This window comes from Danio aesculapii, chromosome 23 (assembly GCF_903798145.1).
Source record: "Danio aesculapii chromosome 23, fDanAes4.1, whole genome shotgun sequence".
Lineage (NCBI taxonomy): Eukaryota > Metazoa > Chordata > Actinopteri > Cypriniformes > Danionidae > Danio > Danio aesculapii.
The window spans coordinates 42,325,623-42,469,801 of record NC_079457.1 but is presented as its reverse complement, the minus strand read 5'-3'; the positions used below and the strand labels follow the sequence as shown (position 1 = coordinate 42,469,801).

Sequence of the window (144,179 nt, the reverse complement as noted above, 5' to 3'; positions counted from 1 at the left end):
ATCTGCCAAATGCATAAAAATAGATACAAGAAATCAATCCATGCCTCTTTTTCTTTTCTTTTTTTTCTATAAAAAAGGCTCCTTCACTGAACATCAATCAAATGGGAAAAAAATTGTTCACAGAGAAACAGGTTTTTCAATACTGGGAGAGGACAAGAGTTGAGGAATGGGAAAGATGTTTTCTTATCTACTTCCTTCTCTTGCCTCTTTTTCAATCCGACATGACATTAGACAAGTCAAGTGTGTCAAATGTGTGTTTTCAGTGAGTCACTCATCATCATGTTGATCTGGGTGCAAACATTCATCGTTTGCTCTCCAGCTAGCCAGCGGCTTGCATCACGCGTAAAGATGAATGTCAGTGGGATGATCCAGAAAATGCTATTTTCAGTTTGGATATTGTATTTGCAACCTACACATGTTAAAGGATAGTTCACCCAAAAATGAAAATGTATTTACCATTTACTCACCCTCAAGTGATTCAAAAAAACTTTTTAATTCAGTTGAGCACACACAAAAAAAGATGTTTGAAGAATATTGCGACGTCAATAAAAGCCAAATTTTCAACATTCTTCATATTTTCTTTTAAGTTAAAAAAAAATGTATTCATGTATGTTTGGAACTGGAGGTTGAAAAAAATTATGACTATAAATGTGAACTGTCCCTTTAACTGTGACTGCTAATTCACAACAGAAAACTGTTCACTCAGTGAACACTTTGTGAAAACTCAACACTTTGACACTTTTTCAAGTGTTAATCATGGGCATAAATATATATCAGAAATAGCTGGTCTCTTTGTTAATATACCATGACTTTTGCTGTTGGAATGACCACTGAAAGAACTCAGTAGACGCTTCACACTGATTCAGTTTGTTTTAATTTTGAATGGCTATTTGTCCCTCTTAAAAGGGTGAAAATTGATGTTTCAGCCAATTGACCAATGAAGACATCCAGTCACTGTCCGTGCATCACAGCTGGAGAGGCTGGCTGAACTTTTCTAATGCGGGTCAGTGGATCCGGGTGTTCATCCTCACACACACAGGGTGCGGAGCAGAGCGTGTCGGCATCCAGACACCACATGTGCATTGTGGGATGGTGGAGGAAGGACAGTGGGATTCAGCTGCCATCTCAGGCTTGTGCAGTACATGAAGACCCTGCTTACAATTTCTCTCTCAGTGATTTAACCATTACATTGCTATCCTGAGTCTATAAATGTAATTGTGGAAAGAAGCTAGAACTGAATTATATCGAGGTTATATTGATTGACAATAATGTACTACAATTTAAATAAAGTTTGTGTCTTTGAAAAGTTTACACAGCAACACTAGCAAAATGATTCTTGTTCACATGGAAACATGAAAATGACTGAAAGTGCAATATTATTCATGCCAGGCCAGTAGTTGGCATTGTAATTTCATAAAGAAACACAATGTTAAGGATGGGCACATTGATTCTGCAGTCCTGATATATTGATAAAGCTGTGGTATTGATTTTTTGGTACTGATTTTACCAAACATTGATATTAATGCAATGTAATGTAATGTAATGTAAGGTAATATTTATTTATACAGCGCATTTATTGTGTATTGCCATACAACCAAAGCGCTTTACTTCATCATGAGGGTGGGGGGTCTCTCCACACCACCACCAGTGTGCAGCATCCACTTGGATGATGCAATGGCAGCTTCAGGACAATGGTGCCAATGCGCTCAACATACACCAGCTATTGGTGGAGTAGAGAGACAGTGATAAATTTAATTTAGTGGATGCGGATGATTGGGAGGCCAAGATGGTTAGGGGTCGACAGAGGGAAATTGGCCAGGGCACCAAGGTTACACCCCTACTATTACGAGAAGTGCCATGGGATTTTTAGGACCTTGTTTTAATGTCTCATCCAAAAGACAGCGCTGACTGACAGTATAGTTTCCCCTTCACTTTACTGGGGCTTTAGGACTCACTCAGACCAAAGGTTGAAACCCCCTGCTGGCCTCACTAACACCACTTCCAACAGCAACCTAGTTTTCCCATGTGGTCTCCCGCATCCAGGTACTGACCAGGCTCAGCCCAGCTTAGCTTCAGTGAGCTTAGCTAGTGTTGAGCATATATATATATATAATATATATATATAATATAATATATATATATATATATATATATATATATATATATATATATATATATATATATATATATATATATATATATATATATATATATATATATATATATACATATGGCGACGCAGTGGCACAGTAGGTAGTGCTGTCGCCTCACAGCAAGAAGGTCACTGGTTCGAGCCTCGGCTGTGTCAGTTGGCGTTTCTGTGTGGAGTTTGCATGTTCTCCCTGCGTTCGTGTGGGTTTTCTCCGGGTGCTCCGGTTTCCCCCACAGTCCAAACACATGCTGTACAGGTGAATTGGGTAGGCTAAATTGTCCATAGTGTATGAGTGGGAATGAGTGTGTATGGATGTTTCCTAGAGATGGATTGCGGCTGGAAGGACATCCGCTGCGTGAAACATGTGCTGGATAAGTTGGCAGTTCATTCTGCTGTGGTGACCCTGGAGAAAATGAATGAATGAATGATGTGAGTTTCGGTATGACTTTAAAATTATTTTGCCTTTCCTGAACACCAAACTAAAATTTAATTACAATACCAAAATTTTGATCTCATCTTTTTCATCCTTATATTTATTAAAGAACTTGAAAAATGTTTAAACAATTGTTAAATAATGAAAAATGTTAAATAATTATTGGTGTGGTTTGGCACACCAAAGACAATAACTATGATAAGTGGCTGCAAATTTAATTGTAGTTCTTTAATTGTAAATGTGAAAGTGACTCTTATGACTCCCTGTAAATAAAAAAACAATTTCTGAACAAATGACTCGTGTTAAGCAATTCTTTTTCATGAGCCAAAGAGCCAGTAGTCTGATTCATGAACAACTGACTGTAATGAGTCAGTGATTTATAAAATTATTTTTATGATGAGCACACAATGTGTTCATCTGTGAGATTTGTTTAGTGGAATTGTTCAGAGATGTAAAGGGGTTTTCAAGAATCCAAATGTTAAAAAGGGCAATAGTTAATATGGGCAATAGAGAGTTATTTATACAAGACACTTAATAAAAATGTCAGTTAGTATAACTAGTTTATTTAGCAAAAGTCTTATCAGACAAACAGAACAAGAGTTGTTTGATGAAATATTAATTGCCAGAGATCAAAGTGCAGCCTCAAATACAAATGAATTGTTGTTTTATATCTACACACTGCTACCCTTCAAATTACTAGTTTTTACACCTTTTTAATTATTTAAAACATATTTATAAAATATAATATAAAAATATGATCACTTAGAGCACCTGCAAAAAGACAAAAGTCAGTTTTCAGCTCAGTTCAATTTAATGTAGATTTTGTTCAGTTCCTTTATTATACGTTTATGCTGTTATAAGTTGTAAATAGGCCCACACGGAATCTGCGCATGCATAAATCTGTAGATTTTTAGCCCATCATTTATTCTGTTTATTTACTTGTGTAAATGTGTGTAAATTCAGATTTATTCAGTTTTTAAATTAATATCAGTAGTAATATCGACCAATATGAAAATGTTCATATGATTTATTTACAAAAGTTTGTAAAGTAATATTTTCTGTCTTAGTAGATATATCATGTGAGAGACTTGCTTTGTTCATCAAATTCGTGGTTCTAATTGGATTTGCACTGTAAACATTAAATAAAAGTTAATAAGGTATTATATTTTATTTTATATATTAAGTTTTTAGTTATGCTACTCCCAAAATCATTAAGCATAGATGCGCAGATATTTTACAAAATTCTGGTCCTATTCATAAGATATTTTATCATAATTCAAAAGATATTTAGAAGTTCATTATTAAGAGTATTTTACTACTCAAGTGAGGACTTGAAGAACAAGAGTTGCACTACAACATTACGTCAACAGAGGGCACCATTATCAATAAGCTTCAAAAATACAGGTTAGTACAGGGAATATCACCCAAATATGATCATCTTGGATCGAATGGACATAACCTACAGCATTCAGTTCACACAATTTCCAAGCTATAAAACGTCTTTCTAATACGCCACATTCACCACACACCCCAAACCTTTCGCCGGCCACTTTGACTCTTTTGACATTCACAAAATATGTGTGTGGTACACATGTTCCACATGTAAAATATGTTACTGTCTGATCACAGGGAATTTACAATGCCAGAATAACTGGTAGAAACAGCTGCGCTTCAAACAGGTGTTTGGTCAAACCGCACAGTAAATTTTGGTTGAAATAAATCGTGCCTTGAGAAGAATAGATTATACTTATAACCTCCCTTCCTCCAGCCTTCATTAAGTGGCACACAGTGTAGATCAAAAACCTGCGCATTTTTCCCAACGCGTCTATGAAGACGGGACGTCACGAGCCATCGACAAGCTGCTTGTCTATCTTTATTAGCCAAATCTGGTCTAGAAATAAATGGATCCCTCTGCTTATCAACGCGTGTTCACTGCGGCAGCTCACGAGCCAGAGGTCAGAGACACGACATCAAATCATGGCCACTGTAGACTTATTATATCGATGGCGAAGATGAAGGCGGTTTTGGGTGAGGAGAGTTGGGGGTTAAGAGGATACTGAAGATTAGGAAGGGCATTGCCGCAGTACACTGGCTGCTTTTGTGAAGCTAGTGTCCGAGGGGAAAATATCTCCTGAGGCAAGAGCCGTCTGCCACAAAGCACTAGTCCTATTATAGATACAACAACTCCTCAATGTTAGACGACGAGTTTTTTGAGCTGTAGTTCGAAGAGACGGGCCATGTGAGCAAGGTCATTTAAAATCATTGTGGGACACAAATAGATGCCAGCTGTGGTGTTTACAGACAAAAATAGTCCAAAAATTATGCTAAAGGGAGGGTTGCATTGTGTATCAGTGGCCAGCCAGACCTACAATGTGCAGTAGCCTATTATTTGGTACATGTTTGACAAAGAAAAGCTGAGGTAGACTGGTATGCTGGTATGGTTAATCGAAATATATACATTTCACAAAAATGTCCATACATATAAGTAAATCCACACAGGTGTCCACACATTAACTGATTTTGTTGGTCACATTTACACGGCACATGGTGTCCATAAAGGCCACATAATCATTGTTTAAAGATAATTTTGTGGATTTATTGTAGAAACTGGCACCTTTAGTCATGATGCAGCAGGTGCTACAACTCAAAAAAGCCTGATCTGTTTATCCAGACATTCTGAATCCACACTTCCTCTTTGAAATCATGAATCACCTCCCAAAAAAAAACCTCACACATGGTCACTCCCAAGTAGATAGTGCTTTCTTTGCCGTTAAAGGATAGTTCACCCCAAAAATAATTTACTCACATATTCTTTATTCTGTTGGAAACAAAATAAGATATTTTTAAGAAACGTTAAGTAACTGTTAACCTAGTAGAAAAACTAATACTATGGAAGTCAATGCTTCCAGAGTTCCCCAAAATATCTAGTGTTCAACAGAAGAAAGAAAATCAAACCAGTTTGGAACATGTGAAGTAAATGATGACATCACTTTCAGTTTTGGGAACTATCCCTTTAATACTTGGATAACACATCTACATTCCCTTTGATTAAAAATAAGGCTGTTATATAAAGTATGTGATATAACTAGCATGTTGTGACAGTTGATTGGTGGCATTTGCTCTGCCCCTGCTCTACTGTGATTGTGGATGAAAGGTAATAATATTGTAAATAATATTCAGTTTCTAGCAAACGAATCGCTTCAAACGACCTCAATCTTCAAAACCTCACAAGGATTAATTTTGTTTTTCCAGTATGTTTGTGTATGTCCTGATCCTCCAGGTTGGGTGTCAGGCTAACGACCCACCTCATAAAAATTCAACATAGGCTCATTCTAAAAAACGTAGCCCTATATACATTTCTGGAGGCCGCAAATTATGTAGCCAGAGGTACGTATGACTGCATTTAATTTTTTTAACGGAGGTATGACGCAATTCCTTTTCGCACTCGCAAGAGAAATTTGAGATCTCAAAAAGCGTACATAGCGGCCTTTTGTGGATTCACGTAAACAAAAACTGCAAAAAAAAAAGTACCCCCTGGGACATATTTCGTGGTCTCCAGAAATGTATATAGAGGTGTGTTGCTTTAAAATGAGCCTGGGTTGTAAAAATGTGATATTATAAAACACCAACATGGTGTGGTTAAAAATCAACTTCGATATAAATGGTCCTGGAAGGAAGTAAAGTATTGGTTTTTGTCTTTACTTAAATGTTTTAGTTCAGCTTACTTGATAATTTTAAGGCAATCGGTTTCCTTATATTTTCCTTATAATGTGAACACCAATAAGAATTTTAAGTCAACGGTACTGAAGTTTATTTTATTAAGAAGTTGTAATTACAAACTGTTTTAAGTTATGCTCACTTAAAATTAAACACAACTTTAAAATTTTAGGCAATAGGTTTCCTCAATTTTTCTAGGTAAGGTCAACGTATTACATTTTTACAGTGTGTACATTTTATTGACTCTCAAAATGCCAGTATTGACTTGTACTGAATAACCATGGCCTGGAATGTATTTCAAATACTATGAATTCAAACATATACATAATAATACATTTGTTGGCTTAAATTTAATAAATTGGCTCACATGTAATAAATTACTTGGCTTGCTTCCTGATTTTAACATAGTATACAGTAGGGAAGTGTGCAATTTCAGACGCAGCCACTGACTCTGATGAAACATTGTGTGAATGCACAAATAAATTGTCCATATTCATAACTGATGCTAGACAAGTGAAGGGTTGTATTACTGAAAAATTCAACACAATCTCACTGCAGTTTATACATTTTTATGATTTAGTGACTAATTTGTTTTTGTTTTGTATGAATTTTAATTTTCATACAATTTTCATACGAATTAAACTATGCATTTGTACAAATTAGCCACTTTTCTGGCGTTACTTTTCCTTGTGAGACTGAGGGCTGGAAAAATCTCAAAAAATATTCATCAAAATTCATGTTTCTACTCTGTAGCTGCAGTGAGGGTCTCATCCCTCCTGTTTGACTGCAGTGAAAACCCTCTCTCTCTCTCTCAGGCTAGTTTGCAGTCTCAGGAAGCTGCTTTGTAATGCCCCACTTATTAAAAAGCACCGCTGGGGTCCCTAAGGTGGATCGGTATGGTCTATACACACAGGCACAGAAAGGGAGATGTTTGGTTTACGTGGTTTATATTAGCATGGACGGTGAGCTAATCTCCATAACGAAGCCTCCTCAAACCGAGGGCCCCTTCTCAGTGCTCACAGCGCAGTGGCTCCTATCAGACGTCACATCTCCTCTCAAATATATCTCACAGATCTGTGGCCTGTTCTGCAAGTGCAGGATTAATGTTTAAAGTAAAGCTCACTCTTTATTGAATTTCTCAATTTCCTGAAGAAGCTCTTGCTTTTTGATGGGAACAAGTTTGATGATCATTAAGATGCATAAATCTACTCTATGAAAACATAATCAAAAGATAAAGCCTCATTATGTAATAGTAGGTGGTTTTTAACTATTTAACTGTCACATTCATGTACTAGTTATGTTATAGAAAATTATGAGCACATGGCCACCTAAGAAAGGTTTAAAAAAATACTGTATGTTTGTCAATATATTCACTGTTTTGAACGCTGACACTTGATGTAAAAACATATTTAGTAGATAGATTTTCATCATATTTTTTCAAGGGAAAACTGTATTCAATATATTTAGAAATGTGCACATAATCATTACAAGTAAAAGGCTTCATTTTAAAAGGCTAAAATATGTTACATACATGAAATAAATTACATTTATTTTTAAAGAGCCCATATTATGGGTTTTTGAAAATGCCCTTCCATGTAGTGTGTAACACAGCTCTAAGTGAAGTGAAATATCCAGCTAAGGCTTAAATCTGTAAGTGTACAGTGTTTAAAACTATTGATTCATCTATAAAAGAGTCGACTCATAGTGCTTCAAACGAGTCGCCTTGATAAGGAGTCATTAGATGTTTCGCGATGACGCAGCCACGAAACACAAGCCTCGCCAGTAGTTACGCGCGCAAACCAGGGAGATTTGAAACCTGCGGCCCCGCCCACTAACACAGAAAAATCACTAGACACACACACACAGACGCCGCCGGTCGAATGAAGTCACGCTGTGCTCAGATGGATAATATTGACAGTCTCTACCCAAAGATGAGTTGTTAACCTGGTACAGTACACGCGGTTACTCTTTATATTCTCTTATCACGTGTAAGCCACGTTAAAAACGCGACGCGTGCCGCTTTGTTTATGGATTTAAGGTTAAAGGCTTTTGTGAGCTCGCGTTCCACTGCCGTTTGTCGTTGCTATGGCGATCGATCGTAAGCTAGGAGACAGGAGACTTGTGTCACTTTCCCTAGTTCTTCTGAGGAGCGTTGTGTGTGTGTGTGTGTGTGTGTGTGTGAGAGAGAGAGAGAGACTCGCGTCGCTTTCCCTAGTTCTCCTGAGGAGCGTTGTGTGTGTGTGTGTGAGAGAGAGAGAGAGAGACTCGCGTCGCTTTCCCTAGTTTTTCTGAGGAGCGTTGTGTGTGTGTGTGTGTGTGTGTGTGTGAGAGAGAGAGAGAGAGAGAGAGAGAGAGAGAGAGACTCGCGTCGCTTTCCCTAGTTCTTCTGAGGAGCGTTGTGTGTGTGTGTGAGAGAGAGAGAGAGAGAGAGAGAGAGAGGGAGAGGGAGAGAGAGGGAGAGGGAGAGAGAGAGACTCGCGTCGATCTCCCCAGTTCTTCTGAGGAGGGTTGTGTGTGTGTGTGAAAAAAGCCTTACACTATGAAGCGCGTGTGCACTGTGACTACTTTTATATAGTTGATTACCAGCTGGGCATTTCACTCTGTCTTGTGCTGAAGCCTGTCACTGTCGACCAATCGCAGCAGGCTGTCATCGGTCCAATCAGCGCAGATTAGCTTCGCGCTGAGGAGGGGGTTGGGAACAAATGAATCGCTGAACGATTCATATGGGAGTCGTTGGGATAATTAGGTAAAAATAAATGCAGGTTATAAGACCATCAAAGTGTTTTATGACCTTGCATGCATATTAGACTGTTGTTGGAGACCCTTACAACCTAAATATGACCCTATTTCATGTATAATATGGGCTCTTTAAATAATCTAATATCATGCAATTTAAATCATACATCAGTAATAACCAGAATCTTCTCAATTGTTATTTTTACACGTACAATTTTTATATATATTAAGTGGGCCTATACAACTTATTCATTACAAGGAAAAAACTATATTTATACAGCACCGGAAAGTATTCATAGTGCTTCGCATCACTTTTTCCACATTTTTTTATGCTACAGCCTAATTCCAAAATGGATTAAATTCATTTCTTTCCTCAACATTCTACACACAATACCCCATAATGATAATGTGAAAAAAAGATTTATTGAATTGTTGCAAATTTATTAAAAATAAAAAACCTGAAAAATCACATGTACATATTCACAGCCCTTGCTCAATCCTTTGTTGATGAACCTTTGGCAGCAATTACAGCCTCAAGTATTTTTAAAAATGATGCCACAAGCTTGGCACACTTGTCTTTGGGATTTTTTGCCCATTCCTCTTTGCAGTACCTCTGAAGCTCTATCAGGTTGGACTGAAAGTGATGGTGTACAGCCATTTTCAGATTTCCCCAGAGATGTTTAATAGAATTTAGGTCTGGGCTCTGGCTGGGCCACTCAAGGACATTCACTAAGTGGTTGTGAAGCCACTCCATTGATATTTTGGCGGTGTGCTTTGGGTTATTGCCCTGCTGAAAGATGAACCGTCGCCCCAGTCTGAAGTCACGAGCACTCTGAAGCAGGTTTTCATTCAGGATGTCTCTGCACATTGCTGCATTCATCTTTCCCTCTATCCTGACTAGTCTTCCAGTTCTTGCTGGTGAAGAACATCCCCACATCATGATGCTGCCACCACCATGCTTCACTGTAGGGATGGTATTAGCCTGGTGATGAGCGGTGCTTGGTTTTTTCCAAACGTAGCACCTGGCATTCACTCCAAAGAGTTCAATTTTAGTCTCTTCAGACCAGAGAAATTTGTTTCTTATGGTCTGAGAGTCCTTCAGATGCCTTTTGGCAAATTACAGGCGGGGAGTGGCTTCCGTCTGACCACTCTATCGTACAGGTCTGATTGGTGGATTGCTGCACAGAAGGTTGTTCTTCTGTAAGGTTATCCTCTCTCCACAGAAGAACGCTGGAGCTCAGATAAAGTGACCATCAGGTTATTGATCCCCTCCTTGACTAAGGCCCTTCTCCTCTGATCACTCAGCTAAGATGGCCGACCAGCTCTAGGAAGAGTCCTGGTGGTTCTAAACATCCTCCACTTACAGATGATGGAGGCCACTGTGTTCATTGGAACTTTCAGAGCAGCAGAAATTTTTCTGTAATCTTCCCCAGCCTTGTGCCTCGAGACAATCCTGTCTCAGAGGTCTACAGATTTCCTTTAAATTCCATTGTCTTCATGTTGGTTTGTGCTTTGACATGCACTGTCAACCCTGGGACCCTATAAAAACAGGTATATGCCTTTTCAAACAGGTGAACTCAATTAAGCTGCTGAAACATCTCAAGATGAAACATCTCAACAGCTCAATTTAGAGCTTCACGGCAAAAGCTGTGAATACTTATGTACATGTGATTTTTCAGGTTTTTTATTTTTAATAAAATTTGCAACAATTTCAAAAACTCTTTTTTTACATTGTCATTATGGTGATATTGTGTGTAGAACAATACAAATACAAATTAAACTATGCATTTATAAGAATTAGCCACTTTTCTGACAATACATAAAATGAAAAAGTGTAGCACTATAAATACTTTCCAGATGCATTGTATATACACTACCAGTTTAGAAATGGTGAGATTTGTTAGTTTTAAAAGAAGCCAATTCTGCTCACCAAGGCTGCATTTACTTGATCAAATATACAATAAAAACTGTTAAATTGTGAAATATTATTACAATTTAAATAACTGCTTACTTATTGAATGTAATTTCAAATTGTATTTATTTCTGTGATTCAAAGCTGAATATTCATCATCATTACTCCAGACTTCAGTGTCACAAGATCCTTCAGAAATCATTATAATATGATGAGTTGCTGTATTATGATCAGTTGTTATTGGCACCGAACCACTAATAACAATTTTTACAATTATCAGGGCTGAAAGAAATTTGTCTTGCTTCCAAGTATCACAGAAACTGTAATTAATTTTATTTTTAGGATTCTTTGATAAAAAATAAGTCAAAATAAAAGTATGAATGTATATATAAAATAAAAATATTGCAAATAAAATAAAGCAAAAAAAGCAAATATATATATATTTATAATTAATAGCATAAATTACTAGAAATAATAGCAAATCCTAACTGCATTATTACATTGTCCCACCTAAATTGAAGACAAATCAGCCCACCTTATCTTCCCTGACCAGCATCACTCTCTCTCATAGTCTAGTGGGTGCAGCTGCCCTCTGATGACATCATCATCACCACACACTCATCCAGCTGCAGCACTGATGCTGATAGGAACAGATGTTGGCTTTTGTGCGGCCTCGTCCTCCGACAAGCACAACTTTCTCTGCCCACCTCCAGTTGCAGAGCCAAGAGTGCCGCTGACATCTGCTCTCAGCATTTCACTCATAATAAAGCCTAATTTGTGGGAAACCACCCTCCAGCTGCCACGTCCCATGCCGTTCATTTCGGATGCTGCAATAAAGTTAGGTTTGTTCTCATGATACATCCCAAAATGCATTTCAAATAGTCGAGGCATTCAAGCCGCCAGCAGTCACATGTGCCCGACTGATGTTGTATGTAAACTGAGCATATGAATCTTATTATCCATATTAGGAAAGCAGGAGAGGAGGATTTATTTGGGTTTGAATGTTTGATAAAGTTCTGTGTTTTATGGTCTGCTTTGGGCAAACTGAAATTACATTAAGTCAAAATTGATAGCAACGGATGACTCTTTGAATTCCTTCTTTACCCTGCTGTCAATGTGTTCGGTGTCATCAGAAAGGAGAAAATGGGTTTTGGGTATTGTGTCGACGAAGAGCCACATGTCCACTTGTTTATTTTTCTTTTACGTTATTCATTTTATTACTTTCATTATTATTATTATTATTATTTGTCATGGATTGGTCAGGCTCTCACGACCCCCACTCACGAAGATCACCATCACCTGACTTCTAATGAGCACACAGCTGCATCACATTCACGAGCACCAGATAAAAGCACAGCACTCCAGTCGCTCATTGTCCGGGCTCGTCTCGACGAAAGCGGACAACTGAGCGACCACTCAGCGTAGTCATCCTCAGCTAAAACAAACGATTTACTTACCTGTTCTCTTTGTATTCCTCCTAGTCTTCCTGGTCCTCCCGAATCGTCCTGTCTTCCAGTCCTTCCAAGTCTGTGTCATCCTCTGTCAGCTGTATCTGGTGTGTGCTGTCCATCCTCGTGTATTCCTGTTACCCAGCCACGGAGGAAAAGACCCCAACATCATTCCTGATCCTCCTGGCTATCCTTCATGTGCTCCTTGTTGTCATTTAATAAACACCCTAACGTTTCCTTACCTCTGTCTCCTGTCCGCTTCATAACAGAAGCCCGGACCCATAACGACGACAACATGAGCACCCCCGATCACCTTCAAGAGCTGGTGGACCAGTTGAAGCGGATTCTACAGCCACCAGCTCCACTTTCCAACGCACCACCAGCACCGAGCACTTCCGCCTCCACAGTTTCTTCTTCGGCTCTTCCTTCCAGTCCCATGGCCCGACCAGCGCCCTACTCAGGCGGAGCGGGGGAGTGCAATGGTTTTCTGTTACAATGTTCCCTCATATTCGAAATGCAACCTTCTCTATATCCCACAGATAAGTCGAAGATCGCCTACATCGTATCTCTACTCTCTGGACCTGCACTTAAATGGGCTGAGACGATCTGGAACCAAGCCGGGCCGGTCATGAATTCCATCACTACCTTCACGGAGTATTTCAAAGAGGTGTTTGGACGTTCTGATGGGGAAGTAGCCGCTGGAGAGCAGCTGTATCATCTAAAGCAAGGTACTCTATCTACACAGGAATATGCTCTCCGGTTTCGCACTCTAGCAGCTGCAAGTGGATGGAATGAGAGATCGTTGTTGACCACGTACCGGCTCGGCTTGGAACCCACTCTCCGAATCCAACTGGCCACATTAGATGATACAATGGGTCTGGAGAGATTCATCCAACATTCTCTCCGATGTTCCGATCGTCTCCGTTCCTATCAACAGGACACCATCACCCCCTCGTCTGCACTCCTCCAATCGCCTGAGTCAACAGCCTCTCCAGAACCAGAACCCATGATAATAGAGTCTGGAAGACTGACATCAGCGGAACGACAGAGGAGGCTGACCCGGGGTCTGTGTCTATACTGCGGTGTCAGTGGACACACCCGTATGGAGTGTCCCCTTCGTCCCATTCGGACTTCAGTGAGTGTATTCAGTACGAATATTGAACAATGTAAACCACTTACTACCACCGTACAAATAACTACTGCCTCTATTTCTCTCCTTGTCACAGCCCTCATCGACTCCGGGTCAGCAGGGAACTTCATCTCCCAATCCCTCTGTCGTCAACTCCACCTCCGTACTGAGGCGTCCTCGCATATATACCAGATACAACCGATAACCCAGTGCACTCGATCTTCGACCCGTATCCATCGACAATGCGAAGACATCCTTCTTCAAGTGGGGTTGTTACATCAAGAGAGGATTCAATTTCTGGTTCTGGAGGGTGCAAATATGGACATCATTCTAGGGCGCCCGTGGCTGGTGAAGCACGATCCCATCATCTCTTGGGGCACAGGAGAGATAAAGAAATGGGGATCTGGATGTACACCTGCCTGTTTTCCAAATCTCCCTCTTCAAGGTCGGAACCCCATTTCTTTGTTTGCAACATCGGTCGAGAGCCCTCCTGAGAAGCAGTCTATCCACATTCCTAAGGAGTACAGCTCCTTTCATGATGTCTTCTGCCCCAAGAGAGCTTCCCAGCTACCGCCGCATCGGCCATGGGACTGCGCGATCGACCTAGTTCCAGATGCCCAGTTGCCAAGAGGTAGGATCTACCCGCTCTCGCTTCCAGAGAATCAGGCAATGGAAGATTACATAAGGGAGGCTCTGAGTCAGGGGTACATACGTCACTCAAAATCACCAGCCGCCTCAAGCTTCTTCTTTGTGGCCAAGAAGGACGGAGGGCTGCGTCCATGCATCGACTACAGGGTCCTAAATAACGGTACAGTAAAATACCGATATCCCCTTCCTCTGGTACCAGCCGCTTTGGAACAGCTCCGAGAAGCTAAAGTCTTCACTAAATTGGACCTCCGCAGCGCGTATAATCTGATAAGAATACGTGAGGGGGACCAATGGAAGACAGCATTCGTGACCCCTACTGGCCACTATGAATATGAGGTCATGCCTTACGGTCTGGTCAACGCCCCCTCCGTATTCCAAAACTTCATTCATGAAGTCCTCCGGGAGTTTCTTCACCACTGTGTAATAGTGTACATAGATGACATCCTCATTTACTCCCGGAGTGAGGCCGAACATCGCCAACACGTTGCGGAGGTCCTACACACATTGAGAGAACATCACCTCTACCTCAAAGCGGAGAAATGCTCATTCCACCAGAAGTCGATTCATTTCTTGGGATACATCATTGACCAAACCGGTATACGTATGGATGGGAAGAAAATTGAGGCTGTTCTATCCTGGTCAGAACCCACTTCCATTAAGGAGCTCCAGAGGTTTCTTGGGTTTGCTAACTTTTATAGACGGTTTATCAAGGACTACAGCAGGATTACATCACCTCTCACTAATCTCCTCAAGGGTAAACCCAAAGGACTGGAGTGGACCAAAGAAGCAGCCGCAGCCTTCCGCCTTCTTAAGAAGGAGTTCACAAGGGCCCCACTCCTGACTCATCCTGACCCAAATCTTCCTTTCGTGGTGGAAGTGGACGCATCCACCACCGGCGTCGGGGCAGTATTATCTCAACATCATGATACACCGCCCCGACTGCATCCCTGTGCCTATTTCTCTCGGAAGTTGAGCCCGGCGGAGCAGAATTACAGCATAGGAGACAGGGAGCTTCTAGCAATCAAGCTAGCCTTGGAGGAGTGGCGTCACTGGTTGGAGGGAGCCAAACATCCGTTCCAGGTGATCACAGATCACAAAAACCTCCAATACATCAAAGAGGCCAAGAGACTATGTCCACGTCAAGCCAGATGGTCACTTTTCTTCTCACGTTTTGATTTCTCCATTTCCTATCGTCCAGGACCCAAGAATCTAAGAGCAGACGCTCTCTCTCGTTTACACGAGCATCACGATCATGAAGAACTCCCAACGAAGATTCTTCCCGAACACATCTCCATTTGTCCGATCACCTGGAACGCTCCTCCAGTCGCTGCCACTCCGGAAGCCCCTGCTCCGCCGGGATGCCCTCCTCATCGGCAGTTCATACCACCTGAACACCGGGTAGATCTGATCCACTCCTTACATACCTCGCTAGGCACTGGACATCCAGGGATCAACAATACTCTCTCGCTAGTATCCCAACGATTCTGGTGGCCAAACATGGCAAGGGATGTGAGGCAATATGTTCAGGGCTGTAAGGACTGTGCCCAATCCAAGAGCCCACGTCATCTACCCGCTGGAAAGCTCCATCCCTTGCCGATTCCGAACCGTCCCTGGTCACACCTAGGAGTGGACTTTATCACTGACCTCCCTTCGTCAGAAGGTAATACCTGTATTCTAGTCATAGTAGATAGATTCTCAAAGTTTGTCAAACTAATCCCTCTGAAAGGTCTTCCCACAGCCTTTGAAACTGCCGACAATATCTTTAATCAAGTCTTCAGGTCATTTGGTATTCCAGAAGATATTGTGTCGGACAGAGGTCCACAGTTCATCTCACGTCTATGGAAAGCCTTCTTCAAGCTCCTAGGTGTGGCCGTCAGCCTCTCTTCTGGATATCATCCCCAAACCAACGGGCAGACAGAGAGGAAGATTCAGGAGGTGGGACGGTTCCTGAGGACCTTCTGCAGTGGTCACCAGAACTCCTGGAGCCAGTATTTGGGCTGGGCAGAATATGCCCAAAATTCACTGCGGCAACCCTCCACCGGACTCACGCCATTCCAGTGCGTCCTGGGCTTCCAACCACCGCTCTTTCCCTGGGATGGCGAACCATCTGATGTCCCCGCAGTGGATCACTGGTTCCGGGAGAGCGAGAGAGTCTGGGACGAGGCTCATCAACATCTGCAGAGGGCAGTCCGTCGAAGCAAGGTAACCGCCGATAGGAGAAGGTCTGAAGAACCCAGATACACACCCGGACAAAAGGTGTGGCTATCCACCCGGGACATACGCATGCGACTGCCCTCTCGCAAGTTAAGTCCCCGATTTGTTGGTCCCTTCACCATCGTGGAACAGGTTAACCCCGTCACCTACAAACTACAATTACCCTCTCACTACCGTATTCACCCTACATTCCACGTATCACTCCTGAAACCCTATCACGATCCTGTTCTTCCCTCCACAGAGCCTGACCACGAAGAGGAACCCCCTCCTCCACTGCTCCTAGAAGAAGGAGCCGTCTACGCAGTGAAGGAGATCTTGCGTTCCCGACGTCGTGGTGGCCAGTTGGAGTACCTGGTGGACTGGGAAGGGTACGGCCCCGAAGAAAGGACATGGGTTCCCAGAGCTGATATTCTCGATCCTAGTCTCATGGTGGAGTTTCATGAGAGCCACCCTGAGTTACCAGCGCCTAGAGGCAGAGGGAGACCACCACGGCGTCGGAGGTGTCGGCCCTCAGGAGCGGGCCCTGGGGAGGGGGGTACTGTCATGGATTGGTCAGGCTCTCACGACCCCCACTCACGAAGATCACCATCACCTGACTTCTAATGAGCACACAGCTGCATCACATTCACGAGCACCAGATAAAAGCACAGCACTCCAGTCGCTCATTGTCCGGGCTCGTCTCGACGAAAGCGGACAACTGAGCGACCACTCAGCGTAGTCATCCTCAGCTAAAACAAACGATTTACTTACCTGTTCTCTTTGTATTCCTCCTAGTCTTCCTGGTCCTCCCGAATCGTCCTGTCTTCCAGTCCTTCCAAGTCTGTGTCATCCTCTGTCAGCTGTATCTGGTGTGTGCTGTCCATCCTCGTGTATTCCTGTTACCCAGCCACGGAGGAAAAGACCCCAACATCATTCCTGATCCTCCTGGCTATCCTTCATGTGCTCCTTGTTGTCATTTAATAAACACCCTAACGTTTCCTTACCTCTGTCTCCTGTCCGCTTCATAACATTATTATTATTATTATTAGCACTTGTTTTAGATGCTTTATAAAACATACACACACACAAGTGAATATATTTAAAAAAAATAAACAATGATATACAAAATAAAATAAATTAGTCAATGGGCGAAATCGTAAATATCTTAAAATCTTGCAAGAATCCTAATTATTACTATTGCTTGTCTTTTATATATAAATATATATAATTATGGGTCGTGGGAGAATGCTTGCAATAAAAAAAATAGCAAGAATTTATATTGTTTTTGCTAGATTTTAAAAAAATAAAATAAAATATATGTCTTGGTTGCTGTTTAATGTATGCCTGCTTAGATGTTTTATGAAAAAAAGACTATTAATATAATAAACAAAATTGTGATGAGGAGCAGCATGTTCACTTGTTTGTTATTCATTTATTTATTTTTTTACAGTTTTTATTTTATTACTTTTATTATTATTATTGTTGTTGTTGTAATTATTATTATCACTTGTTTTAGATGCTTTATGAAATATATATATATATATATATATATATATATATATATATATATATATATATATATATATATATATATATATATATATATATATATATATATATATATATATACACATGTGTGTGCGTATATAAATAAGTCAATGGGAGGAATCGGAAATATCTTAAAACCTAGCAAGGATCATAATTATTATTATTGCTTGTTTTTTTTTGTTTTTGTTTTTTTAAGTATGGGTCGTGGGAAAATACTTGCAATTTTGCAAGACAGAATATTTCTTAGTTTTTGCTAGATTTTAAGAGCTGCAAAATAAAATAAATTAATTAATAAATAAATAAATAAAATAAGTCGTACAAAATTTATGAAGAGTCTTGGATGCTGGTTAATGTATGCCTGCTTGGATATTTTATGAAAAAAATTATAATAATAAAATAAAAAAAGGGTCAAGGGGACAGGGTGCACACTCGTTTTCTCTTTAATTGAAATTTCATATATTATATTATCAGGGTTTCTGCAGGGTCTGCATAAATATAAATCAACAATACGTCTAAAACAAAAAAATCTTGAACAAAAGTTACATTTACCAATTTGGGTTTAATTATTTTCTTACAATAACATTTGTTTATAAGTTTGAGTTTGAAAAACATGTGTTTGAATTTTAATGGGGCAGGTTAAAAATATTTTCCACTAGCCATTAGAAAAACCCTTATAAGTCTGAAATTGCATTCATGATGGTCTTAAACATTTCTTAAAAAGTCTTCAAGTCTTGACTTGGTGAAACCTGCAGAAGCCCTGTATTTTATAAAAAAATATATATAATTATAAAATAAAATAAAATTCTTACACATACAAACACTAATCATTAACATTATCATTCATAAAAACTGTGCTCACTGAATCAGTGCAGAACTGAGAGTGCTGGAGTGTCCATATAGCAGCACACAGAAGAGAGCCGCAGCTGTTCAGCCAATCTCTCTTTATGCATGTGGGAGAAAAAAACATTAAGCAGGAATGAGGCTTCTCCCCACTTTTCTCATTACACAACTTTCCCCGTTCTGGCACAACATCACACCCGTCCCTCACACACATCTGTGGGCACACTGAGCCTAAAAGATGGGGGAGGATGGAGCCTCAGCTGTTTGAGTTGTCAAAACCCTGGGAAAGTGTTTCTCTCCTCTCCTGCTCCTGCTTTTCTTATGCCCTCTTTCCCTATCGCTCATATCTGATGCCCTGAAACCTGAGGACTTGCCTCTGATCATAATTTTAACTAAGAGCCAGTGAGGGGGGTGGAGAGAGAGAGAGAAAGAAAAAGGGGTACCAAAGGGCTTAGAGGAACATTTATCCTGACCTTTAAATGTGATTGATTGCAGGTTCTGCTTTGAGTGTGATCTTGATCCACCTCGCTCTGTTTGATGGCTAATACAGCTGGACACATTTTGTCAGTGCGCTTGTCTTACAGTGTTTAGCAGACACATAAGAATGTACTGTAAAAACAAATGAGAGAGAGAGCGCTGTAAAGTTAGACTTGAACTTTCTAGGGCGTTTTGATTGATTGGATTACAAGTAGATGACGGAGACACTCCCGTCTACACTTGGTGTCTCTTTTGTCCATTGTCTGATAATGGAGGGTCTATGGATGAAATAAGATCATATAGTTTACATAATTGGTCTGTTACTATATATTATAACCCATCCACCTCAAGGTTCGACATGTTGTGCATTCAGAGATGCTCTTGTGCATACCTCGGTTGTAACGAGTGGTTATTTGAGTTACTGTTGGCTTTCTATCAGCTCGAACCAGTCTGGACAATCTCCTCTGACCTCTGGGATCAACAAGGCATTTGCACCCACAGAACTGCCACTCACTGAATATTTTCTCTCTTTTGGATCATTCTCTGTAAACCCTAGAGATGGTTGTGCATGAAAATCCCAGTAGATCATCAGTTTCTGAAATACTTAGACCAGTCCGTCTGGCCTCAACAACCATGGCAGGTTTAAAGTTTAAAGTCAATTAAATCACCTTTATTCCCCATTCTGATGCTCAGTTTGAACTGCAGCAGATAGTCTTAACCATGTCTACATGCCTAAATGCATTGAGTTGCTGCCATGTGATGAGCAGATGGACAGGTGTACCTAATAAAGTGGACGGTGAGCATACTTCCATACTATATAGTACGGTAAAACAAGTATACGCGCCAACTATTATGTCTGAATTCATAGTATTTGAAAAACAGCATGCAAAAAGGACCCGGATGACCCACTACTTCTGGCGAGATTCTGAATGTATGTATCTGATTGACGCTATGCTATCCCATGATGCCACACAAGAGAATTCATGACTGTGAGTGAACCGACACAACTGATGCAGGGTAGGTCACATGATAATGATGAATGGCAGATGTAACACTGTAAAAATGCTGGCATCCAAACAATTGATTTGTGTTGGGACAACATAAAGGAATTAAGTTAATTTATTAGTTGTTACAAATTTAAGTGGATTGAACATAAAACAATTACGTTGTCACAAAAAACTCAAGAATTGTATTGTTTCAACCCATTTTAACTGAGTAGTTTGAACAGCAAACTTCATTTATTGAGTGCACTCACATTCATACTATATAGAACATACTCTTCTACTGGTTCTACTGAATTCTACTAGTGAATTCAAATGTAGTACATACTCGATTAGCAGATTTCGGATGCAGCCTGGGCAATTATTATGCACATTTATAGCTGACGTTTTACACCAAAATGGCAGGCAAAAAAAAAGTTTTTTTACAGAAATGAGACTGCCTCATTGATAAATGTAATCAATAAATGTGACCGCAAGAGTGCAAGAAAAGAGAAACGCCTTGTGTGTGAATGAATTAATTGAATTCATGATACACATGACTCGCTCATAGGCTGCGTCCAAAATCGCCCCCTATAATCTCAAACAGTGTATTTGAGGGAGCATCCATTTGGTGGACATTCTAAAGTGCACTCAATCAATCCCACAATGCACAGGCATAACGAGTCTACAACCCATGTACACTCAGCAGCTAGAGAATCCCCATAATGCATTGTGAGAGTTTGTGTGCCGAATGAATTTCTGTGTCTGAGGGCATCTAAAAGTTTGTATCATAGACTGTAAAATTGACTGACCAATAAGTTGAAAATCTAATCCGTCTGAAGAATTTATTAAACAAAGCTCAAATTTTCTCACTTGTTTCATCCACTCGTTCAAGTAGAGCCTATTAGAGCAGCAGTACCGGTCCATGGATCAATTGGTACCAGGCCGCACAAGAAATCATTAATTATTTCTGATTTGTTTATTATCTTAGTCTGAATAATCTTTTTTTTTTGAAAAGTCTTCTATTTTGAAAAATTACCATATTCTCTTGGTTACATCTCGGGCACTTGAGCGCCCAAATTTAACCCACAAGCACCAAAATAAGTAAGAAACAGACGTTTTTGGAAAGTTTCTTTGTTAAGGGGAAAACTACGGTGGTCAAGAAAGCTTAACGCGCTGCAATTTAAGAAAGCACATGCAATTACAAAAGACATCAGCAAATAAAGAAACGATCTACATTAATTTGACAGCACATGTGTTTCAAATTGGTCACAAACAAACAACTGAAGAAACGCGCAGCAAATTGGTCACAACACAAACAAATGAAGAAATGTGCATCAAATTGGTCACAACACAAACAACTGAAGAAATGTGCAGCAAACTGGTCACAACACTTGCAAATATCCAAGTGTTGTGACCAATTTGCTGCACATTTCTTCAGTTGTTTGTGTTGTGACCAATTTGCTGCACATTAGTTCACGTCTTTGTGTTTTGACTAATTTGCTGTTTGTTTCTTCAGTTGTTTGTGTTGTGACCAATTTGCTTTGTGTTTCTTCAGTTGTTTGTTTGTGACCAATTTGCAACACATGTGCTGTCAAATTGATGAAGATCGTTTCTTTATTTGCTGGTGTTTTTTGTAATTGCATGTGCTTTCTTAAATTGCAACGAGTTAAGCTTTCTTGGCCACCGTAGTATCAGGTGAATCCACCATGAATATGCAAGAAGATCAACTGATGGATATCCCAAATGACAGCGACCCTTTAGGGGTTGTTTGCATAGCGTGTCTTTTTTACAGTTCGAACAAGTTTGTTGTTTCCAATAGAGGTGGCGGTGTGACCTGCGCGCGCCTTCCAGACCAGACGCATCCAGTTGAATGAATGTTGCGAGCGCACCACGTGTCACATGACAAGTATTGACCAATCAGCTTCGCTAAGACTAATTTTCTCAGACAAACACACAACACACTGCAGTGCTTTGTAATTTTTGTATCAGAGGGACAGCAATGTTTTGTCAGGTTGTCTTCCTCTTAGAAAAGTTGATGGGATGGCCACCTAGCAACCTACGAAACACCTCCCCAGTCCGTGGTAAAATTGTCAAGCATTGACCAGTCCACGGTGATAAAAAGGTTGAGGACCACTGTTTTAGAGGACTAATGAAGGGAATAGTAAATGATGGTGCAATTTCGGATACATCAATAGTTTAATATCTCCACCCACTGCCTTATTAATATTTGCAGAAAGAACAGGAGTGATACAATAACTCTACTAGTTGTAAACTATAAAATAAAGTACAGATCAATTAGATTGTAATATGAATAAGATTTGCGGGAATATATTGGTTAAAAAATTGCTGAGTTAATTATACATGGAAGTGATTAAAAATAATTTTAACATATAAAACACATTTGACTGATTGGCATTTATCTTCAAAGGTAAATCCATTTATTTATAAAAGAGCTGGGTTTAAGCCCCTCATTCTTAAAACAACACTATGTAGATCTTCTGGCTGGAAATATTGTCTCTAAAATTATTACATGTTACATAGTGTTGCTTTTAAAATCTAAATCACCATCACCCCAATGTGTTCGGAAACGTTTGACGGAATCAAGTACAATCAAGCTGATCGGAGTTGCTTTAATCCTTCAAATTAAAATGTTCTCCCCCTTCTGCGCTATTCTCAGATCAGTAGCAAGCGCCTGCGTGTGTGCGATTGTAATGAGGCAGGAGAATTCTATAACTGATATAAGGCCTTGTAATCCTGCTCTCGTCTAGATGTTAAATTCATTTGTAATTGCCCTTTTTCCCAAACACAGGTCTGTTGTAGACGTTCACTATTCCCCTGACTGCACGCGAGGACAATGAGAAGGGGGATTTCTTATTTTCATCCCAATGAGACTCCAGAGAGCATAATAGATTTAATACAGGTGTCGAGCACAGGAGACAGACGGCAGCTGATTTGCCGTCTCAGGGATTAACATATTCTCAGAAAGTGAAGGACAGGCCCATAAGATATTCTGAATATGTTTTCATAATAATAACAAGCCAGTACTGCTAAGATAGCATAGAGGGGCATTAATAGACAATACATGTAGTACACATAAACTTTGAATTGTTCTCTACACTGTAAAAAAATGGCGGGGATTTCAACGGTAAAAAACTGTAAAACTGCTACAGTAAAAATCCGTAACTTGGTTAAAAGTATGTTTCCTTAATAAATACGGCGAATAACCGTAAATTCACTTTCCCAGAATTCCCTGCATGGCACATCACTTTTTATGCGTTTTGCTGAAATTTCTATGGATCTTTTTAGTTGTTTCTCCATCAGTTATGTACGTTAGAGATGTATGTTACATCTCATGTTGATAAACAATGTTTATTTTATGACTTTAATTTTATGCGTGTTCATGGTTTCCGCTACATTAATTCGTCCGTGGCGGGGCGCCACACCAAAATTCATCCCGCCACAGCTACGTTACAGCTTCTCATTCAAAACATTCAGTCTTTTTTTTTTAAATAGCGGGTTATGATCGCACCAAAAACGTATTGAAAGGTAAGTGAATTGTAACAGCGCAAACTTTTCTGTTATCGTAGTAGTGCTGTGCGTTCTTTGTTTAACCCTTTAAGGCAAGCCCGGATTAAAAATTCAAGGGCCCCTGGGCACATTGCCTTGTAAGGCCCCCTACCCGGCCGCACCCCTATACAGTAGTTGAATTAAAAAATAAGAACAATATAATATCCTTTTTTAAATAAATGATATATAGTACATATATTTATAGTCTACATAGATTTAACTTATTTTTTAAAGCAGTGAACTAGTGAATATATATATATATATATATATATATATATATATATATATATATATATATATATATATATATATATATATATATATATATACAACACTTCTGTCTGGTTCTTGAATCTGATTGGCTGATAGCCGTGCTCTATTTTGCCAGTAACATCACACAAAGGCCTCTTCACCCTTTACCTCTGTGTATTACTCCGCCCACATACACCCAGCAACAAGCAGAGACGCTATAGTTTGACAAATATTACTGTTGTTAGACAACAAAATGTATTTTTGAGGCTTTTTTAGTCAAGAATGTAGTTGTTTAGATTGCAACTATGCAGTTTATTTGTAAGAATAGTGCCTATTTTAAAATATTTACAATTCCGGAAGCGTCGCGGTTTTTAAGGTGGACCAGATAGAGTCAATAAGAAGCTGCGAATAAGAAGCTGGATACAGCCTCGTCCCTCCTTATCGCAAACACAACAGCAGTCTGGTAGTGATTGCTCTGTTTTTTTCGAGGTTAATTATTGTGATATTGTAACGGTCGCTTAATGTTTGATATGCATTATGTATAAATGTCCCCTTAAAGAGGACTATTTCTGTAGTTGTTTTACCTTTTAGATGTAAGCACGCATGTATGGGAGCTCAGTTCAGTTCTGGCGAGCTCTGAGAAGTGTTTGATGGTCGCGCTACCGCTGTATCATTCTTTTATTTCAATAATGTAACATTTTATTTTGCGACGGATGTATTAGTGTCTTTTTCTTTTCCTTTTGTCTACTCATTGTCGTTGACTGGCATGTATGTAGTCGACAGCACTTGGGAGAAATGCATAAAGGCCAGTAGGAAGAGCGAAATAGTTTCTGTCTCCTTTTTTATTCCTTAAAGTCTCCGGGTAAACGCTGGGACACCTGGCACCCGTCACAATACCGACGGCAACAGAGAAATACTGTAGACTGTAGGGAGATATCTCTGTAGACGGATGGCATTTCATGTCACGTTCAGCCTTATAATCTTAAAATGTGAGCAAAATCAGCTGTTTTGTCATTACCTTAAGCGCCGACCACACACCATAATCACACACCAGAAGCGCCGCTTCACATTACGCTATAGAGAATCATTCAAATACTAGCTCAAAAGTGACGTTGGTGAATCAGTCATGGCTTCTGCTGTTCTGACGTCAGCTGAAGATGTGATTGAATGGTGGAATAAAGTAGTTCCTATGGGTTTTAGACTCTCCATGTTTGATTCTCTTTTTTATAAACAAGATTGTGCCGTCGAACTGTCGTATGAACGCAATATCACACGAGTAGCAGTGAGATATGGCTGTATATCAGCACTGGTGGGCTCCCACCAGTGCTGATATACAGCCATATCTCACTGCTACTCGTGTGATATTGCTCATATATATATATATATATATATATATATATATATATATATATATATATATATATAATTTTTTTAAAGGGTATTTTTAATGTATAACTTCTACAAACTTATAAAGCATATTATTAGCATGGCATATAACACACAATGCCTCTCCAATCCAGTTCTATGAATCGAAGTCTTTCATAATACACACTTATTAATGATGTACTGTCTCTCTCCTCCTCTTCCTCTATTTTCTCTACTCTCCTCATGATGAAGAGCAGGCAAACAGCATAGATCAGCTTGATTATAAACCTAAAAGTATCCGAAATCACACACACTATACCTCTTCTCCCCTGTCTCTATGCTCTTCATGGCCATTCTATCTCTCCTATTTCTGTCTGTCTCTCTGACACAATGAATCCTGTCCACGCTGCGCTGCCATAAGCCTCCTGGTTAGCTTACTCATCTAATGTTACCATAACGTCTTCTTCTGTAGACTCATTGATGGCGAACAGAGTTTGGAAAAAGGCGACTAACATTGTAGATACAAATCAATTCTATTAAGATGTTGCTAACGTTTAACACCAGGTGGAAAATAATATGAAATAGGCTAGGCCACGCAGTGGCGCAGTAGGTAGTGCTGTTGTCCCACAGCAAGAAGGTCGCTGGTTCGAGCCTCGGCTGGGTCAGTTGGCGTTTCTGTGTGGAGTTTGCATGTTCTCCCTGCGCTTGCGTGGGTTTCCTCCGGGTGCTCCGGTTTCCCCCACAGTCCAAAGACATGCGGTACAGGTGAATTGGGTAGGCTAAATTGTCCACAGTGTGTATGGGTTTCCTGGTGATGGGTTGCAGCTGGAAGGGCATCTGCTGCGTAACACAAATGCTGGATAAGTTGGCGGTTCATTCTGCTGTGGCAACCCCAGATTAATAAAGAGACTAAGCCGAAAAGAAAATGAATGAATGAATGAAATAGGCTAAACATTATTAAATACCCACGAGGCAATTGTGACTTTCTATCATGCTTCCTTCCTATTAAAATATTAAAAATTAAACTATTAAAAATAAATATACTTCCAATCTGATATGTAATGGGGAGAGAAAAAGTAGCACGAGTTCAGCAGAGGGTGGATTCGAACCCGGTTAATGATCGATCGCGTCAAAAGATGTTGCCGTGCGCTTTACGAGATACGCCACTCACGCTGGCATTTGCCACACTCTTATCTTGTCTCTGTCAATCAGACATTGATGCGTGGAAACCATAAATATAGCTTATTCCAACTAGGTGCGCTATTTGCACTTAGCCTAAAAAGACACTCCGAAATAGGCTTTTTTCCTCCCCTCGCAGGTGCCCCAAGTGCGCACGGGCCCCTGGGCCTGTGCCCATAAGGCCCATTGGTTAATCCGGCCCTGCTTTAAAATGACATACTGACTGACTGACTGACAGGTGTGTGATGCGTGAGGCCAGCAAACACGACACTTTTAGTTATAATGAACACAGTTTCCATAATTATATTTTATTTATAGATAAAGGTCTATGGCTCTGCATACAATGACTTTATCTTGCTGGAGTTTATAGCCTTTACTTCAGGATGAATAAATGCCGCTCTGTAGGTCTGTTGGAGACATACATAAATATTCACACTTCAGCAGCGTTTATTTGAGAGCGCACAAGAAGATCTGCACTTGAGCAGTGTATATTTGAGGGCGCGCAAGAAGTTTTGTACACGAGCAGAGGAAATCGGTGCTCGAGCACAGAGATTGACATGCTCGTAGGCTATTGCATGAATGCGATCTCGACTTAATACTGCACTCACAACATTTGTCAATGAAATAATGCCACATGTAGTTGCTAGATCTGTGTAAAATGCCCAACAGAGTCTGCAGCCACAGCTGGAAAAAATCCTAGAGGAAACACTGGTGTTACCATACTGGTTTTTAGTAGCTGTGTGAATGACACAGAGCACCTTCTATGCAATGAGACACTTTTCTGTTTGTGTAGATTTGTAAAGATGTGTAGATATTGATAATTCAAAATACATACTTATTACATCTACAAATTAATGAAATACAGTACTTTACTGTAAAAATTAGAAATTGCTTTCACGGTTTGTACTGTATTTTTAACGGTAAAATACTAGCAACCACAGCTGCCGTTTTTTTTTTACCTTAAATTTTACGGATTTATTTTTCACAGTGTACGTGCAGTGATCATGGCCTCCGGGTGCTTCGGTTTCACCACAGTCCAAAGACATGCTGTACAGGTGAATTGGGAAGGCTAAATTATCTGTAGTGTAGGAGTGTGAATTAATGTGTATGGATGTTTCCCAGAGATAAGTTGCAGCTGGAAGGGCATTAGCTGCGTAAAACATATGCTGGATAAGTTGGCAGTTCATTCCGCTGTGGCGACCCTGGATTAATAAAGGGACTAAGCGGAAAAGTAAATGAATGAATGAATGAATGAATGAATGAATAAATGTGTTCATAAATCTAGCACATAAAATAACCGTGAAAATTTCAGTTATAAAATGTTAACAATAGGTCCATGAAAGAGCCATGAGGTGGATCCACGTGCGTGTAGTATACAAATAACAATTATTAAACAAAATATGAACTCAAAGGCAAAATAGAAGAAATCAAACAAAAAAACAAACAGGAAGTGAAACACATAGCCTTAAATACAAGTAAACAAGAAGCACGGTCAATCAAACACATTATGAAGATGGTGCATGAATACAACAACACACAACATAAATCATAACCTGTATGGTCATCTATAAACTGGTATGCACCAACAACATCAAGTTCAGATTTAGAAGATTTCAAAAATTACAATCTCCATCTATATGAAACAAAGATTTTGATTAATCTACACTTGAGTTTATTTTTTGTCCAATCAAATGCTCTACAGCAGTGTTTCCCAACCCTGTTCCTGGAGGCACACCAACAGTACATATTTTGGATGTCTCCCTTTTCTGACCCATGAACTTCAGGTGTTGGAGTCTTATCTGATTTTATGATAAGTTGATTCAGGTGTGTTTGATTAGGGAGAGGTTGAATACTATTTTCCATATTAGAATTACATTCATTCAATTCCCTTTGGCTTAGTCTCTTATTTATCAGGGAAATAACTGTGATATAAAAAAATGATATTTGCTATTTTTTAAAAGAAGGAGGGGCTGATTGACATGACCCATCTGTCTTCCAGTTTCAGTGGAAATTATATCAATACATTGAATAACACAGCATGTTCATTTCAGGGGACAATCATTCTTTTTGTGGGGTTTTCAAAGGTTTTCAGTTTTTAGTCAGGCAAAAAAAACACATAAGATTTAGAACATCTTCAACTCAATTCCTGGAGGGCCGCAGCTCTGCACAGTTCTGCTCCCCTAATCAAACACAGCTGATCCAAATAATCAAGGTGTTCAAGAATACTATGCTGCGTCCTAGTTTGCATACTATCCATCCTAAATAGTATTCGAAAATAGAATTAGTATGTCCAAAACCATAGTGTGTTGAAAAGAGTATGCCAAAGGTTCCCAGGTGGTTTACTATTTCCGGTAAAAATTCAAAGTGTAGAAGCGTCTGTACTCTAACTGCTAATATTGCCCACAATACATTGCACGTTGGACGTGAATTTGATTAGAACTACAAATTCAGGTAAAAAGTATAAACAAACTACAAACATGGCGGAAGCGCGAGACCAGCCATCAAGTAGAGAGGCTTCAGACAAGATGTTTGTATGACTGTTAATCAATATCTAGCCAACTGGAACATGTTTAAACCACGTTTTCTATGTTATATTTCATCTGCAACAACGTGTACTTATATTAAGATATGTTTGGACATTGACTTCTGAATGCACAATTACCAAAAGAGCTGATGAGATTTCTTGGCATAAAAGACTCGTGAATGGAAGATTAACCAACTGCTGCTGCTTCTCCAATAAGGTAGGTAATTAAATATGAAAGAAATGTGGATGATGTGTCAAGATGATTGACAGGTGAAATAACTAAGCAACATAACAATCTGTTAAAAAGGAAGTAGTATGTCCTAAAGCTTGAATACTCTTCTGTTATACACTCAAAAGTATATACTTTTCCTTTTCAAAAAAGTACATACTTTTAGGGCATAGTATAAGTATGTGAATTGGGACGCAGCATTAGACACTAGTTTAAAACATTTTGATTAGTTTGATCAGCTGTGTTTGATTAAGGTTGGAGCAAAACTGTACAGAGCTGCAGTCCTCCAGGAATTGAGTTTTAGGGTTAGATTTTAGGAAATGGTGCTTTAACAAGTGTACAATTGATGTAAACTCAACATCGGAGTGGATTGCGTGCATAAGTAATAAAAGACAAAATGGCTGTCACCTGATATATTGCACTATATAGTGGACGAGGAGGGTTTTAGATTTAAGGTATGGCTAAAGAGGACAACACGCTTTCACACATTTGCTATATAGTGTGATACTTACAGCTTCTTGTGATTCTTGATTAAACAAGCATAAATGCTTTAATATTTTTACCTGAATTAAAAAAGAGAACATGGCTGTGAGAAGAGAACTTTCTGAAGTGCTTGACTTTGATAGGTCAATCACAACATTCCCAAGTCCCACATAGGCAACACTGTATAGATCTAGGAAAAAAGAACGATGCATAGTATCGCCCATAACTGCATCCACAAATAAAATGAAGATTATGTCTTTACAATCTAAACAAGACAGCCTTCAGTAGTATTCATCTTCATAGGAATTCACATTCTTAAGATTACATGTAAGCCTCCATTCATCTAATATTTACACAGTCAAAGCATGTGAGAACATCCCAACAATGTGTCTCAGCAAGAAACGTGGAAAGAATAAAACCATCCTTAAGACTCGTCATCTCTCAAGACCGCAGGCTTTACACGGCGTATGGGACCCCTCGTCGCAATTATTCTTCCTTCCATTCAAACTTGTTCTCCGACAAAAGAAAAACACACTTGCACTTATTGAAGACGTTGGCCTTGGTGTCCAAGAAGCCTGTTGGCATTACATACACAATGCTGTCCCTCCAGCCTGAATGAAAAGCAAAAAAAAAAAAAGACAACAGAGAAAGATTCCTAGCACTGGCGGAGGCTTTGCTGGCACAACACCTTTTATTAGCGTCATAATTAATGACCCGCAGTGCCTTAGATGTGAAAAGAAGCCTGTTTCCTTAAAGGGAATTAGAAGAAGCAAAACGACGGCCAAAAAGAGCTCAATTAATAACAAAGTGGGCACAGCTCTGGGATAACACAAACAAGGCAGAACATCAGTCAAAAGCACAGACATGTCGGATAAACAAACGCTCGATTCATTTCTGGAGCCCGATGGGACTACTGATTAAATTAGAAAGCTGGAGAAGCGACAATCAACATGCTGGAGGATACACAATGCTATAGTGTGCTGAAGGGGCCGAAACAAAAGCAAACACTGAAACATTCTGGGACGACTGACACAGTTCTTGAGCCCCAGCTGGGTCAATGTTATAAGCATATCACAACCAATGTGTTTGTAAACAACACAAACGTCCGCTTCAATATGCGTCACGGGATTCAGAAGGTAAATGGATCCTGTTACGAAAACATGATTCTCAGACGATAATCGTAACATTCATTTCACACTTTTCAACATGCGTATGTCCGACATCATTTGTTTTCTATGGTATTTTTGTCCATTTTTTGTGGCAGAAAAAATAAAACTGATTTAAAAATGGTGAAGGGCTTTATTTCAGGAAATTAATTACAGCCACTTTCAGATTTATTCATATTGCAAATACTGTAAGACACACTGGGAGAAAAAAATCTTTTAGAAAAAAAATTTAAATGTAGGCTGGTTTCATTTAAAATAGTATTGGTAAAGTAAAATTGGTTAAAGTCTACATTTAGTTGTATACATTTAATTTAATTTAAATTAAATATGTCAAGATTTACTAGGGCTTCTCGATTATGGGAAAATCATAATCACGATTATTTTGGTCATAATTGTAATCACGATCATTCAAAACGATTACAGTTGAAGTCAAAATTATTAGCCCTCCTGTCAATTTTTTATTTATTTTTTTTTCTAATTATTTCCCAAATGATGTTTAACAGAGCAAGGGATTTTTCACAGTATTTCCTATAATATTTTTTCTTCTGGAGAAAGGCTAATTTGTTTTATTTTGGCTAGAATAAAAGGAGGTTTAAATATTTTGAAACCTATTTTAAGGTCAATTTTATTAGCCCCCTTAAGCAATATGATTTTTTGATTGTCTGCTGAAGAAACTACGGTTATACAACCACTTGCCTAATTACCCTAATTAAGCCTTTGAATCACACTTTAATCTGAAAGCTTGTATTTTGAAAAATATCTAGTAAAAAATTATTAGCTATCATCATAGCAAAGATAAAACAAATGAGTTATTAGAAATGAGTTATTAAATCTATTATGTTTAGAAATGGGTTGAAAAAAAAATCTTTCCATTACACAGAAATTGGGGGAAAAGGGTCACTAATAATTCAGGAGGGCTAATAATTCTGACTTTAATTGTATATATATATATATATATATATATATATATATATATATATATATATATATATATATATATATATATATATATATATATATATATACACAGTTTTTTTTTCCTCCCTGTAAATAAGGAAAGGGAAATAAATACAATAGAATAAAAATATGAAACAAACTGTGCTTTATGCATCTTCACTGTAAGGAAAACCTTTAATTATACTACTAAAGTCCTTCAATCAAGAGCAGTGAGTGATTTTGTCCTTTTGTTGTTTGATTAATGATGATAAAAACAGCCGGCAGCAGGAATATTGCGTGCTGTCACTTTAAGAGCAGTGCAGTTTTGTTTCATGGATTCTCTTTCACATTATTACACAAATGAGAAGTTAATATGAATAATCTAAACACCGCGTTTTGACACCTATTTTGACCAATAAAACGCTCACATTAAGATGACTTTAGATGTGTGTGCTCTGCTCGTCTCTGTAGCTGAGCGCGCGCACACACACACACAACAGAATGCGTTCTCATCCGCGCTTTTAAAAACATGAATGATTCGAATGTACATCAATGAACGATGCGCATCCTGTGCTGCAAAAGTTACATTACAGTACATGCTTTTAGTAATATTCATGTGAAACTGAGCTTTGCAGAGCAACAAAAGTTTACAACTGTAAAGAGGGCGGTATATGATGCAATAATTGTTTATCTCCATTAATTGTCTCGATTGTTTTTTCATAATTGTTAGAAGCTAAAATCGAAACTGAATTTTCGAACAATTGCACAGCCCTAAGATTTACATATTAAATGTTATTATTTTAAATGTTGTTATATTATATTATATTATATTATATTATATTATATTATATTATATTATATTATATTATTATTTTATTATATTATATTATATTATATTATTATTATATTATATTATATTATATTATAATTTTATTATATTATATTATATTATAATTATATTATATTATATTATATTATATTATATTATATTATATTATATTATATTATATTATATTATATTATATTATTAATACAACACTGATAATAATAATAATAATAATAATAATAATAATAATAATAATAATAATAATAATAATAATAATAATAATAAATAAATAAATAAATACTAGGACTGTGCAATTTTGGGAAAATATCTAACTGTGATTATTTTTATAGATATTGCAATTTCAATTTGATTTGGAATTTAATTTTGAAAAAAACATTTATTCAAATTTGCTTTTAAATGTTCAGAAATTAAACACAAATTTTCCTCTAGAGCAAGCAAATGCAATGACCTTACCTTTAACTCAAATTAAAGAGATAATGTAGCTTATTATACAAACAAATAATAAAAAAATAAATACAGAACACTCAGCAAACTAACATGGCTGATAAGAAGCAGATTGAAAAGTTTTGATTTGGCTGATCGAAAGTGTGCTCACTCAATTGGCTAGTAAGTCTGTCACACACAGATGGCAGTCAGCATTTGAAAATTAAATAATGCATATACATTTCACATAACAGCCTCTTGCGATTAAGCTAATAGCAATGTTTCATCATATAAAAATATAAATTTCTGCAGTATGTTTACTGCTCATTTGTTTATTCTTATTGTTCTGCAATAATATTATATCTATTTATAAAAATTACATACAGAAGAATTATATAATAAATTTAATAATAATAATAATAATAAGGTTACAAATAAGTGGTCACACTTAACAATAAGGTTCCATTAGTTAATATAAGTGTATGTATTTACTAAGCATGAATAATAATTGTACAGCATTTATTATTCAGTTAATCACACATATTATTCAAATCCAAAATCATGCCTGTTAACTAACGCTAACAAAGATGAATAATTGCTGTAATAAATCTATATTTCATTGTTTGTTCATGTTAGTAAATATATTAATTAACATTAACTAATGCAAGCATGTTGTTTAAGTGTTACCAAATTAGTTATAAGAATCAAATTCAATTCCAAAAAACACATTAGCAAAACAACTGCACATTAACACATTATAGAGTGTATTTAAAGTAAATGTAATAATGTAAATATCTTGCTTTAAAATGATTTCAATAAATCATTTAAAGTGGTCTACTCTATATTTAAGCTCCTGCGTTTTACAATTTAAACAAACTCAAAAGAAAAAAATGGTAATTGTGAAACCTTTGAATCCGACATTAATTTGTAATTTTGTGTCCAAATTTTGTGAATGCACCGGTTAATACAGACACAATAAGAGCAAAAACTGATTAGAAATGCAAATTGTGTTTACTTATTTAAATACAGATAATAACATAAGAGTCTTTGGAGGCTTTCATTGAGCGTGCATGCAGGTTTTGTGAGTGGATTGCGGCATTACTGCAGTTCCTCCTATAGGAAGCAGATTTCTGAAGAACTCATGCTATGTTTTTCGAGCAATAAAAAAAAAGCAATTTTACAGGCTCTCCCCCCACTTGTGTCAAGTTTGCAAAGTCCAATTTCCCCATAATATGAAGGTCGTGACTGAATCTGCACTGGTCTTGGTAGGACATAATGGCAACAGAACTGTAAATTGTTTTTGGGGGAGGGTTGGTTAAGGTGAGGGAAATTACCATTGAGCTCTGCTAACACAGGCAGAGAGACTCTGACAAAAAAAGAATAGATTTCCCATCACAGTGTCACATTGCATTTTCAGAGGTGCTCAGTGGCAGGCACATGTGATTAGTAACACTTTAACAATGTAATCAACTTTTTAGTTGATCCATCTTCCAGTGCAAGAATGCAAAAAGATTCGCATGCATAATATGAATAGAGAAGAGAAGAGGAATAATTTCTTTTTTTATGTGACATACTTGATGTTTTTTTTTTCTCCTCAGAATATTTGAAAAAAATATTCTCATTAAAATGTGCAGGTAAAATTATTTTTTCTTCTTCTTTGTTTCATTCATTTATAGTATACACAACTAATGATAGTTTACTGCTTCAGTTTAAGAAGATGACATTTTTAGAGTTTAAAATTAATGGTAATAAGATTACAGTAGACCTTTTCTGTTATTTTAAGCATTTATTTTATATAGCAGTGCTCCAAATGGAAGTGTAAATCAAGTATTGATTAAAAGTTTAGTAAGCTTTTTTAGAAAACTGCGTAAATAGTATAACATACACTCCTTTTTGATTTTGTATGTCTTATTTTATGCAGCTAAATGTATTATATAAACCATTTAAACCATTACTGATAGTGAATGATAATCCAAGTGTGCAAACAAGTGATGATTTAGCATTTAGCATAGTAAAACTAAAATTGTTTACATTTGTGTTGACAAATAAACATACAATACATAAGGCATGCAGCGAGAAGATTCATGCTCAATAATTTGCATAATAATAATAATAATGTAATGCAGCTGGTAATAAATAAATGTCCAAAATGATGCATTTCATACAGGAAGCTTAAACTGATAACCCTTTAAAGTAGATTTTGTTTGCAAACAAGTCACAGTCATGTGACAACCCTAATTATCAACTGCAATATTGATGTTCACAACTGAGAAAAACTGTTATCTTTGCTTATTATTCAAACATATTTATGCTACTTTTTACGCATATTTATTGGATAGATAACCTTAGTGAAAAACCTTTGTGTGTGCTTTGGGTTTCATTTGTGATATTGCAAAGATTGCTATTGATTGCTTATTGAGGATTGTGCAAGAGAAAGAAATCAAATTAAGAAAAGAGACATTAAATAAAATTTTAATAGCTGATTATTTTGCAGTCAATGTATACTTTTTGTGTTTCTATGCTTTTTTTTGCTTCATGTGCTTTGCCTTATTTGCGTGTATATTGTTTTTGTTTTGTTGTTTTTAATTTTAAAATTTTTAAATGTTTTATGTTATGGTGGCAGAGAGAGCTTAACGTGCTGCAATTTAAGAAAGTACATGCAATTACAGAAAACGCCAGCAAATTGAGAAGAGATTTTCATCGGATTGACAGAACCCATGCTGCAAATCCTCACAATGCATAAACATAAAAAAATGTGCTGCTTTTCCCAAAATGCAAACAAATTTATAAAACGCACTGCATTTTCTCACAACGCAAACACTTTACGAAAACGTGCTGCATTTTCTCACAACACTTGCAAAAACAATGGAGCACAATGGAAATGTTTCAAGGAGACCCAAAAACGTGACGGACGCCACTGTGCCATGACTATTGTTCAGTGAAGTTATTGGTGATCTTTAAAAAGTGAGTTTTTCGTTTAGAAAATTTTAACATCCTGATTCCCTCGTCTTTTGTATTTTATTAGCCTAAATAACCATAACCTAAATCACCAGGTCTGTCACATATTAGGGTGCAATAAGCTCTCTCTGTATTGTTCATTTCATTATATTTTGATATCTTAAACTTCTAGGGTTATTAAAAGCATTAAAATATTACCAGACATAATTTCTGTCCACTGCTGTAAGATTTTTTTTACAAGTATGTTTTTTATAATTTAAATATCTTTATCAAATGATGAAAATATTTATTTAAAAATTTAATTTTAAACCATCAAACAAGAACACGCTCTTCATATTATTAGTTTTTCGTTTATAAAATTTTAACATCCTGATTCCCTCGTCTTTTGTATTTTATTAGCCTAAATAACCATAACCTAAATCACCGGGTCTGTCACGTTTTAGGGTGCAATAAGCTCTCTCTGTATTTTGTTTATTTCATTATATTTTGATATCTTAAACTTCTAGGGTTATTAAAAGCATTAAAATATTTCCAGACATAATTTCTGTCCACTGCTGTAAGATTTTAAGTATGTTTTTTATAGTTTAAATATCTTTATCAAATGATGAAAATATTTATTTAAAAACCATCAATTTATAAAATTTTAACATCCTGATTCTCTTGTCTTTTGTGTTTTATTAGCCTAAATAACTATAACCTAAATAGCCGGGTCTGTCATGTTTTAGGGCGCAATATGCTCTCTCAATATTATGTTCATTTTAATAACTAATAACCAATAACCAATTTTTCATTTCAATTTACATCAAAATATAAAGACTGTGTTACTACATAATTGCAGTGTTCTCCATATTTTGATGATTTCTTAAACGTCTAGGGTTATTAAAAGCATTAAAATATTTCCAGACATAATTTTTGTCCACTGCTGTAATATTTTTTTACAAGTATGTTTTTTATAATTTAAATATCATAATCAAATAATGAAAACATTTATTGAAAAATTAAGATTTAAACCATCAAACAAGAACACACTTTTCATATTATCAGTCTTTCATGGTTGGTTGGATGGTTTCATCAAGTATTAAAGGATTAAAAACAACAACAACAACATACATTTACAAAAAAAAATACATTATCGACTTTTCTTTTCCTCACACCATCCACGCATCAAAAGCAGCAAAAATAAAATTGAATCCCCACAGGAGAGAATCAAAAACAGTGTTGGGCTGAAAGTGAAGGTCACCGAGCCCTGTTTCTAATGGCTTGTTTTGTGATGTGCGGCGGCGCTGTGGTCTGTTTGGCCTTCTTCTGCTGGAGAAGTGGAGGTGGTCGTGGGCTTAAGCCTCCAGCGGCAGGACGTCTGTCTGCATTCCTCCAGCCTCCAGCAGCCTCGGCCTTCTCTCGGCCTCTTTGTGGCTCACAGTGTGCCGGGGTTACCAGAGCCCAGAGCTGCCGCCTCAGACAACTTCAATGTTAATTTCCCTTTCATCTTGTGTGTGAAATTGCTGCTGGTGTGGCGCTGACCCTCAGCATTATGAGGTCAAGTGTTGAAATCTGATGTGCGCCTCTCAGGCACACATATAGAGAAGGAAGAAGGAAAGGGAAAAGCCTTTACAAGTTCTCTGCTAGCATTGTTAAGAGCCTGAATGAAGCACACTTTCACATGTGAGGAAGAGAGAGAGAAACCATAAGAGCCTCCATACCAGAGAACTGCTGCTGGTCTGCTTGGGCAATATTCTGAGCTTTGAGAGACGCAGAGCTATCAGGGAAAAGGTCAGCAAGGCCAGATGTTGAATGTGAAGTGGTGTTGTAATATATGTTTCAATTTGCTTGGAGAGGAAATGCTATATTAGAAAACAGCATCAGTGTCATTTTGTCTGGCTCAGGGTGGTCACTGTTATCTGTGAACTTATCGAACTACATATGTATTGAATTATATTAGGCTATATTACATTGTATTGCAGTACTTTACATTATATAAATATTCTAATATAATAGGCGACAGAATCTAAAAATTCTATACTTGATTGTAATATTATATAGTATATTTATTTCAGCATACTTTTATTCTACATACTATACAGTATATGTGCTATATAATAATTTTAATGTTACATAACAAAATACATCATCTCAGAATTGTACAATTGTTCATATAAGCCATGTTTTCCATATTTGTTTATGCTTGTGATCTATCTATCTATCTATCTATCTATCTATCTATCTATCTATCTATCTATCTATCTATCTATCTATCTATCTATCTATCTATCTATCTATCTATCTATCTATCTATCTATCTATCTATCTATCTATCTATCTATCTACAGTGAATCCGAAAAGTATTCATAACGCTTTACTTTTTCCACAAACCACCACAAACCAACCATGAAGACAAAGGAATTGTCTGTAGACCTCAGAGACAGGATTGTCTCGAGGCACAAGGCTGGGGAAGGTTACAGAAAAATTTCTGCTGCTCTCAAAGTTCCAATGAGCACAGTGGCCTTCATCATCTGTAAGTGGAAGATGTTTGGACCCACCAGGACTCTTCCTAAAGCTGGCCGGTCAATCTAAGCGTAGTGATCGGGGGAGAGGGGCCTTAGTCAGGGAGGTGATCAATAACCAGATGGTCACTCTGTCTGAGCTCCAGCGTTCTTCTGTGGAGAGAGGAGAACCTTACAGAAGGACAACCATCTGTGCAGCAATCCACCAATCAGGCCTGTATGGTAGAGTGGTCAGACGGACGCCAATCCCCATCTGGAATTTGCAAAAAGGCATCTGAAGGACTCTCAGACTATAAGAAACAAAATTCTCTGGTCTGAAGAGACTAAAATTGAACATTTTGGAGTGAATGCCAGGCGTTACGTTTGGAGAAAACCAGACACCGCTCATCACCAGGCTAATACCATCCCTACAGTGAAGCATGGTGGTGGAAGCAATGTACAGACACATCCTGAATGAAAGCCTGCTTCAAAGTGCTCCACCTCAGACTGTGGCGACGGTTCATCTTCCAGCAGGACAATAACCCATAGCACACCGCCAAAATATCAATGGAGTGGCCCGGTGACACAACAACTCTGTGAATGTCCTTGAGTGGCCCAGCCAGAGCCCAGACCTAAATCCTATTGAACATCTCTAAAGAGATCTGAAAATGGCTGTACACCGTCACTTCCCATCCAAACCGATAGAGCTTGAAAGATACTGCAAAGAGGAATGGGCAAAAATTCTCAAAGACAGGTGTGCCAAGCTTGTTACGTTCAGAAAAATAAGACACTAGTCAGATGAATCCAATTGCAAGTTATATTTAATATACATATAGTCAAAAAATGCTCAGTGAGCAACAAATTCAAAGTGTCCAGTGTCGGGAATGTAAGTAGCAGAATTGGGGGTAAGAGAGTCCAAAAGTGAACCAGTTCAACAAGGGTCCTGACGAGACATAGAGAAATCATAAACAAGAGTAACGAACTGACAAATGTAGCACGTAAACAACGCTTCCTAAATAGGTGGAGCTGAGTACCAACATCTGGGCTGTAAACGGACCAGCTGATCCTAGTTAGTGAGTCACGTGATCACAACACAACACACAACAGAAGAATCCCACGTGACAACATGACAGAAAGAGCACATGCATCATCAACAGTGACACTTGTGGCATCATATTCAAAAACACTTGTGCCTGTAATTACTGCCAAAAGTGCATCAACAAAGTATTGAGCAAAGGCTGTGAATCCTTATGTACATGTGATTTTTCAGGTTTTTTATTTTTAATAAATTTGCAACAATTTCAAAAAATCTTTTTTCACATTGTCATTATGGGGTATTGTGTGTACAATTTTGAGGAAATAAATGAATTTAATCTATTTTGGAATAAGGCTGTAACATAAAAAAAGTGGAAAAAGTGAAGCTCTATGAATACTTTTCGGATGCACTCTATGCATCAATTTATCTGTCTGTCTATCTTTCTTTATATCCAACTGTCCATCTCATGTTTATGAACACTATATAGATAATAATTTTAATAAGCATAATATAACAACCTCAGGATTCTTCACAAGATCATCTAAAGTATATTTTCCTGAGCCTGTATTTGCATATAGATGCCACCTGGTCATTGGCATGCATCTCTCTCATCTTCCTCAGAGGCTGTGCTCACCTCTGAATTACATGCCTCGTTCTTTTGTCCCCACTTGCAATTCACCATAACTTTCCAAACCAAATGGGCAAGTTAACATCTTTTCTTCTAAAGATATTCCTAATCATAAATAAATGCAATCTCTGGCAAAGAACAGGGGGGTGCAGAGCAGGGGGAGAGAGAGAAACATCTGAGTATAGATAACCATTAGATATGATTCCCATGATAAGACTCTATAATTTGGCTTTTAGAGATAACTCCAGGGGCTGTCAGGCTGAACGGAAGCAATTTACTGTTTGTTTTATTATTTTTTTTACCCCCATCCCTTTTTTTACACATTTTTATCTTCCCTGTTGAAGGGCTTTTCATCTTGATTTTCACTCCTTTTTCCCCTGTGTTTGCCCTAGAAGGTGAGATCAGAAGAAGGCAGACTGTCGTGTTTTAAAGCGATGGACAAAATACAAATATTTGAGAATGTATTTCATGGTAATTATGTCAGGTTTCATGGCCTGAGCTGTGCACTGAGGCGCTGCCTGGATGCCTTAATTTGTATAGAAATTGTAATCATTTGTTCATTTCAAGGTGAAAATTGCATTTTTTTAATTTAAATTGTATCCTGCGTGATAGGCTATTATCTAGAAAAATTGTCTTTGTGTATTAGAGTCTATACCCAGGTGTTACGCGTGTTAAGAGCTGAATGCTTTCAGAAAGACAGTCTATATATGTATCTCCCCTTAGAATACAGCAGCACCCACTCATTATTCTCACTCAGTGTCACTATTTCTGGATTATTGCTATGAATTAGTCTGCAAGATGACTGTAGATTTTGAGAACAGCCTGTAAAGACTCTGTGACTTAGGTCTTAAGGGGAAATATCACAAAACTCACCCCTTTTTTGTTTAAGTTCTAACTGAGTCCTTTGTGCATCTACCAAACCAATAACTTTATTTTGGTAAGACTTTAGTCCTCTTTAGTACTTTAGTACTATATACTAATATATAATATTAGTATATATATTATATATTAGTATATATATATATATATATATATATATATATATATATATATATATATATATATATATATATATATATATATATATATATATATATATTTATTTATTTATTTATTTATTATTATAATTTTTTTTTTACTAATCGATTAGTGCATGACATCAATGGAACGTTTTCAACAGTAATAATAAGTAAAATATACATATTTAATTCAATTTAGTGGCATTGTTTACATGCTCTCCAACATGGCTGACTGATGATGAAGCATCTGAAAACATTCCATGGCATAGGCTCAAAGATTTGGTCTTCTTTTGAGAAACTTGAGAAAACGAAATACAATATCAGAGGTAGGAGAGAACAGTTTATTGAAAAATGGCAACAATTTATTGCATTATTTAATGATTCAAAAACCTTAGATGTGGATTGAGTGAAGGTATATGTGTTTGTATGTAAATATATGGTTTGTTATTATTTGATTTTTCTGTATTTGTATTCATTTCATTTCTTTATTTATTATTACTATTATTATTATTTCAGATTTGGATTGTTTTATTTGGGGATTGTTTTGTTGGGGCTGGATAAGATTGTATATGGTGTGTGGGTTGTTGTCAAATATAAAATGCTGTTTTCAAGAATAAAAATTCCATGACAAAAAACAAAACAAATAAATGTCCTGACATTATCATTGCACAATGAATCTTGTGATGTTCAAAGCTGTGAATGATCTGTAAAGGTTGTATCCTTCATTACCTGAGAAACTAAGTACATGGATTGAATTGGGACAGCCACCGTCACATCGCAATAATGCAAACGCATTTGAATGCATCCATCGAAGGATGTAGCATCTGAAATAAAATAGCTTATAACTGCTAAAAATTTACGATTTCTGATCCAGGTAAAAAGATAAATGTTCTGTTTTTGGATGAAGCAACGACTCCAGAAATCCAAGCCACTTCGGACATCTGTGAAATTTGCTTGTTTTGTTGTTTCTGGAGTGTCAGAATTGCATGTATTGGCTCTGCCCTCTTCTGGAAAGTAGCAGCTTATTTGCATTTAACAGAATTGGGTGTAACATGTTCCACAGTAACACTTTACTGTATTCTAATTACATTTTTGAGGAGCACAGTAATGTATTGAATTACATTTTAAATTTGTGTAATTTGATTACAGTTACTAAAGTCAATGTAATTGCGCTACTTACGTTACAAATATAGTTTTTGGAAGAAAAATGCTTCTTTTAAATCACGTTTTCTGCTGTAACATCAGTTAAAAAGCATGAGGTTGTAAAGAGCTGGAGAAAGCGAGCTGAAATGGTTGCTGTCGAGAGTGGCTGCTTCGTCAAGTGGAAATACAGACATTACTTTCATTTCAATGAGCGTAAAAACAAAAATATTGCTGTGAAATGCAATCTAAAGAACTTTTGACTGCTTTTAACTCGACCAGCAACTTGTTTAGCACTCAAAAAGAAAGCATTCTAAGACAATACTCTCACCAAGGAGGACGCTGGTGCCCAAAACATGGCAGCCCAACACGAAATTTTGAGCAGGATCGGGAGCGAAGGTACCTTCTGAATGTAAAGAGAAGTGTAACTGCTTATGGGGCCATTCACATATCGTGTCTTTTGCACGTGCACATATTGGGAGCGCATATTGTTTTAAAAGTAACTTCAAAGTAAAGTAATTAGTAATCTGATTACTTTTTACATTAAGTAATTAGTAATGTAATCAGATTACAATTTTCCAGTAGTAATCAGTCATTTGTAATCTATTACTTTTTTAAAGTAACTTACGCAACACTGGTTTTTAAAGGGACAGCATGCTTTTTTGCACACCAAAATAGGGGCTATAAACTATAATCTGTGGGGTATTTTAAGCTGAAACTTACATTCTGGTGACACCAGTGATTTATTTCACATCTTATGAAAAGGGGCATACCTGGTCTCCTTTACACCTACATGTTCACTTTCAAATCCTGTCTTTTTCCCCTCACTGAGGTGAAATGGCACAGAAGGACACAGTAAAAAAACTGACGATGTGCGACATGCGAGACATATGGCTAGGGAAAAAGTGTGAGTTTTTCCCCCAATACAGTGTATTGAGAGTCTTTTAGACCGAGCAGGGTTAAAGCGACTCCCATCTCCCTCACAGCTTAATTTTGCAGTGATGCTGGAGTGTGAAGATTAGAGTCTGGGGGCAAGGAGGGGCAAAAGGAGGCTTGGTTGAGGGATGCCAGGGTTACTATGGGGGACTATAATCTTGTATTAGGTGCCTGGAGACAGCAAATGAAAGACTGGGTTTAAGAAAGGAAAACTTCCTGTGAATTGCAAGGAGAAATAAAATTGTCTTACCCTATTGACGTCTGTACTAAAAAAAAATCCATTTGAGAGGAGCATAAGCAGAATATGTCGAACAATAGTGTCTGTCAACGGGATACATTCTTCTCTGTGTAACAATCTTGTGCTAAGCGCACTACTTACCGATCCCGGTTATTAGGCAATCATGCGATCTGTCGGTGTAAGCTGATTGTAGGAATGTGGAATCCCTTCGGTGAAGATCAGACACCCGGGCTCAGGTACATAATGTTTCCTGGAATAATTATGGGATTTAAGGAGATGTTAGGCTTTGTAAGAGCTTTCTTTGTTACGTTTGCGAGAGGTTGACACTACAGAGTTTCTGAAACATAATAATAACAGCCATAGGAAGGGGTGGGGGGGCTCATGGAGAAATTCTTCAGGCATGTTTTAATCAGTCTGTACCTCGTGGCATGTTCTTACCTCAAAATAACAACGTTTAAGTGACCAAAACACTCATTATCATGAAAACAACACATCCCAGAAATTCTTTCAATACCTGCCCCAGTGGAAAGTTAGTTTTTAACATTAAATTGATTATGTTGTCTGCTTGTCTGTCTGTAGGCTAATACCAAATAAATAATCATTAAATTACCAGTTTTATCACCTGTCATGTTTATAATATTTGAAAAATAATCACATATATTATAATTTTTTTGTATTTGGTAAAACCATTCACTAAATTGAAATTGGTAAAAGCTTGTACTTTATTTATTAGATTTTTCCATTTGTGTTCATACTAATATTACATACCGTTCATAATGAAGTCATTCTGAAATGTATTTTTATTTATTTAATTTTATTTTTTCAAATAATTCAGTTAAACAAATCACTTATTTAACTTATTTTCAGTTTAAGTCCATATTAATATTTGAAAAATAATCACATATTTAAGTCATTCTGCAATTTCCTTCTTCAAATAAATCAGTTAAACAAATCAGTTCTTTAATTCAGTTATCAGATTTATCAGTTTAAGTCCATAGAAATATTTGGAACAGAATCACATATTCAAGCCATTAGACACTTTCTAATATAATTTATATATATTTATATATAATTTACATATATTTATATATAATTTACATTTTATTCAGTGTGAATGAGTATAAGGATAAAATACTTTTTTAATTGTTTAGCCTGACATGTTTATTGGTCCAAAATATTATAAGTTTCCTAAAATAAAATGTATTGTGTTTAATGGGGGGAAAAGTTTTTTTTTTTTTTACTCAGACAATTTAAAAATAACTAATTTTAGAGCAATAATCACAATACCGTGATACCGTCAAACTGTGGTATTTTTATCCAAGGTTATCATACCGTCAGAAAACTATACCGGCCCATTTCTATACATAAATAAAAAAAGAAATTGTATGCTGATTCACATGAATATTGAATATCTGCAAAAAAAAAAAAAACGCATAAAAAAATGTATCTTCTGTATTTCTATTAGGCTTGGGTGGTAATGCGGTAATATGGTATACCGCGGTATCTAAAAATAGCATTGGTATTAGTTTTAATACCGTTATACTGTCATAAAGAACAATGCACTTATATAGAAGACAAGGATTGAATATTAAATAGAATATATTTAATGCCTAAAGAGAGTGTGTGTGTGTGTGTGTGTGTGTGTGTGTGTGTGTGTGTGTGTGTGTGTGTGTGTGTGTGTGTGTGTGTGTGTGTGTGTGTGTGTGTGTGTGTGTGTGTGTGTGTATGTGTGAGAGATAACAGGACAGCATGGAGAAGAAAGAGAGGTGGGGAAAGATGACAAGTCGCACAACAAGTGACCTGGTCTCAAAAAAGAACTTCTGCAGTTTGCCAGTATTTCAGGTTACGACTGAACGAGAAGCATATGGAGTCAATCTAGGGCCATATATACTTGCAAAATAAAAGAAGTTTTGCAAACAAAAAATAAAGTATTGAGCAAAAAAAATTAAATAAATGCAAATCCCAAAAATCCCCAAATTTTATTTTTTTTTATTTTTATTTTATTGATTAATTAAATTAAATAAAAATGAAATTTGTAAACAGAAAAGAACTGCAAAAAATCAAGCAGTGCAAAAAAAAAAAAAAAACTAAAATATTTGCAATAAAAAAAACTATATATTTGCAAAACATTTTTTATAGCATTGCCTTTACAAAACCTATCCAGTCAATTGCAACGCTCATTTTGATTGGCTTTTTAGTTAACCGTGAGTTTGCAATGCTGTTTTCACTTTGCACTTCACATTTCTGCGTGTTTCACTTTGTGGCTCTGATTTGACAAGGGGCCAGAGTCAAGGAAACTTGGGCATTTATGGCAGGCCCGGCCCTGCATCCATTTAAGCGATGTCATCATTTGCTTGTCAACCCCTATAAAACTTTGAAAAGTTTTTTTTTTTTTTTGCACTTCTTGATTTTTTTGCAGCTCCTTTCTTGTTTGCAAATTTTATTTTTATTTTTCAAAACTTAATTTTCCCTTTGGAATTCTTTATTTTTGTTAGCAAAATGAATTTTTATTTCTCAAAAATGTATTTTTGCCTTGCGATTTTTGGAGATTTGTTTTTGGAGATTTTTTTTTTTTTTTTTTTTTTGCAAAAACTGTTCTCGATGTTTATATTCATTGAATTCTGTTTGGCTGTTGTATTTGCACTTTTTTATAAACTGCTATTTGTTGCTAATAAAAGTTGTGTATGTTATTTTGTTATGGTTTCAGTTAGAGCTGCACGATTTATCGAAAAAAAAGATCGCAATCTCGATTTGACCCTACACACAATCTTAATTCAGCTTTTCTAAAATTCAGCCAATTATATTTTCAAAAAATGTTGTCAAACATAATAATTCAACTTTACAATTATTAATAGTTGTCTTCTGATGTCATCACTTTACTGTGAATTAACAACCAGGACATATTTAAAGTCTGTTCAAATGCACCTTTCCAAGTCTATACAAAATTTAGCATTAACCAACAGTAGAGCTACACATAGGCCTAATATTATTATTGTTGTTTTACCATATGTTTAAAAAACAATAATAGCCTACTCATATTAATCTTTATTTTACATCTACAGAATTGTGAGAAAATCCTGATATTATATTAAGCAAAAAAAAATGTTGATTCTCATTTTAGCTAGAACTGTGTAGCCCTAGTTTCAGTATTAGTGCTTGGTATTCAGTTTCTGAACAGTTTAGGCATAAGCTAACAGTTTGGTGACGCTGTCTGAGCCTTATATCATAATTTTTTTATTATTCATGGTAATACCGTATACCAAGGTAAAATAGAGAGGATGTTTGATGGTATCAAAATTTGGATACCACCCAAGCCTAATTGATATGTCCATTACGATTTTCCTTTCCATTTTCCAATAGAATAGAATAGAATATTTGGCAACTAACTGACAAAAGACAAATAAGTCACAACCATCCAAAATGCAAGTTTGACTGTTCATCTGAGCAGCTGCTTCCGTAATAGTAATATTGGAAAAATGACTGAAATTACATTTTATGACATCACATTACATTGAGGACAGCTGAATCATAAAGCAGATTCCTCAGTGCAAAATCACATTCCTGAAACATTCCCTCACTGTGTGAATCCATTCAATGACCCCCAGATGGCCACACTCAAACCATGTTTATAATGTGTAGTTCTTAATTAAACACTGATAATTCCATCATCAGAGAGACACTCGTTCTGAGTGGAGATGCGACACTCTTCCGCATCTTCGCCATATTGGGCTGTTAAAATCATTACACACAGGCTGGTATTGAATGCCCAGTCTGTGCCCCCATAAGAAGTGCTGTAAATTCCCTCAGGCCCCGCGGCTCCTCTCTGAATGCATGGCTCTGAAAAGTCTCTGTTGTGACACTGTCTGCAACACTTCACTCTATTCACTTCCAGCGCAACTCAATTACTGGAAACTGATATTTTTAGTATCTTAAATCACCACAACTGTCATGATGCTCTTGACTTCAAAGTGGCTATAAAAAATACTGCATTGTTAAGATGGGGATTAAATCACGATTAGAGTTGACAGCAACATCAAAGCAATGAAAAGAGAGTATATGATAAATGCCAATAGATTCTAAGTATTACAGAAAAATGAGCATTTCGGATTAAAAAGCGCTTCATAAATTTGTACTACTGTAGATGGTAAAGCAAGCCTGCGTGACAATTCTGGCCATTTATCGTAACAGAGTAAAAACATGAAATGCTTTATAAAATGTTTCCATGTTGTTTTAACATTTATGAGCATATATTACATTTTTGGATTTAGGCATATGACAGTATCAAATTTTCGTTGCAATAACTGCTGAAGATTTTTCTATTAAGTTGTCATGATTGACAAAATGTCAAAAAAAGGTTAGGTCTACTTCAATATTTTTCTTTGTATTGCTTTGTATTACTATTTTTATTGTATACAGTGAAGAAATGTTTCAGAGAAATTAAATTGAAAAAGGTATATACACAATAAGGTCCCATTAGTAGACGTTAGTTAATGCTAGGGCCAGACAGAATCTGCGGACATTTTTTGCTATTTCTGAGCAGAATATTGTATAAAAAAAATTGCGGATTTATGAAGAATAATATTGGATGCATCGTAACTAAAAACTTAATATGTTAAATAAAAAACTATACATTTTTAACTTTTATTTAATGTTTACAATGCAAATCCTATTAGATCCAATTATTTGGTAAACAAAGCAAGTCCCTCATATACTGTAATATATCTATCATTCATTCATTTCATTCATTTTCTTTTCGGCTTAGTCCCTTTATTAATTCGGGGTCGCCACAGCGGAATGAACCACCAACTTATCCAGCATATGTTTTACACAGCGAATGCCCTTCCAGCCGCAACCCATCTCTAGGAAACCCATACACACTCATTGGCACATATACATACACTATGGACAATTTAGCCTACCCAATTCACCTGTACCGCACGTCTTTGGACTGTGGGGGGAAACCGGAGCACCCGGAGGAAACCCACACAAACCCAGGGAGAACATGCAAACTCTACACAGAAACGCCAACTGACCCATCCGAGGCTCGAACCAGTGACTTTCTTGCTGTGAGGCAACAGCACTACCTACTTCACCACTGCGTTGCCCTATATCCATCATATATCTATTAAAAGACATAAGTTATTACTTTACAAACTGTATTGTAAGTAAATCATATCAATGTTTTCATATTAATCAGTGATATTACTGAACATAAATAAAAAACTTAATAAATATTTATGTACACACATTTACATACAACTAAATAAATAGACTCAATGATGGGCTGAAAATCTGCGGAAATCTACAAATTTCTGCACGCACAGATAGCATAATTCAATCTCTAAATAGCATAATTTTTAACATTTGATTATTAAAAGTTTGTTTCAGCTCCATTCATTAATTTATTAACCAGCTCTATTAATTAAAAAAGCAATTGTCGTCATCATCAGATCAGTTTAATTAACTACTGTTAACAAATCAGGGCCTTATTGCAAAGCGTTAACAAATAATAGGCCCAAAAAAATCTAAACATTTTCACTGAATATCTCAAAGGCAAATTAAAGTTGCAGTAGGTGATCTGCCAGAATGCTAGGGTTAGCATAATAGCTTACGTCCCTCCCCTACCATACAAAGCCATGCCTCCTTAAGTCATGAACACGCTCAGAATAGATGACGATCTGATGACAATAGACAACCTTATATTAGGGTTGTCATGATACCAATAATTAATCTGACGATACTATACCAGCTGAAGTATCACGATACCAAGTATCGCGATACTGTAATTCATAACTCAAATTATAAAGAAAATTGCCAGAAATACTATATTTTATGTTATAATAGGCCTACTTGAATGTAATTCATAATTTCCTTAAGGCCAAAAAGTCTTATTTGCACCCCACTTCACCTAAAATGTATTCATTCTTTTTGTTTATTTTGTAGATAACTGACCAACAAAAATACATTAAAATAAGGATACAAATTATACCGAATGAAATTTGTTACAAAAGAGCATTTTTCCAACAAAGTTAGGCTTTATGAAGTGCTCAAAAATTGTTTCAATGTTTTCTGTTGTTATTTTGGGTTTTTTATCAAATTTTTTTCAGTCTTATCAGGTAACAATCCTAAGTAATTCAAAATTTCACTTTGTGAGTCGTTCTTTTAAAGAGATTGTCATGGTCACGAAGTAATCATATTAACAGGAACAGAAATAAACCGATTCAGATGTGCGTTCGAACTGAAGCGTTACAAATTGTGCAATAGGCTACCATAAAAGCTGTGAATTCTACACCATTTTGCAACCTTAAAGGTCTCCACAGACTATTCAAATAAAATGTCTATTGTTGCACAAACATGTGAGCATTTTAGTAACTTTTCCACATGCAACATTATCTATTGTAGATAAACCATTAATGACGATACTACCGTTTACAAACTACAGTGGCACCGCCAGTATTTTTGGAGCCATAGTATCGCGATACTACCACTGTACCAGTAAACCATGCAACCCTACCTTATATAACACTCGATCATGTCATTCACTAGTTAGAAAACTCTATGGAGACACATACACACTTTGTCCAGCGTAGTTGTTGACAGGCCAGCCGGTGCAGGAATTATATTTCTCCAAAACTGGCATTGGGAAAAAGTTGGTTTTATGTTTGCACATTCAGACTATGTCCTTAATAAGAAAAGTGTTGTTTGCTAATTCTATAATAGTGAAATCATATAATCAGCCAATGACTATAAAATACAACATTGCTCAGTGAATTAAATAGTGCTAATGTTGTTTTGAAGTCATTCCTACACACTATTTCAGACCCAATATTCAAAGTAATGTTAGAGTGGGAGTGTGTCACAAGTTGTCACTGTTAAAAATGAACTAATGTGCGAATATAAATCAAACTTTACCTCAGTAAAGCTGGTTAGGCAGAACAGCACTATTTACTTATATTTTGTTATTCAACTAAATAAAAATCAGATCAGAAAAAAAACAAGTGCTAAAAACTGAAATATTCTGTTATCGTTTTATATTACACTTACGTTACCAAGACAACGAGTGACTTTTCATTTTCAATTGTTCTCGCTGATCCTCGTACATTGTTTGTTTTCATCTCCTTTTACATGTGAATGCTAGATGAATGCTACTAAATGAATGCTTGTCTATTTAACTGACTACATTTTCGATGCTGTAAAAGATACTCCATGAACCTGAAAATAGTCAATCTTTCATTAGACGTTTTCAGTGGCTGAAAAAACGCCTCTGTGCATTTAAACCCATTCATAAACAAGAACACAATCTACATAAGCTTTGCGTGACTAAAATGGTTTAAAAACATAACATTACCTGTCTAAATGTAATACTTCAGCCATGATGTCATCCTTCTGATTGTGGTGCATAACGTCATTTCCCTTCAGTCTACAAAAGTAACTCTGATATTGATTCAGGATTTAGAAAAGTTGGATTTGGTGGAGTGATGTACTGTACACCACTGCAAACAGAACAATATGAATATTCTTAAAATGCATTCTCTACATTTAAATATCAGATAATTATACATTTGGGAGTGCAGAAAAAACATGCATGCTTATTATCACAATACAGCCTATTATGTTACTGAATATCAGTACTTCTGGTTGCATGATCCAAGTGGGTGTAAAGAAAGAAAGAAACGATCTGTGATTCTTTGTCCACTTTTTGAGAGCTTTAATCCATAACAGATATGCCAGTGCTACAGTAAAGACACCAACAGGCTGAAGGTAGTAAATGCCAATACAAGTTCCCACTACGCTAGTATTTCATACAGCTGAATAAATTATGCCATGATAATATACACACATGCTAAAAACTGATATCAAAGGAAAGTACATATGCGCAAAAAAGGAAAAAGAGCAAATTGAGGTCAAAAAGATATTTGGGAAAGGTGTATTGCCCAGACAGACAGTGCTTTCAATATCCCAAATAGACTGATGCTTGCAGTAGAAATGAGTGCTACACACTAAAACATATTTTTTTTTTCACATTTCTTTTTTGTCTTTTTATTTACTACAAAATATTTTAAGTGTTAAATGGAAATGTTGGCACATGGTCAAGTGTTTGTTTCAGGTATTGTCCTGTATATTAGCCTAATGGCATTTTAGGGCATGTCTAGTGACAATGGAGCACAGTTTGGTTTCAGTTTATCTTGGCCACAGAAATACTCAAATAAGTTATTGAAATAACTTACATTAAATGTAAACACTGAACTCACCTGACTTTGCCTACAAACTCCACGTAACCTGTTTCACTGCACTTTTCAGTTGACACGCAACATGAGCGATATAATTGTTCTATTTTTATAAACGTGTGATAAAACTTTACAGTAAATAAAAGATGCCGTGCTGCTTTTAGCACGTTTAGCTCATGTAGCATTTCAAAGCTAAATTTCTAGTTTGTGGTGTGCGAACGTTTAATTTTCTCGGCAACATTTTAAACGTGACTGTCGGGATGTTTGGTTTATCACTGCAGGTCAAAAAAAATGAAATAAAAGTCCGATTAATAGAGCTTAAAGGTCATTTTATCGCGTATAAAGTTAACTTATCACCTGGTATGAACTTGACAATGACCGTTAATGATAGCAAATGTGACAATAAATGTTGTCTTACCTCATTTTTACTGAGCTTTGTGGCTGTTTTAAGCGGCTGTTTTGTCTCGTATTCATCAAGGCCGATGCCATAAAAGGTGAGTTTTATCGAGAAAGTTTGCCATGATGTGAGAAAAGCAGTATCAATATCGACCTTTTTCTATGCCTTTTTTTCTAAGCCACATAAGCCGCCTGCACGAATTATTGGTTTACACGTTTTGTCAAACGACGGTTGTAAGGTTAGGTGTCATCATTCTCGTCTTTGCAGGTCAGCCAATGAATAATCCGAATCAACAATTTACTTGCAGCAGAAAAACTCAAAAGAGCTCTTGCCACAGACATCCTTTTGATATTAATATGATGTTAAAATATCAATATGCTAAAAGCCTAACATGATTGTTCATGATGGATGTTTTTGTAGGGATGTGAACCAAATTAACCATAGTTTAACCATTTTTTTCAATATAATTTTGGTTATACAAATGGTAATCATTGTCAAAAAACACTAATAACAAAACTATGGTTTATTTTCATAAGAAAAATCAAGTTCCGAACTAAAAATGCGACCCATAATTTGAAACGCAGTAGAAGTGATGAGTTTTTGTGCGGTTTTCAGAAATGTAGGCAGAGTCACATATTTCCAATAAGCTTTGGTTGCCTGTCCCTCGGTGTATATATTTTTAATAGTTCCTGTTGTTTAGGGATCATCATCACATGTTTGTACTGTAATCATGTGAAGTGGCATAAGACAGACAGATCCATTTCTCTTTTCAAACTGGTAAACGATGGTTCATTATACTGTTGTATTTCAATTTGTTATTTTACAGTGACCACTGAGACAAATTAAGCTCATCGTGTATAAAAACTGCTACCAATTTGGTACATACTGAACCTCTGACATAAAATCCACAGTTCTGCCTTGCTTTTTCAAGTTCTCAGATGATTTGTAAACTATACTGTATGTATGCTTTCCATGAATAGCAGAGATGCTAGTGGGACAATTTATAGAAAGCCATAAAATGCCAAGGGCTCATGAGTGACCACATAAAAGAATAAGTCTGTGTTCATTGCAAAAAAAAAAAGCAAGAATAAAAATAAAGTCATTTGGTCATATTTCAGAACAAAGTATGCTTATAAGATAAAATGATCATAAATAACACTGTTAATTCACCCTGAAACACTTTCCACCCATATAAAACTGGTCCCAGACTGTATTTTCGCCCCCCCAAAAAAAGGTTTTTGTGGAATGTTTTAGATTTAAATGAGAATCATAGTTTGTCAAATCTGTCAGCGTCTCTCCATGTTGATCCATCAGAAATGTAATGTTAAAAAGCAAGGCCTTTTGGTTAAAATAGAAACAGGAACTAAGCATGAGGAGAAAAAAAATGAAACATGTAAACAAAGAGTAATTACAATAGTAGTAAATGCAACAGCATTAGGAACAACCACATTTATAATAACAAATATAATTATAATACCATCATTTTCAGTCCTATAAACAACATTTTCCATTTGGAATGGGCAAGCGGCTATAGTCGATGTGTGCTAAACATTGTATGCCGACGGGCAGGGCTTTAGTGATTTGAGCTCAGACAATTGATGCTCGTTTTCCCTCGGCTTCTATATGAAGCCCTGAAAGGGTCTCTTTGTTGTGAAAGAGAGAGGATCGGGATGAGAAAGGAGATGCAGCACAATAGTGTCTGTTTTAATGTGGAATGGCTTTTGTATTCACGCTGCTATAGGTAGAAAGTCTAAGACTGCCCGTGATTTTTCTAGCTTCTTTTGGTCTCGTTCACTCTTTGTCAGATGGGCCACATGTGGGCACTGCAGAAAGAATGGAGGGATGCTGGTGAAACGCACGGGTGGATGTTCAGTTCGAGATCCATCAATACGCCTGTCCCGTCTCCACCTGTAGAAGTCCGAGCACAGCCGAGTGCTCTCCCAGCTTCATCCTTCTCTGCGTGGACAAGCTCACATTCTTAGCCAGGTAATCCACTGCAGCTGCACAGACAGACCAAAACAACTCATTAGTTTATCAGAGATGTCAAGCTGATGTGCAAGATAATAAACTCACGGATTTGTCTGTTTTAAGAGACAGAAAACTACTGTTTTAAGATGGTACTATTTTTCGGTCTTAAAGGGATTGTTTACAAAAAATCTGAAAATTCTCTCATCATTTACACATCACTCACTTGTCACAAACCTGTTTGAGTTTCTTTCTTCTGTTAAACACAAAAGAAGATATTTTGAAAAAAGCTGAAAACTTGTAATCATTGACTTCCATAGTATGTATTTTACCTACTATATTCAAATTCAAAGGTTAAAGATTTTTACTTGAACTTCAGGACCACACCACCTGACATTTTGGTATTTATATACCTGTACTATTAGTATTTATACTATTTATACACTCACTTTATTAGGTACACCTGTCCAACTGCTCGTTAACGCAAATTTCTAATCAGCCAATCACATGGCAGCAACTCAATGCATTTAGGCATGTAGACATGGTCAAGATGATCTGCTGCAGTTCAAACCGTGTATCAGAATGGGGAGGAACGGTGATTTAAGTGACTTTAACTATGGCATGGTTATTGGTGCCAGACGGGCTGGTCTGAGTATTTCAGAAACTGCTTATCTACTGGGATTTTCACGCACAACCATCTCTAGGGTTTACAGAGAATGATCCGAAAAAGAGAAAATATCCAGTGAGCAACAGTTCTGTGGGCACAAATGTCTTGATGCCGAGGTCAGAGGAAAATAAGTAACTCAAATAACCACTCGTTACAACCGAGGTATGCAGTAGCAGAAGACCACATTGGGTGTCACACTTGTCAGCTAAGAACAGGAAACTGATGTACAATAGAAGATTGGAAAAACGTTGCCTCATCTAATGAGTCTCGATTTCTGCTGCAACATTCGCTATCATGTCAGTATGGACCAAAATCTCTGATATTTCCAGTACCTTGTTGAATGTATGCCATGAAGGATCAAGGCAGTTTTGAGGGTAAAAGGGGGTCCAACCCAGTATTAGTAAGGTGTACCTGATAAAGTGGCCAGTGAGTGTATATTAAAATATCTAGAATATTTTGGCATTAAGTATTTAAATTTAAAAAAAATCAACAAATACATGAAATTATGAAACCAACACTGTTTAGAACAGTTTGTAACACCATTCCTTTTTTAAAAAACAGTTCTACAGCTTCATCTTAGACATTCTTATTTTCATTGATCCTTATGAGCAGACTGCTGTGAGTTTAGTTTTGAGTTTCAGAGCAGACATATCTGTAATGTGGACACTTCACATCACTGCGAGCTCTCACGAACACACTGTTGAATGCAGAGCACCTGTTCCCCACTGTCATTCATTCCTGTCACAGTGAGTATTCCTCAACACATTCCTCATTACGTCTGTCATCGCTGCCCTCAGAATTCCACACTCTCAATCATACAACATCACATTGTGACACGGCAGTCTATTTAATCTATCCATCTTCCTTAAAAAAACGCCACGCCAAATACCATAATCAAAAACTGAAATAATAAAACAAACACACACGCACACACACAAAAAGTTAGCCTGAACATGTTTAGAGGGAGATAAATTTGGGGAAACTAAAACTTTCTCAGCTGAGTAGATTTAGATAATAAGTCCACTTGATTTTCTACGCCTGTGAAAACTGTTACTGTTCTCTAGATGTGTATCAGTATGGTTGCGCAAAATGCAATAGAGAGAGGAGAGTGATGGCAGAAAGAGTGGTGAGATTCCCACCAGATAGGTGTAGCACACAAAACGGTGTGACTAACACAGCACCTGAGGGCACGACTCTCATTGGATTGATCTGGAGTCTGGCTTGGCTGGGAGATCTTTATCAGGAGCACGTGTCGACTCCTTCCCGCAGGCTAATCCAGGGTCAAAGGCCGCCCCGAGTCCCACTCGCAACCCAGGACCTCAGCATTGATCTGCCTCCTGTCTCACACTGTTTCAATTAAAACACGCAAGCTAAAGACATTAGAGATGTTTGATTGGTGGAAAAAGACAGTCAATCGAGTTTTGGGGGCTAAGGACAAACCAAGGACAGGAGGGAAGTGGTGCACTGCAAAAAAAATTGGGGAAGCTCCAATTAACCCCTCTAGCCACTTCCCTTTCCAAACAGAAAAGCAGCACAGTCTGACTGGAATTGGCTAGCTTATTAAGTTAGCACTGCGCTAGCTGTAACCTTCAGGTAATTATTTGCATAGACATTTCCACCCCCATCCTCAAAGCTGAAATGGAGAAAATGGAAACTGTCGAGCGGAGGAGGTTAAACCTGAGGGCTTTGCATTTCGAAACTGTCAGGATTGAGTTTTTGCTAGCTGAGTTTTGTTTTTTATTATTTTGGAGTTCCAGAGCCACTCCTTTTCCGACAAGCGGTAAACACAATGATCATTTGATCAAAATGTCAAAAATAATGCATGACGACGCAGACAGCTGTGATTAATGGATATAAAAAGGCTTCTGTACGCTAGCATTAGCGTTTTGGCATTAGCTGCTGGCTTGTCAAGAGTCTCTGATGTTGTTTTTTGGGGGGGGGTCGGAGGCCCTTTGATTAGTAGTCGAGGAGGTGTTATTTGAACCTCTCTTTCCTTTATTCGTCATTAGCAGAAGTGTTGAGGCGGGGCAGAGCGAGGGTGCGAGCGGACGCTGCCAGACATCTGTCAGTGTGACAGTAAGCGCCGCACGTTAGCGTCTGTAAGCAAGAGCAAAAAGGAAGCTGTCAGGGAACGGCGGCGCGAACGGTAGCATTCGCATACCTGTGGGTGGGCCAGCTGTCTGTACAGGAGACACCGGTGCTGACAGCTAGCAGAGAGAGTAATCACAGCTCATTTAACCTCTCTCCCTCAGGAAGAAGCCTTTCTCTCCTGTCAGCCGTGTTTGCTCCTTAAATCCTGCTCAGACTGAAGCGCTGCCTTCCCTAAGAGGAGCACCCAATCTGCTCTCTGACACTCACGGTCGCGGCGAACACATGCAAACATGCGCACATCTACAAAGTGGGCCCTTAAGCTGCCCCCCGAATTTTAATGAAATATTAGACAGGTGGGGTAAATCAGTGGTTTTGCACCCCAGGGAGTACTTAAAGAAACAGTACACCCCAAATGCAGTTTTTAACATGAGTCAAAATTTGAAATAACTTGAATTGTGAATAATTTAATCAACTTAGCAACACTTTTTTACTAAAGCTTGTTTTTTTAGCTTATAAACAAATAAATGGCAAAAAAATTAATTGCGGCTTTGCTATTTAATAGAAATAACAGGAAGCAATAGCACCAAGTCAATTTGTGTTGAAGGAGATGTTTTTTAAGTTGTTATTCAGTGATAATCATCCCCTTCATTAAGCTTAAAAGCCAGTAAGCAAGCTCCTGAGTCACAATTTGGGAACCAGATCCACCTGATCAGTGAATGAATCATTTAGGTCAGTTTTGTGAACAAGCTCAGAAGATTCACTGAAAAGATCGAAAAGCTTTCTTATTAACAACCATGATCTTGATTTGTTTTTACTTGAATTTCAGTTTCCCTCTATCATAAAGTTAGTGTGTTATTGCCGTTGAATGAACGAATTGGGGTCTTCTTGGTGCTTTTTTGAAGATTTTGTTTTTATTATTTTGAAAATCAGTTATATGGTTTTGGAAATACATCAGGATGAAAATATAAATAACATTAAATTAAATTACTTTAAAGTGTTACTTGAAAATAAATATTTTTGAAACATTTCTTTGAGGTGCCTTAGACCTTTGGCTGTTTTTTTCTTTCTCTTTTCTCTATCCATTATAACCTTTCTGACTTTGAGGCCAGCATTACAGTATTAATCAAACCCTAAATATAGACAAATCCTAAATCTACACAAAACACTATTTAAATGTAATAACATTTAAATTATTTAAGTTATTTTGGGTCCCAACAGTGTGTCCAGGCTAGGCATGGGCTGGTATAAGATTCTGACGGTGTGATAACCTTGGATAAAAATATAGCAGTTTCACGGTATCACGGTATTGTGATTACCAAAATAAGTTCTTTTTAAATGTCTGGGTAAAAAACAACAACTCCCCCCATATTTTAAGAAACATTTAAAATATTTTGGACCAGTAGCTTTTGATGTAGAGGTTCCTTTTCTGCTTGAGATACTGTTGCCCTAAAAAACTAAATAAAATAGTTGTGAAATACATGTTTTAAAAAAAAAATAATAATAATAAAAAACTTACATGCACCTTAGGACAGTATAACAGAAAACTTTGAATTTTCCAAACTGCGGTAAACCTTGAAACTGGTTATCGTCCCATGCTTAGTCCAGGCCTCCTCTTATAAATGATTTCTTTACCAACACTGATGTTAAATAACATACCTTTCCACTTCACAAAAGATTATTTATAGTGAAAAAGGTATTCTTTAGATTACTAAAATGATCACGGCAAAAAAGAAATTTTTGGGAGGAAATTATATTTTTACAGTGTGGAAAAACCAAGTATAATTGAAAAAGTTAAAATTAGGAGTTAGGGACAGACTTTATTTTGATGGTCCATCTGTTGAATTTAAGTTACATTGCAACTAATTCTCATTAGATTATAAGCAGATTGTTAAGGTTAGCGTTAGTATATATTGACATTGTTAAATGTCTGTTGAAGAAGCAGTATCAACAGATATTAAGCAGACAATCTACTAATACTCAAATGGACCATCACAAAATGTGTTACCAGAGTTATAACTAGCACACTTTGTTTTTTAAAAAAGAAGTGACTTAACAAATGAACAATACAACTCGTGCCTACAGATGGGCCTGAAGGGGTAAATTCAACAAAAAAGCCGTTCGTTTTGTCTAAAAGCACAGAAGCAAGAGGCACTTACTCTGGCCGTACTGACTATACTGGTATCCCGCAGTGACGGGGTCCACGCTGTAGCTGGTGGTGCTGTATGTAGGGGGGCAGTAAGATTGGGAGGAGGGCAGGCTGTCAGCAGTCTTTATGGGCTCGGAGCGCTGGCTGCAGCTGGCAGAGATGGGGTTTGAGGCCTCCAGGCTGCTGTGCAGGGGGGAGATGGAGAACTCATGCTGAGGCTGAGGAGCCACGGCGCTTGGGTTGCTCAGGATGCTCATCACCTGGAGGTTGGAAAGAAAATGAGAATCTGGATCAGCAAAAAAATAGACAGGGAGTAAACACTTCATCATAGGCTGTAAGACGAGTATCAAGGCCTCTTCCTTAATAGGGGTTAAACATCTTCACAGCGACCCCCATTGCTGCATCCCAAGGGAGCGTTTACTAGGCTGGAAAGAGTGTGAGGGTGAATAACAGACACAAAAGGGACGGGCGCAGGGTAAAGGGGGTGTTCGGAGAGTGCCAGGGTTTGTCTACCCTGAGGCTCTACTTCATAACAAGCTCCCAGGGAGAGTTTAATCTGAAGCCTTCAGCCATCCCACTGTCTCAAACCCTCATGAATGATTAAAAAAATAAACACTCATATTATTGAAGATGCCCCAAGAGATTGGAAGATTAGACACTTGACAAGGTCTGTCCTTGTTTTGTGTAAAATAGTTTAGGGCAAATATATAACTCAGAGAGCTGTGCGTAAATAGATGATAGTACTGTATCTTTTAGTAGTAGTACTTGATAGTAGTACTTTTTTCATTTGTGTTTATGAATAGGTCTTTTTGAAATGAGTGTCTTTAGCTTATAAATGCTGCATTTAATTAATCAAAAATACAATAAAATTATTATAACGGTAACATTATTATTAACAGTAAAAAACTAACACTGACCACTGAACCGTTATTACAATTTGAAATAACTGTTTTCTGCTTTGTTTCAAAAGCTAATTTAGACCTGTGATTCCAATGCATATATTTTATTCCACATTTTACACCATGTTTTAGTGTCACATCAAGTCAAGTCGAGCTTTATTGTCATTCCGCTACATGGACATACAGAGGAACGAAATGTTGTGTCTCGTAGGACAACAGTGCTACATAAATTAATCATAAATACAAACACAACACTGGTCACAAGAGCTATTTTAAAAACCTAAACATAACTAGCATATACTATACATGATCCTTCAGAAATGTAAAATGCTGATTTTACTTACTACTTACTTACTTGCTACTTACTTCTATTTTTTAAAACATATTTATTATCTGTTTTTTGTCCTGTCTCTGTAATGCTGTTGCACTGTAGAAGCTCTGTCACGAAAACAAATTCCTAGTATGTGTGAACATACCTGGCAATAAAGCTCTTTCTGATTGGGTGCTTTATAAATATTTATTATTTTTTCTAAATGAGTATTATTTGCCTATGCTGCTTTTTATTTTGATCAAACATACTGTAAAAACAGTACAATTTTCACAAAGTTTTTTTTCATGACACTAAAGAAATCTCAAATGTCACAAAAATATCAAATAAACAGTATTATTGCTCAATTTTTTTAATTCTACCCAGCAAAGGATGCTAAAGGTACCAAATGGACAAACAATGTGGCAAAATGTGGGTTTTCTTTTCAATTTTAATCTATCTATCTATCTATCTATCTATCTATCTATCTATCTATCTATCTATCTATCTATCTATCTATCTATCTATCTATCTATCTATCTATCTATCTATCTATCTATCTATCTATCTATCTATCTATCTATCTATCTATCTATCTATCTACTGCAAAAAATGCTTTTCTTAGATTTTTTAAACCTTGTTTCTAGCCCAAACATCTAAAAACTCTAAAATTGAGAAGCATTTTCTAGATAAGAAAAACACAAAGTCTTGTTTTCAGAAATAATATGCCAAAATTAAGTGACTTTTTCCTTAAAATAAGCAAAATAATCTGGCAATGGGGTAAGCAATAATAATCTTATGTTGAAGGAAAAATACGATTATTTTGCTTACCCCATTGGTAGATTATTCTACTTGTTTTAAGGAAAAACTCACCTATTTTGGCATATTATTTCTGAAAACAAAACTTTATGTTTTGCTTGTCTAAAATGCTTCATGATTTTAGAATTTTTAGATATTTGCACTAGAAACAAGACAATCTAAATAAGAAAAGCATTTTTTTCAGTCTAACTATCTATCTGTCTGTCTGTATCTGTCTCTGTCTATCCATCCATCCATCCATCCATCCATCCATCCATCCATCCATCTATCTATCTATCTATCTATCTATCTATCTATCTATCTATCTATCTATCTATCTATCTATCTATCTGTCTGTCTGTCTGTCTGTCTGTCTGTCTGTCTGTCTGTCTGTCTGTCTGTCTGTCTGTCTGTCTGTCTGTCTGTCTATAGGAATATATGATAGAGAATATATGAATAAATATATACACAACATGTATGTGCACAACAAAAACATTTAAGTATTCATGCATGCACACACACACACATGAATGAAACACCCATTACCAAATAAAATAAATATTCTTATGACAAAAAAAATCTGAACCCATTGTATATATATGATAGGATAAGGTCAGGGTCATTCAAATCCGTTTAAACCCCAGTGTGAAGCAAGCGTTCAAAAGGGTGGAGGCAAAAGAAAAGCAGTGTGTGAAAGGAGCAAAAGAGGGCCAGAGACGCTGCCTGCCACATGCTCCCCATCCGCAGACTGAAACAAAGCAGCGTCCTGAACATCAGGTTCACGTTGAGCCTCGCTACGCCCCGGTGCCCTTTGGCCGTCCCAGGACCCAACCTGCTAAACCAATTAGTCCATCACAGAGCCGCTGCCAGCCAAATCAAGCCCACATGCACCTCTCAAAACAACATCCATGGGCTATTTGTTGAAGTCTGATACACTGGTCAAATGCACAAAATAAATCAAGGTGAGGCTTCGACCCACCCAGCACGCAAGCAGGCCTAAACAGATAAGTGAATTTAGCCCAATATCCTCCCGAACGCTTCCAGGAAAATATGCAGCACTTGAAACACATTAAACTCTTGAAACGGCGTATCCGAGATTGGAAAGTCCCTGTTCTCATTTGTGGTGCATGTGATATACGATATGAGGATGGATGAAGATGAGGGAAATGTGTTAATTAATGGGACTGAGCGCTGGTGTGTGACCCTGGACACGGGGCGATGGGTCAGGGCCAAACGCTGCCCGACAGGGGGCTCAACGGGCAGCTGGAGAAGAGACAGACTTAACAGGCGCTTAATTGAGGTCTGATTATATTCAGCTCTAGCCGGTAAATGAAACACCCCTTACTGGATTATATGCGCTTCTATTGTGTTTAAAGTACACAGTAGAATGTAGTTTTTCAAGTGAAATCTGTGTCTTTAGTATTAAATGTTCATTTTGATATGGTAAATAACATGATGTACTCTCTCATTATTTATCAGTCTAAACTCTGCCCCTTTTCTAGAATCTGCCTTCATCCAATCAGCTTATAGAACCGAGATGATAGAACCGCCTCCTTTTTTTCTGTTTGACTCAGATCAGTGGTACTGCTTGTAAACAATTTATTTGGGCTGAATTTAAACAAACAAATTAAGTTGAACGTTACTAAATTTAATTTGTTTGTATAAATTCAACACATTTTGCAGACATCTTTTTTTCAGTGTATAGAAGACTAAGAAAAATACAAAATAAAACATCATATGTGTTATGAAAATAGAAGTGAAATGATTATAATATTTGAATTATTAATTTCATATGTTTTCACATAAATATATAAATGAGGAAAAAAAAAAAAAAAAAAATATTAATAATTGTAATAATAATAATATAAAAATTTGAATCTTTGTTGATGTTTGACTAAATCATTTTAGTACATTAATCTAAATATTTGTTTTAAAAGTGTGCATGTTTATATAATGTTTCGGGATATATTAAGTTAAATCAAGTGTAAAGAAAAAAAAGAAACTAAAAATGTATGTTTTTTAGATTCATGTAAGAGTTTTCCATATATGTAGTGTTACAAAAATAAACATATTTGTATATATACACTACATACAGTTGAAGTTGAAGTTTTACCCCCAATTTACCTTTAATGGAGAGTAGATTTTTTTCAACACATTTCTAAACATAATAGTTTTAATAACTCATTTCTAATAACTGATTTCTTTTATCTTTGCCATGATGACAGTAAATAATATTTGACTAGATATTTTTTAAGACACTTCTATACAGCTTAAAGTGACATTTAGAGGCTTAACTAGGTTAACTAGGCAGGTTAGGGTAATTAGGCAAGTTATTTTATAATGATGGTTTGTTCTGTAGACTATTGAAAAAAATTATATAGCTTAAGGGCTAATAATTTTGACCTTAAAATGGTTTTAAAAAAAATAAAAGCTGCTTTTATACTAACCGAAATAAAACAAATAAGACTTTCTCCAGGAAAAGAAATATTATCAGACATACTGTGAAAATTTCCTTGCTCTGTTAAACATCATTTGGGAAATATTTAAAAAATAAATAAATAAATTCAAAGGGGGGCTAATAATTCTGACTTTAACTGTATATGGAAAACTCTTACATGAAAATTATTCATTAATTATACAAACTGTTTTCATGAATTCTTTAACCCATCTGAATCCATTTCAAGTGCTATATAACCTCCAAACCTCAATAAAGTCATATTCGACACCATAATCCTCAATATTCCCTCAATACTGTCTTTTTTCCAGTAATAAGAGGTAATTTGAGCTAATAGTGAATGTTGAGCCTCTGTTGTGAGTTCGTCATCTCCACAGGAGTGTAGTTTTAATCAGATGACGGCAGGACGAAGCCCTGAATGTGGGCACAGCGAGTGCCGGCTTCCTGACACTTCCATTCAGCCCTGCGCTTAAGCATTATTGTGCTGCAAGACAAATTATTCAAATCTGCACGTTTAGCATAACCTCGCTGACATCAATTAAAGTGGCAAACGGAGGAGATTGGAGCACGACGAGAGGTAGAGGCTGGCTTTTATCAGCAGAGGCGGCACGTGGTGAGGGTATTGTAGGCTCAATCCTCTTGCCCGGCCGGCTGTAATTAGGACATTCAACTTAAAGCCACAACACAAACACTAACAAACAGCAGGACGGCCTGTGGACTCTTTACATGGGCTACTGCACGCACAGTGGGGAAAGTGCAAAACACACACACACACATTCACACACTCAAACACAAACACACACAGAAAAGGGATGGAAATGACAGAGTTGGGCATGATTTTAGAAATGGGGTCATTTTTGAGATGGCACTGACACCAAATTATTTGACATAGGATAAATCTGAGGTAAATGATTAGTATATAAACAACTGTCAGTTTTTAAATACAGTTGCAGTCAGAATTAGTAGTCCCCCTGAATTATTAGCCCCCCTGTTTATTTTTCCCCCAATTTCTGTTTAACAGAGAAAAGATTTGTTCAACACATTTTTAAACATCATAGTTTTAATAACTCATTTCTAATAACTGATTTATTTTATCTTTGCCATGATGACAGTAAATAATATTTGACTAGATATTTTCAAGACACTTCTATACAGCTTAAAGTGACATTTAAAGGCTTAACTAGGTTAATTAGGTTAACTAGGCAGGTTAGGGTAATTGGGCTACTGTAATCGTATAATGATGGTTTGATGACTATCGAAAAAATAAATAGCTTAAAGGGGCTAATAATTTTGACCTTAAAATGTTTTTTAATGAATTCAAAACTTGTTTTATTCTAGCCGAAATAAAACAAATAAGACTTTCTCAAGAAGAAAAAATATTATCAGACATACTGTAAAGATTTCCTTAAAAATAAAACAGTGTAAAACAAAGTAAAATATAAATACAAATGAATAGGTAAAAAAACTAAAAGGGGAAACTAAAAAAAGGACATAAAAATAATTACATTAAAAAAATTATAATTTAATGGAAACAACCATGTTTTTAAAAATGAAACCTAATCTGAAAGGAAAACTAAAATTATATATAAATGAAAACTAAAATAATGGAAGAATAAAATTAAATGCTAGAAATTTAATTTAAAATATAAAATGGATGGAATTATATATAATTTTAGAATAAAATAAATACACAATAAGGTAAAATAAAATAAAACAAAAATTGTGAAGAACAAAATCTAAGTAGTACAGTAAGAGAAAAGGAAAATGATAAATACTGATTCAAAAACTTTTTTATTGCACATTCATTTTTTATGTCACTTATTATTATTCTTATATAAAATTTTAAAATAAGCCAGAGATACTTTCACAGGTCAAAATGACATAACTCTTATAACCTTGCCTGCAGTTAGAACCTATAAGACTGTAACTGAATGAAGAGGCGTTCTATTATTTCCAGCCATACTACCATTACTAAGTAAAAATCAATATATTTTCCACATGTGTAACCTTTTTAGTATCTGATATGGCTGCTGAGAGAAAGAAGGAATATAATATTTACCAATCAATCCGGCTGGCAAACAACATCCTGAGGCACTGTGACTGTCCAGACTACAGCCATGAGCAGCAGAGGACAAACACAGCCATAGAAAATAACTTCACAATTTGTAAATAAAATATTTTATGGAAAAGAAAAAAAAAGAAAATATCAAATTATACTGAGACATTATTATATTGTTCAGTGGACAAAATGTAAATAATTTTCCATGTTCCATTATTTAATTAATATATATACTGTATATATATATATATACTTATTTTCATTTTTTTTTCCTATTTTACTATATAAACTAAATAAAAAATGTTATAGAAACGTTAGAATCATTTTAAGTATATTTCATGATAAATACAAGTATCAGCACAGAAAATAAATTTACCATTCTGTTTACAAAAAAATTACTAAACAAAGAATACAAAGGGGAGGGCAATAAAAAGGAAAACATTTTTAAAAATTAATTAAACAAATAATTTTAAAAAAAGAAGAAAAAATGATTTTGAAGACACCAATATTTTTCAGTGGACAAGAATAATGTAAAAAATGTTCCAGGTAAAAAAAGGGAAATGTATTAAATTAAACTACAGTGAATTTATTTATTTATTTATTTATTTATTTATTTATTTTAATTAAACAGTAAAAGTAAAAAAAAATGGCTGATAAATATAATTCCTGTAACCTTGCCTGTTGGCTATATATTTATATATAACTGACTATCACATAGTAAAGTGTTAATCTATTATTTTCCTCTGTGTGTGTGTGTGTGTGCGTGAGTATGTGTGTGTGTGTGTGTGAGAGAGAGAGATAGAGAGAACGAGAGAGAGAGAAAGAGAAAGAGAGAGAGAGAGCTGCTGGAGCTGATAATGCCAGGCAGGATTCAGTTTAAAGGACACTGCTGCAGGCGCTTCTTCCTCTCCCTCTTCACTTTCTGTCTCTCCACAGATAGATTACTTTATAAATCATAATAAAAAGTAATTAATTCTCTCAACTTCAGAGGCCTCTAGCCTGCAGCGGTGTGAATGTAGAACTGGAAATTGATACAATGTGCATCCTTTCAGATAAACAAACAGCGCAGCGGCAATGAAAAAGAAAGCGTTTCACACTAACATAATTTCCTTAACTGTCAAATTATATTTTTTGTCTGAGTCAGTGTTCGACGTGACTTGCTTCTTTGTTAAATTATTATTATTATTATTTTTTGCTGAAATGGAGCCAGGCTCGTGTTTGTCTGGAACGAAACTCAAATGTGATGACAGTGATTTCAGTCTTTAAACAACAGAGGGGCAGATTTGAACAAAACACTTCTGCAGAAAATGGCTTTGTAATGCTATAGTTTATAAATAAAAGTTATGATCACTATATAAACTAATGCTATTTGTAATTTAGAAAAGTTTTAGGGATTGATAGAGTAATTGCTAGTATAAATATTTAGAGGATTGTTTACAAAGAAACAATTTCTTTATAGATTTTATTGTAAACCTGCTCTGATATTTCAGAGTTGTATAAAAAAGACAACAATGAAAGACAGTTGTTGTCGACAACATTTTACAAATACTGTATGTTTCAGGCATTCTACCTTCAAATTTTAAATATAATTCAGTGTTTCTTTGTAAATATTTGTAACACTTGTACTTTTTATTGTTTGCATATTATATACGTATTTACAAAAAAAGTATTACGCTTATATGCTTTACATTTGTTTAAAGCTGTAAATAAGGAATATTGTAGTGCATTTTACTAGAAAATACTATTTCAGTTGTTCTGAAAATGTTATAAAATGTGTTACTTGCCACTTCTTTGTAATTATGGTGTAATTTACAAGTAGTTTGAGTAAAAAATTGTTTAATGTATATCCTATACAATGGATCTAAAAAAGACCTTTATTTTTTCTGTGTGTACATTTTATTAAATAATATACAAATCTAAAATTAAAATAAATAAAAAACATAAATAATTAAATTAAAAATAATTTTAATTAAATAAAAACATTTAAAAGTTGTAACTAAAACAAAGAATATTTGAAGTCATTTTCCAAAAAAAAAAAAAAAAAAAAAGAAAATGTTTTTTAAAAAATTCTTAAGTTAAAAAAAGATCTGAAAAAATCTTTTTTATTATTTAAATTGATTATTTGTCAAATTTATTAGTTTCTAAATGGTTTCAAAGTAAATCCCACATGTTCTTGTTTGACATATTGTTCTATTTTATATTAATCTAAAATGTTTTTTTTTAACTTAAAGTGCATGTATCTAAAATATAATGATATAAATAGAATAAATCTGTACACATAAATCTTTTACCAACAAAGGAAGCTGCTTTCTGGGATAATCAGCAGCATGCTGGCAGGTCTTTTGTCAGATTATAAATTGTATTTAAGCCAAAATACACCCTTAACCTTATTTGTCTAAGTCCTAAGAATAATAGTGGTTATTTTGTAGGTTTAACAGTAGGTCAATTCTCCTGTAGAGAGCTATAAAAACACACTGACAATACCGTCAAAAATCTGGCCATCCACCTGCTTCGAGAGAAAGAGAGAGAGAAACGCATACAGAGAGAGCGAGAGACAGAGAGAGCAGGACAGATGTAGGTGGAGACTCTGAGAGGACAGTGAGTGTCTATGGGCCAGCAAACACACACACACACACACACACACACACACACACACACACACGCACACGCACACACACACACACACACACACACACGCACAAAATCTCTCCTTTTATTCACACTGCTTAATCTGGCCAAGACTGGATTTGCAGGTGTAAGAGAGCAGCTCTCGTTTCACTACAGTATTCACGATCATGTTGGAGAAACGTCACCTGTTCAGGGAGCTGGAATTACAAGAGCTGATGTCATATATTAACACAGCTGAAGGTTAACCCTCACTTTTCATGACATTTTAAATAAATCTCTGGCGTCCCCATAATGTGACTGAAATTTCAGCTCAAAAGCTTTTCAAATTTTACCTATTTAGGTGTGCGCAAGGACATATTTTTGTAAGTGTCCCTTTAAATGCATATAAGGTCCTGAGGAGGGTGGAGCCTTCACAAGCAATTCTGACACTCCAGAAACAACAAAACAAGAAAATCTCACAGTAGCCAAAATGTCAAAAATGACCAGTATTGGATGAAAGTGCTCATGCGAGTTGCTGCAAAAGAGTGAAATGGTCCAGCAGGACATTAGAACGTTGGAATGGAAAAACACGTTCTGTGTGATTAAACTCTTACATGTATGTATTTAAACTCAAATCAGATAATAATGGAGAGGAAGCGGTTGCAACTTCTAATCTGAACCAGGATGTTTCTAAACAGTTATTGGATACATTTATGTAGTTCTTGTGGAGTAAAGTTGATACAACTAACATGGTTTACTGCTCTGTTCTGATGTAACAGGCCTCCAGCGGCAAGCAATTTCACTATCCGCACCAGTAGCGACACAACAGAAACTTTTAAATACCACAGACATTCAGAATAATGCACTGCACTCCCAACTAAATGGTGAGGTTTATAATATAATTAAGACATATTAAAGACATTAAAAGTGCATGCTGAGCGACTGATGTTGTTTTGCAATTAGAGTCACAGTTCTTTTTTAAAGTATATGCTTTCAAAATCTAACGTAAACTTTCTGCTTCCACTTTCAGTATGGCAAGAAATGTCACGTAAAATGGTATTCAAACTAAAACTGGTAACATTTAACACATAATCAACACCTGGGGTGATCATTGCCGGAGATCTAAGATGGTGGCTTAAAGAACGGTCACATTTATCAGATGGTGCATGCTTTGAGATTCAGTTATCACTATTTTTGACGGAGGAGCTCAATATGTTTTGTGTTAATTGGTGCACACTTTGCTTTACACACTTTACCATGAGTACAGATGCATACTTTTTGAAGCAATCGATAGCCATGCGTCAACGGAACACAAAAAAATTTAGCAAATCAGAGACAGAAAGTAACCGTCAGAGTGATGATAAGGCTACTATGACCTTGGATGCTAACACCAGTGTTCCTGAACCTGGCACGTGGAAGGTTATTATGGAAATTACGGAAAACGTTTCCAAAATACTGCAACAACAGGACGAAAAACTTGATGACCACAAATAATTAATCACCGAAACTGAGAACCAAATCTCTGCAGTGGAAGATGCTGCAGCCCCAGTGGAGGGTAAATTACAGATGCTAGAGGCGCGAATTCTGGAAATAACCGAACATTTGGACAGTTTGGAAAATAGAGGAAGAAGGAAGAACGTATCGTTGGGCTTCTGGAGAATGTAGAAGGTGATCGCCTCCTCAAGTTTTTTGAATCCTGGTTACCTAGCTCTCTAGGGATTCAGACGAAATCCGACTGTATGAAGATCAAAAGTGGGTGATCATTGCCATAGTATTTTTTGCAGTTGTTCCAGCCGCGACAACAGAAAAATAGAAAACATGGATGGTTAGGGAAAAAAATGCTTTTAGGATGGAAATAAAAGCCTTTATCGTGTATCAGAGCTTCACCTGACATGTAGTTGTGACATGATGTATTTAATCCTACAGTAAATTAAGCGCATTAACGAAAGTGAATGTGAAATAGTTGGTCTGGATATGAAGCTAAAGCATCAAGTGCTGGTATTGAACTTTCCTTCAGAAATGGTGTTGAACTGACCCTTGTTGGTGAAGCAATCCAACAGAAAAAATACAGTATTATATCCAAATATTTCATTTTTTATTTCCTTCTAAAATGCTGAATAATATATTGCAAGATCCTCTTCATCACTCTGAAAGCAAAATCTGAATGCCATGACTTTGCACATGCTTGCAAAGAAAGCAAATAAAAAATGTACTGGGATGTCCAGTAGAAGGGACTGAATTACACCAATCGAAGATGGAAAAAGTCAGATTTTCATGATATGAACCCAATATTATCATACACATATATGCTAAATCAACTGGGTTAAGGGGAAGCTATGCCGTATGAATATGTCAAACACATAAAGACACTGCTTCCAAAGCGATATTGGAATTGAGGATTAAAAAACACAGTATAATGTTCTTGTGAGTGACGCAAGTATAAAAACAGTCACAGACTTCAGCATTACATTTCAGTGGCAATATCTGATGCAATGCCGCCGTAATTAAAGAAGCGCTGCCTTTCTTTGTGGGGAAGTCGTTTAGAAGAAGCTCTAATCCGCAAACATCCCAACACCCACAATGCTGGAATCAACTAGCAAACAATGTGAGGAAGCGATATATAGCAAACAGGCAAACGCATGAATAGAAACGTGGACGTTTGTGCGTGGAGCTTCTGGAATGATGTAATTCAGCACAGATTTGAGCAACACAATCATGACTCAGTCCTGTGCGGTTCATCAAAGGTAAAAGTCGAATATGGCGTTCTGTGCCACAAGTGACAACATACAGAATTGAGTAATAATTTATTGATATCATTATTATTAAAGTCTCTACCCCACCGTTAACAATTTACACAACTGAACACTGTGATACGCTGTCATTGAATTATTTATTGACTAAATAATTGATTTAGATCAGGGGTGACCAAACTTTTTTTTATGAAGGACCAAAAGCCAAACTTGATTGAGGGTGGTGGGCCGAAGGTAAATATACCAAACAGTAAAGTTGGTAAATTTCTAATTTATTCATATATAAAAATAAATAGAAAAAATACTTTAATTGTATTAATAATTATATATACTTTTTAAAATTTTACAATGAACGTACAATAAAACTACAATAAAAACGATGATTTGCTCGTCAGAATTTTCTGCATTGTTCCCGATCTGTCGAGTGACAGTACAGATCACAAATTTAATACATTCACAGCATTGAATTAAATAATTTAATTTGTTATGATTAATTAGAAATGATGATCTCTGTTGAAGGCATTCATCCCAACCTTCCCCATCATTATTTTTTTAGATGGGATGGCAGGCCAAATCAAAGGTTATCATGGGCCAGCTCTGGCCCACGGGCCCTAATTTGGGCATCTCTGAATTAGATAAAGATCTTTTATTCTCACATTTAGAATTGATATGATCGTAAACAGTAAAAACTGAACATTAAATATTATTGTAGTCTAATGTGTTGAATTACCATTTATTCTTGTTATAGCAAAGCTAAATTTTCTTTGTTTTCTGATTATTCTGAACATTCTGATATGCTGCTTCTGTGCTCAAGAAAAAATTCTTATCACCAAAATCTTAATATGTAGAAACACAACACGGCAATTTGTAACTTTTTGATTTAGTGGCTAATTTGTATGAATTTGTACGATCTCGATCTCATTCATACAATTTAGCACAATTTGCTCATCCCCCTATGGCAGTTGGGTTTAGGGGTGGGGTTGGGTGCCACGCCTCAATTTAAAATCATACATTTTCATAAGACTGAACTCTACGAATTCGTACAAATTAGCCACTAAACTGACTAAAATGTAAAATAGTTACGTCTTCATGTGGGATCAGCCTGAGGAAACTAGGTTATTTACTTTTCAAGATTTTGATGAAGTTCAAATTTATTTGAATTTCTTTTTTTTCTTTTACTAAAGTTGACTTTTTTTTACTGGTTTGATAATGTTTTTTAAATAAATCTCTAATCCAACAGGAATGAACCTTTATAAACATTAAACTGTAAAAAAAAACAACTACAAACTGCACATGCATGATGTACGAGTGACCTAAGAAATGTTTCAGTTAAAAATACCAATTGATTTTTACCATAAAATACACCCCATATTTGTACCATATTTATGTAACGTTTGCATGTAATTAAAATCTGTATAATTTTTCAATTATAAAATTGTAGAACATGTTGCAATCAAATTAACTTTACAAGTCATTTCAACTTGCAACAATGAAACGGACTTAAAACATCAAGCTAACATTTGTATAACTTAAGAAATGAAGTTGAAACTAGGGCTGGGCCATTAAACAATAGTTTATCAAATCGCAATAAAATATATGTCAATAACAATAATAAGCTCTGGACTTTTTTACTTTATATTGATCTAAAAGCCAATCACAGAGCAGAAATGTGCAACAATGGGAATCTTAAAGTGTGTTGATATCAGAGATGTACCGAATTTTCGGCTACTGAAAATGTATCAGCCAAATAATTGAACCCTCTAATTTGTGGCTTCAGTCATTGTTGGGGTACTCTTTTAAATCTGGAAGCATTAACAACTGATATCGAAATATATATCTTTATCGTTCAATATGGAAAATAATTATTGAGATAGCATTTTTGCCATATCGCCCAGCCAAAGTTGAAACCTTATTATATTAATCAGATCAGTTCAAGTAATACAAAAACATATATTGTCATAACTTTTTGTTCATCACAACTCATTTTTTATATTGTACTTTCTGTAATATCAGGTGTAAAACACAAAAAGATCTACTCATGTAACAAATCAGTTTCCATAAATCTTCCCCAATGTAACCAACACTAATTCTAGAGTCTTTTATACATACTTTTATACATAGTCAGACTGCAGAATCAGCCCATCACCCTAAAAAATGATCTGCCTAAGACACAACCCAACCCCCCACCACCACCACCCAACAGACAAAATGGCCATTTCTGAAATAAACACTATTGCATAAAATCAATTAGCAGTTTTGTCACGCTGGAGGCGGAGGTGGGCAGAGAGCAGACGACATCGATGATTTCCTCTGCTGGCTCCATGTCACTCTGTTAATTGGCCACAGCACATTAATTGAAAGTGAAAAGAAGAGTGGGCCAAAAGCAGGCATTTGACTGGGAGGATGGAGGATGGCACAGGGTGGAGCGGCTGGGGAGCCTTTAATTGTTTCAAATTAGCCGTGTGATTGACAGTGGCAGAAAGTGGGCATTGACAAGCCGAGCCCAGATGAGAGCGATTAGCGTGCGACCAGACAAGCTGTCACTTCTCGCTACATGCTATCTGCTGGAAATATTCTGCATACGGCTCTTTTAGCCCTCTGGAGTAACCTTTAGGGCTCTGATAGCACTCTATGAGGAATCAATTATGGATGTGATTACACAAACATTAAAAATACACATAAATCAAACAAACAGCCCTATTTAATCAAGGCCTAGACATCTTTTTTACCTAATTTATTATTTTTGAGTATTTATTATTTTAAAAATAAAGCAGAAACACAAAACTGACCTAACTAAACTTTAAGAGCCATAATTTGATTTATTATAATTTATTTATATACTGCTGAAATACATGTACAGCATCCATATGTTGATATACTGTACCCCCCCCCCCCTCCTTTGTTCGTAATGGTTTGCTCTGCTTTTATTGGACTGTTTTAAGTTATGTTTAAATATATTTTTAAATTAAACATTTAAATTGGAACGAAACCAAAGTCAATTATTTGCCTGATTTATGATGATTCCAGATACTACAGTATGTAAATAGCCAATATTAAATTTGTATTACTGGTAAGAGTAATGAATAAGAGAGCATATTTATTAAATTAGGCCTAAAAAGAAAAAGATAGTAATAGTAGAGCATGTATGTAAAGAATAGGCATTAACAAACTTGTCTGTTAACTACCCACTGAATTCTAACTATATGCAAATCTAGTAGGGGTGGGGGAAAATATTGATAGAGTATAGTAATGTGACATGTTCCATGGCAACATGGTATCAATGCATATATGCCCATAATGATATATAGTAAATATTATATTGTTTCCCAATATCAATTTATATGCATTAAGCCAGTGTTTCCCAACCCTTTTCCTGGAGGCACACCAACAGTACATGTTTTGGATGTCTCCCTTACCTGACTAATTAACTTCAGGTTTTGGAGTCTCTTCTTATGTTCTAATTAGGTGATTCAGGTGTGTTTGATTAGGGAGACATTGAAAATGTGTACTGTTGGTGTGCCTTCAGGAACAGGGTTGGGAAACACTGCATTAAGCTATAAAAAAATAAAGATGCCGGCATTGCAGAAAGGTGCATACAACAGATTATGTGCTCCAGCTATAAAAGTGAAGTGAGATAAAACCGATATTGCATAAAGTTTAGTTTATGTCCAAAAAAATAAGTAAAAAAAAATTAAATCTTGCATTGCATTTTATTGCAGGACATCGTAATTCAATTAAAAACACAATAATATTATATTGCAACAAAAGTTTCATCTTAATATCATATACTGGGACTGCAATCTAGTGATTTTTTTCAATTTCCTTTGGCTTAGTTCCTTTATTTATCAGGGGTCGCCACAGTGGAATGGAATCAACCGCCAACTTATCCAGCATATGTTTTATACAGCGGATGCCCTTCCAGCTGCAACCCAGTACTGGGAAACATCCATACACACACACTCATTCACACACATACACAACGGCCAATTTAGTTTATTCACTCATGGCGCATGTCTTTGGACTGTGGGTGAAACCGGAGCCCCCGGAGGAAACCGACAAACTCCAAACAGAAATGCCAAGTGACCCAGCCGGGACTCGAACCAGAGACCTTCTTGCTGTGAGGCGACAGTGCTAACCACTGAGCCACCGTGACACCACCCTGCAATCTAGTGATTTTATTTTATTATTTATTTATTAAAAAATGATGCGGAACATTAGCACAAAATCTGCAGATTTTACTAGCCTGACTTCACAAGGAAACGGAACTATTACAAAATCTAGTTCAGTTGTACAAAAATCTACTATTTTTTAAAGGAGGCATGGCACCACAGCCCACACCTAAACTGTCATTGGGGGATGAAGAAATCGTACTAAATTGGATGAATGAAAGTGTACAAATTCATACGTATTAGCCACTAAATTAAAAAGCTATGAATTGCCGTGAGCGTCACGGTGGCGCTGTGGGTAGCACGATCGCCTCACAGCAAGAAGGTCACTGGTTTAAGCCTCGACTGGGTCAGTTGGCGTTCCTGTGTGGAGTTTGTAAGTTCTCCCCATGTCGCGTGGGTTTCCTCCGGGTGCTCCGGTTTCCCCCACAATCCAAAGACTTGTAAATTGTAGTGTAGGTGTGTGAATGCAATAGTGTTTTCCGGTGTTGGGTTGCTGCTGGAAGGGCATCTGCTGCGTAAAACATATGCTGGATAAGTTGGCGGTTTATTCCGTTGAGGTAACCCCTGATTAATATACGGACTAAGCTGAAAAGAAAATGAATGAATGAATGAATGAATGAACTGCCGTGAGATAGTGTTGGATTTTATACACACTATAATGCATTGCTCAAATTAATAATATTAGAGCATGCCTGTACAAAATGGGAATAAATGAACAAATAATAGTAAAGAAAGATAGCAATCTGCGGGTGCTTACAATATATACAGTGGCAAAATGGTTATGTATAGAAAACGGCAAAAAAATACATGAAGGAATGAAAAGAACAAACGAGTGCATTGTCTGCTTACAGTATGTAGAATATAATTCCTATAAGTCTTTCTCTTTCAAAAAATGGTCATCAATTTTTAATTTTTCCACCCAAAATATCATCCTCAACAAATAACCAGCTTCAGTCTGCTGTTATGCAACACAGACACCGCTTTTCCAGAACCACCAAACCCTAAACGTCCCAAAGTGCTACAAGGCCCCGAGTTAACCAAAGGTTAATGCGCTCTATTGAGTGGATACAGCAAGAAGTATGAGTCTCAATCTGCTTATTTTATTCAGTGAGAGACAGATTCAGTCACTGGGAGAGAAAACATCCCCCTCTGACCTCTTCACGCCTCGCGCCTCTGCCAAATTAAACGTCTGCTTTAAATGATTTCAGCAGCAGCAGCAGCAGCGAATAAACGAATGAACGGCAGGCCAAGAATAATGCAAGGTGGAGGAAGGGGGCATTTGTTTGCTGAAAGCAGCAGGGCGCAGGACTAGTGAGGAATGTCAAGTCAAATTGTTCTTGACAGTGTTAATATCGGCACCTCATAGGGGTAATTACATGTAAATAAATAGTGAAATAGCTCTCAGCTGGAGTCTGAGAGGAGCAGATGGGGTCTGGAGAGGGAGGAGGATACAGAAAAACACATCACAGAAACTGTACTGCTACTGTATCTTTATGCGTCAAGTGCAAAACAATCATACGGGCTTGCAAAAGCCGGTCGTAAAGTGCGGAGCGGGCAGAGTGATTGGCCGTTGTAGTTTTGCAAGGCTGTAGTGTTAATCATAGCTTCACACCTGTCAGACTGGCATCTGGAACTAACTGAGAGCATGTGGGTTAAGATGAGACACGCAAATTCGGGGGGTTTTGGAGCTAGCTTGTAATTGTTGGAAGTTTTTGCTTTTTACTCGGTGACCCTGTACTTTCTCACAGCATGACAGACACTACAAACAAACAAACAAAGAATAAATAAATAAATAAACAAAACTTTAAATATACTTTAAATACATATTTAAAACGAAATTCAAAACAAATACATATATATATATTTATGAATAAAATAGGAACTCTACAAAAGTGTACTAATAACTAAATTAAATAATTAATACAAATTTATTAAATAAAAATATCATAAAATAATTCAATAACATTTTTATTGTAGATATATTAAATATAATGCAATAGATAAAAAAGGCAAATAAAATTATATAAAATAAAAACTTTAAAATAAATTCAATAAAAATCTAAAGAAACGAATTTGCTAAAAGGTACATAAAATAAATATAAAATTAATCTATAAATAAAAAGAAATACTTTTTTATTAAGAATTAAAAAAAACAAAAATATCAACAATTAAATATAATAATAATAATAATAATAATAATAATAATAATAATAATAATAATAATAATAACAAATAATCAAATAAAATGGCTAGATTGCTCATTATGAAGAAAAGACAAGATGTGGATAGGTGCACCTATTCGAATAAAGGCTGATGATCACTCATGAGAAAGATTTCTTAATAAAAAATAATAATCGGATTAAAAAAAAAAAAAACTTTAAACATTAATACTAATAATACGTCATGGCATTTTAAAATGGACCCAGACTTCTACAAGACCTCATGTAAATGAAGACCCCTACATGTCCAGTGTTTCCTCCAACTGTGAGATGTATTGCACATTGTTTTTCTTTTTGAAATATGTAAACACTTATAATCAAAACAAACCAAATAATAATCTTTGCTATGCTTTATGAAAACGGTAGCGGTTAATCATAAGAAAAGGAGATTAAAGATTTATGAAATAAATCTTATTGAAAAAAAATACAATATTCATGAATATATATATATTTTTTTTCTTTTAGAAATGGAAAAAAATCTATTTATTATTAATAGCTTATAGTATTTTTCATTCTGACAATTAATGCTATATTTTACATACAAAGCTCACTGCCTCTGCCAGATAAACATAAATGTAAGTCACATTTTCTTATATCATCTATTCATAAGGACACAACAGTTCACATCCTCTCACACATACAAACACAGCAATAAAAAGATAGCAGTCACTCTGTATAAAACAGTGAATCAGATCAGTGAATCAGTGAATCAGATCACAGATGCTGTGACGGACAAACATAAATATAGAAATATAGGAAAGATGAGATTGAGAAGATCCTTACTAATATTATGTGAGACTTTCCACAGATATGGTGATACGGCTGACCCTCTGAAAAACCATTTAAAGGTGTATTTCAGTGAACTGAGAATCCCTGGGCTTGTGTAATAAAATAAAATATAGCCATAAAGTACATAGTGTATTTTTACCATTATTTAAAAAAGTTTTGCAGTCTTGATTACATTCCTAAACCTTACATATTGCATATATACTGTATGCATATTCCATATGCCCCATATGTAAATAATTAGATTCATACTTTTTAGATATTTATGTTTTAAAGATCGTGATTAAACCATTCATAATATTTTACACCTAGAAGCCGAAACAACAGACCCTGTGAAAAAAATATATATAAAAACCGTTTTCCATCAAGAACCAATGGAGATGTTGGAAATGAACTGTCTAGATGCATTTGAGTGACCAGAGAAACTTACTATGTTTCATTAACACACGCACAAGACTCCAATTTCTCTCAGCTTATGCTAGAGAGAGGGGAAAAAAAAGATGAGAGAGAGAGAGAAACTAAATAAATGCATGCAGAAAACATTCTGCCAGTGGATATGATTTAAATTCCCCTGATTTTCTTGGCAGCTCGTGAGCAGGTCTCATTCGTCTTTTTTTAAGCCTCTTTTTAACTCTTGCCAAATTGAAACAGCATCTGTATTTAAGACGGCTTCTAATTAACAAGTATTTCTCCTCTGCTCTCGGAGCATGCGGGTGATGTAAATGTGCATTTATTTCCTCCTTTGATTTGTTGATGGTGGCGTGTGCCAGCTGACACTGTGCCCACCGAGAGGCTTAATACTACAGTCTTCAGGCCAGACACCAGGCATATGCACTGCTTTTCATGCACCTGTCATTGTGGAGACTCTGGGCTTTTTGGCTTTTCATAAAGTGTTTTCAATATATATATATATATATATATATATATATATATATATATATATATAGTTGAAGTCATAATTATTAATTATTATTTTTTGTATTTTTATAATATTTCCCAAATTATGTTTAACAGAGCAAGGAAATTTTCACAGTATGTCTGATAATATTTTTTCCTCTGAAGAAAGTCTTATTTGTTTTATTTCGGCAGTTTTAAATTTTTTAAAAACCATTTTAAGTTCAAAATTATTAGCCCCTTTAAGCTATATATTTTTCTGATAGTCTACAGAACAAACCATCGTTATACGATAACTTGCCTAATTACCCTAATCTGCCTAGTTAACCTAATTAACCTAGTTAAGCCCTAAAATGTCACTTTAAGCTGAATAGAAGTGTCTTGAAAAATATTATAATAATTAAAATATTATTTACTGTCATCATGGCAAAGATCAAATAATTCAGTTATCAGAAAAGAGTTAATAAAAGTATGATGTTTAGAAATTAGTTGAAAAAAACAAACAGAAAATTTCCATTAAACAGAAATTGGAGAAAAAAAAACAAACAGGGAGGCTAATAATTCTAACTTCAACTGTGTGTGCATATATATATATATATATATATATATATATATATATATATATATATATATATATATATATATATATATATATATATATATATATATATATATATATATATATATAATGTATGTATATATGTATGTATATATTAAAAAAAGATCTAAAATGCACGCTCTTTATCAATTTGTGTGTATAGATTTCAGTTAAAATTTGTTTTGTTTTTTCTGCTGCATGGATTTGCTCATACTGTATATATTTGCCTGATAATATTCAACATTTGATATCTACACAATATCTACAGTTAAAGACACATTAATAGCTCTGCTGAGCAATTTAAATTCTTTATTTCCCACATATTTCCCAAGTGCTGTTAAACAGAACATTTTTCACATTGTTTCCTATATCATATTTCTTTTTGTTTGGCTGGAATAAAATAAAAATAAAAAATAATACTGAAAAATGTAAAAGCTCCTAAGGTCAATATTATTAGCCCCTGTTGTCCATTGACTTGCGTTATTTACACTGTTAAAAAATCTGTAAAATTTACAGAGAAAATCCTGCAGCTGTGGTTGCCGCAATTCACCTATTCAAAATACGCTACGTAAAATAAATGTCTAAATTTGATGTCTTTTTGTCATACACCAATGTTTTGAAGTACTAACATCTACACAACTTTGTAACAGACAAAAACACAACCATAAGCATGTATGGATTAGGAAGTCATATGATATTACTTTCATAAGACAATATGCAGTGGTGGAAACAATATTGAAAAATCATACTTCACCACAAATGTAGTGCAAGAAGAGTTAAAGTATCTGTTGTAAATATTACTAAAAGCATGAGTAAAAAGTAGCCCTTTTAAAAGAACTCAAGAGTAGTGAGTATTATGCTGTCAAAGGTTGATGCGTTGACTTAATTTGTGCATGTGTGTGTAAGCGTAACATTCTGTAGTAAATTTAGTGATTGTTTAAGGCCATTTCGGTCATCATACAGTAAACATCCATCATCAGTGACATTCAGTCTAAACAGTTTCTTGGTCATTGCGTGTAAAGTATCTTCTTGGAAACTTTTAATGCTTCAAAACAGTTTGCTGCATGTCTTAAGATTTACTTTCCACATGTGATTTGATTGGACAGGAATCAAAGGGCTGATTCTAATCCCCATAGACAGGAAATAATACACACACATATACATATACATATATATATATATATATATATATATATATATATATATATATATATATATATATATATATATATATATATATATATATATATATATATATATATAATATATATGTGTGTGTGTGTATTTTTATTTTTATTTATTTTATATATATATATATATATATATATATATATTAGATATATATAGATATATATCAGATTTTTGTGTCAGGAATGTACGTAAATTAGTGCAATTTTAATAAACAGAAATTGTATTATTCACATAGTTAAACACAAAATGTTTTCAGTTATTTATGTAATCAATCACCTGGGGAAATATGGTGATAAATGTAATTTTTTTTTCACCCACTTCACCTGCAGTGATTTCCTTACTGACATTCAGGTGTACAATGTCTTGTCAAAAAATGTGGGGAAAAGCGGGGCAGGGGAAGTACTGGAGTGCACCAAAACTCAATCTTCTCTAGCTCATATAATTTTTTTCTCTTTTTTGGCAAGCCCTGTGCAGGCGTCTTAAATGTAATTGATCCAGTGTAAAGTGTGTGCAGTGCTAATGGTGGAGTCCCTCTGTTATCTCGGGCAGACAGTTGTCAGGAATCACCGCTGAGGCCGGAGTGGAGTGCGAGGCCTGGGGAAACGGATCAAAGCTCCGCTCTCTGCCTCTCTGATCCCCCCGTGCCAAAAACTCTCCTCTCCTCACTTCAAATGCTCGCCAGAGTTCCTTCATTCCAAAACACAAATCTTACAACACACACACACACACACACACACACACACACACACACACACACACACACACGCACACACACACACACACACACACACACACACACACACACACACACACATATGGAGAGAAGGATGCCATTTTCTTTCACTTCTGTTACAAGTGTTTTAATTTAACAAGTTTTTTTTCTAATTATGTGTTCAACACGCATTTTCAATACATAATACAACATTTTAAAAAGTATTAAAATTACATTTAGATTTATAATTATGCAAAAAAAAAGTCCTTTGGTTTACTAGATATTTTTCAAGACACTTGAAGACTTCAAGACACTATACAGCTTAAAGTGACATTTAAAGGCTTAACTAGGTTAATTGAGTTAACTAGGCAGGTTAGGGTAATTAGGCAAGTTATTGTATATTGATGGTTTGTTCTGTAGACTATCAGAAAAAATATATAGCTGAAAGGGGCTAATAATTTTGACCTTAAAATGTTTTTTTTTTTTTTTATTAAAACTACTTTTATTCTAGCCGAAATAAAACAAGTAAGACTTTCTCCAGAAGAAAAAATATTATCAGACATACTGTGAAAATTTCCTTGCTCTGTTAAACATCATTTGGGAAATATTTAAAAAAGTCAAATAAAATTCAAAGGGGGGGCTAATAATTCTGACTTGACCTGTATATTGCAAGGGTGAAGAGACAATTGTGAGAATCCCCAACACAATATTATATTAGAATAGTTGTGTGTGCATTTTAATTTATGCATTTGATTACAAATGTTATTATTTTAAAAGTTTTATTTTATTTTAATTGGTAATCTTTTATATTTTTGCTTAGTCATTTATTTTTCTTATTTATTTTATAAAGGAATACATATAAATGTTTTTTTTATTTTTTTTATTTTAAAATTATTTTTTAAAAAATCAAAATTATCATTTTAATTTATAAAATAATTATAAAATTATAAATATAAATAAATGTAAAAATATAAAATAAATGTAAACTACTAGAAGAACAAACTATTTGATTTTATGATGTTTTTTTATTTTATAGTAATATAAAATGTAAAAATTGTGTTTACCACTAAAATATTAAACAGAAATGACTAAAACAAAACAAAACAAAACAAAAAAACAGTCGTAATAGTTTGTTAATTGATATTCTTCTCACAAAACATTACTTGTATGCGCCAGTCAGCCTGACAGTGATAGCAGAGAGAAACTGCAGTAATGCTCATTAACACACATCCTCACTATAGAAGCTTTACTGGCTGCTTTGAGGGCTGCCGTTGTTGCTACGAGGCCCGAAACAAAAAGCATGACCGATTCCTCTTGAATGCTTGGTATTAGCACAACCTGTTCATTAGAAGGGCTGTGTGTCCTTTTCCTCTCCAGTTACGACAACTAACAACGAAAACACCACACATATCAGACACAGCAAAACAGAGCGTCTGTAAGAGGCAATAAAGCACCTGCACAAAGCATGTGTTGTAGGAGGAGGAGGAGAGCAAAACCTACAGCTTTATTACCGCATTCATTCCTGCGCCACATGGCCGGCGGATGAAAAACACTGCGAAAAGACATGCAGTCGAGGCCCGGTCCAAAAGTGGGCTTAATGGAGATTAGGTCTGCTGTTGCATAATTTTGATCCGAACTGAAGCTGCAGTGCTGTTTAATGTGTTTTCCAGAGAAAGCGCTTTGCTTCTGCTGGCACATGAGAGGAACGTGTGCACCTGTTGGTGTTGTGAACCTAGCAGGGTTGTGTTTCATTCTGGCACATGGCCATTATTAGGGCACGTTGGACTTAAACTACTGCACTAGTTTTAGAGGATGAGAAGCAGTGCAATCTTACATAGAGCTGTCGGAAAAAACATCAGAAAATGAGAATATTATTATTATTATTATTATTCTTGTTGTTGTTGTTGTTGTTGTTGCTGTTGTTGTTGTTGTTATTATTGTTATTATTATTACTATTGTTTTTTTATTATTATAATTATATTTATTGTTATTATTGTTGTTGTTGTTGTTGTTGTTGTTGTTGTTGTTGTTGTTGTTGTTGTTGTTGTTGTTATTATTATTATTATTATTATTATTATTATTATTATTATTATTATTTATGTTATTATTATTATTTTGTATGAACTGGGTGGTTAATGAAAGGCAATGTTCATGTGCATTTTGACAGCAACACGGTTATTTTAGAACTAAAGCCAAGACTAAAACTATTGGTCAAAAAAAAGTCAACGTATGTTATTGAAACATATTAAACTGAAATTTACACTTAAAAAAAAATCTTACTTGGAGTTGTCATCTTGTTTCTAGTCAAAATACTGTCTTGTTTTCAGAAGTAACAAGTATTTTTTTTTTCATTGAAATTTGATTATTTTGCTTATCCCATTGGCAGATTATGTTTTAGGGAAAAACTCTTTGACATATATTTGTCTTTTTTTTTACATTATTTATACTTGAACTTTTTGATATTTAGACTAGAAACCAGACAAGAAAAAGATTTTTTTAAATTTGCAGTAAATTTAAAAATGGTAAATAATCAAAATAAATATGAATTTAAATCTATAACTACATTGGTCTGTGGACCATTAATATCAAAATCAATTTAATTGGATGATAATGGCATTGAGATAACCATTCTGTGATAATTATGGCCGTTTGCATCGCTGCTTAGTGATTTACAGCTCTGTGTAGTAAATGTTGAACATGGAAATGTCCAGCCTGATCTCATGAGAGAACGTAAGTATTTTACGTTTTGTCAGTTTAGTGGCTAATTCGTACGAATTCGTACGAAATTGTACGTTTTTAAAAAGGAGGCGTGGCACCTAACCCCACCCTTAAACCCAACCGTCATTGGGAGATGAGCAAATCGTACTAAATCGTACGAATTAGATCGTACAAAGTCATACGAATTAGCCACTAAATCAAAAAGTTACGAATTGCCGTGAGATTGTGTTGAAATGCCACATATACGAACGTTTTTTTTTACTCCAAACTCACTTCATAACTTCAGTCAAGTACTTGAAATAAATGCTTCTGTGAGAAGATTTTATAGTCATGTAATTATTAGTCAAGCTGAATCAATGAAAACAAATAGAACTTGTGTTTATAATGCAGCACTATGGGAATTTCCTGTTTTCTTTTCTTTTTCGCTGTTTGGAATTTCTGCTCGAGTGCGCCCTCTGGGCTTTCGGAAAAGATTTACTACTGATCACTGAACTGTTTTTCCCTGACAGCAAAATGTGGATGACAAATGCATCTTTTTGTTTAAAATTTCATTTTGATTAAATCATCCAGCATTATTTTGTTACATTAAAAGCCACAGTGTTGAATAATGAAGAGTTGTGTGTGTGTTCTTTAACAGAAACAGTTTGTAGATTGTGGTTTGCAGGGGTTTATTTACATTTTGATACATTGGGTACTCGATCCCTGTTCTGAAAAGTTCTGTTGTTCAAAATTTAACAAAAGTCATTCTTATTCACATTTTAGTAGTTTTAGATATGTTGTTTCTGGAATGGTCATGTAAATTATGGTACAAAAGCCAAGTAATGAGTTCATTTTCAGTTATCTTTCATGCAGTTTATTTATTTATTTATTTTTGTATATCTTAAAGCAAATGGTAAAATAACCTGCACTGCAAAAATTATTTTCTTAATCTTATAAACTTATTTTTTTTATCAAGATAAATTTATATTAGAAACAAAATGGCATGATATTATTATGTCGGTAACACTTTACAATAAGGTTCACTAGTTAATGCGTTTACTAACATGAACTAATCATGAACAACACTTGTACAGCATTTATTAATCATAATTGGACATTTAGTAATGCATTATTAACATCCAAGTCCATGCTTGTTAACATTAGTTAATGCACCGTGAGTTAACATGAACTAACAATGAACAACTGTATTTTCATTAACTAACGTTAACTAACAGGAACAAATACTGTAGTAAACGCATTGTTTATTGTTTGTTCATGTTAGTAAATGCATTAATTTACATTAACTAATGAACCTTATTGTAAAGTGTGACCATTATGTCTTGTTTTCTGAAAAACTCAAATGGTGACTTCATTTATAAATGAAGAAACAATTTCTGTAAGTAAAGTCAGAAAAATAATATTGTTTTCTGTCTGAATTAAGCTGTCTGTTTTGGATACTGGTTCATATTTTTTGTTTACAGCATTCATTTATAAAGCCATGACTGTGGCCACAAATTAACATTCTTTCTCATGTAATACACGAGTATATTTCAGTAATTTATTCCCTTGTTTTAAGTAAATTGAGCAAACTACGCTACAACTCATTCATTCTTTTTACTGAATTATGTTCATGTTATAATTAATTGCTCCCTTGTTGTAGCAAAAGACAAATGAGGGAACTAATTAATTCAACTTGGATGTCTTAACAGGTAATTGGTTAATATTGGTTCCCCTATTTTAATCTGCAATGCATCCATATTAATTAGTTAGCTCATATATTAATTATAATTAAATCATAAAAAATCCAGTTCCTTAAATTAAATTATCCTCTGAAAAATGACAATTAAATAGTTGTTGCTATAATTATCACACCCCCTACATCCATTTGATTAATTTAGTAAACAATACAATTAATAATATGTATGTGCATATTTCTAAAAATATCTACAAATACAGAGCTCCACAACAGCAATAAACCAAAATATTGTTTTATTTCTGTCCATGTCTAAACAGCTGACAAAGACTCAGAAACCGCAGATACTAAATATAAAATAAATCAGCAGGAAAGTGTTGAAAACAAATGCTTCATAAATGGAAAAGAATAAGCAGGATTATTTCGAATCTGTCATTTAGATGTGCCAGAGAAACATCAAGTTCGCCATCAAAGAAGGGTTTGTCCAGGCGAATGAGAGAAGGCCATTACACTCCTATGACAACAACTTTAGGCTATAAAGCTTTTAAAAATGCCCAAGATTTCCCGGCAAATAAAGCAAACAAAAAGCTCTCTGTGCAAACTTACAGTCAAGCATTAAGAAAAACTGTCCCTCTCACTGCAAGACAGAATGCATTAGACTTTTACCTGATTATTTACATCAATTTCCATTGACTGTCCAATTAATGTGTTCAAATGAATTGCTCTTTGGGGACTTATAGTTAAAAGAAAGACCACAGATAAGACAAATGATGGGGAAAATGGTGATGTACAAAAATCAGTTCATAAGGTCTGCCATGTGGACTCTGCATCTGAGAGGAATGAGGGTTTTTTTTTTTTTTTTAGGGCCACTGGCGGCTCTTTCATGGACATTGAGGCTCAGTGTGATGCTGGGCTTGAACTATGATACTCCTGTCAAAGAGAACATTAATTTTTCCTACAATAAGGGCCTGATGGAATAGCCACATGTGACATGTGGAGATGGGTGAGAGGGGCTGAGGAGGGGGAACCATCTTCATTTTAGGCAGAGATTCATACAAAAGTAATGGGGGAAAATGTAATCGTTTAATATTTTATTCGACAACTACAGTTGCTCTTTTATTAGATTTGATTAACATCTTAATTAATAAAATATTAAAACTAACATTAAATAAAACAAAAAATATGTATCGTTTTTGGCTGTTAATAAAATTAAACAAATACAATGAAATAAAATTAAATCAAGTAATTAAATTAAATAAAAATAATAAAATAAAATAATACTTCCTTTAGTAACTAAATGCATATTAAGAGATTTTTTTATTTAGAGTAAAATTAATTACTATAAAGAAATTGCAGAAGGATTCTACTTTCCTTTGCATTTTATATTAAATAAGTTTATGATTGTAATATTACCTTCAAGATACTTTACAGCAAATTCAGTTATTAAAGGGACAAATAATGATAACAGCAATAATAAAATTGACTCTTACTATATTTTTTCAGACTAAAATAATGAATTCAATGACCTATGGAATAAAACAATAGAGAGCTGCTATTTTATCAATTTCTGTCAGTAAATATTCCTTCAAAATATGCTTCAGCCACGTTGAGTTATTTATGCAGGTTTGCGGTGAGAGCATTAGTACTTAAAGCCCCTCCACTATGATTAACAATCAAACATGCTGAGAAACGCTTATGTTATCCCCCAACTCCACAGTACAAGAGAAAATCTCTTTTTTGTCATCAAATCCCTAATTCTTTCCTCTCTTTGAAAAAAAAAAATGGAGAGTAATACCAGTTTCCAATCTGCTTTGAGAAATATTTGGTGCGGGGGGAAAGTGGCCATGAAACGTGTGAACAAGAGGGTAATTGTGGACAAACGCGGTATTGAATTTCATTTTCAACTCCTTACACACCATTTCAATCTTATTTTCTGCCTGTTAGTCAGATCTCCTTGGTTATGGTGGGCCGAACTGTCCACTAATAGAGAATAATTGCTTGTAATACACTCTTCACCAATGATGTGCATCAATAGCAGCCATTTTCCCATTATTTAGCTCAACCCTGTGCAAAGAGTCTTATTTTTACCCAAGGTAGCAGGCACCATTGCTATATTACATCGATAACAGCAGTATTTTATCAGAAGTCAGACAGAAGCCAAAATATCTGAATAAATTCTAGAAAACAAGTAAATACTGCATGCCTTAAAGAGACAGTTCACTAATGAAAATCTCCTGTTACAATCCAAAATGTACTATTAGAAGATTTTGATAAACAATCAATCAACACAAGATTATTCCTCATCCAGTTCAAGGTATTACATAGATCACACTTCTCCAAAAAAAAAATTACACAGGATTACATTGGTCTCTTATTTGTGATAAGTGCAAATCAGAAGTCGATTTAGCTCATAGTTTTGTATTCTGTCATAAAATAAAGGAATTCTGGAATGAGGTTTTTAAAGTGCTTTCAGGGGTCCTTGATCTACATAAAGATCCTGACCCAGTGCTTATTATATACAGTAGGTAATTCTAATTAAACAAATTCATTGAGCAGTGCACAACAGAAATTCCTTACATATTGTTTGATAACAGAAAAAAAAGCTGTTATCATTGTACTGGAAAAATGTTAATTCCTCCAACTGCTAAACTATGGCTTGAAGAATTGATATCTACTCTGTATTTGGAACAAACCAGATATCTTTTAAAAGGCAACACTGGACAACTTCAGAAGATTTGGGGCCCTTTCTTCTGTCACTTTATGGGAAATTATTTTCCCCAAAGCAATGTATTGTAACTAAAAAGTTGTTTTGATTATCACTGTACTTACAGGCTGGGGTTGGGGTGTTTTGTTTTGTGTTGTGTTGTGTTGTGTTGTGTTGTGTTGTGTTGTGTTGTTTTGTTTTGTGCATATCAGAAAATTAATCTTGGAATTTGTGATTATTGTAAGTCTATTTAATGACCAAATAAAAGTTATTTGACAAAAAAAAAAAAAGTACAACTACTGTAATTTTGACAGTCAAAAAACATACAGGCAAAATAAAATTAATAATCATGGTTCTTGACGATACAGAAGTTATACGATTGACCAGTTTGATGCAATTATGTGCAATATACACATTGACATGATTAAATAGCCAAATAATGATGTAAGATGCAAATGTCTAAGCCAAGTGAAAAATTGGATTTATGATTTGTAATTTTTAAAAATATATACTTTTGTGGCTGATCCCATGCTAATTTTTCTAAATCTGTGAATAGATATTTTGTCCATATTCTATTTATTCTATATTTGGATTACACACTGTATGCATTTGGAAGAGAGGTTGGGATTTATTTTAATGTACCTATGAGTACCTGAAATAATAACAAAAAACTTGGCAAGTTGAATCAGATCTAAATATGAGCTTATGAATTAGAATCACATCAAACTGAGATCTAAAATGTTCTTTGGGCTTGTGTTAATTTTAGTGTTTGGCACAACACAAATACTTTGAAGCAGTTCGTCAGTACTTTGGTCAGAGTTGGAAAGGTTTCCTCTACATGGAGAGCAAAATGAGTTTGCAAAAGGAATTATTCAAAAGAATAAATTAGTAGCAAACCAGACCCCTAAGAATTTTCAAGCATATAATCTTATAAATAATGTTCAGTTTCTATAATTTCACTTAATTCGTCCTTAATGTATTATTGGGAGTTATGGGTATTATTTGCAACACTTTATGAAATTTGCTAACAATTTCTAAGTGAAATCTTTATACACTTGACACAGAATTTGGTCAATTTGAACAAGCCCAACTATTATGTTAAAAGTTTGATTAAAAAAACAACCCAGTGGTTGGGTTTGTCATTATTTTCAAACAACCCAACATTTCATGGAGTGTAGAAAATCTTTTAAAAGGTGGAAGTAAAATAAATATCTGACAATAAATATCCATGAATATTTATACATTAAACCAATACTCTTATTTTTTTATCCAAGATAGCAGGCAGCATTGCTATATTACATCGATAAGAACAGTCTTCATACACAAAAGCAGTCAGACAGAAGCAAAAATGTCTGAATAAGTTCTAGAAAACAAATACAAAATACTGTATGCCTTAATAGGACAGTTCACCACAAATGAAACTGTCCTGTTAGTTGACTCGCCATCCAAAATGTACTATTACTGATTCCTATGCATTTCCAAGGAAATAATCTTAAATAATGTTAGTAAAGTTTCTATAATTTCACTTAATTCGTCCTTAATGTATTATCAGGAGTTACAGGTATTCATTTTGTTTTGCCTGTACCCAAAGCCCTGGTAGCCATTGAAATTTTAATGTAATTAATGAATTACCAAGGAACACAAACGGAAGAAAAACATCACCTAAATCTGGCACACCCAAAGGGTAAGGAAATTAACAGCAGATTTCCATTTTGTGAACCATCTCTTTAAATTTATTTCACACCATTACAACAGCATAATACACTTTCCTCAATCACATTGAGGAGCCTCAAAGATGAACCCAAGCCACGCAAGACAATCCTTTTTGCCCCATTCCACTTAATTAAACCATCCTGACTTGCTTAAACGTCTGTTAACTCTTGAAAATGAGACCCTTCCAGACAATTAAACACACAGATCCATTACTTTGGCGAGATTATGCAGTGCTTTGAGGGATTTATTCTCTTCAGGGTATCCTGTATTGTCTGAAACTAATTTTCCTCAGAATCAAACAATTAAATCTCTATTTTAATTAAAAGTGGGTAAAACAAAGGAATATTAATTAGAAAACACTATCTTATGAACACTTCATAAGCACAGGGGAAGACGATTTCTCCAAAACACATCTGCTCAGTACACACGAGAGGCATCTAATCACCAAACTTACACACCGGCGCACAAAGAATATGCCATTTTATCTTTAGCAAGGTCTCGTAATTCCACTTGAAAGACTCCTTGACATGCGGCTATAGAGAAGAGTATTTAAACACTGTGGCCAGTGACCCTTACTGACCTGCGGAGAGAGTCCATTGCTCACAGGGTTCATGTGATTGCTGGACGCTGATTGGCTCATGAAGGTGTCAGTGTAGCTGGAGAAACTGTGCCGATTGGACGAGAGGCCGTAGGCGGAGCTACTGTCGCTCGAGAGCCCGCCTTGATGCATGGTGGAGGGGGGCAAAGGCTGAGGTCGGTGCACAGTGCCACTGACGTCTGGAAGAACAGTTAGATGTATTTGAAATCCACTTGCAAATGCATCATGGGTGCTTCCAAGCTATTGCTATTACTGTTTTGTGGTTTAAGTCAGAAAAACATTGTATGGCTCACCTTGTGGTAATGTTGTTGTAGGATAGCTGGACTCTGGAAGCTGGTATGTTGGTAGAGTGGGCATGCCGGTGGGTGGGAATCCTCCAGGTAACAGATGGTTAAATGCTGCTAGTTGATTTGCTCCAGCTTGTTTGCGCCACCTGGCTCGGCGATTGCTGAACCAAACCTGAAATTTAAGAAAAACTATTAATCATATGAAATATTCATAAGTGCATAAAAACTCGAGCTGATACAATGAGCTGATTATTATTTTAATGTCTGATAATCGATAAAATACCAAGATTATCAGTTAGTTTTACTTGATTACTGAAAGAGAAATCAACATTAAAACACTTTAAATGTTATGATAATAGTATTAATCTGTGTGCTAAACACTAATTTAAGTTTTAATGATGGATAAATATGTATTTTAAAATATGTGTTATTTAGGAACAGGTTGCTTTAAGTTTTACTTCAATTAATGCTTTGACTGCCCCTCTACCAAACGGTTGACCATATTTTTACTGTTTTAAATATTGACTGTTAAAGTCATTTACAGAATGATCATTTTAAATAGTCTCTTACACACACAGCATAGTTGGTTTACAAAAAAAAAAAGAAAAGAAAACATGTTAAATGAGAATCTGAAATATTTTATGTCATACTTTAAAAAAAGGTGATTTAGTATTCAAAAATGATTTATTTTGATTATGTTTTTTAAATAAATTGGTCTTACACTTCATATTTTCAGATTTTTCATAGTATATGTATTAATTCCGGTACTTTTACCGTAAACTGACATATCAACCATTTGGTAGAGGCTGATATTTTAGAAATTATGGGATGTGTTAAAAAATGCAATAAGTGAGTTAACTAGTGACATTACGAGTCCAAAAAATTTTCTTGATTGGGGTAGAGTTAAAATGAAAAAATTTCAGGCATACTGTATACTGTTGCTGATATTTTGTTTTTTATGTACACTAAAAACAGATTATTGAGTAGATTTTACAAGAACAGCTTAACACGCTTATAAAATAACTTGTAAAATACAAAATGTTACATTTAATTCAGTGCATTATTTGCCATTTATTTGTAATTGTTTGTAACATTAAAACTATATAGACATGTTAAAAACTTTTATTTGCTATAACCTCTCAAATTTACTAACAATTTCTGAGTGAAATCTTTACTATGATGTTAAACGTTTGATTTAATAAAAACAACAACCCAGTGGTTGGAATTGTCCATATTTTGAAAGTGTAGGACTCTAAATCTTTTTAAAGCTGGAAGTAAAATAAATATCTGAAAATAAATATCCATTAATGCTTATATATTAAACCAATATGGTACCATAATATAATATATTATAATATACCACTTATAAAGTTAAAGACTATAACAATTCAAATGACAAACAGAAAAAGAAAAGTAAATGTATATTTCTAATCTTCATTTTCATTTGACATTTCAGAAATATTTTAAATGAACAGAAAGCCTCTATCGAAAAAGAAAGAAAAAAAGAAAGAAAGAAAGAAAGAAAGAAAGGAAGAAAGAAAGAAAGAAAGAAAGAAAGAAAGAGACAGGAGAAACGCCTGTGCCACATTAAGACACATTTTGAAGTTTCATTCTAATGAGAGTCATTGAAAGGGGAGCTCGGCCAGTAACCTGCACCTCTCCGGGGCCGAGGCTCTGGCCCTGTGTATGCAAAAGACTGAATGACATTGATCTATGCCTCAGAGGGGCCATTCTTCACACTTTAATACACTGGCAGTGCAGTTAATCTACTGTTGTTTTTCAAATGGTCTCCGCCATTGTGAGTGGAAGTGAAAAAGGGGGACAATGGCCCTTCAATGAATCAGGCCACAAAGAGAGGGCGTCCCTTTTTAAACAGCTCCTCAAGAATGACGCTTTCAGAGCGGGCATTGATCAAGGGGCTGGCATACACATACTGTATGAGTACACACTCTTTCTCTGCCTCGCGCTTTTATCCTCCCAGGCTGCCCTTCAGTCTTTACACAGAGTGACAAAGACAGATAAAGAGTCTGATTATTCCTCAGAAAATGGACAATTCATGTTGGAGCTAATAAGAGGGGACTATTGGCAGAGAAATGTTGTTGATAAATGCAGATATATATAGTACTTGTTAATAAAAGATCTAAATACATTTTTAAATATAGTACATTAAAAAAATCTCACCCATTTGAGAGCAACAAAAACATTCGTTTTAGGATTCCCTGAAAATATAAAAAATCTGCAAGACCCTGGAAACATCTATAAATCTAAATTTATTCCCATCTTATATTAATATTGTAGTTTATTATCAGGCAAAATGTAGTTCTATGAAATATGTGGTCTTAAATTTTGGGGAAATTGCATACAAAGTCCAATTTCCAAACAAAAAATCCAAACAAAAGTATAGGGGAGAGCGGGGCACAAAGTAACACTTTTTGGTTTTGGCCAAATAATGACCAAAGTAATGGGGTTAGACAAACCATATTTTTTACCAACAACACACAAGCCTCTCCTACAAATGAGCACTGAAAGTATGATCGCTGGAATTATGGTTTCTGTGCATTATTGCCAAAAGTGCCAGGAGTAAAAATGTTACTATTTACCCCACCTGTGGGGCACGTTGTGACAGACAGGGCGTTAGTTGTAACACATGCACACATGTAACAAAGGCAGATTTCACACAGTTAATTCAATTCCTGTTTACTTTAAATAGCAGCTATATTTCCTCAGTTCTTAGCTCAATTTATTTTTTTATTCTACATAGCACAGTATGTTTAATTATTATCTATCTACTGGATAAACACATTTGGATTTATTTGCATTATTATCCATTAACATACAATGCATTTATTTGCATTATTAGCAATAAAATTATTTTTTTCTATTAAAAAACATATTTATATAAAAAATTCTCAGCATTGCACTCAAAATTCAACAATTATTTTGTCAGTTTAATTGGTGTCCAACAGTGTGTGGCTTAATTGTAACACCCTGATCACAGCAATATAAGATTTTACATTCTTACTTTCACAGATTAAATTAAATTATATAAATATATATATATATATATATATATATATATATATATATATATATATATATATATATATATATATATATATATCGACTATAATAAAAATACTTTTATGCTGTAAAAATGGTTTCTTCTGTGTTTCTCATCCAAATTTCGCCAAACTTTTTCAATAATTGGCAAGACGACGTCTGCTGACAAGGTGGTGAAAACCTTGGAAGCATGCCATGGTTAACGCTGAGCATATACCTTAAAACTCCGTGTTACATTTTACCCCGCATTACTTTGTGCCCTGTGCTCCCCTATAAGACTCCAAAAGCATCTGTACAAGTATAATTGTTTTTCATAAAATCATAAATTTGTGTTTCAGGTGATTAGTAGGCCATAAAGAGCTGTTTGATAATTGATGTTCAATAAAATATGCTTTTCCATTCAATAACATAAAATAGAGCTAAAATAAATAGTTTTTTTAAATAATAAAAAAAAATATATATGGGGTAAAATCAGCAAAATTAATGATATTCCCTGAAAAACTTCCTAACACAACTAAAGCATCTAGAAGTTTAATTGTTTGATTGTTGATGGTACTTTATAAAGTAAATATAAAAATATAATTACATTTATATAATAAATCAAATAAATGAAACAAAATAAAATTTTATAAACCTTCCCATACATGAAATTTATTGAAAAATGTCCTGTTTTGTTCCCAAAACCAAGGAAACACCTATAAGACTGTGGAAACACCTTTAAGACCAATATAATTACACTTATTAACACAGCAGGGGACTAATTACACACATAGTTAGCAATTTCCTTGAAAAAAATGTCAAGAAACACCCATCCTGCCAAAGTCAGGCATCCCAAATGTTCCTCGAGAGAGTTCTTTCCTCAATGATTGTCAATAAAAAAGGCTTTCATTCAAATACAAGTCAGCAGTCCTCAACCATCCCCCATTAGCCGTCCCACACTGCACCTTTAACAATGACCCTACCCATAAAACTACAAGTCCCGCTGACATGAGCCTCATCACTTCACATGTCTTAGGTCAGGATGGCTTCTGGTATTAGGGAGAACTGGAGAGCAGCACAAGGCATTATGAGGTGCATATCTCAGTGTTAGAGGCTGAAGAGCTTCAATGGATCTCCTAAGAGGCTTGCTGCGAACGCGCCATCCTGGAACCCGATGGCAAAGGCACCTTGAGCGGGGATTTTCTTTCTGCCATTCCTTCTAATTCCCCACTCTTCTCATTTCCCTGCTCAAACTGAGACACAAAGCACACTGCCCAACTGAGACGGCCGACTCATTTCATATTTCCCAAATAATTTCCTTAAAAGTGAACCGAGTCGCTCGGTTGAAACATTTAAGAGAGGAGATTTTGGAGCGTGTGGCAGAAGGAGCTGTTGTTTGATTGCATTCGGTTCAAGGGGAAATGGAAGTCGAAAAATTCAATTCAATATACTCTCAATCTCCGGGTGGAGCAGGAGAGACAAGAGGAAGGGAGGTAAATGGAAGACAAATCTGATTGTGGACTGTGTCACGATTTCACATTGCATTTCGGCCAGCATCTCACACTCTCGTCCAATATCAATCACCCGGGCCATCCCATCAGTTCCTCTCGCTTGCCTTTTTTTTCTTCCTCCATAGCCTCTATCTTGGGCAACCATGGTTATATGTCTTCCTAGAATTACCGTTTGCCATGTGAAGGGACGGTTGGCAAGCAGACAGGAGGATGAGGAGTAAAACCTGGAGAACGTGATTGAATTTCACAGCAAAAAAGAACATAACAGTGGCTGAGAGGCGTAAAAAGGGCTGACATTGATCTCGGTGGCTGCATGCAGGAGTTATGGGAATCTGGATGGCCAGTGGAACAGGATAGGTTTGGGTCAACGGTTGGTTGATGTCTGGCTGTTGGATGAATGTCTGTCAGGGTCTAGTGTCTTTGCATCTAAATCAGCCAGTTGAATCAATGTCAGGCTGTCTGTAAAAGTTGATTTTTCCCAAAAAGCAACATTAGCCAATTATGGTTGTAAGTTCGTTTGTTACTAACAGCTGTTTTTAGCAGAAATTAGCTGTTTCCCAAGACCATACTTCCAACAAATATGCTTAAACAGCATCACAAACTGTCGACTTGTGGTTAGAAGCATATTGACGTACTGAGATCACGCAATTGAACAAGATAAGCAAGCTAACACAAAACACATTCAAAGGGCCCTATCATACACCTAGCGCAATAAGGCGCAAGACATGTTTTGCGCGATTTGTTGCTATTTTCAGACTAGTGCAACCCTATTTTTCACATTTGCACCACATTGTTTAAATAGCAAATCCATTTGCACCACTTTGTGGACTCATGGGTGTTCTGGTCTAAAAAGGAGGTGTGTTAAGGCACATTGTTGGCATGTTGCTATTTTGAAGAACTGAAATGGACTGTGTCATTGACCAACTAAAAGCAGGTCTAAAGGCCAGCACAGAGCGGGTTAGTTATGTGCCTGCAGGTCCAAAACTCTTACACATTGCTTAATACACAGAGGATGTACAGCAATACACAAATATCTTCACATATCAAGGAAATGAAGGATTAGAATGTTACAAAAATGATTATTTTCTACATAAATATAAAAACCACTACCTCCAAGCAGCTTTTTTTAGATTATTCATGACAATTTGCATTTGTATAATGGTATTATTATTAGTAGTACTATTTATTGCTTCATTTAGTAACTGTTATTGTTCCTTTTGTATTTACTCTGACCTGTTTACCAAGTTACCTTTACATGCACACACGCGCGCACACACACACACAAACACACGCACCTGCCGGTACTTGATTGTATTGTTGTTGTTTTTTGTATTTTTGTTATTGTTTCATTTTCTTTGTATTTGCATCTCAAATTGTGTACCTTTTGTATATTCTAATAAAAAAAAAATTTAAAAGTAGTATTACTTATTATATGCATATTTATATTTGTTTTAATAAAAACAAGTTTATATTTGTCCACCTGTCGGGTTTTGGAGACGTTTGCATCACCATATGGAGCATAAGAACAGGACGTGTGTTTAGATATAACTATAATTTTTTGACCACACTTCGTTATTATTGTTCATTTATTCGTTTGCTGGAAATTAGAACTGAACTTAGAAATAGATTTTAAACAAATCTTTGCGCATAACAAATGAAATGAAATTTGTAGGATAATGGATGTCTTCAGTGGAATGAGTTTCCCCCTTTTCCTTATCCATAAAAGTAAAAGAGTAGAGTAAAAGTAAAATAAAGAGAAAGAGGCTGAATGGAGAAGTCTCTTTAACTGTTTTCTCGCCAGTGAAGCATTCAGTTTTTCCTCTAACAAAATCCGTCATGTAAATACGATGCATGTCATTTGACATCAGGACTTTAAATGGTGCATTCCATGTGACACAACATGTAAAAGTTGCATGGGCAATTGAGAAAAAAAAGTTCACAATGAAAAAGGACAACTTCAGAATTGCTACTTGAAAATGAACAATTGCTCAGTTGTCCATTCTATTGTTACAGTAGTTTTTGTAATCAGCATCGGAAAAAAAATCTGATTTGTATTTATTGACCTATAAATACACTTCATATTATTGGTTGAATGATAAGAAAAAAATCATTTCATAACAACATGAGCCACCAGAAATAAAAAAAAAAGCATCAATAGGCGCCAAAGGAAACAGCATGCAAAACTCAATAAAATGAGGCATCTCTCCAACAGAGACATCTGCAAAACTCAACTTTTACTACACCCAGATGCCTTTGTAAATTGTAGAGGTGCAAGTCATCCTCGTTTTATCTTTTATTGTCATTACTATACATATAAACACACATGTATGCATACACACAAACACAGAATTTCTGCAGTCACATGTTTACAGTACGTAATCTTAAATATCAATAAAGTGCCACTTTATGTTAGCCAGGAGCATAGAGTTATTGGTGCCAGATTTTGCACGGATCAATCACAATGCATGTGATGCGAGTCCACATCAGGAGGCTGACACTCGTGCCCTGGAAGTCTTGTTTCCAGATTAGATCAAAGGGTGGCAGATTAGAGAGGGGAAGTGGAGACATCTTTAAACCTGTTTGTGTGCAACACGTGGAGGGACTAACTCTCTTCACTCAATGTCTGACAATACTACCATTCAAAAGTTTGAGATCAACGTTTTTTTTTTCTCTTTTTGTTATTTCTTTAATAAGTGACTGATCTTCAGCAAGCATTCATTTACGGTTTCTGCAGGATTCACCGAGTCAAATCTAAGACTTTTTAAGATCTTTTTAAGACCATGAAGAATTAAAATTCAGACTTATATAGGACTAAACGCTAAGGATTTTTTTAATGGCCAAGCAGAAAAAATTTGTACTTGCTCCATAAAAAAAAAAAAAAGATTCCAAAAGGTTATTTCTTATATTTCATATTTCTTATATTTAAAACAATCTGTCAAAACAAGCAGAGCATAGCTGTCTACAAAAACTCTTTAAAAACTAAATGTATGCACAACAGACTGTTATAATATTAGTTATGAATAAAATGTGCCTAAAAGTTTTATTGAGATGTATTGTTTGTTGATTGGATGCGTGTTGGATCGATTGGGTAGCTTTACATTCATTCATTCATAGTCCTTCAGCTTAGGTCCTAATTTATCAGAGGTTACCACAGCTATTGAACCGCCAGCTATTCCAGCATGTGTTTTACACAGCGGATGCCCTTCCAGCTGCAACCCAGTACTGGGAAAGGTATAAACAAAGGAAAATTATAACCCGTTTAAATGATTTAAGACATACAAGACAATGTTTCAGTGAATTTAAGACTAAAATTGTGTTTGAAATGTAAGACATTTTAAAACTTTTTAAGACTCCGTGGATACCCTGTAATTGTAATTAAGGTAATGGTTATATATATATATATATATATATATATATATATATATTATATATATATATATATATATATATATATATATATATATATATATATATATATATATATATATATATATATATATATATATATATATATATATTGAGCAAAACCTTTTTACCTTTATTTTTACAGGACACATCCACATAAATGTCATTCGGTGTAACTATAATGTAGATATCAAAAAATCTGACCAGGCATATTAAGAACAAGAATCATTTGATAACCTTAAAAAAAGTACAGGGAAAGCAATTGTGAACTTAAATCTTTATATTTTTATTACTTGTTTTTATTGTCATTGCACATGCATTCAATGGAATTGTAAGTTACCAATCTATCCAGCAACTTATTATTTAAACAATTAATAAGGATTAATTATATAAAGCATATATTGCACAAAAAATATAGACAGAAAAAAAAAAAATAATAATAATTTAATACCTAGCTAAGTGAAATAATAAAGTGCCTAAATCTTGTATTAAAATGTTCTTATTGCATGTCAAGAATCAGTTCAGGATGCAATATGGTTATCTATAAAAGTAGTTTTTTTTTATCTAAAAAAGTAGTATGATCACCTGTTCTTTTATAGATTTAATTAGTGAAAGTTCAAAGAACGTTGTTTTAATGTTTAATTAATAAGTGTTACTTTGAATTATAAAGGAACTCATATTTCACTCATATTTTGACATTTTATATAGACAAAAGTTATTTAAAACATTTCAGTAAATGTAATTTAATATGCTTTCTATACACTGTAAAACCCAACAGTCAACTTTATCAAATGAAATGAGTGTAGTTAACTCAAAATTGACTGAAAGTTCATTCGACTCATTTGAAAAGAATTTTGAACTCAGTGTTGAAGGTTATGAGTTAAAGAAATACCTCATTACTTTAACTTAAATGGAGTAAGTTCACAGTACTCATATAGATTAGTTTTGAACTCAAATGGTTTGTAGCAATCGGTTTCCTGAAACGGTTTGAGTTGCTTTAACTTACTGGGTTTTACAGTACTTGTTTGGTTTGAGTTCTCTTCATTTATTGGGTTTTACTGTGCTCAAATTGCTTCATTTACCAAATGGAGTAAGTTCACAGTACTTATTAGGATTAGTTTTTGAACTTAAATGGTTTGTTGCAATCATTTTCCTCAAACGGTTTGAGTTACCTTAACTTTTTGGATTGTACAGTGTACATTTCAAAAAACCTTTGTAGATGTAATTTGATGCAGACACTAATTTCCAAAGAGTCACTGACTTATATTTTGCAATACAATTCTTATGTAATATTGCATAATATTCCATAAAATTTTCATACTATTTGTTTTTAAGTGCTGAACATAAAAGACTAACAAAAAATACAACAAAAGATCTTACCACCCCAACCTTGTAAATGAAGCAATTTGAGCACAGTAAAACCCAATAAATGAAGAGAACTCAAACCAAACAAGTACTGCATGTCAAACTTCAGTCATTCTATCTAGTTTAATTCATTGTTCGTAATATAAATCTAAAAGATACAGGCGTTATTAATTGTCATAATGTACTGTGCATGTCTACTGTATCTTCTCATATATCAGAGAGACAAACCACAAAACTGAAACATGAGCATATCACAAAGATTTCTTGTCTAACAGGGTTTGAAGTGACATAACTGCCACCGCCTATGAAATTTCCTGTAAATCTCTGTTAATTCCTCTCGTGTCTCCCTCTGGTCCAACAAAACCAGAACCAGACAGACTGACAGCGGTGCGGTGAGACCTGGAAGCACTTATCCCAGTGCTTAGTCAGAAAGGCATCACTTCCTCTGATTAGTCATAAAACAGTGGAAGCCTGAGTAAAGCGTCTGTGGTTAAGAATAACCGCAGTGACAGTGTTCAGTGAAGACAGATGATGACACTTCACCAAACGCATAAATTAACACCTTTGACATCATCACTGATCCATGTCTGACTACTTCTGTTCGGCAGCAGAAACTCTCCCTCCCTCTTTTCCCATCCCTCTCTCTCTCTCTCTCTCTCTGACATCTGGATACTGTGTCGGCACAGCTGCACTCAAGTGGGTTGACACTGAGGCCGCGGGGTCTGCCAAAAGCCAACAGGGTCAGACACCTTCCCCTGCACAAAAGCAATGATCCCAGAGCCCTGGCATCTCCATGTGAGCTATCCCGAGCCAGAGATCCTCAAACATCATCTGCTGGGCCTCTCAAGAACCAACTGCTGTGCTGTGACAGGGTTGAGAAAACAAAACATGAGCTGCTGGGCCAACAAATGAATGGAGGATGTGGTGGTTTCAGATGATCTTTGAATGATCTGGAGTTTCCATTTAGTATGGTGCTACAGAAGATTTGGATTTACACTATTGAGTAAAATTTCGATGATCCCCTACAGATAATATGACCTACACTTTGAAAACTTACATGATCAAGAAGTCGTGACAACATCTTTTTGTTAATCATTGCTAATTAGACAAACTTATTATGTTTTTTAACTAAATTATACAAAATTAATGTCAAAAACTGAATACTTGCTTCACAGACATAAGAAATACAGGGTGGGCCATTTATATGGATACACCTTAATAAAATGGGAATGGTTGGTGATATTAACGTCCTGTTTGTGACACATTAGTATATGTGAGGGGGCAAACTTTTCAAGATGAGTGGTGACCATGGTGGCCATTTTGAAGTCGGCCATCTTGGATCAAACTTTTGTTTTTTCAATATTGGGAATTTCTCAAGAAAAACAATGGTGAGCTTGGTTTTAATGTAACTTTATTCTTTCATGAACCCCCTCACATATACTAATGTGCCACAAACAGGACGTTAATATCACCAACCATTCCCATTTTATTTAGGTGTATCATTATAAATGGCCCACCCTGTATATCCAAATAAAGCTTGAAATATGTGCTTTTAAATGAACCAAGTGCACTTGATATCAAAAGTTTTCTGGCTTTGTAATCTATTTGAAACGAACATAAGGTACAGTCCGTCCTGTCAAACGCACATCACATGACAGCAATTACTGAAACGCCAACAAACTTGTAAACAAAGAGTCGCTGTCATTTCTGAAGGAGATTCACCATCAAGACCAAGTAGTGAATTACTTCAGTAGACCAGCACGATCATTATTTAGAGGATGATAATGTGTAGAATGGCCATAAATGAGGTTGGTGTCATTATTTTACTCCTTTCGAGTGCGCATGCGCATTAGCTTGGGCAACCTGAAAATATGCCGATTATGTTTAAGTCGAAGGTTTAGAAACTAAACTTATGAGACGGTTGTTGTTTAATTTTATTCGTGGTTCTAAATATGTAATGTAATAGTAATCTTGGCAAACAGTTTTGGAGAATTTGATGTTTCCCCATTCAGACAGATTGCCCAACAATACTGCCCGAGAGGTGTTTCATAGATGGCCACCGAGTGAAATGACTTGCCTTAAAGGGACTTTGATTAAAATCACCTTCGATTAATATCCCAGTCTTTATTTAACACAAAAAATTAAGGCATTACGGGAAAAAAAATGTATTATTACTTGCTTTGCATCTTCATGTCAGCTAAATGTTATTAGCAGAGTTGGTAGAAATCCATAAACAAGAGTACTATGACTAAATTAACCCTATAATACACGGCTTATGTGTGAGCAGAAAATCAAGTGAATGAAAAAAAATGTGAATGGAAATTATGATTTGGCTTGGAATCCATGTGTTTTGGTACAATGCAGCAAATTATGAATACTTTTATGTGGTGTACTCTCTCACAACACATACCATAATGATCAGATGGTGTTTATAGCTGTTTGAAAGCATTTGACATACAGTATACACTCACACCTTCCTTAAAAAACTATTTTATTCCTCTCTGAATTGATTTGTGAAATTACATGAGAACTTATATATTTTTAAGTGGTAGTAACTAATAAAGTATTTTAATAAAGTATTAGTATTAGTAGTCTGTTAAAGCAGTGTTAAACTAGGATGATATGTACTTGTAAAGTCGCTTATAGTCAGTAGAATGTCTAAAGGGGACCATTAAAATAATGTTATCAGATATTATTAAGGATCTTATAATGCTATAAAGTAGGGCTGCACAATATATCGTTTCAGCATCGATATCAATGTGCGGATCCACAATAGTCATATCGCAAGATATGCAATGTTGGGTCTGAATTAAAGTTGAACAGGAGCTTCAGAAATGTATTTAATTACTGTATTCATATGGAATTTATATGATTTATCCTGTTTCTAGTCCAAAAATCTACATTTCAAAGTGAAAACAAGATTTTTTTGCTCACCCCTGGCAGATAATTTTGCTTGTTTTAAGGGAAACTTAAAAAAACCTTTTAATTTTGACTCAATACTTCTGAAGTTGAAAACAAACAATTTTTTTGTTTACTTGATCTAAGAATTTTTTGATATTTGGACAAGAAATATGACAATGTAAGAAAAGTATTTTGTGCATTGTGATTATTCAATTTCTGTACCTGAATACTGTTAGACTCTCCAGAAAACTTTCAAAAAGTGCTAATCAAAATATCTTGTGAAACTATATTCATATCTCAGTTTTTAATCGCAGAAAAATAATCACAATATTAGAATTTTTAGAGAGTTAGTTGATATGCAGTTGCAACATTATCAGTCAACAGTATTTCTAAAGGGTACATCCAAATAAAGTGTTACTGACGAGTTTTAAAAATATAATTAAGGTCTGACAAACACAGGTCAGAAGTCACAATGTTTATTCACTTGTCTAATTAGCATCTATCACCATAAATGCACAAAAGGGCCAAATGTCCCTTGGGGCCCCCTTTCAGAGAGAGCCGAATCATTGACATTGCAGAAACATCAGCAGGATCTCTGACACTGCCAGCAAGAGAGCTTCTCTTTGCTAAAAAGCCTGCTATGAGGCCACTAGCTTTTTCCCTTTTCGTTTTGTCTGGGCGCAGAAATTTGTTTTGACTGATCTGAAAACTCGTAAATCCAAATGCTAAAGCAAAAAGGGGACTGCAGCTTTATTGAGTGGTCTAATCCTTTGGCAAACCAAAAGGTGGTGAAGCCAGTTTTGCCCCTAAAAAATGTCCAAGGAGGGAAAAGAGAAACAGCTGCATTTCAATTATGCAGTGATGTCATTTTTGAGACATTATTGTATGCATCAATAAGCAAACACTTAGACATTACAGTACATGCCAATTCGCTGTATTTGACTACATTAGGCCAACATGCAGAGTAGTAGTATACAGTACAGTGTAGTCCGCCACATCATAAAGGCCACCCCATTTTTTAGCTTCTGATTAATTAATGTAACTGTTGGAGAACTGTTCCCAAGAGAGTGTGTGGGATGCTCTCTGATATGCAGCAAATTTTACAAGGAGTGGTGGTGGGCTTGAAAGTGGTGGGAAGAAAAGATCCTAGCCAAAAGCTGAAGTGAGAAATCCAGCAGGAATGCACTCTCGGTCTTTTTATCCCCCTCCCTTTGCTCCCAACAGCTGCTGCCATAACTCTACTGTATTCTCATTGTTTCAGTGATCCACTTGCTTGACAAGCTGTCAGGACCAGCGGTGGGAGGAGCCAATGCTCTTCCATGCTAGTTTGATTTGCGGCAATAAGCACATTTTAAGTTCAGTCAAACTAGTTTCATGTGAACAATTGCATGGTTTAGATCATGTTAAAATTGAAACGTGAAACATGTAATATGTAGTTTCGGAACACAATCACATTCACTTTTTTCCATATAAAAATTTAGCAAAACCATATGTTTCACGTGTTACACGTATGATTTTGACATGCAATGCTCATGTGGTTTTCCAATAAGGGTACTTGTACTGTAAAGTCCATCCAGGATTTTGCAAGTCTAAGGGTGCTTTTACATCTGTGTTTCAGTTCATTTGGTCCAGACCAAAGGCAACAAATGATACATTATAACATTTTTCTGCCGTTTTAGTCCTTTTCACATACCACTGATTGCTTTATTCCGAACCAGTTGAGAAGAACCAGAATCCAGTCATGTGACAAAATCCACATCACTCATTGGCCAGATGTTATTGAACGTACTTCCTAAACTGCTTTTCCATTAGTCAGAATTAACATGGAGAAAAATGCCAATGAAACTCCCGCAAGTAAACAAACCAGCAGACTCAAAATGTCGCTTTTTACTATGGAGGGTCGACTGTGCTGGCAGATTGTATCCCTGGTCATAGTATCCTATATAGTTGGTTTACATCACTTTAGACAAACTTTACAACAACGAAGCGTGGCTGCGGCTGGAAAACAATGTTTTAATGCATTGCAAACGAAGGCGCATCACAAGTCACTTCAGGAGGAGGTGTGAATTAATTTAGCTAAACTATGACATGGTTATCTTCCGGAAATATTACCAACAATCCATCAGGTGTTTCTCGCTCTCTCTCTCTGTTTAAAATTGTCAGTAAAGCGCTGTCAACAGATATTTTTCCTCCACACCCCATAAGATTGGACAGCGCATCGTACAACGGCAGCTGGATTAGTCCAAATACAGCATAGTAATTTTTGCGGTTGGGTCTGTTTTGGTTCGGATCACGTTCTTACCACAAACGAACCACTCCAGGCATCGTTTGAAAGACCACCTCTTCAAGGAGGCCTCGGTACGCTTTTTTGGTCTGCACTCTTGTGATTGCAACATTCACACCTGCCCAAATGAACCGCACCAAGAAGGAAAATGAACTCTAGTGCGATTCAACTGAACTAAATAAGACTGGTGTGAAAACACCCTAAATTACAATTTTCATGTGAAAACACCCTAATAAAACTTGAGGTCAAAACAATAATTTTTTTATAATATTTGTATTTTCACAGCAACAGTTTTGAGAAAAGTCATCACAAAATCAGTGATTTTAATCTGCAAATAATAACTCAAAATCCTGACTGTCGTTTGTTTAATGGAAATCAGAGCAGCATTCATTGATTGAAAGGGTTTTATTTTATCAAAATAAATAATATTTTGTTAGTTTAAGAAATCACTTTGTCATCAGTCTGAAGGTCCGGTTACACAATGCTAAATTTCATTGACATTGCATTCTGGTTAACCCATCGTGTATTTCAAAGCCTACATCTATAAATAAAAAAAAGAGGTCAGAAGTTTAATATAAACTGTGTAAAAAATATAGTAAAGTAGCAACAGATCTTTTCTTCCAAAATGTGAATTGGGTGGGACTTGGTTCTGTCCATTGATTGTTGGTTAAACGGAGGCAGATCTGAATGCAAACTCGCAGTGAAAGTTTTTAGTGTCCAGTGTACGTTTGTTGTTTCTCCTGAAGATAACATTATGACCTTGTTTTAGGGGCAAAACAGACATTTGAAAGACAAAATACACGATTTTTTACATTAAGATAATAAAATGTCTTTATATGTTGAGTATTCGTGCCTTTTTTAAATGAAATAGTGCCATGTTATCAGGATCATGTTTCTTTCCGATAAGGTTGACAGGAAGAGGCCTGCTGTGTTTTTCCTCGCTCTTTCTTTGAGATGAGCAGTTGCATTGTTACACGCGTCATCAATCAGAGGACCTTAGCCCAACAGATCCAGTGACACAATGAAACTTTAAAGACCTCCAAGCACATAGCTGAACTCTTACTGAGCCTTCATTGTACAATCTGCATATCCAGCTGACAGCATCAGTCTTACGGGTACCACCCTTTCAGAAGTAAACACCATAGACAGATCACTAAAATGTAAAAGTGGTATCATAAATGGCAAACTAATTTACGCTGTTTAAAACCTGCATGACGTTCTTACTTCAAAACTGAGTTAATTTCAAACACATTTAAAGAATCTTATTGACTTTGTATATAGAAGTTTAAAATGACATAAGAGAGAGTGAATAATGAATGAATCATTTGTTTTTAGGCAAATATAATTTGTCTCATTCATTCATTTTCTTTTTCCGCTTAGTCCTTTTATTAATCAGGGGTTGCCACAGTGGAATGAACTGCCATTTTATCCAGCAAATGTTTTACGCAACGGATGCCTCTTCCAGCTGCAACCCATCACTGGGAAACACCCATACGCTCTCATTTACACACATACACTACGTACAATTTAGCTTACCCAAATCACAGATACCCAGCGATATTCAGCGATACCCACTGCGCCACTGTGCCACCCCTAATTTGTCTCAATATAACACATTTTGCATTGTCTTCAAACTGACTCTTTAAATAAAAATGTGGTACAATTCACGTGAAAACTTGTAATCTGAAAGCTGTCAGGGGAATCCAGGAGCATACCTGGTATATCAAGAATGTAAGGAAGGTTACATTAAGTTACAGATCACAAGTTACCCTATTTAAGTTAAGTTGAGTGTAATTATTTAACTTTTTTCTTTATCTAACAGATTTGATTACTTTAATCAAAATTTCTGAAGAATATTTACAATTTTAATCATTTTCAAAACAACACTAATTACTTTCAGACTTAAAAAAACAACTAGCATCTAACAAAGCCTTGGGAAAACAAAAAAGCGTAAAAATAATAATAACGCATCCACTGTAAAACCCAACAGTCAACTTAATTAAATGAAATGAGGGTAGTTAACTTAAAAATTACTGAAAGTTTGAAAAGAGTTTTGAACTCAGTGTTAAAGTATGAGTTAATTAAATACTTCCTTACTTCACCTTAGGTGGAGTAAGTTCACAGTACTCATATAGACTAGTTTTTTAACACAAATAGTTTGTAGCAACCGGTTTCCTCAAACAGTGTGAGTTGCCTTAACTTATTGGGTTTTACAGTACTCAGTTGGTTTGAGTTCTCTTCATTTATTGGGTTAACTGTGCTCAAATTGCTTCGTTCACTCAAATGGAGTAAGTTCACAGTACTCATTAGGATTAGCTTTTGAACTTAAATGGTTTGTTGCAATCGGTTTCCTTAAATGGTTTGAGTTACCTTAACTTTTTGGATTTTACAGTGTATTCGGAAACCCAAATAGCAAATCAAACAAGCTAGTGTCCTAAATTGCTAATTCAATACAAGAACCAATCAAATACATCAGAAGTGCATGGCTTTACCAAATGGCAGGAATTGATTAGCAGCACATTCAAAACAGGCAAAGCAACTAATTAATATTATTCAAAATATTCTACAACTGTAGGACTGCACAACTCGGGTGCTGAAAATATTCAGATGTAACCCCTTTATAATCATTCACATCTTCATAAGTAGCTGTAATTCAGGTTCATGTTTTATCAAAAGGGAAATCTACTAGATGCATTTTGTTTTTGCAATTCAATTTCATGGAACCAACACATGGAACCCAACAAAAACCAAACCTAAAATTAGATATAAGAGAAGATCTGAATATAGTTGCATTAAATCTGTCACTCCAATCGCATGGATGTACAAACAGTTTGACTTGAATTTGACAAGTCCAAAGTAAAGTAGCCAATAGCAATATCATTCATTTAACAAAAGAGTGAGTCTGTCAAATGAAAAATTAGTGTCTTAAAACAGGCTTTCGTTTTTCCTTTATACAACTAACCCTTAAGTGTTGTTGATTTTGCTTTGAACAATAACATCATGTGTTAATCATGTATGTTTGTGATGTAAGATGGTTGCAAATTGCAGAAACAATCACAACAAACATGTCCACTGTCAAAACCATGTGTATATATAGCAACTGCAGAGAGTACTTTAGCATTTGGTAGAGTCTTACCTGTACTCTGGCCTCAGTGAGCTTGGTTCTCTGGGCTAGTTCCTCTCTGGTGTAGATGTCAGGGTAGTGTGTCCTTTCGAAGGCCTTTTCCAGCTCCTCCAGTTGCTCAGCTGTGAAGGTGGTCCGACTGCGTCTCTGCTTCCTCTTGAGCGGCAGGTCTGGTTCAGACTCCACGTCCGAGACTTCATCCATTCGACCTGTCAAAGAGGACAGAGAAGGAAAGAGCTGAATGCGTTGTGCTCACCACTATAGAAATCACAGACTTCATCTACTTTCCATACAGATGTAGTTACCAGAAATCTCTCTGCTCATGAATATCGTCATCATGCTCAGTTTGATTTTTTTTTCTGAATGAATGTGAACCCAAAAAAACGAAATGTTTGGATGGCGCTGCGGTGGAATGATACGGATTCGTGTGGCTTTCTGTCAAGCGAATAATATTTCAATGCATGACTATTTATATAAGCGGAGCTCTTGAAAATACAATCCCACATCAGAGCGTATCCCAGCTTGCCCCGAGGCCATGGAGGCAAAAGTGTTGGGGGTGTTAATCTCCACAGACCACCTTAGTGATCCTTATACTGGTATTTTGTGCTCAAATGAAAACAAAACTGGCACTTTGAAAATAAATCAAGTATATGATTGAGTACATTGCATTAAATGCCATTCGCAATTTAGCAGGCAGTCTTTAAAATACCGACGGTGGATTATCTGTCAAATGCAGCCATGTCAACTGCAGCGTTTCTCTTTAGTGGTTAACTGGAGAAAAGATGAGAAACAATGAATCTAAATCTGATCTGATGCAAACCAGAGGTGTGTGGGTGGCAATTCAAGCAGAGTAGCTTAGCGATGAAACAAAAATGACACATTAGCTTATCCATGCTGTGCAGATCAGTGACCTTTACACAGGTGCATGTAGGCCGCTGCTAACTTTAACTTCAGTGAGCTTTAAAGAGGATACGTGTCGAATTCAAGAAACTTGTTATTAGCGACACCGGTGGTCATTAAGTGAACTGCAGCCAGCAACTTTTTGTGTTTGCACTCATGTACTCACTGTTTTCTAACTATGTGCGATGTGATACTGCAACATGCGATAAAAGCTATCTTTTCCATGTTAAAAGGAATATTTGTCCTAACCAATCCACAATGGTGATGCGCAAACATTTCTATTTTAGAAGCATTTCTATTTCTGCAACGGTATCAATTTAAATACCATTTTACATGAATTTTATTGCTAAACTGAAAGTGGCAGCAGTTTATCTCAGATCTTGAAGATAAATCAACTAGCAAACATACAGATTAAACATGTTCGACCAACATCATCAGTCACAGCTGTGTACTTTTAATAAGGATAATGAGCAAAGTGACTATTTACTATATGTACTGTATGATGAAAAGTCCCTGACACTTTGAGATTCACTCTAACAATTGAGATTCAAAAAGATCTACCTTGGTCCCATTCTTTAGTCGCATGAAAACCGTTTCCACATATGACAGGGAAGATCTTACAGCCCATTTTTATCATTTCATTTGAGTTGATTCCTTATTTATTTCCAGTTGGGCTGGCACTGGGCTGATCCTTGAAAATCCCTTCAGCAGCATTGGGGGCCAAGCTCGACAGACACTGGCCTTAATCCAGGCCATGACTTCCCGCTAAATTGAAGCAATTCTACATTAGTGATGGTTGAACCCTGGCTTCTTATTGGCTAAGGCTGGTGTGGGCTTCCAAGAGTGGCCCCTCTGAATAGAGTTGATTATAGAGGAGCCGAGTGGCCTGTGCTCTGCCTTTACTTATATTCTAGAGGCTTTTTAAGAAATAATTGTGATTTACATTTTTTTACTGCCATTGATCATTCCATTGAAAACATTTTTAACATTACATTGCACAGAAGGTTCTTCAGACTGAAAAAACAAATGGCTCTTTAAAGAACTGTTCATTGAAAGTTTCTTTGTGGACCCAAAAGTTATTTTATGGCATGAATGCAAAAAAGTGCCATTTGTTTGTTTTTGTTTTATGTTTGTTTTTTATATAAAGAATATTTTAATATTCTAAAACAACATTCCTTGGATGTTAAAAGTTCTTCATGTAACAATTGATACTATAAAATGTTAATGGTATGTTTATCAGCATAGAAAAAACGCCCAAAGGACTTCTTAAAAGACCCATTTTTTATAGTGAGAAGAACATTTGAATAATATAGAAAACATTCTATGAATGTTAAAAGCAAAAATTCTTATTTATTTAAAAAAATGGACATCACAACTAAAATACAACCAAATTACCTTGGATTTAAACTGAAATTGATTCCTGAAATCTTTGCTTAACAGTGAGTTTCAAAACATATTTTTACTAGGGTCACTGGAAGACCAAGTACAGTAAGAACTGGTTTTTCAGGCCAGGTGAAACACAAGAGGGATTTAAGAGGTAATATAATGACTGTAAAACTGACTGAAAATCTGTTGAGTCCCATTCCACACCATAGGGGACAGCAATGAGGCAAGCTTGAGAGATATATAAACTCCAAACATTTGGTGTTTTCCTCCTATATGAGCTGACCAGCTTCTGGATTTTACATTTGTACTTTTGCATGTAAAATATCATCTACTTCATCGCTGTCATCTGCCATTGGTTTGGTCACAACAAGGGAAACACATGACTGAATATATTTGCATGCCTCTGTATTTGTTTGTCGGACAGAAAGTCCCAAAAATAGCCTTCAAGCAAAAGCACAACAATGAAAGAGCCATCAAAGTGGCTTCGACTCCAGGCCAGCTCTGTCTTTTAATTAAACAAGGAATTATGGGATTACAGGAAGGTTCTCATTACAGGCCACTTGAGGAGTCCTCTAGAAGATGTCTTTTTGTCTCCCAGAGCTCACACTCAGGAATTCTCGACGGATTACACATGGCCGTAGGACATGAGGCCGCATTAATTAAATCAACTCTTTTGCCTTTTCTTTTAAGATTCATTTTGCCAGAATTCTCCCCTTATCCCAACACTCGGCTAAAAACATACTCAAGTGTACATATATATATTGGAACTCATGTTCTTTAAATCCCTTTGTTGGTTTTTGAGAAATTGTGACAAAGTGATTTGCTTTTGACTCACCATGACGAGCACTTGAGGCCGGAGCAGTGATCTATACTGATCGTTTTTCCAAAAGGTGGACACCACTTTCACTTAAGACACTACATGGAATTTATTTGTTTTCTCCAACAAGCTGCTAGACCTACAAGAGACAGTTCGCCCAAAAATGAAAATTCTCTCATCATTTATTCACCCCCATGTCGCTTCAAACTTGCCTGGGGAATGTAGAAATAGAAAAGTTTCTGTCCAAAGAAAAGGACATTAAATCAATAAGAGTACATACTGCTCGTTATAGGCATGCTATGATCCAGATTTTTGCAACCGATACCATGTACCAATTCCTTGTCATGGTGATCGACCGATACCGTACCGATTCTGATGCTTCAAGCTTTATAATGCAGAAAAGTGCATTTTGCCTCTAAGTATGATACTTAAGCGGAGATCTTGCCTCGTCTAAGAGAATAAATGAAAGATGTTGCATAAAATTCCTTTAACACATCCCTGTCATGGTCAGAAGCAGTTTTACAGAAAATAACGGATAAAACAGATACAAAAAATTGGTAAGAAAATCACTAACAAAGCAATTTGGAAACATTGCAAATGATGGAAGAGTTCAACATGTCTCAATAAAGTTTGGAGTGCATATTTGATGCATAAGAAGTTAAAATACACACCTATAAATCCATTACTTCTTTGCTAAAAGGAAAAAGGCTCATAAACTACCATTTATTATAATAAGATATATTATTAAACGTTCAAGTTAAAAATAATTTTGTATTTATTTTTTATTTTCCTAATATTTCCAGCCAGGTTTTAATGACCTTGCAATATTGTTGAAAACACAGAACTTTCAATTCTGATATGTAAAAAGATTTCAGTTCTTATAAATACTCTGCTTGTAAACTCGTAAACAAACCATTGCGATTGGTTTATAATTTCAGCCAGATTAGTGAGTACCGATCGAGTCAAGAAATGTGATTATCGGCCGATACCGATCTTTGGCCGGTCGATTGGAGCATCCCTAGCTCATTAGAATTCATCCTGTGTAATTTAGCTTTTTTTCTGAGCTCATCATACATTTATCATACATTTTTACCAAGATCTACAGAAGACACCCACTAAAATATTGACCATCTGATGACATATTAAAAGACTACATTATAAGATCAGTATGCATCTCTAAAATATAAATAAATTCCCATTTTAAACATTTTTACATCATAAAAATATAATATTTTCTCTTTTATTTATCTATAAAAGCTCATTAGGTTTTTATGCTGAAAATGTAACTACAGTTTAATAAAGTGACATTTATTTAGATTTTATTGTTTTAGCAGTTAGTATTCTTATAGTAATCTTATTAATATATATGTTTTTTTTATTTCTTTCATTTATTTATTTGAACTACCACTCAAAAGTTTGAAGTTAGTACATTTTTTTTTTGCTTTTCTGAAATTATTATTTTTATTTAGTAAGAATGCATTAGTTTTTCTAATGTTTCTATTTCAAATCAGTGCTGTTCTTTCGAAAGTATTCTCAAAAACAAGTTACAATTAAACAATTTACTTTTCAACATTTATAATAATAAATGTTTCCTAAGCAGCAAATCAACATATAAGAATGATCATGTGAAACTGCAGCAATGATGCTGAAAATCCAGCTTTGCGTCAGGAATAAACAGAAAAGTTCTTTTAAATTGTAGTAACAGTTTGTTACTGCTTTACTGAATACAAATGCAGCCCTGGTGAAGTTTTCAAAAACAAATAAAATCATACTGACCCCAAAGCAAATCAACTTCTCAACTTCCTGTTTTTACCTTCAAACAGATGGAAACTCAAAATCAAAGTGACAAATCTAAAAAAGCACAAGTTGAGAGGCTACAAGCTGGATGCATTTGCTCCGGCATGTCTGATGGGTATGTATTCTGCCACATCCCATTCTGTCCTCGTCACAACAATTACAATGTCATTTAGCTGCCATAACGGAAAACCCACAAGCTGCTCCTCAGCCAGCCCTGCAGAGCCTGATAAAACCAGAATAAGTTTGACAGCACTCTCCTGCTAAAGGTCAGCATCTCTCGCTCTCCTACTCGCAGTATAATGAGCCCAGGATTATGGAAATGAAACAGACGCTGATGCAGATACGCGTCTAAACCTGGACCTCATCTTTGTCTCTGCGAGATCCCACGATTGACATGCTGGGTCCCATCACACAAACGCCACCGTGGCAAGTACCCAGATCTGTCGAATGTGCTACAGCATAAATATAAGCGAGGATGACACATTTTGTCTGAGATGGCCTGGAGCAGACAGGAGCGAGAGCTTTTATAAAGGTATAAAAACATGAAAATACATTTGAAAAAGGGGGTTTTAAAAATAAAAACAGCTCCTTGCCAAACCACTAATCGGAAAATAACAGCAACATTCGAGTTACAATAAGACGACCTTCTTAAGTCTATTAAAAAAAAAGTTGAAGGAGGTTTATCATGATATGTGGGCTTAATTTAAAAAATATTATTTCTTTATACATGCAGTCCTCCGGGGTTCGTCGTATTGTTCAGTTCCATATCTCTAAAGCAAAATGATGCATAAAAACTCGCTAAGAAACGAACAAGATAATCTGACAGCAAATGAGTGATGTTTTCTTTCAAATAAACTCTGACAAGTGCCCAAATCCTATTATTTTCCAAACTTAAAAATTGTCTCTTCGCATCCCATCAGTTATTAAGAGTGAACGTGGCCCATGGGATCAACCTGATTTGTAGGACTTACACATCAAAGGCAGTTAATCATAGGAGAATTGGCCTAATATATCTTGAATATGAATTCGATTAAAAGCCCTTAAAGAGAGGAGTCGTTGTAACTTTCAAATAGGGCTGGGTGATATGGGCAAAAATAATGATCAGGATAAAATTTGTCAAATGTCCATTTCTTTTAGCTATAAATGCAAATTTTTGCTTCTGAATCAAAGTTGCTGAAGGCAGTCAGTTAATTGTTCATCTAAACTGTTCTCTGTTTTGACAAACATTTCATTCAGATTAAGATTTCATAAGGTACAACTTTTAAAGAAAAACTTATAAAACCTTTACTGCATAAACTTTCAGGCTTTTGAGAGCCTTTTTACTTCAAAATATCTTAGAGAAATTAATTTGGATCATATTAAATCATGAAAAATGCACATGTCATTTTGTACAATGAAACATTTAAATATTCAGATTATAATGTAAATGCTTCCACATAGCAACTTGTTACCAAATTTAATTATGTTGTTTCTATGATGAATTGTATGATAAACAGTAGCCCAAGTACAGTACATTAACTTTAAATACAAATGAAGAGTTCAGATACAAAAACCTCTAAATGTCATCTAAAATTTTCTTCTGAAATGAGCATTTTTTTTAGGCTCCAATATGTAAGTTTTAGTAAGATCACTTTTATGGCAAAGAAAAAGTCCTTTTCCTGGTCTTTAAAGTGAAATAACTCAACATAAACAAACGAGTCTGAGAAAAATGTTCATTTTCGATAGAACTTTCAGACAGCACTTTTTGCATTTGAACTCTTGAAATGTTGTAACCTTATAACAAAAGTTGTTATATTCCATTATTCCATAAATACAGCAACATTAATAATATAATACAATGCATATGCAGTTAAAGTCAAAACTAGTAGCCCTTCTCTGAAATTTCAATTCTTTTTCAAATATTTCCAATTGCTGTTTAATGAAGAGAAGTGTGTTTTTTCCACACGTTTCAACATGTTTGTAAAACTAATTTCTAAGAAATTATTTATTTTGTCTTTGCCATGATTACAGTACATGATATTGTTTTACTTATTTGCAAGACACTGCTATTCTTTTATTAAGAAAATAATTTTGACTTGTATATTTAGCCAATTAAACGTTTCATAGCAATTATATTCTGCTACTATCAGAAGAGCTTCTTTTATCCTCATTTGTAAGTTGCTTTAGATAGAAATTAGTAAATGTAGTGTAAATATATTCAGCATATATTCAGCTTGAAGTGCATTTAAAGGCTTAACTGGGTTTATTATGGCAAGTTGGGTTAATTAGGAAAGATATTGGCCAACAGCGGTTTGTTCTGTGAACAATCAAGGAAAAAATGCGGGCTAATAAAATTGACATGTAGCAGATTTTACTTTTTTTTCCAGCCGAACTAAACAAACTCTGTCAAGCATTGGGAGGTATTTTGACAAGAATTAATTTTAAGGGAAGGATTATAATGTTCCTTAACTGTATATCTCCAAACTCTGCCACAAAACTGTGGTGTTGTTTCTGGTACTAAAATAAATCTAAGGTAAATCCATTTAACAACTTTGTTCGTTAATGGATTGTTAATGGCACAGTGTTTCTCCTGCTTGGTGTTATTGAACACTTTTTCTTAAAAACATAAAAATCACAGAGACGTTCCAGTTCTTCCATAAATTGATGTGCTTGTTTTGGGAGCTTTTTGGATCAATTTGAGGCCGATCCACATGCAAACAAACCTTAACATCCACTGTGCTGCTGTTTGGCATGAATAATGCAAACAGATAAATTGCACAAATCAAACAGTACCACTTAGTATCAATTTAAAACATAAACATTACATCAAACATTTATCAAAAATGTGTTATGATAGCGATCTGCTTTCCAACTAATACAGTAGATGTGCTTCATGCAGCCAACCTGACTGAGCTTTTTGTTGACAGCTGGGTGTAAAACTCTTTGAGAAAGAGGCCGGACAGTGATTAACCGTTCTGGGTGAGGAGTGACTAAGGCCAAAGAGGAGTCATGACCACCCAACATAAGCCTTCAGACCGCTTCCATCAGCCATGAGCCTGTGAGCAGATGGGATATTCATCATCACGGCCACACTCAGACCTCTTTCTCTTCTCTGTTGTCTTTTTATTTTCATTCTCTCTCTCTCTCTCTCTCTCCCTCTAACCTTTCCTGCCAGAGTCTCTGTGTAAAGGGCCTGGGGTAAAGTGCTCGTCTACAGCTGCACATTCCTCTAAGCTTAGCATGGTAGCAAACATTTACACATTTGTCTTCATCAGAGCTGGCTCTCAAAACAACATTATACTCAGGTATTCACAAAAGCACACAACTGGCTTCCTTGTTTCCGGCACATATGCTAATCATCTGCTAGAGTCCAAGTGGATAATCGCAGTATTGGTGCATTAATTTTTCAATTTTTACAGATTTATACTCATATGTGGATCCATTTAGAGTAGACCATCCAATACATTAACAGTAATCCAAAGATGTTTCAATTTAGCCATATGGATAAAAAAAAAACTGTATATTAAAATACTTTCCAGGCCTTTTATTCTCACTGTTCCTAGCAGGTGGAATGATTTTCCCAAATCCATCTGTAATGCTTCACGAGAAACCTTCCACAAGCACTTTACTGCATACTACAGAAAAAAAAAACAATCCTTTACACTTTCCCTAAATCTTTCCTTCTGCAATAAGCAATTGCTTGAATTGCTCATTTCTAATTTGCTTAAGATAAAAATATAGATTATCATATTATATATAGATTATTGTTTTATATTATTTTGGATTCATTTGCACTTCATTGCAATTTTTTTGTGCTTTTTTTTGATGAAATATATGTATTTGCCAATCATGCAAGAAGGCAGTGTTAATTTTGGTAAAGAAAATGGGGTGAAAACTGTTTGTTGACCATTTTTTTAAAGCTAAGACGCGGCGAAGACAACACTAGGCATGAGACGATAACCATTTCCAAGATATACTATGGTTAGGAAAAGTTAAGGTTTTAAAACCGCCAACATTTTCTGCTGTACCATTCCTAAGGTGATACGTTTTTAGGACAACAGTTTCTCCAGCAGAAAAGATATCCAAAGAAGCTGTTTTAAATTGTGAAAAAATCTGTGTTTTTAAAACTAATGAAGAGAGCAGAAGTCAAAGATTCATTTGAATTATTTAGCCTGACATGTTTATTGATCCAAAATATTTTAAATGTTTCCCAAATGAAAATATATTGTGTTCAAAGGGGAAAAAGGTTTAGCTTTCATTTAAAAAGAATATATATTAAGCAGTAATAAATCCCATCAAACCATGATATTTTAATCCAAGTTTCAACAGATCTGTCAAGTTTCTGTTTGTTTCAAGCCATAGAAAACACCCCCCCAAAAATGTTGTCCTTATTTTTGACAACATTAACACCGCGAAAAGGAACATTTGCTGAGGTTAGATCGATGTTTGATGCCGCAAAATTTCAGTAATTAAAAATATTAATATTAATCCATCACAACAGTTTTGGCAAAATAATTAAATTTCCCTTTTTCTAATGGGGCGTTTGATACACTACAGGTAATATCATCAATACAGATTCAAAGTGGTTTCGATATGACAAATTCAAATGACAAAAATATGACATTACTAGCACAGGACAAAAGACCCCAACAAGCATCAGCAAATCACCAAATTCAAGTAAGATTTGACTTTTATGAACATGAACAGCTCACTATAAAAGTGTGTTTAGTGTTTCATAGGCTCGTGTCTCAGCTTGTGTCATTCATAATATTCAAAAACAGTTGTTTTCACTTAAAGGGGTAGTTTCTTTCTTCTGTTGAACAAAAAACAAGTTATTCTGAAGAATGTTGGGGATAAAATACTAGGGAAGTCAATGGCTTTTTCCACCATCATTCTTCAGAATATCTTTCTTTGTTCAACAGAAGAAAGAAACGCAAACAAGTGGAATCAGTAAATGATTGCAAAGTGTTTCCTTTTGGGTGAACTATCGTTTAATAGTTTATAATTCATTCTAATTCAAAATTAAAGATATAAAGTTGTAATACACCCATACAAGTCCCAAAATGATACACCCAAAGCAATCCCAAGCCAAAAACACTCATTTCACATTAGCTTTCGACTCCACATTCATCAATTTCTTTCCACGGAATAAAAGAACTCCATTGAAGGAGATAAAAAAAGGGAGGGAAAGTGGTGTAATTTTGGCTCCCACAACAAACAATTAGCCCTCCTTTCTTTTTCATAGCATTGAAAAACATTGGAGAGAAAGAGAGGGAAGATGTGAAGGAGCGAAGTGATGGGTGATGCTCTTTTATAGGTCTTGTCATGTGCATGAAGGCTCAGTGGGCTTTTTGTCCGCCGGTCCTGTGTGAGAGCGTGCTCACCTTAAACAACAGAGAGACTCGGGGGCCTCCGTGGCCTTTCAGACCCAATAGAAGACGCACCTTAGGGGGCCATTTAAGCCTGAAAAGAGGCCTGACAACCCTGCGCAGCACTGTGGGGCATCAATAAATGCTGACATATTGACTCTCTGTGCCCAAGCGCCACTGGAAAAAATGCTGCCAGAATATGAATCCATTTAATGGCAGGGAAAGGGGGCCATCAGTGCAAAGAGAGGGAGAGTCTTGTATCTCTCGGCTTTCGAATGCTCTGGAATGTTGAGTTTTGACAATGAAACTAGAAGTATTGACATATCGTGTTTTGCTGAAGTTATCAGATCTGCGCAGAAGGTGAAGATCACATCTGTTCTGCTATATTAGCTGAATTTCGCTGCACTGCTATTTAAAAATAACTCGGAAAATGGTTCGTAAAATATCTTTAGGCAGAAATTCCGTTTTAGATATATGCAGTGCAGTCGATTTGGCGGGAAGTGCTGACTTAACTTGGGAAATGGAAATCAGAGAGAGTTCTAATTCGCTTTTCTTGCTGCAAAAGACTGAAAGGCAGGTGTCCATTTACTGCCAGTCTCATTCTTTCTTGTTTAATATTGAGATTTCATTTCCTGGGATCGAGAGCTTGCTAATTGAGGTCAAAGGCAATCAGCACCGTGGAACTTAATCAAATATCTAAAAGGTGAGATAAACGGAAAAATTGGCCATTTAAACTAGAACGCCTATAGCTTATTAAACTATAATGTGTGTGGCAGAAAGAACCAAAAAAAGATCATACTTCATTCTTCAGCAAATTTTAGTTGGCATGTAAGATTTTAACTACCCCACATAATCTATATTATTATTAGCAGAAAATCAATTTATACATCCTCATGTGGATTCAAACTGTGGTGTCCTCATGTGGATTGAAAACAGTGGTGTTAGATTTAATTTGAAATCAGTTTAATTTAAATTAGGCAAGTAAATATTACAAATAATTACAAAAATGGCAAGTAAAAATTGAATCAAATGAACATTTTAATAGACATTTAAAAATAGTAAAAAGTTAACATTTTTAAAATGTCTTATTTTGTGTTCCACACAGTAAAACACTTCATAAACAAGATGTTAATTAAATACATTTTGGATTTTTATGAACTGCCCCTGCTTAATATAAAGCTATTGCAAAAAAATGTATAACTAAATAGTCTAATTTATTTATTTATTTATTTATTGGAACATGAAAACCAGGGTTATTCCAATAAACACTGATTCTAAATTGAAGTTCTGCATTTGGTGCAAGAACTGCAAGATCTGAAGTTCAACACTGGCATTGTGTTGTTTAAAAAACTATTTGAACATGCTGAAAACATGGCATCTTTTTTATGCCAAAAAAGGCTAAAATGAAGAAATATAATCAGTAGTTTACAGAAAATGTTTACTACATTACATAAATTGCATACATTGCAAAAATAATGTCATAAATTCAGAGATGAAATCCTATATCCAAAGAAACCGAGAATTATTAAGTGGTCTCTAATCTTTTTTCAGAGATACACACAGTATATGAACCAAAAACAAGGGGCCACAGATAAAAGTTTCGTTGCATTACTGCAATAAAGTAAATTTGCAGAAAACTTTATGCCTCTCTATGTGAGGTCTTCACTGTAAATACCGCGGGTAAAACTGCAGCTGAACTTAATTCCGTCCTCACAAAGATGTTTGTGTTATCATGGCTTTATGTCTTAGCAAACTACCATTTATTAAATGCAAAGCCTTTATCCGCTTTTCCCACAGCGGTGGCGTGTGTCTCTTCTTGAGATAAAACAGTTGCGTAAACAAAAAAATGCTGAATGTCAATTTTACCACTGACTTAGCTTATGGGAAATAAATCTTTATATATCAATGCGAGCTTTAAGTGGACAGCCTAGGGCTTAAATACAAATGCCAAAGTGAAAATAAATAACAATAAAAAGGCATAATCGTCTTTCCAAAAGAAAAGCAGATAAATAATCAGAGATGAAGAAAAGTGATTTGAAATGCACGCATATAGTGCTTCTTAAAGAAGAGTTAAGCTTTTCTTTGAGTCCTCTGTCAAAACGGAGACCCTATAACTCTATAAATGATGCCAACCCAGCAATGGGAGCCATAATAGCTCAATGCTGCAGCCAGAGCAGTTGTTTTAAAATGACAAATCGCAAATCAGCAAATGCAAAAAAAAAAACAAAACAAAAAAAACCTTGCTTTGTATACTGCAGGGTGGGAGAAAAAAAAGTCAAAGTGGAAAGACTAGCCTGAAGAGAAAGTGACAATAGCTGCATAAATAAGCCCATTAGTTAAAAATGTAGGACAAGTGCCCTGTTTGAAGCCGGCATGGGGAGCGGGACAGACTTCTTCACAGCTGCCTGCCCCTCTGCAGCTCTCACACTGCCCCGCACATTCACCATTGAAGTTGGTGGAGAAAATCTGAGCAAATTTCTGATTTGCAACACTCTAGGAACATGTTTATTGTCTTTGTGCGAGTGCAAAACACACATATAAATAAAGCTAATGAAGAATCTTGGGGTGAGGCCGCTAAAGAGCAGAAAATGGGAAATTTTATGGCAATAAGTAGCGTGGGATGATGGTGATTTTTAAGCCATTGGACCATGTTGTACACCACTAATCATAGAACTGTTGCAGATTAGTTAATTACTATTACATTTTTTAGGGGCCGTGCTGCTTTAGTCATAAAAACTGGCCAGAATTCTAAGGGTATTTTTTTACATAATACTAAAATTCATGGTTTAATCAGGGTTAACTTCTAACTTCCACAATAAAAAAAATAAGGATTAAAGAACTTTTGTACTATACTATACTGATTTTTAATCTTGTGTCAAACTTAGATAGACATGCTGTGAACAATCATATACCAGCTCAAGTGTCTACATTATAGCTGAAAACAAGGATTTTTCTGGTTTCCGTCACTAATGAACGGGAAGCTTGTATGTCCAATGCTGCTATCTTAAAGAAGCACAGCTACACTGTAAAACATGTTTGGTTCCACACAATTGGTTTGTGTTGAGACAACATGAAGGAATTAAGTTTACAAATGTAAGTGGATTGAACATAAAACAACTAAGTGCCTCAAAAAAACTCAAGAATTGTGTTATTTTAGCTCATTTTAAATAAGTACAGTAGCTTGAACAAACAGCAAAGGTTATTTTGTGAAGGCAGTCAATTGGCAAAAAAGTTTTTATTATGAATATTATGAAAATTATGAATTATTTCAATGTCATTTTTACAAAAATGCATGTTGATGATGTTGTTGTTTTTTTAAGAAAGTTCGACCCGAAACATTACTATTACTGGGTTGTGATCAAAACTTTCGAGTGAGATTGTTCTTTCTTTTCAATGTTTTTCCTGCTTGTTTTGATTTTATTGTAATAACATGCTCTTTTTGTAAAGTTGCTTTGGAACGATAATAATTGTGAAAAGCACTGAACAAGTAAACTTGAATGTAATTGAATCATTTAAATTAAGCAAGTCGGGTATCCTACAGGTCAAGGATCTAAAAGCTCTTTTTATTACTCTTCGTTGCATAAATATTTTTGAAAACAAATATTTAAACATTTTTTGAGGAAAAGCACTAATTTTTGTTGAAATATAAATGATCAAACTATGGAGATATTCTAACTATAAACAATAATTGGAAATAATAATAAGGAATTTTTAAATTGTGTAATTGTGATTTTATTTGACATATCCAGTAGCTTAGGGCAGAGAGTACTAGAGCTATTCTCTGCTGAAATGTAAATATTTTAATCATGTGTGAGCATTATGCATGTCTTGAGAGTTAACAGTTATTTACTGCAGGATAAAGCCTATTGAACTGCAGTTGGAATGACCCTTTACGCTAAAAAACAAGTTTTAACTCAGATTTGGGGAAAATAATGTCAAACTCAACCATTGGTTTGAAAAATTAATTGAAAATTTTAACTTGATGATTAGGTTAACCCAACATTTCTTAGTGTAGAATTCAAATAATGAAGATAGAAATTGCTTAGAATTTTAAAGTTTGAAATTGTTTTAATTATTTTTATAAGAAACAATATATACAGCATAGAAATTAATTCATGTAACACCTAATTGCCAACCCTGAAAACACTATTTCAAACTACTAAGAAAAGTAAAAGTCAATTTAGTACATTTTTCATATATTTTTCACATACTGGAGCAAAAATCAAGATCTCATAAAACACCCCTGCAGTGAACAATAAATAAATCGATTTTTTTTTTACAAATGTAGAAACTGCTCAACACTAAAACATTTACAACTCATCATAACATGCTAAAATGAAGACAGCAATGACAAAAACAAGAAAATCTCTTGTTTGCACATGCTGTTTTTAGAGCTGGCGACGTGAAAGCCATTCAGAAACAAGTACATCTTCAGCCAAAACTAAATTGCTTTTATTCATGTCTAAACAGAGTCGACTTTGTGGACCAGAGGAGAATGCAATTACACTTCTCGTGCCAGGCAGAAAGCAATGCACGCTCCCTCAACTTTCACTAGCCTCTTTATGAGTCCTCAGTCGGCTAAATAACTCATTATAAACTCAAATTCATGATTTGTTGTTTGTGTAAAGGGACAAGTCCATAATGTGGTTTGAAAATAATATAGTGGACAAGCAGATGGCAAAAAACGAATGCTAGTATAAAACAAAGATAAAATGACGGGGGAAAAAAGTCACTTTCAGTAAAAACTAGTTATCTGGCTTTTTCTTTGCTTTCAACATCTGACTGCCTCAGCAAATGCAAAATAAATGAAAGACAGAATTAGATACTCCCAGTAAGTGTCGTAATGGTCTAAACTGGTTTAAATAAATAAATATCATCTAAGAAAAACAACTTTAAATTATTTTGGAAGGTTTCGATGTCTTTTTCTTCTTCAAGCAGCACTCTATTGCATTAACGTTGAAAAATAAAACACCGCCTGTCTGCATTTTGAAAACTTTAAACCTTTACATGGAAGCCCTGTAAATCCCATTGCCTGCATTAAGACAAAATTCAAACCCTACAAACAGGCAATTTCAAGTCATTCACTTGGAAAATGCTCTGTTTAAAACGCCAAAAGGAGGGTGACTCTTTTCTTTTGCTCTTAGATTACCATATTTCTCTCAGGCTTGTGACACCTGCAGCCCACTGAGGGCGTGCAAAACATAGGACTTTACTTCAAACAGCCCAAAGGCTGTGGGTTTGGGTATTGACTGGGATTGAGCTCGTCCAGCTTGAACCCCTCCTACCGCAGATGTACATTAATGCAGGGAAAATACAAATCTGGGCAGCAGAAAGAAAGGCAGCTCCTTTTAACATGCTGTTGTCTAGCTTGATCGTGTCAGTTTGAGGGAGCCCATTCAAAGGTATTCATGCATCTGCCTTTGAGGAACAATTGCAGCTAGTTTATAAACTGTCTCTTTTGGCTGCCTGAAGGCTTTAGACACCATTGTTTTGCTCCTCTTAATAAACTTTTGGAGGAGTTCATCAACTTGCCTGAATGGGCAACGTAGAGAGGCCAAAGACACAAAATAACAGACGGTTGGCTTTTCCCTTTTCTTTCTCCCTTTTGAAGCGACTGTCTTTAAATCAGGAAAGAAGGCTGTCAGAGCAGAATAATTTTTGGTCAAACAAAAACAGCAAACCGCCGAAGGAACAAAAGTTAATTCACAGAAGAATGGAGGACTTGACTTTTTAAATGAAACTGATAAAGGTGCACCTTGAAACCAAGTGTAAACTCTCCGACATCACATGGTAGATTTGTTCCTACATTAATTAATGAGCTAAATGATAATTAATTGCCTCCATTATGTAAATCTTGATGGGATTTTAGTCAAGACCAGCTTGAACTCAAGCAGTCAACTTTAATTTTAATCAAAAATGTTTACTAGAGAGTGTAAGATAATAAATTAGAGGGTTAGTTCACCCAAAAATGAAAATTGTCATAATTTACTCATCCTTTATATACTCTAAACCTGACTTTCTTTCTGCTGTTGAATACAAAAGAAGATATTTTGAGGAAAGCTATAAACCTGTAACCATTGACTTTTGGTTCCTGCTATGAATGTCAATTGGTTTTCAGTATTCTTCAAAATATCTTTTTTGTGTGTTTAAAAATAGGTTTAAGTAAATAGTAATTAATTTTCCATTTTTGTGTGGACTATACATTCAAGTCAAAATTTCAGGCCTGTTATTATAATTTACATAACAAAAGTGTTTTATTTAGTATTATAAACAACCAGAGATTGTGCCAACAGTCTTAAATAAAGGTTTCAGATATGTTTTCAGTCGTAGGAGAATTTTTCACTTCCCTAAAAAAAATAGAATCGGTACAACTAAATTACAAATTATATTTTGTAAAAAAAAAAAGGAAATGGATATCCACGATAAAGGTCAAAAAAAGAAACTTTATTTTAATGGTGTATATTTCTACTTCCTTTTTTAGACTTTACACCCCGTAGAGCCCATCTCGTTGTCCATTCAATGACCGTATTTATTCGTACACGGACACCTGCAGTGAATAGACACTGCCTGAGCAAATTCTCATTTGCACAAACACATATGTGGACTTAGACATTTCAACATTTGTGCTCAAACCGTTAAAAGATCTATCGCAAAGGGCTACTTTTCCTTTGGTCTGTTTATGAGTGCCCTGAACCACGTTTGGCACTCCTGCTTTGTGGAAGGATTCCCTTTTGTTAGCTGATCAGTCTCCCATTGGGTCTCCAGACAGGATTCTTGGCATTTGTCGGCAAAAATGAAAGCAGGATTAAGGAATGGCTACTGAACACCCCATGGTAAAGGAGTGGGCAGCAATTCCCCCAATTCAAACCCCCCTCTTCCACTTTGGTAACTCCTCTTTTCGTATATTTGTATTCCCAAAGAGGCCATTAAAGCTGGTTTGAAAGCGATACGAACAATAAGATCAAAATCAACAAGTCGAGTCGAATATTGAACGTTTAGTGTTCGCCTGCATATGAGGCAATTAAAGCATAACCTAGACTAGAAATCGCAATTTTCAGACTCAGACTCAACTTTATTATCCTGTTTAGGGAAACTTAAATTACAGCAAGGTGCCGTAACACTGGCGAAGTTTCATGTACACATTAACAAAATATTACCACACAACATACAATACATAATTTTGTAGGTGCATCTCCTTCTCCCCGGACTCATTTGAATGACCTAATGGCCACCATTATAAAATAGTTTCTAGTTCTATTTGTCCTGCAAATAGGAACTCTAAAACGATGTCCTGGTGGCAACAGCTGAAACGCAGAGTATAACGGGTGATACGGGGTGCAAATAGCCTACCTGAGCTCTCTTTAAAACAACAGTATGGTAAATTACCATTGGACCAGTTTGGTTAAAACCGATTATCTTGAGCTGCCACCTTCACAAGGCTATACTCAACCTGTTCTTATTTGACACACTCAGATTAACTAGGCTAAATTTTACAGTCAATGCTGAAATTAAATATTTGCTTTACAACCAGCTGGTATGTAGTCGGGTATTTTATTTATTTTTCGTTTTTGCATTTGCGATAAATCAACGTTTTACAGCTTTATTCCTGATATTTTATTTTAGCCTTACACATGTGATCACACAAGAGTTTGTTTAATTTAATTTAATTGAATGGTTCGCAACCAATCAGCATGTATTTAGCGTCTCTTTGGACTAATAAATGACACTCCTCTTCACTAAGGGCCACTTAGAGTTCCATGCTCTTACACTTATGTAGGCCAACGTATAGCACTAAATCGATGTCGAGTCCAGGGCATCAAAAACACTTTTGTGACATTATAGGAAGCCCTGAGGCCAATACTTTTATTAGTGTCAGCAGGCGTTTTCCCCAGTCGTTTGTTCGTTTTGTTCTTCTGGTCCACCAGGATGCCCCCCTCTCCATAGCACATTGCAAATCTCTAAAAATGACATGCATTTTTGACCATCTAATTGGATGATTTATCAAAACGTCAGAGACTGCAGGTATGCTTTAATTTAAAACTTGCTAATTTCGTTTTTTTTTTTTTTACTTTATTTCTGGCGACAACAAATAGAATCTTCAAATGTATTTAGTGCGAGGAATTATGTGTTTTCTGTTTTATGCAAATGGGAAGTCGTCTTACAGCTGACTTTAACCAACCAACCAACCAAAAAAAGATATTCAAAACCCATTCGCATAGTAATGTGCGCATTGATATAGTCCTTGTCCCACATGGCAAGAAATACTTTAATTAATAGACAGGCCTTCTTGAAAGCAGCACTGGCAGTCTGTAATATGATGAACTCCCATTGTCGTAGTGTCACCACAAATGTTTCCGATAAGAAAAAGCACCCAAGGATCAAAGACTATAAGCCTCTCAATTTCCTCCAGACGCCTCTACTTTTCTGCACCTACTTTCTTTTTTCTTTTCCCCCCTTACTCTCTCCCTTAAACATCTGAAACACACAAAATCCTCTTCATGGCATCTATAGGATCCGCCCCAGGTTAACAGGTCAGCAAAGCTGTTGAAAATAATTGCATATTAATATTCTGTTCAAGGGAACTTGCGTAATCTTTTCACGTTTTCAAAATGATTAACGTCAAATGTCATTCAAGACTGACACGCCATTCAGTCTAATATTTTTGTCGAATTCGATAGAAAATTGCGTAGACATATTTATTCAACAATTCAAAAACAACATTTATTAAACGATAGTCGGAAATAACCTGTCAAATTTCAAACAATTTCACAGAGAGCGGTGGAAAAATGATAGAAGAAAAGCTGTCAAAAGACGCGAGGAAACAGAGAGACACTACTGGATACGACATATTTTTCCGACATTCGATTCGTTCCACGAATTATGGACCTGGATTTGATGCAGCCCTAGTTTTTGTATGAACTTCATCCTGGGTGAACGTTTGGGAAATAATTTCTCTCAGCAAAGTGCAGAACTGAAGATAACTAGCATGTAATTCAGTTACACTGCAAATGTTTCACGAGGAAACGCCAATGACACTAAACAGGCGCCCGGGTGTCATGATCTTTGGATTAGCATATTTCACAGTATAGTCTCGTCATTAGACGATGACCTTGCAAAGAGACTGGTTATACAAACGTTAGGATTGCTCTATTTAATTGCAGCTTGCTACTTACAACGAATATTTTATCATGTTATGGCTATAATTAGTTACAAACACAAATAATCCGCTAGGTCACATTACAACATTGATTAGTGGGAAAAACAATTAAATTCAATATTTAGTAATTGTATGATGCAGCTTTATTTGAACATTTTATTGATCTGAAACGAATAATGTTTAAAACGATGATGATGATGATGATGATTAATATTATTATTATTGTCTACAAATATTATAAATAATAAACAGTATTTTATTGTTGTAAAATCAGTTACTCTTGCAAAATTGCAATGAAATTTATTGGGTAGCAGTGTAGGGGAAAGGGGAGGTTAATCCGAGTTTAATACATTGATGCAGAGCGCAGGACCGCGGCTGTGATGATTGTGTTATCTCTTCCCAACATTTGGGTCTCCCTCAATTTCAGCCCAGCCAAATAGCTGCGAGAAAGTGCAGATGGAGTGACTCTCGATGCCTGAGGAAAAAATATTAATAGCTAAATAACTTCCCCATACTTTCACTAAATCTCTCCTCTCTCTGTCTCCCTCTCTCTCTCTCTCCATTCCAGATGGATTTGTTTGAAGTGGTCTCCCGACTCATCCTATGGTCTCTTTTCTTCAAACGAGGCTTATTTCAAAGTCTCATATATACAGTATAACATTCGTTTTTCTACAAATATCTGGGAACTACCCGCGTGCCAACACTTTTCATTCTCTCGATGTAATTGATCTTTTGAAGCATTCTCCAAACTGATACCGCCAAAGGCACATTGGAAAATTGCACTTCACTTCGTTCAATTATTTTCTTTTATTATATATTTATTTCTGTTCTCAAACGATTGGTAACTAAACATGTTGGTTGAATATAGCCTAAGTAGTGCCACCCATGGGGTCTTGCTGAGTCATCTATTTAATAATCTGGCATACTAATCTGCCACTATAAGGTAAGAAATTTATTTAATCCACCTATTTGTTTAAACGATTTTTGCTCTTGTTTAGTTCGATCTTGTACCCCAATTGGTGTCAAATGAGGAAATCAGTCAATCTGTATTAATTCACCGACATTGTTTTCTCTGGGTCAGACAAGGTTTTATTGGTCTAGTAAAGCACTTGTGGTGGTGCACGCGACACCCATGCTAATAAACACCTTAGGAAGGCGGGCAACGAATGCCAGAGAATTATAATAAAAAGAGATGCACGACAAAGAAGGTAAGTGTTATTAAATAGTTAGACATGTATGCCTTAGCTTTCAGATGTCAAGAAATAGCCAAACTTGTGTTTTAAATAGACATGATTATGACAAATAGTTGCGTTTTGCCTTGGTTTTAAAGCTACAATTCAATTCCCTTTGTTCAATAATTTCACACCCATAGAAATATATAAAACTGCTCAATTTGTCCACAAATCGTGTGCTTGGGGTCTCCTTCATTTGCCCTGTGTTTGTGCGTCAAATCAACTGAAATAGACCACGAAAATACAATAAAACAATATTATCAAATAATATACGAACAACTGTGGGGAAATTGTAAAATCTCATGAAGTTGTGCCGAAGGCTAGCCAGTGAAGATGAAAGCGAAGAGAAAGAAAAGGCTCAATTTAATCTGGTTTAAAACCTTTCAAAATAACGTTGTGCTGGGAACTCAGAGAGTGAGAGCTGATTGGGGATAAATAAGTTTCTTACTATGCCTGTGAGCTATTACACCCATCACCAAACACAGCGGCTTGTTCAAAAGACACGTTTTCATTACGAACTCTAATAAGTCTTAACATTATTAAATGCCAGTTGGATGATCAAGTGAAACAAGCCCCGAGAAAAACCATTTTAAGTCTTGAAAAAGATTGCATTTTAGCCCCATCTCGTTTTCATGACATCGTGAAGCTAAAATGAAAAAATACGCGTCACAAAATATAAAACAAATGTGGAATCAAATGAATTTGGAAATGTAAATAAACATTGCTGGTATTAACTCAAATTATTCACGAAATCTGTAAGAGATGCATGCATTTATCATTTAAAAAGTATTAACTTTGTTAATTCTAAGTGTATGAGCAATAAAAGAAATTCCTAATGACGGACTGTCACTTGCTTAATCAAATAGCTGTGACTCCTGCTCTCAACAGTGGCTTTTAGGGCTTCGCGTTTGCGCGGGCATGCACACAAATACACAAACATTATAGCAACACAATTTTTTAAGATCACAGAAATGTCTTAAAATGATTCAAAATAGTGCTAAATGTACGCACCCTCCGAATAAAGACAAGCTCTTCGCCACATTTCAAAACTGAAAATATTCCAGTTGTTGTTCCATGCGCCCGTATAAAACATTTATCATATATCCAATGCAAATATAAACCGACAAATAACCTGTTAAAATAGCAAAAGCGTAAAGACGAACCGATCACTCCCTTCCTCCAAAGCACCTATCTAAACGTCAGCTAGGAAACACAATAGTGATTGCAAAAAGAGCAGTGGGCATTTCCAAACAAGAATAAAACATTTTGCACCCTCCAAATCTCATTCTATTCCAACAGACGATTCCATAATATTACAAAACTATCTACCAGCAGGGTGTATTGAATAATTCATCTCTCCATAGTTCCCCTCTTGGCCTTTTGTTAAAAGTTTTTCCCCCTTTACGGACTTTTGAATATGAAAAGAAGCGTTCATTCCTTCTTTCGAAGCCTTGCTTTTAGGCTTTGCTTTGTAGCAGATTCCTCGCTCTAAAAGAGCCTCACTGAAGCAGAGATTTGAAGTTCATCTTCAAGTGGAAAAAGACTGTCATGAAAACGTTTTGTAGTAGGTTATTGCTTAAACTATACAAACAATTCGATAGTTGTCTTTTTGAGTACCATTATCAGTCGAAATAGGCTTAAACACAATCTGGACACAAAATAGTTAAATTTATGTAGGCTACAAACAGATAAAAATCGAAATAAATCTAAATTACATAAAAAAAATATATAGCAGTGCTGTTATTCCCTGCCAGATGGAAGGGTCTGTTAACGTGCGAATAAGCGTGCCAAATTATCGCGAGAACCAGCGGGCAATCTTGAACTTATGGTCTGTAATTGATATTGATTGCCACATCGGTCATCTGTCAGTTACCGTTTTCAAGGGACCGTTTACTCAGCGTCAAATGAATCTGTTGTACAAATAGATCAAAGCCTAAATACCATCCGTCAGAGCCAATATAAATACACACTAAATCAAATGCCTAAATGACAGTTGAACAAGCAGAGAAATCGCATGCGATTGATGCTGAGCAAAGACACAAAAAGCACACACCAATTTAATGTACCAATTTAAAGACTTAACAGATAAATAAAGTGTTGCGCAATCATTATTTACTAAAGAAGCTATTTAATTTTTCCCCCATCCAATTGTGAAAATAATTTAGCCTACCTTTGTCTCCCAGTATGCCGTCAATACTGTGTTTCGTTTTTTTCTCTCCAGTGTCATCTTTTTTGTCACAATCATCCTCGTCGTCTTTTTTGCCGAAACGCGCACGAAGAACCCGGCTGATAGAACTTACTGATGGGATAAAAAAAGGAAATACAATGAACAAAATAAAATAATAATACTCATAACCATAACAGATACATGCAAAATAAATACATCACCTATGTTTTTTTGCAATTAATAAAGCCTTTAAAAATTAATTTAAATAGAATTTTTAGTAAATAGCCTAATAAAATAATACGATGTCATTTTATTTGGGTCATTTTATTTTCAATTCCGCTTCCTTAATTGTGTACAAAATGATCGTGACAGAAATTAAACTGCAGATCTGACATGTGATGTGGACATGATAAAAAAGGGGCTGCTTACCAGATGAGGCCTCACCTGAGGGAACTGTACTTCTGTCACACACCCCGTCCTTCAACAGTTTGTCCCGGATCTCCCAACTAAACATGCCGGGATTCTCGCGCTTGTATTCCTCAATTCGTTTTTCCACGTCAGGTGTTGCCACCTGCTTTTGTATTTGATTAAAAATGCGAACATAAAGGGAAACAGAAAACAAATATGGGCGAAGAGGGGGGAAAGACAGAAAAAAACAAATGTTAGCACCAATTTTATATTTATGCACTTAGTGTAAATAGTTTTCATTTCCTTCAAATAGTTGAATGGACGTCTCATTAAAACTAGTTTTAAAAGACTACAAATTACAGCATGTAAAAAGCTATTAATAACAACAACAACAACAGTAAAACACTTACTCTGGGTTTACTTCCTCCTATTGCTCCAGGACGGATTGAGCCAGTTTCTTGATATCGGCAAAGGATTTTGGACACGCAGCCGTGTGAAACGCGAAGCTGTCTTGAGATCACGCAGGGACGGATGCCGTGGTGAGCCATTTCAACTATTTTGTGGCGGATATGATTTGGCAAAGGCCTGCCATTAATGAATACACCGCCAAGCTGATTCACTCGACCTTGGCCCAGAGGTGTTGAAACTGCAGTAGAGAAATGGGAATTAAATCTAACTTTGGCCAATGCTAGCATTTAAATTTCAGACTTCAATTTTACACTCATAAATAATAATTACTATTTAAATGTAGGATTAATAAAAAAATATATAGTATTTAATAGGTATAACAAATGGAAAAACAATTAAATACAATTGAATGGAATCATAGACCTACTTTTTGTGTGTTTGTAACAGAATACAAAAAATAATAATGGGATATTTTTATTTAAAACAAAATGATATAATTTAAAACAAAAAAGTATGATATACATCAAACTTTAAGATTTTGTCGTTCAACATTCTCATCCATACTGAGATACTAAAATAATTATGCTGTCAATGAATGAACTAAAATTCACAAAAGAATTCTGTTAAATTTACATTAAAATAAATTCTTCAGTGGACTTCTCGACCTGGATGCATTATCCGTCCTGTTGTTTAAATATTAGTATGATCCTTTGTGCATTCTGGATTCACTTCATCACTAGATCACTTCAACAAAACCTACACTGACAGGCAGGCTTAGTATTTATCAGGCAGGACGTTTTTTTTTTAACTACTTATACACTAACCTAATGGCCTTATAAAAATGTTTTTTTTTTTTCGGTTGCAAGGAATATATGCACACGCTTTCTGAACAAAACACAAAATGCAACAAAGCCACAAAAATCTAAACAAGTATACAATTATAATTGAACTTTCAGACGCGAAAACTAAATTTTGGACTTCTGTTTAAAGCAACTTGGAATACTCGCTTCTTAAAAACAGGCCTAATTAAAATCGTTTTGGGTTCAAATGTTTTTAGACCTGATATAATTTAGAACAATAAATTACAACAAAACAAAGCACCCTACACCTGTCCAACTAACCTTCCAAAGGGAATCCGGTGCGGGGATAGTTCTGTCCTGGAGCCGGTCGCATCATTCGCGGTACTGTTCCCGGTAAAGATGACATTCTACTTTAATAAATGATGAGGCACAATTAGGCTGATGTTTAAACTGAGAAAGCAAGTCCAGACTTGTTGATAAATGTTTCCTTAATGACTAAAAATAAACTTAAGTCCAATTCACCAAAAAAAAAGGAAAATAAAAAATTGTTATCCAGCCAGACTATCGCGGGATGTGAAACCTCCAAAAAATCAAACACAGATAAACTGTCGTTTCGTGCGGAGGGGGTCATGAGCAAAATAACTACCGCAAGAACAAGATGCAGCGCGCGCCAGGGAGGGGGTACTCCAAACGCTCTCGAGTGAACAAAGGTTACTTAATTCTTTGCAGTGTTTTCTTAAAAGGTCTGATAGTTTTGGATGACAAAGTCTGCTTAGGGGTTGGGAGTAGTTGAAGTGGATAACTTTAACGCGCGGTGTAGGAGGGGTGGCGCGCGCGCCGATAGGCTCTCGCAGTCTTCTTTTATTCATGTGGGCATGGAGGGGAACGAGCAAGTTTTTTTCGACCAATCACAAAAAGCAGAGGGTAAGACCAACACGCACGCACACGCGGTGTGCCTTGCTTTTTATTCACACCATCAGACCTTAAAGCACAAAATAATGCAAACGGTTGATTGATCGATTTTTATTTACCTGGCATTGGCAATGCCTAAATGTAATACAAGCTAGCAAACTTCACTTCTTTATATAATTATAAAATAATTACAAATCTATATGTGTTTTGTTCATAGCCTCTTAGTGTACAACTATAGCATTGGCCTTGTATTTCACACAACACAATTGTGAAACTCAAATAGATGTTTGAGGAACAAAAGAAGGCGCAGAGGTTCGTGTACCAGTCCGTCAATTAAAACACATTTTGTGATTGTGCTAATTAATTCTTCTGTTAGACAACAGCATTTTAATTAAAATACAGATAAGCTCAATGTTATCTACAGAGTTGGTTTAGTAAATAACCAAAAACCTAAATTAAATGATTACTCAACATAATTTAAATGCCAAGATTAACAACATTATAAATCAAAATAAAATAAGATTTTTTAAAATGTTCGGCTGATTAACAGCAGACACGCCTAAAATAATTTTCATTAAAATATATATGAAAACGTTACAATGCTTGACACCAGCATTGTATTTACATCCAAATGTTAAAGTATAAAATATAAAGTGTAAACTGAAACAATTCAGGTGATGCATAACAAATTCATCGTCTGTCAGCACAGATTGACTGTCCAAATCCCAATCTACTGCATTTATGTATAAATTAGGGAGATGATTAACCATTGCCAAAACTATGATTGGCAGCAAACATCAAACACTGGAATCCAACTTAAGACCAGACAGGCAGTAATGACTTGAAAGCTGCGCTTTGTTGTTAACAATGGCATCGTTAATTTGTGTGCATTGCTGGTTAATATATACTTCCACATGACTAAGCATGTCACTTCCCAAGGGACCAGTAGCTCGAATGCCTTTGTGGTCTCAAACAGACGTCGGGGTGAAGCAAGGAACAACTGCTGGTGCCACGAGTTTTTGGGGCTACTCGGGCAGACTTCACCAAATGCGACTATAAAGACTAAGAAAATGCATTTAAGAGGTAGAAAACGTATCTCCTCCGTTTTTTAAATTAACTACTCTAGGAGAGTGGGAGATAATAATCACTTCAATTTTCACATCGCTCCCACCGACATGTTTTTCAGTTTATTTTAAAAAACAATTATAAAAAAGAGAAATGCGTAAATTTTTAAATTCGTTCAACAATATTGAAAACTGATTTTCGTAAATCATTGACAGTACTGTATTAAATAACAATATAATACAAACCTAGACTACAAATGATTTTTATCCTCAATTTTGTTGCTCGTGCGTCCAATAAACGATATAAAAAAATACAACTAAAAGCAAAATATTTCCTAAAGACCTTTCTTTGACTTGTTTCTCCAGAATCAGAGCTGTAGACCAAACGATTTCCTTAGAGTGACCGGAGTGAAATAATTCATAATGAATAAATAAAAGATTATGCTGATGAATATTACTACATGCGAACACAATCCAAAACTTTATTAAAATTAACAACAACAAAAAAGAATTAGATTAAAATAAAATGGATGATCATTTGATTAAAATAGAAAATCTAATAAATAAAAATAAAATACGTATATAAAATAAAACTGTACATTAATGAGTAGAAAACTAATGTAATAATGTAAATTAACTGAAACAATTTTATACCCATTTATAATATTGATTATTTAATTCAAACTATTGGCGCTTTATAATAAAATAAACTATACACGTCTTTTACATTTAGGGTGAACCTCAACTAAAACGTATGCAAATATGTAGGCTACATGTGAAGATTAACGTGACAGTTTAGTCAAATGTAAAAACGACATACAGGTGTTCGTCATGTTAATGAAATAAATTAAGACTAGCCACTAGATGGCAATGAAGAACCAAAAGTGTAATCCCTTCACTCTATGTCCTATGACATCCAACAAACACAGTCAAAGCGAAAAGTGAAAACCTGTGGCTTTATAGCATACACAAGCTGAGATATCTGTAATGGTAGTATGATTTTTACTTGTAATGTGGCACCTTTACACTTTTAATGTGAATTAAATTAGTTATAAATTATTATTATATAACCATATCATATTATTTCTCATATAGAAGAAGAGCAAGAAAAGTGAAAGTGCAGAGCTGTATATCTAAAGCATGAAAACAAGAGAAAGAGAGAGAGAAAGAGTGAGCGAGCAGGTGCACAGATCACACAAAGCCCAGCAGACTAAGGTTGAGTTCCACATGACACTTTCAGCATCGGCCAGAAAAACATTGCAGCTGGAAGCGTTTAAGGGTGTTAAATCACCGGCTTGGTAATGGCATTTTGTCCTCATACATCACTGAGAGCAAAGAATGTCTGTAAGGTAGACCAGTCTTTCTCACAGGCATTCCTAACCACTGCAAATGCAGCCTTTACAGGTAGTCAGAAATGGGAAGCATAATTAGTTAAAGGTATTACACACTCTGGTCCAGTAATGTGTTTTCTATGAATGTGCAAGACTGATTCATCCACTATAGGGAAATAGTAACCCTTATGAAAATTAACTATGGTTTTATTTTGGCAAAAGTGTAAAAGTGGAATGTAGCAAAAAAAAAGGTTGTTACATTGCTTGCTATTTGTATAACAACAGCTTTATTACCATGGTTAAACTGGTTACTGCAGCAAAAGCATGATTTTTCTACAGTAACCATGTTGTTGTTGTTGTTGTTGTTGTTTGTGTGTGTGTGTGTGTGTGTGTGTGTGTGTGTGTGTGTGTGTGTGTGTGTGGTTGTGTGCGTGTATACATATAGTTTTTTTCAACACATTTCTAAACGTAATAGTTTTAATAACTCATTTCTAATAACTGATTTATTTTATCTTTGCCATGATGACAGTAAATAATTTTTCACTAGATATTTTTCAAGACACTTCTATACAGATTTAAGTGTCATTTAAAGGCTTAACTTGGTTAATTAGGTTAACTAGGCAGGATAGGGTAATTAGGCAAGTTATTGTATAATGATGGTTTGCTCTAGAGACTATCGAAAAAATATATAGAGCTTAAAGAGGCTAATAAAATTGACCTTAAAATACATTTAAAAAAATTAAAACTGCTTTTATTCTAGCCAAAATAAAACAAATAAGACTTTCTCTAGAAGAAAAAATATTATCAGACATACTGTGAAACTTTCCTTGCTCTGTTAAATATCATTTGGGAAATATTCAAAATGAAAAAATAATAAATTCAAAGGGGGGCTAATAGTTCTGACTTCAACTGTATGTATATATATATATATATATATATATATATATATATATATATATATATATATATATATATATATATATATATATATATATATATATAAACAGTTTCATAAAATATTGTTTTAATATAATGCCCTATGTTTTTTTTATCTTTAGCTGCGCATTAATATTGTTTTCCTGTAGTTGGAATTAAATGACACTAGAACTACATTTACACATGCCTTGGCCACACATAAAGGGATAGTTCCCCAAAACTGAAAATTCTGTCATCATTTAATCACTCTTTACTTGTAATAAAAACTCGTTGTAATTTCTTTCTTAAGTTGAACAGAAAATATGTTTTTTTAGAAAAATGTTGGAAACCTGTAGCCAATGACTTCCATAGTAAACAGTTGTTTTTTTCTACCCGAATCAGTGGTTACAAGTTTGTAACATATTTCAGAATATCTTCTTTTGTGTCCAAAATGGGAAAACTCAAAGGTATTGAATCACCGGAGGTGTAAATTCTTTAAAGGTGTAGATTCAGCAATTATGCATTAAACTGATCAAAAGTGATAAAATAATAATAAAAAACAGAAACCATCTCTAATAATTCTTTAATGCATTAGTTTGTAGTCAATAGAGGCCATAGCTCCTTTTTGTCCTTAAACTTAGTTTTAGTGCTATAGTTTCACTATAAGTACATGTTTCTTATGGCTAAATATGTATTATACATTTAATTCTTCCAAAAATCTATATATTTTTGTTTTTAGTTTAACTGGCTGTTCACAGTATTTTCTACATAATGGATAGCTTTGATAAAAGAGATTCAAAATCCCCTCAGTAAATTTTTTGCTGTTGACTATTACGTAAAAAACAAAAATCTGAACCCGCACGACCGCATCCAGTGTTGATTACAGAAAAAACTGCAATACAAAAATTCTTAATCAGCTGCACTGAAAAAAGTGTTGCATGCAAAACTGTTGCAAACAATTTATTTGTTGAATTTAAACAAACAAATTAAAGTAAGCAATGTTCAACTTAATTTGTTTGTTTAAATTCAGCCCAAATAAATTGTTTACAACCACTTAACGTAAACAAATTGAGTAAATCCAAGGAATCATCTTTGAATCATTTTTTTCAGTGTGGATTAGTATAGTGACAACAACAGCAAGTATTTCATTCCTTTACTCTATTCACCTGCAATGGCTTGCCTTAAAGCTGTCGCCTATTTTAACACATACCACTTCTGCTGAGAATCTCTTGCACATACAGTTTACAATCACAATAAAAAAAATATAGAAATTTTTTAAGTTTGATAGAATAAAAAAAAAGATATCTTATTCTCTGTCCTCTTATCATTTACTCAGATGTAAAATGCACCATGAAGGCTCTCGGGTTTCCTCCATAAGCCAAGCATGTGATTTTGTCAAGGAGCACCCAACCACTGCACTGTGAACCCTTGTGTCCCGTCTCCGGCAGGACACCTCCCTAAGCTGAGCTCTTTCATGTTTGTGAAGTCTGATGGCGGGACGTGTGTGAGCGTGAAGAGGTCACGACCAGGAAGGTCAGGCTGCATGGGGTGTTTCTTTCTCCCTTAAACCTCAATACACAGAGACTATTAACTCCTCACTATAAACAAACCAGGGGTCACGGGCTGGCAGATCGAAGAAACTGAGCTGATTTTGGGATCATTTTTTGTCATTCATAACCTGATAAGGGCTTGTGACAGATGCTAGATATTGTTATTTGTTTGAGTTTTGAAGGAAAAAAATCTGACACTATATGCATCTATGTATACATGTATAGTAAAAATGTGTAGCGGTCAAAATTTTTTGAAGGTCAAAATAAATTTTACACACACACACACACACACACAAGCTTTTTTCTGTGCACTGAAGTTTTTTTTATTGATTCATTTATTAATTTTTACTAATTATAATTAGTTTAATGTTATAAAGTATACAGTAAAAGAGGACAGTTGGTTTACTCAATATTCACATTAGACAAACTGAAAAAAAATAATAAATAAAAAAATTCAAGTAGCATGAAAGTATTCATATTTATCCAATAAAGAAGCACATTTCTTATTATCAATTAGTCTAAGTGAATTAATTAAATTTCTATTTCACACAAGTCTATAAAAATGGAATTTTTTAAAGTTTGTGAATAAAAATTACCCAGCAAGTATAAGACAGTTCACAGTAGCTTCTAACAACTTTTGGTTTTCAAAATATCAAATAACACCCTAAGGTGCAAATTACAACTCATATTAACCTTGGAAAAGCACTATGAACTAAAATCATTCCAAAACAACGATGATATACATTGCATGGAAAAAAAACATGTCTTAATGCTCGCTTTTATAAAAGGTGCAAATAGGAGTAACATTACAATATTTGGACAAGAGTGCATTACATGGGTAAATATTGTGCAAGATTTTAAAGGGCACCTTTTTATTTTATTAGGAATACAAAACTTTTATTAGCCATGTTTTCCTCCAGTGAATGTTTACAATTATAGAACCCCCAAAAACTTTCCTCTTGGAGTAATTGTGTTTTGTGACTGGGACACTTGACATACACACACAAAAGCTGTCCTCACACAAGATCAGGTGTTTTTCAATGCATATTTTGGTTTTGGGACAACTTAGATGAAAGGTTTTGATCCACGTCAAATGCTGACAATTTTTAATTGGCAAGAAACACATCAAATTTCACACTGTAAAAAAATGATGACAAAAAGTCACAGCAACAAAAAAAAGTTACGTTAATCAGGGTTCAAATAAATTTTTGTAGCAATTCAAATTTCAACAAATAAAACAGTCAGATTGACTGATTTAAGTTGAGATAACTAGAAAAGTTAATTTGAGTAAACTGAACATCAAATACCAACAGCTAGCACTCTGCAACTCTCACATGGTCGCCCACTGAAGCTAAGCACGGCTGCAAAAACAAACCTTGATTGAGGGATGTGGGCTGAATATATACAAAACCAAATATATCACACCAAATTTGCCATGAGTCATTTCCTAATTTATTCGCAAATATTTAAAAAGAAAATGTTGCTTTAAATCATATTAACTAATGCAGTATATATATATATATATATATATATATATATATATATATATATATATATATATATATATATATATATATATATATATATATATATATATATATATATATATATTATACTGATTACAGTAAAAACATAAACAATCACATTTATAACACAATGGAGTTCAATGCTGAAAACACTAGTCAACCTGCTCCTGCCTTTAATTGCCATGATTTGCTTGCCGATGTCTTGTCCATTGCTTTTTGTCAAATGACAGCTTTTACATTTTTAAAAGTCTGATTCATTTACAACATTTAAGTGAAACGTTTCATTTCACCTGACTTTTTTGTAGTTCAGCAATAAAACAAAGAAACAAAGAGTTACGTTATGTTACATTTAGTCTACATCATTTAATTTAAAAAAAAAAACCATTTCAAATGTATAGCTTTCAACTTAAAAGTCTTTTTGCGAATGTAATGGACTATTACTACAGAAAGGAATGAAAAACTGTTCTAACTGGTAGTTTTTGCTTGTAACAAGAGCAGAATCCGTTTTATTGCCAACCATTTTCATAAGGTTCCACAAAGAGCCTTGCTTTTATTATTATTAATAATAATAATAATATTATTAAAGTAGTAGTCATAATAATAATTATAGTTTTATAGTATTATAATAATAATAAAAATAATAATAATAATAATAATAATATTTATTATTATTATTATTATTATTATTATTATTATTATTATTATTATTGTTAATATTATTATTATATTGTTTATTAATGTTGATTTTACCACTCTATCTGTCTGGGCTTATAATTTCTTGTAACATCAATGGGTTTTACATTCCCAAAAAAATTGAAAAGCAAGTTGAGTCAGTAAGATTATTAATGAATGATGATTTGCACTGAACATGAATAAATACAAGTAAAACACAAAACAGAAACAGAAAACAAATGTAATGAAGCGCAAGATCAAGTGAACCAAATTCTCAATCCTGTGTTATGGTGCAATTAAATGACTGTCACTTTTTCTCTGTGGTTGAGTTTGCAGGATATCAGCATCTGAAATACACAGTTGAGTTTAGAGTTACAGTCTGTCCATGTTTTATTTGCTTGAGTAAAACATGTATGTTTTGTAAGAATGTTTTGAAGGTCAAAAGTTGTAAAAATGGACAGTATGTCAGCCCTTTAGTGTTAAAAAAACAGATAACGATGGAAAGTTGTGCACTGTAAAGAGCGATAAGTTCACATTATTTGAAAAAGGTAGTAATCACTTTGTTTTAAAAGTGATATTTTAAAACGTAAGCAAACCGATTGCCTTACAATTATGTAAATGAACTATGTGCATAATTCTAAATATTAAGTCAGCTTAAAAAAGTGAGTAACTTCGAACTGTTAAGTCAACTTGTTGCTTAAGTCAATGGTTTTGTCACATTTTATGTACATTAACTCATCACATTTTACAGTGTGAAACATTTTTTGTTTTATTTTTATGCTTAATACTAAATAATTAATCAAAAAAAGATCACATTCAATATTTCTTTGGCTTGCTAAAAAAATATCAGTTAGTAAAGCAGTTACAGGTTGAAAGTTAACATGTTATAAGAAGGAATTTACCTGTTGACAACTTGCAGCCTCTTTGGTAGATGTCTGAGCTCCAGGAAAAAAATCCATAAAAAATGTTCTTTGACAGATAATTTTTTTTGGTAATTAATTAATTAATTTATTAATTAATTTATTTATTTTATTTTATTTTTTTATTTTATTTATTTTCTTCAGGAAAATATTTTTCCAAAGAGAACACTTACTTTTTCACAAGCTGACCTAAAAAGGTTCAATAAAAAAATGTTAAAATACATTTCATAAAAGTTTCAGTTCAATATGTTCAGAAACCGACTGGCCTTAACAGTCAAATATATATAAAAAAAAATAATCAAAAAGGTATTCAAGGATCAAAGTGAGGGAATTGCATTTTGGAGCATTTTAAAGTTAAATTACACTTAGGTCAAAACAGTTGATCATCCCAAACAGGTTTAGTTGAAATGTTATGATTAGGCTTGTGCCGGTATTCGGTAATGCGATAAATCACGGTAATGAATATGCACGATATTGTTATCGCGGGCACTTCAAAATACCGTGAAAAATAATAGATCCGAATTTATATTCTTAGAACGCGCCTTAGCTTATTTTCCATCAACCGCTTGAAGAAACACTGTGTATATGCTGCGCAGAACTGATGCGCACTCTGATGTAAACAATCCCCACATGTAGAAGCCCTGTGTGCGCGCCGCCGCACTATTACGCAGGGGCGGACTTGTCATTTGGCTGACCGGGCACTTTCCCGGTGGGCCGACGTACTTTTTGGGCCGGGCTGATCATCGTCTTATGATTTGATCGGCCCATAAAAGGCTTAGCAGCCTATCGTTTTTTTCTGCCTTATTGATTGACGCTGCTGTGATCTGTGACTCTCTGAAAGTAGATGCTTTTTTTCCCGGACAGACAGACCGGGCCGGCCCATGTGACACTGTGCAGCCCATTGGCTCTTTTCGGTATTGGCATTGGGCTGGCCCAATCACAAACTCCTATTTTGGACTCCGTGTGAGCGTGCGTCGTCTGTGTGTATTTGTCAAAATAGTCGAGAGTCAGAGAGAAGAAACGCAAGGGAGGCGCAGAGAAATCGCGGGAAATACACCGGCGTTTCATTTAGCGATTTTGAAAAGTTCTCTGTTCATTCTAGTACACGGCTAAAAACGCAAATCACGTGACCACACACTCTCTGCCCACAGCTGCAGCCACTAGTTCAGCGGGTGAGCATAAACCCCAGGTGAGACTGAGTATAGTGCATGTCAGACAGTTCATCTGCTGGATGATCTCATCTCACTATAGTTGTTAAACGTGATATTGAATTCATCTTGTTGTCTTTTTCTAACAATTCTTATGTCTTTTGAATCACTTGTTCTCAGTTAACTGTTTTGGCTGAGTGCAAAGATAAGCTAATATATTAATTTATGTAACCTCATACACTGATTCTGCACATTGACTGATTGCTTACCTTTATCGTTTAAATTTAATGTACGTTATACTGTTATAATGGCCATTATTGGTTATTAAAACTGATATTCTGCAAAAGACAGTGTAAATCAAATATCAAAATGAAACAAATTTGACTTATATTATGTTTTCATTGTTTAGATAGTGAAACAGCAAGCAGGATGAGGTGAAAGAGGTTAAAATGTAACACTGTTCCCTTTGAAGATTTACCCATGCATTAGCAGGCAGTTTTTGTTATGTTTATTATTGAATAAGCTAAATTGACTGTAGTGTATGAGTGTGTGTGAATGAGTGTGTATGGGTGATTTCCAATATTGGGTTGTGGCTGGAAAGGCATCTGCTGCATAAAACATGCTGGAATAGTTGGCAGTTCATTCCACGATTGCTGATCGAAGACGGTTTCCCTTTGCACATTCACTTTGATATAATTGCTCAAGTTTACTTTTATATTGTGTATTGTTTTATTTATATTTATTTGTATTTAAATGTTTGAAGTACTTTTAGTTAATTAAAAAGTTATTAAAGTTACTAAGTTGACGAAACTGAAGTTTTTTTGTGTTTTTTTTACCTGT

The 144,179-nt window shown here is 35.3% G+C and overlaps 1 protein-coding gene across 2 annotated transcripts; it reads right to left on the bottom strand.

Moving 5' to 3' along the window:
- Positions 1-53,505: 53,505 nt before the first annotated feature.
- pax7b (paired box 7b) lies at positions 53,506-134,123 on the bottom strand. 2 transcript variants are annotated; one of them, XM_056449066.1, is made up of 9 exons: positions 133,623-134,123; positions 132,504-132,739; positions 132,115-132,259; positions 131,689-131,817; positions 108,894-109,090; positions 91,259-91,424; positions 90,948-91,144; positions 59,127-59,376; positions 53,506-54,247 (listed from the first exon to the last, which is right to left on the bottom strand). In XM_056449066.1, the coding sequence occupies exons 1-9, from the start codon at positions 133,705-133,707 to the stop codon at positions 54,132-54,134; spliced, it is 1,521 nt and encodes a 506-aa protein (XP_056305041.1). In that variant the 5' UTR covers positions 133,708-134,123; the 3' UTR covers positions 53,506-54,131. The 2 variants fall into 2 exon arrangements, with proteins under 2 accessions (XP_056305041.1, XP_056305042.1); XM_056449067.1 differs by having other exon boundaries at positions 132,130-132,259.
- Positions 134,124-144,179: the final 10,056 nt, after the last annotated feature.

Coding starts and splice junctions, on each gene's coding strand:
- pax7b (XM_056449066.1), bottom strand. CDS start 133,707: ATGTCATCTTTACCGGGAACAGTACCGCGAATGATGCGACCGGCTCCA. Junction 132,260..132,503: donor TAGGAGGAAGTAAACCCAGA/GTAAGTGTTTTA, acceptor CAAATACAAAAG/CAGGTGGCAACACCTGACGT. Junction 91,145..91,258: donor TACAACAACATTACCACAAG/GTGAGCCATACA, acceptor CTGTTCTTCCAG/ACGTCAGTGGCACTGTGCAC.